General features: G+C 43.9%; 2 protein-coding genes across 2 annotated transcripts; both read right to left on the bottom strand.

Annotated features, from left to right (window-relative positions):
* Window positions 1-31,064: 31,064 nt before the first annotated feature.
* BNIP1 (BCL2 interacting protein 1) lies at window positions 31,065-49,560 on the bottom strand. The gene is made up of 6 exons (XM_063445232.1): window positions 49,457-49,560; window positions 47,336-47,428; window positions 46,590-46,681; window positions 44,199-44,300; window positions 32,280-32,398; window positions 31,065-31,866 (listed from the first exon to the last, which is right to left on the bottom strand). Exons 1-6 carry the CDS (start codon window positions 49,541-49,543, stop codon window positions 31,673-31,675), a joined length of 687 nt encoding a protein of 228 aa, XP_063301302.1. The 5' UTR covers window positions 49,544-49,560; the 3' UTR covers window positions 31,065-31,672.
* A 16,761-nt stretch (window positions 49,561-66,321) lies between these two features.
* CREBRF (CREB3 regulatory factor) lies at window positions 66,322-109,876 on the bottom strand. Its single transcript, XM_063445231.1, has 9 exons — window positions 109,744-109,876; window positions 86,164-86,353; window positions 83,643-83,762; window positions 80,588-81,683; window positions 79,716-79,910; window positions 72,933-73,122; window positions 70,343-70,416; window positions 68,967-69,089; window positions 66,322-68,309 (listed from the first exon to the last, which is right to left on the bottom strand). The coding sequence occupies exons 2-9, from the start codon at window positions 86,272-86,274 to the stop codon at window positions 68,194-68,196; spliced, it is 2,025 nt and encodes a 674-aa protein (XP_063301301.1). The 5' UTR covers window positions 86,275-86,353; window positions 109,744-109,876; the 3' UTR covers window positions 66,322-68,193.
* Between the last annotated feature and the right edge of the window lie 34,303 nt (window positions 109,877-144,179).

Below are 144,179 nucleotides of genomic sequence, written 5' to 3'. Positions count from 1 at the left end.
TGAATGCTGTGGCAAGGATATATGCGTGGGAGCTGCATCAGACATCAGCCCTTACCACCAACGGAGCTCCAGAGACATGCCACACCATAAAAGGAGCAGGCATATTAAGGTTTGCTCTACCGCAGGTAGGTCTTGCTTTCTGATTTATACTTATGGGAAAAGGAATGGGGATCAGGGAGCAGAGGTAATACTACTGTGATGTCTCAGCATGCTCTCACACCACCTGCTGTACTGTGGGAGCTGTAGTCTCCCAGCATGCACTATAGAGCCATTAGATTCACAGAGTACTGTAGATAGCACATAGAGGGATGAGAATCAGAAGTTTGTTGTTCTCCTCAGAAGTCACCTCTAAAATATCAAAGTTGTTCTATTTGATGTTTAAAATATTAATTTCTTAATTTTGGGCTCAAGAAATAGGGGTCGTCTTATACACGGAAAAATATGGCATTTAATCCCAGTTAATGTAAACGAAAAGCTGTCACTAGCCTAGTTAGCCCAGGTAAAAGACAGGTTAAAGTCAAGACCTTTCTGCCCCACCTAACATTGACTAAAAATATTCTAGGCGTCTTAACAAGAACAATATACATGCTTACAACCTCACTATGTATGCACAACCTCTCCTAATAACAGTAAATAAACCCTGTAGTGAAACATCTGGGAGCAAGGACGCCTTAACAGCATTATAGGCTCCCAAGAAAAGCAGTGCACTGGGGTCCTTCCTACACAACCATTCACAGGAATTAAAAGGTAATTATCATTAATATTAAGATTGTATTTATTGGTACCTTTAACAAAATCATGACTGCTGCCCAATACCCACCTCCCGTTGCCCTCCGCAAATAAACACCACACACCATAATTATGGGTAAGGACAACGTCCACAGCTTTATTGATTATAACAGACCAGCTTTCCACCAACTGTCAGCTGTTGAGGGGCTTCCCCAACAGACAGCTTCCACTTCCATATCCATGAGTTCATATCAGCCTGCCTACGGCCATCAGCCCTCGGCAGGCTGTGGCTCCCCAAGTCGATTCATCATTTCCTTCCATTTTTAATGCGCTGGCCAGGAACACCGCTGTAGCTGTGACAACGAGAAAGAACAGAAAAAAAAATCCAAAACCACAGAACAATACCAACAAACCAACACCGCACATTGCACCAATGTAGGGAGGGTGGGTGGGAAAAAGCCAGAGACCTTTACTCTCCTTCTGGCCTCTGGTAAGACCCCTCCCTGCTCATCACCTTTTATCCCCCTTTTTGTAACATTGTATCCCCTCTGACCACCCCCCTTACTGCTGGCCAGCAGTCATGCCCTCCCTTCTTTTTAGTCCAGGGAGTTCATTTATACAGCAGTGATTAATCTACCCAAACATTTAGTAGGTAGCAGGGGGGGCATGTGACGCGGACTGTTAAAAATAGTCCAAATACTTTATTATAGCTTTATGGCTTCAAAGAACTATGTGTATTGATTTTGTCTTGTTTGGTATTATTAATACATGTACGTTGTTTTTGTCAAGGTCAAGATATGTATTTGCAACAAGAAGATTGCATTTACAGATAACAGCTGAAACTGAGGTGAATAGTCACCTAAATGTTTTAATAAAGAGGGTTTGAAGGTTCTTAATACATTTACTGGAATAATCTACTGAAAAGATGGAAAGCCTATGGGGCCCCTAAGCTCGTGCCCGGCCCATCGTGCCCTGCGTTAAGACAGCCCTGTGTGGGAGCAGTCAACATAGCTCTCATTTGCTGCACTGAGAGGAAACTCGTGGTCACTTGGCAGGTTCATTAATAGTGGGACTGCCTGAAGATGTGATCTGGTAGGTTGGGTTTCAAACAGTGGTGTATTTTGCATTTGTGCTGCCCTAGGCATGACTAAATCGACTAAATCCAGGCACCCCCCAAACCTAAATTTGTCCCCCCCCCCAATTCATGTCAAGGCCATTTTTTTGACTGACAGACACATGCCCTCATTGATACATGCCCTGATATACACTAACTGACAGATACACAGTCATTGGCACACACATACAGTCATTGGAACACACTGTTTAACCAACACACACTTTCACTGACAGGCGCACACTCTCAGATACACATAAAATGAAATTGATACACTCACAAGCACACCCATTCTCACTCACAGACACACACTGACAGCTGCACTCACTCACTCACTCACACACTCACAGTAAGGTGGACAGCCCCAGAACATGAGGCAAACAAAGCATTTGTCTGGGAGCTTGGGGTGGCATTTTTTGGCGCCCCCCCTGAAAGTGCTGCCCTAGGCAAATGCCTTGTTTGCCTTGTGGTAAATACAGCCCTGGTTTCAAAGCCAACCAATCAGGGTGAGGATTAAGGCTGCACAGTTGGCATGAGCTTCAATGATTGGCAGTGAGAGCTGGATTAACTGGCACCAATGGTTACTGCCGTTTATTGCTGTTAAAAGATGCAGAATTACACTTCCATGTTATGTGGCCACAGCAGCTAAAATGTTATTTAGGTTACGGGAGAGCCTCGGTTTGACATAACTATTTGGCACTGTAACAACTACAATGAACGGTAGCAGTTAGGCCCTTTTAAAAATGTGACTTCACTTGAAAGTATAAAATAGAAGTAATAAAACAAAAATATGGTTGGTGCTAATAAGCTTTTAAAGGGATACTCTAAACACCAAAACAACTTTAGCTTAATAAAGTGGTTTTGGTGTACAGATCATTCCCCTGCAGCAGGCCAAGCTCTACCGTTAGAAGCATAGTGAGACCCCGTATAGATGCCTTTATGGGCCCGTGGGGAGATCACAGTGTGAAAAAAACTCCAAAGCAATAATTGTTATTTTTTGGTACGTGGTATCATCTGGAGTTTCTGTTGTTCTGTTAAATACCTGCTAAAGCCAAATGTAGCCTGTGTGTGTGTACATATAAATATAAATAGTTTTTAAACCCTGCACTGCATAGTGAGTGATCTTACACTGTTTTATTAAAAAACATAATGCATGGCAGTGCAACAGTCACATGGCCCCAAATCTGGGCGCAGCACCTAAGCTAACATATCATCACGGCTTGCTCGAGATTAGTGGGAGTCACACTCCCCGGAAGAAGTTACTGTTTGCAGGTGTAACCAGTAATTGAGCTACTTCCCCGATATATAGCGTTAATCGATATATATATTTAAACGTGAATGTGGGGCTCAGGCCCCCTGTATCAGCTGTATCAGGCCCCCTGTATCAGTCCCTCGCAGTATGACAGCCACTAAGCAGGTTAAATGCAATGAAATCAATGAAAGGGTAAAAATCCAAACCACCTTATTGCAATGATGTGGTGTGGGTGCCTATAGGGTTCCTTTAAAAGAAGGGACCAGTTGGGTATTTCAGCATGTAAGCATGTAGTAGAAATGAGTGCAATCAGCTTTCAGATGAAGCAAACATTCTCTGATAAGATCAGCAGAAATAAAATAGGTCGCTCTACATGACGGTGCAATATCACACCGCTAAAAAAAGGATAGAGTTCAAACATTTTCCGCCGTGCCACATACATACGAGATACTCTATCTCCTCTGCCTAGTGTGTGCTGATCCCAACAAAGGCGTCCATTTCAGCCTCCCTGCCCTCAGCGTTTTTATCTAGGGAACAAGGAGACGCACAGAGAATTATCACAGGCTGTTAATCACACGAGGCCAAGTATCACTCAGATCCATGCTGACCTGCCGCCAAGTGAGACCTCGAACAGACAAATATTGCAGTCACAAGCACCTGCATGTCATCTACACAGCGGCATACCACTGAGAGGATACGTACACTATATATTCCGTATTTCGGCGATGACGGAAAAGGAGTGTGTTATGATGTTAACCAATGCTAATCGTATGGTTTTCTAATCTACAAAACACAAATTAACCACTTAATACAATTATTATGCAAAATGGTTAAAGAGAAAGACAACTATAACTAGAAATGATTTGATAGTCTATAGCAGGGATAGGCAACCTTCGGCACTGCAGATGTTTTAGACTACACCCCCTATGATACTTTGCCAGCATTATGGCTGTGAGAGCGTTGTGGGAGATGTATTCCACAACATCTGGAGTGCTGAAGGTTGCCTACCCCTGGTCTATAGTATCGAAATAAGGGGCAAAGAATGTGTCCACACATCCCTGAAATGAGTGGAGACTGCAATATAGCTTAAGATATCAATCCAGATCACAAACATAGCATTCTAAAACATTAAATAAAAAATATATGTAATTAATAGACTTGTGCACACATTCATTTCAGCTGGGATGGGACGACTCAAATGCCTTCAAATCTACACCCTAACAAATTGATTAGTTCATTGAATAAGACTCCACAAGCAAATCCTAGATGGATTGATTTGTTCGGGCGTAGATTAACAGGTATGAGATTCATTCATATCAGCTGACAAGAACTTGTACAAGCACATATGTTCAGTAAGAGGAAGGGGAATATTTGGCCCAGTGGCGTACACACGACCCATGGGGCCCCAGTGCGAAGATTGATCCCCCTCCATGCTTACTCTGCGCGGGCCGGGGCAGCAACACATAGCAGCGGGCACCTGGTCGCAGGGCTGCGACTGCGGTATGTACGCCAGTGTATGCAGATACACATACACTTAAAGGACCACTACAGACACCCAGATCACATCAGCTCAATGAAGTGGTCTGGGTGCCAGGTACTTCTAGTTTTAACCCTGCAGCTGAAAACATAGCAGTTTCAGAGAAACTGCTATGTTTCACTGAGGGTTAATCCAGCCTCTAGTGGCTGTCTCATTGACAGCCGCTAGAGTGAGCTTCCGCCATTCTCACTGTGAAAATCACAGTGAGAAGACTCTGGACATCCATAGGAAAGCATTGAGTAATGCGAGACGGATCGGGGCGGGTTACCTTTCTCCAGCACTGGACTCCCTTGGCGTACCTTTCTCCAGCGCCAAGGGAGTCCGGCGCTGGAGAAAGGTACGTGCTGAAGGGGTTTTAAACACACACACTCTCACAAACAGACACATACACACTAGCTTACAGACACACCCATTTACTGACAGAGACACACTCAGTGACAGACATACATACACACTCACTGACAGACAGACACACATACACACTCACTTACAAAACATACACTCTCACTGACATACACCAAACAGACTCACTAACAGACACACACAAACTAACACACTCAGTAACAGACACACACAGTAACACACTCACTGACACACACACACAAACTAACACACACACTGACACTAACACTAACACACATACACACACACTCTAATACTAACACACATACACACACACTCTAATACTAACACACATACACACACACTCTAAAACTAACACAAGTACTCTAATACTAACACACATACACACACACTCTAATACTAACACACATACACACACACTCTAAAACTAACACACATACTCTAATACTAACACACATACACACACACACACTCTAATACTAACACACATACACAAATACATGATTTAAAAAAAAAATGTAATCCCCCAGCCTCCCTACCTTTGGCAGTGCTCATGGGATTCCCTGGGGTCCAGTGGTGCTGCTGGGCAACCGGTCCTGCGGGCGCGTGAGGGAGCACTCTCCCCTGAGTGCTCTCTGCCCAGCTCCCTCACGCGCCGCTTACTGAGGCTGGAGCCGGAATGTGACTTCATATTCCGGCTTCGGCATCAGTGTGGTGCGCGAGGGAGCTGGGCAGAGAGAGCTCACGGGAGAGTGCTCCCTCACGCGCGCGCCCGGTGACACCAGGGCCAGCCTCGGAGCGGCCCTGAGGTGGCCGGCTCCTGGGCCCCCCAGGAGAAGATGCTTGCCACACTGGCGTACATACCCGGTCACAGGGCGGCTGACTGGTGGGCCGGGCCAGGTCGCAGCCGCGACCCCTGCGACCGCGGTATGTATGCCACTGATTTGGCCCACTGAACCACCAGTGATAATGCATAAATTATATTTTGTCACTAGACTAAGTCAACCTGAATCTGACGCATTTCCAAGTGGAGTGAGGTCAATAGGGGCAAGTGGGGTAGTGCCTTCGCAACACACAATTTTTGTTGCAAAAAAAAAGAAAGAAAATGAGTTGATATGGTAAGAACTGATAATAATTATGTGTTAGAAAAGAAACTAAAGAAAAAAACATGTATCTGTCATATAAATAACCCCTAATGACTCTGCATCGAACCTCGACACTTACAATGGCTTTTGGATTTTCCCTTCAAGCCTTCAAATTGTTTTACATGTGTTTCAACTAGATTGTTATATTGACACCTCTTTATAGATCCTTCTTGCAACATGTACCAGTACAGATTGTTGCAATGATGCATCTCCAATTAAAAATAATACTCTTGCCTTTAATCACCACGTTCCTGACTGGACCCCACCACATATGGCTTTCCTTGAAGTGACCTTAAAACCTTCACTGATCCTTTATTATATCTTGATATGGACAGCTAATCTCTACATTTAACAGGATGTAAGTTCACCTTAACTACCAAAAAACTAAATACTTTATATGTATGTTTTGTTTATATAAACTCTGTATTATCTGAGCCCATGATGGCCCCAAAACCCACAAAGCTAGCTGCATCGGTAAACAGGTGGAGGTCAGTATTAGAGACCTCTGGGGCCCGCCAGTAGGTCCTACCAATATAAGAAGCCAAGAAGGAATCCCAGACAGCCAAGTCATCTCAAAGCCGAATAAAGTGTTGAGGGCGAGTGACCCCAGACGTGGCGAGTGACCTGCCAAAGCATGTTAAAGATATGTACCATGGGCAAAATCCGATAAGACAATAAGCAAATTATATTAATTCAAACATTATCTCTGGCTAAAAAAAGGATAAAAAGGATTGAAGTGAAATAGATCTGAAAGGTTGGCCACTTCAAACAATTTAATCAATATCACTGGAAACTGCATTGCCCTGTTTAATAATTTAATAATAGCTATGTTTAAGGATGGGCAAATGGTAGATCCACAGATGTTCTAGAAGTTCTACTTTAATTATGTTTTCTAAAGGCTGGGAAAAGCATCATAGCAGTGTTTAGACATGTGAAATTTGTTTTGTTCCGAATGCAAATTCAGACGAAATTTCAGAAATTCGGACGCTCCGAATTTCCGAAGTGCCGAATTTCGGAATGCTGAACTGAACTGAATTGCCGAAGTGCAGAATTTCCAAAGTTCGGAAATGCCGAAACGAATTTCAGAAGTTCCGAAGTGCTTCGGATTTCTGGAAAGTGGCAAAACAGGAGAGGGTTGGGGTTAGGGGTTGGGGTAGGGTTAGTGGTTGGGTTAGGGGTTGGGATAGGGTTAGGGTTAGTGGTTGGAGTAGGGTTAGGGGTAGGGTTAGTAGTTGTGGTAGGGTTAGGGGTTGGGGTAGGGTTAGTGGTTGGAGTAGTGTTAGGGGTAGGGGTAGGGTTAGGGTAAGGTAACCCTATTCCTAACCCTACCCTAACTCTCACCTTACCCCTAACCCTACCATAACCCTACTCCTAACCCTACCATTAGCCCTACCCTAACCCTACCTCTACCCCTAACCTAACCCTACCCCTAACTTAACCCTAGCCCTACACTTGCCCGAAGTGCCGAATTTCGGAATGCCGAACCGAACCAAAGTGCTGAAGTCCCAAAGTGCTTAAGTTTCGAAATGCCGAAGTCCCGAATTTTGGAATGCCGAACCGAATATTTTTCCCATGCACATCCTTAGCAGTGTTATTTCTACTATTTACTCAGCTCTAATGTATTGTTCCAAGCGACAGGATATAACTACCTACCTAACGTACATGAGCCTGTTGGTGAGTCAGGGTATTTGGGGATTGTCACTTGGTCAATCAGAGTGGGGTCCGTGGGAAGGGTATGCCTATGTACCAGTAGTACTTAATGTTCAAGCCAGACCTTTCTTGAAGTGAGCCTTATTGTATGCCGCTAAAACATTTGTTATCGTTACGGGTTGTTATACGTGTTTTTGAATGTACATGAAGCACATAACCTAAATCTGGTTAAGTGAGGAAATTGGAATAATTATAAACAACGGACAGGCAAAAATGTGCAATGCCCGTCACCAACTATGAATATCAGTAATATAATTTGACATCTCCTCTGTGTAAACCAATGACAGAACTCTACCTTGAATAGATACATAGCAAAGTGTATTGCAAAATTAATAAAGATAATGAAAGATCTGTGTTGTAAAGAAAGACTTGAAAAGCTGCAAGAGAGCAAGTACAACATGTCTTCGGTAACGGTAATGAGATTTTGTATGCTGCAAAGCATACAGTAATAACAATAGAGATATTCCAAAAATGTTCCAGAACTGCTGAACACTGCTGGAGAAAGTCTCACTTTGCATCTGACTTTGTCCACTATAAATTTATGCTGCGCTCCTACAGCATGGCTCTTTCCTCTGCAAAAGTAAACTACTTCAAAACCCTCATAACCACACTGTCCCATCAACCCAAACACCTGTTTCACACTTTTGATGCTCTTCTTCGCCCTGTGACTCCCCCTCCTTCCACCACCTTGTCCGCCACAAACTTTGCATCTCATTTCACTGAGAAGATCTCTACAATCAGGAAAGAGATCTCTAATCTCTCTCCTACCCCTCTCATTACATCACCCAACCCCACTCCCCCTGCCATCCTATGCACATTTGCACCTGCTACAGCACAAGAGGTTTCTGCTCTGCTCCTGTCCTCCCGCCCCACCCCCTGCTCCCTCGATCCTATTCTCTCGCATCTCATCCGCACTTTGTCTCCCTCTCTTGCTCTTCCTCTCGCTAGCATTTTCAATCTCTCCCTTTCCTCTGGCACATTTCCCTCACCCTTCAAACATGGAACCGTAACTCCAATTCTGAAAAAGCCCAACCTTGATCCCAACTCCCCATCCAACTACCGCCATATCTCGCTACTGCCATTTGCCTCCAAGATCCTCGAGAGAGTTGTGTACGCCAGATTGACAGACTTTCTCGAATCCAACTCTCTGCTTGACCCCCTTCAGTCTGGATTCCGCGCTGGTCACTCTGTCGAAACTGCTGTGACCAAAGTATCTAACAATTTAATTGCTGCTAAATCTCACGGCCAATACTCTATCCTAATCCTCCTTGATCTTTCTGCCACATTTGACACTGTTGATCATCAACAGCTTCTTCACATTCTTCATAACTTTGGTCTACGGAATACTGCTCTCTCCTGGTGCTCCTCCTACCTCTCCCAGCGCTCTTTCAGTGTTTCTTTCTCTGGTTCTGCCTCTTCTCCCCAACCCCTCTCTGTCAGCGTCCCTCAAGGTTCTGTTCTCGGCCCCCTATTGTTCTCTATCTATACTGCCTCCCTTGGTAAACTCATCAGCTCCTTTGGTTTCCAATATCATTTATATGCAGATGACACGCAAATCTACCTGTCCTCCCCTGATCTCTCTCCGCCCACCTTGACTCGTGTTTCTGACTGCCTCTCTGCTATTTCCATCTGGATGGCTGCTCACTTCCTTAAACTCAACCTGTCCAAAACAGAACTTCTAGTTCTTCCTCCTCAAGTGCTGCTACTCCTGTTGTCTCATCACCTCTACCTCGCAGGCTCGCTGCCTAGGGGTTCTTTTCGATTCTGACCTCTCTTTTACTCCCCATGTCCAATCGATAGTCAAATCCTGTCGCTTCCAACTGAAGAACATAGCGCACATCCGCCCATATCTAACGCCAGACGCGGCTAAGATACTGGTTCATGCTGTTGTTCTCTCTCGCCTCGACTACTGCAATCCCCTTCTCACCAGTCTTACATGTTCCCAGCTTGCACCGCTGCAATCTATAATGAATGCGGCTGCGAGGCTTATTTTCCTGTCCGGTCGCACCTCCCACGCCTCCACGCTCTGTCAGTCCCTGCATTGGCTTCCAGTTAGATATAGGGCCCAATTCAAAATTCTGGCGCTTGCTTACAAATCCCTGCATAATGCTGCTCCAACATACCTATCCTCCCTCATACACAAGTATGTCCCATCGAGACCCCTGCGCTCATCCCAAGACCTACGCCTATCCTCTGCCCGGATCCCCACCTCTGACGCTCGCCTTCAAGACTTCTCTAGGGCTGCACCTATTCTGTGGAACTCCCTTCCCTCCTCAATCAGACTTTCACCCAGCCTCCACTCCTTCAAAAAATCTTTAAAAGATTTCCTATATTTCCTATATTTATTTCCAGTACTTAAGAGGTTAAACCACAGAGTTGATTAATGTTATTATGTGAGTTTCACAAAACGCGTAAATATTGTTGAGTGGTCTCATCTTGTTGCTCCCTTTATTTTTGACATGGTATAAGGGTTGAATTAATGTTCTGTAGACTGCAGTATCACAGACCTTATTTCTCTGGTAAACCTAAAAAATATTAACTTCTCATTTTTCAGTATGGCAGTTGTGATGATTTTACTTTTTATACTTCCTGCAGTCACCATGGAAACCATGGTGGTCCTACTGGTTTCCATAGTGATCGACAGGTCTATATGGGTTACTCATGCCTTTAACTTTTTCACCCTACTCACTTCCAAATACATTTGCAAATTGAACATACATAGGAATTGATTCACATTTTCCAATTCATTGCCCTAACACCTCTGTAGGATTACTATAAATTGTTCTCTCTGCGAATGCACCCTTCATCTGCTATTAACTGAGCAAGTTGTCATTAGTGTCTCCATAAACCTGATTTTATAGATGTCACAAGCGTTATTGAAAATGACCTACCCCATTCTTTCTTATAGGCATTTGGACATCAATGTACTTACTTGAAGAGTGGATGTATTTTACAGATACATGATGAGTTTAAAGCCATTAACTTCTATTCTCCTCTTTCCACCTAGATGGAGCAGGTACAAATTGTAGTCAGATAGCAACAATTTGACATTTTAACCGTTTAGCATGGAATCCAGGAGCTACTTAGCATTTAGTGTCTACTATCATTCTTTATTAGAGACCAGTCATTAAATGTTAAACCATGCAAACTGGCAGTAATCACTAATGACCATGACTGCTATTTTATTTTATTGATTGCCAACTTGTCAATTAATGATTGCAGCAAGCATCGCAATAATTATTTGACTGCAACAAATTGACCCCTCTCCGAATATTCTTAAAATTGTAATTAATCCTTGCAACCCTCTAATTCATAACCCTCGTAAATGTCTTATTATTACAACAGAAGATAGAAATTTCAATACAAATATATATTTCTTTATATAAGAACTTGAATTAGAAACAAAAAAAATATTGTTTTAAAAAATATATATATATATATATTCCTGTCTTGGCCTGACGCAGTGATGACAGCTCCTTATACCATGTGACAGCCAAATGGATAACAGAACAATATTGCTTTGCTGCTGTGTTCGAGAGACTGACTGGCTGCACGTCAGATAATGCTGATTGAAAGCTTTACATGGGAGCTTCCACAAAGTGACCATTAGTCTATTTTCATCTTACAAGATGCTAACCAGAATCCTTTAACACCACAATCTCTGAACCTCTCCCCCGCCTCCCCACCCCCCACCCTTTTTTTTTTTTTTAAATAGCAGTGAGACAACCAGCTCTTGTAGCACAAGGCAGAGTTCCCATGTCCTGGAATTTAGATTTATTCCGGAACATAGACTATATTTGCTTTTATTTCCTGGGAGTTTCGCGTATGCTTATTTCCATATATCTTCATTGTCCCTGAAGCCTCATCCATCATTGAATGACTTCCTCTGAAGATGGCTGGGCACAGCTGTCTTGTTTCCTGTCCAGACCCAATATACTGATTTGTACTGTTTAGTTTTTGCCGATGTCGGAGCAGCCATCTTAATGACTGGTAGAGCTCTGTGAAGTGGCCTAGTACGGGAAGCAGCTGAGGTACATCTGTCACTGAACACAGGGCACAATTCAGAACTGATGAGGCCCGATTCATCCACTTTAAAAAGGCCTGTCTATTACTTACTAAAATAGATAGCTCATTAAAGTTTTTAGCTTCTTTGGAAAGGTTCAGTCACTCTTTATTATTTGACTAGTGACAGTAAATCTTTGTGAAACGGAAAAATAAAAAATTAGCTTGTTAACTTCAATAGAGAAGAATGAGGCTTTAATAGGATGGTTTGAGGCCTTGTAAGAAATTAAATACTATGTATTGTCTTACTTTGTGGCGTCCGCAGTTGGTTGAGATGCAAAATGGCTTCTGAACTTATAATTTTTAATTTAACATGGAGGGACTTGTAAGCCCTGCTCCCTGAGGGCGAATGCTTGCAAAGCCAAGGAGTATTCCTGTCTCTGTGATCATTGGCACTAAGTGCGCACTCTTTGGACTTGCAAGCAGGCACTCCCAGGAAGCTGCTCATGTCAGCACAATAAATGTATCAGGAAGAGTTTTGTGGCTCTCTGGTTAACAAGGTTTATACACATAACCTGGCACCGTAACCACTTCAACAAGCTATGTTGGTTATGGTGCTTAGAGTGTACATTTATAGAGTAGTGCTCAATTCTTTGACATTTAGGAGTTAAATCACTTGTACATGCAGCTCTAGTCACGCCTCCCCCCCCCCCCCCCCCCCTCCTCACGCCCCTGGGGTGTGACTCACACAACCTCTATGAAAGAAAGGTTTAATTTTCAAACCAACCTTACAGCACTGGTAATACCTGAACTTTAATCACACACATGATGAGGGCCGGTGCTAGGATTTTTAGTTACACAGGAGAAGATGCATTTTGGCACCCCTCACCCTCCTTTAAAAAAAAAAAAAAATGCATCTTCACCTGTGTGTATTTCCACAGGCATCATTTTTCAGTCACACAGTCAAAGTCATATAGGTACACTGTCATACAAACACAGAAATAATCATACAGGGACATACAGACACAGAAACATACAGTAAGAGACATACATGCATACAGAGACATGAAGGCATATAAAGATATGCATACATACAGAGGCATACCGTCATACAGACACATACATACATACAGGCATACAGAAACATACATACAAAGACATACAGGCACATACATACATACAGAAACATACAGGCATGCAGACACATACATACATACAGGCATACAAAGACATACACGCATACAGAGACATGCATGCATACAGAGACATACCGCCATACAGACACATACATTATATAGGCATACAGAGACATACAGGCATACAGAAAAATACATACAAAGACATACAGGCATAGATACACATTCATATGCACATACAGAGACATACAGGCATACATACATACATAAACATACATACAAGACATACAGGCATACATACATACATACATACATACATACAGAGACATAATAACATACTTACATCTGTTAAATCTTGTCCGTTAAATCTTGTCCCCTGAAGCATGCTGTCTGGCTCTGTGGGCCGCGCTGTGTGGTACACAGGGAGCAGGGATATGATATCATATCCCCGCCCCCTCCACACAGCCTTGCGACACAAATGTAGAAGGTGGGCGGGCCAAAGCTGGGCTCCGCGGCCGGAGAGCTCTGGGCTGTGCTCGGCCACGCTACAAATAGTAACCGGCTGGAGGGGAGCGCAGTGTGCTTCCCTCCTTCCAGTCAGCCTGATGTTGTGCCCCCAGGGCTGGCCGCCTTATGGTAGCGCCGGCCTTGCACATGATGCTGATACAGGTGTCAGCAGTAAAATCAAAGAACTGGAGGTAACACATTCTAAATAAAACACATTTTGAAATAAAAACTTAGACCTCCTGAGCAGTAAGACGGCAGAGGCATGATCTATACAGTGAAATCTCTTTCATTAAGCTAAAGTAGTTTTGGTGCTTACAGTGTCCCTTAAAGTAAACCTTAACAAAAGTAATTATGAGCCTATAAGATCAAAGGAAAACCACATGTGGCCACTGACAGCCTGTACTTTGAGCAGTTGGATGTCTCTACGGCAGCTTCTGCTTAGGCCGTCCTAGTTTTTTATTTCACAGTCCTCTGGGGTGTAGTATTTACATAGCTTTACATGGAGGATATTTACTTGCACATAGCTCATTCTCAGTCGTGTATTTAGGATTTGTGCTGCCCCCCCGCCCCCCCCCCAAGTTAAATTTTCCCCACCCCTTTCTGTCAAGGTCGCACTTTGACTGTCAGACGCACACTCACTGACAGAGACACACACTCACTGATAGATGCATACATTCATTGACAGACACACACTCTCATATAAACTGACAAACAATAACATACACACACACTCACTGATTTGACAAACGGATAGACAGACACACACACACACACACACACATTCACTGACCGACACACACACACACACACATTTCCACCAACACTCACAAATTGTAATTTTTTTAAATTTTATTTTAAATCCACCCAAACTAAGTTCTGTTATTTTCCTATGGCAAGCTAAGTTCTGTTATTTTCATTTGGCTAGCTAAGTTCTCTTTTTTTTCCTTTGGCAAGCTAAGTTCTGTTATTTTCGTTTGGCAAAGTAAGTTCAGTTATTTTCCTTTGGCAAGCTAAGTTCTGTCATTTTCCTATGGCAAGCGAAGTTCTGTTATTTTCCTATGGCAAACTAAGTTCTGTTTTTTTCCTATGGCAAACTAAGTTCTGTTTTTTTTTTCCTTTGGCAAGCTAAGTTCTGTTATTTTCTTTTGGCAAGCTAAGTTCTGTTATTTTCTGATTATTTGGTTTGCTTAACATAGAATAAAAGAAAGAAGGAAAAGAAGTAAAGGAAGGACAAGGAGAAAATAAAGCGAAAGGAAAAAGAGACCCCCTAAAATATAGATATTCCTTTTTTTGTTATATCTTTTGTTGTTGGCTAATAATAAAGTAAGCTACCAAGTTAAGCCTTCCTGCTGGTGATTGCAATAAGGAAGGAGAAAAGACAAGAAGGAAGAAAAAGGAGAAAAAAAAGAAATGAAAAAAAATCGGGAAAAAAAATAAATAAATAAAAAAATCAATTTTATTGTTTTTATTTATTGTTTTCACATTTAACTTTATTTTTCTTCAATTTAAGCAGTACTGCCCTAGTAGGCACATTATGCTGAAATTCATTCAATTTAAATTATATATGTATAAAAATGTATAAAGTAGAAATAAGATAAATTTAAGAACTTTTTTTTTTTTTTTTTTTTTTTAAAACCTCCTTTCTAAAACCAAATTTGCACTTGCGCTAAAAAATTCTCATTAATGCGGCACTGGTTGGCGGTAAGGAAATCTTGCCATCAAAAAAGATATATAAGTGGGTGGTAGGTATTAAAAGATTGACTACCCGTGCTCTAGACTAGTTGGTCTTACTTTGTAAACCATTTTCTATATTTCCGACTTCTGAAAGTAAATTATTTTCTAAAGTCACCTTGGCGGCCAAGAGGACTATGTGGAGGTCTGGTTGCAGACTACCCTCTTACTTTTTAGAGTCCTCCCTAGGACCTATGATAACACTCTGATAGATAATACAGAATTAATTACTCTAGTTTCCGTAAGACATTTGGTTTATGGGTCTCATTTGATAACTAGTGATTATATTGATCGTGTGGTGTTTTTCTATTCTTTCTTCCATTTTCTTGCTTTCTTTTCTTCCGTCTCTACTTGTATTTTTTATTTTTTTTGCACTATTCTATTATATGAAGAAATATATTTACTCACCACATGGCATCATAATAAACTAAACTTACAGATACCTGATGCTGATCATTGGTGCCATCAAGTGTGAGAAGGTTAGAGCATCAGTGTGGAGGAAGGAAGACCCAGAAGAATCCCTTCTGTAGCATAGGAGTGCTAGAGTCATAGATGGGTTTATGGACTTTTCATATTCCAAATTCAGGAAAGGTCTTTATGTATAATTAGAAGTTATCACAAACATTATTATGGCAGACTAGATCTAAGTGGCTGAAGATGGACTCGGTGGGTAATTTAGCTGTGTAGCTAAAATAGCATTCAGACCCCAGTTAATTCATGTCATTGGATTTGCTGAAGACACACAATGTGAAGTGGCTTAACCAGCAGAATGCCTCCAAAGAAGACAACCCACAGAAGCCAAGTCTAGTCCCCACAACCACCGGTTAATTAAGCACTCTTAGCAATGTCTGAACTGAGAGCAAAGAAAATGAATACCTGTCTTCTCTTGCAGGTCAAATAAAAATGCATTACATAGTAAAACTCTTGTTGAGTATAATTTATATTTAAAGTTAACCTCCTACCTCCCTTTACTTCCTGTCTATCCAATTTTGTTTTCAGAAAATATGCAGGGTTGATTATTTACATATAAAATCATAAGATAAATTAAACATTTGCATCTAATTATTATAACAAATATAAAAAAGAGAGCGCAAAAAATAATAAAGTTGGCTGCATCTTTACAAATAGGCTATTAAATGAAATAGCTCACTAACTGTATATACCTATCCAAATAGTGACAAAGTGCAGAAAAGCTGTACCTAAGGTACACAATAATCACCAGAAGCTAAAACAGATAAACAATTTCACAAATTCTAAAGATACATTTTGTACAGATAATTTCAGCGCTTAGTGGATAACCCCCTTGAAAATCATATAAGGGTAAAAGAAATATGTGACCAAAACTGTAATATTACAAATAGTATTAAAGGAAAACTAAAGAAATGATGATAAAAAGTCTGTAAAATAGAGTAACTTGTGGGAAAGGTGGTCTAGATCCTGTGTCCAGCAATGATAAACCACGTAATGTGCAGAATATACCTTGAAGCAAAAAAATCAATTATAGTGTAATACTGTATAAAACCATACATTTATTGCCCCAGAACATAAACCCCCTCCCCACCCAAATAAGGAACTCTTACAGGATAAAAATGTGGTACTTATCTCTAAGGATCACAGTAATAGCTCGATACACAATAGCTTCTCCTTGGATAGCAGCACCCGGTTCTCCAAAAGAGACAGCGTCTGCCTCGTGCACTAAGGCAGGCTGTTCACGATCTGCGGTGGAAGAACGCCAAGGGTGAGTCCTGTTACACACTGGAGCCCCAACTCTGCAACCAGCTACCCCTGGAGGAGCTCCAGTGTGTAACAGGACTCCCGCTTGGTAGTGTTGTCGCGAACCCGGAATTTTCGTTCGCGAACGGCGAACGCGAACTTCCGCAAATGTTCGCGAACCGGCGAACCGCGCGAACCGCCATTGACTTCAATGGGCAGGCGAATTTTAAAAACAACAGGGACTCTTTCTGGCCACAATAGTGATGGAAAAGTTGTTTCAAGGGGACTAACACCTGGACTGTGGCATGCCAGAGGGGGATCCATGGCAAAACTCCCATGGAAAATTGCACAGTTGATGCAGAGTCTGCTTTTAATCCATAAAGGGCAGACATCACCTAACATTGACACCTGTCCTCAAAGCCCAGCCCTGATACACACTGACACAGAGCAGAATAGAGACTGTTTCCCCTACATAGGGTCACTTGGCAGATATGGATTGACACCTGTCCTCAAAACCCCTGATACACACTGACACAGAGCAGAATAGAGACTGTTCCCCCTACATAGGGTCACTTGGCAGATATGGATTGACACCTATCCTAATGATCCCTGATACACACTGACACAGTGCAGAATAGGGACTGTTCCTCCTACATAGGGTCACTTGGCAGATATGGATTGACACCTATCCTAATGATCCCTGATACACACTGACACAGAGCAGAATAGAGACTGTTCCCCCTACATAGGGTCACTTGGCAGATATGGATTGACACCTATCCTAATGATCCCTGATACACACTGACACAGAGCAGAATAGGGACTGTTCCTCCTACATAGGGTCACTTGGCAGATATGGATTGACACCTGTCCTAATGATCCCTGATACACACTGACACAGAGCAGAATAGGGACTGTTCCTCCTACATAGGGTCACTTGGCAGATATGGATTGACACCTGTCCTAATGATCCCTGATACACACTGACACAGAGCAGAATAGAGACTGTTCCTCCTACATAGGGTCACTTGGCAGATATGGATTGACACCTGTCCTAATGATCCCTGATACACACTGACACAGAGCAGAATAGAGACTGTTCCTCCTACATAGGGTCACTTGGCAGATATGGATTGACACCTGTCCTAATGATCCCTGATACACACTGACACAGAGCAGAATAGAGACTGTTCCTCCTACATAGGGTCACTTGGCAGATATGGATTGACACCTGTCCTAATGATCCCTGATACACACTGACACAGAGCAGAATAGAGACTGTTCCTCCTACATAGGGTCACTTGGCAGATATGGATTGACACCTGTCCTAATGATCCCTGATACACACTGACACAGAGCAGAATAGAGACTGTTCCCCCTACATAGGGTCACTTGGCAGATATGGATTGACACCTGTCCTCAAAACCCCTGATACACACTGACACAGAGCAGAATAGAGACTGTTCCTTGTCCACAGAGACCATGATACACACTGACACAGAGCAGAAAAGGGACTGTTCCCCCTACATAGGGTCACTTGGCAGATATGGATTGACAAATCCCTGACAAACAGCTACCACATGCAAGGAAGGCAGCAGGGGCGCAAATGACCCACTCCCGACGCGGGAAGGTAGTGACGACAAATAACAATACAGGACTCTTTAGAGGCCCTGTGATTGTAATCAGTCCACTTGAAATCCTTTAACTTTGATCAATTGGAGGGAAGTCTGGTGCAGAGCCACTGACCCATGCGCAGGGCCAGCCTTAGGCCTTTGGGCGCCCTGTGCAAGAAATCTTCCCGACGCGGGAAGGTAGTGACGACAAATAACAATACAGGACTCTTTAGATTTTCCAGACCCTGGGGTTGACATTAGTCCAGATTTACATCTTGTGACCCATGAGGATGTTCCAGGCACTACTTGTGAAATAAAGACAGATAATAAAGTGAATGATCCTTCTCCTTGGGACTTGCACCCTGTCGTTGAAGGTGGAGTAGGCAATGGCAAGAGCATGCTGTGGGTAGTCAGTGCAAACACTCTCTTCCCGGTGAATAATGAGGAGACTAACTATGATGACGTTATTTGCGTTGAAAGTAATGATGCCAGAGATCTTTTGAAACCATATGGAAGGAACGAATTGGTTAAAAGAAAGGCAAGAGACACGCTATAGAGACACAAGATATGAGTGGCAACTGTCAAAGCACACTGGCACAGGTCTGCAGAGCACACGCTGAAGTAGGCCTGAGACACCCGCTTGAAGACAAGTAACTGCTATTCAATCTATAACAGTGAAAAACAAATTTTGTTTTTAAAAGCACGCTATAGAGACACCAGATATGATTGGCAATGTGCACTGGAACAGTGCTGCAGAGCACACGCTGAAGTAGGCCTGAGACACCCGCTTGAAGACAAGTAACTGCTATTCAATCTATAACAGTGAAAAACTAATTTTGGTTGTAAAAGCACGCTATAGAGACACAAGATATGAGTGGCAACTGTCAAAGCACACTGGCACAGGTCTGCAGAGCACACGCTGAAGTAGGCCTGACACCCAGACGCTTGCAGACAACTAACTGCTCTTCTATTACAGTGAAAAAAAATATTTATTTTAAATCTAAAGCTTAAGCTATTGTAAAAACAGATATGAGTGGTGGCACTGGGCAAGAGGGCACAGTATCCACTGTGAAACTCACACAGAAGCTGGCAGGCAGGCAACTGCTCTTCTATTACAGTGGAAACAAAGTTTTGGTTTTAAAAGCACGCTATAGAGACACCAGATATGAGTGGCAACTGTCAAAGCACGCTGGCAGGGTTGTGCAGGGCAAAACACGCTGAAGGAAGGCCTGACAGAGCCGCTTGAAGGACACTGACTGGCTGCTATTAGCTTACACTGGAAACCTTTTTTCTTTGTAAAAGCAAGCTAAAGAGACACCAGATATGATTGGCAACTGTCAAAGCACGCTGGCAGGGTTGTGCAGGGCACACGCTGAAGGAAGGCCTGACAGAGCCGCTTGAAGGACACTGACTGGCTGCTATTAGCTTACACTGGAAACCTTTTTTCTTTGTAAAAGCACGCTAAAGAGACACCAGATATGATTGGCAACTGTCAAAGCACGCTGGCAGTGTTGTGCAGGGCACACGCTGAAGGAAGGCCTGACAGAGCCGCTTGAAGGACACTGACTGGCTGCTATTAGCTTACACTGGAAACCTTTTTTCTTTGTAAAAGCACGCTATAGAGACACCAGATATGATTGGCAACTGTCAAAGTACGCTGGCAGGGTTGTGCAGGGCACACGCTGAAGGAAGGCCTGACAGAGCCGCTTGAAGGACACTGACTGGCTGCTATTAGCTTACACTGGAAACCTTTTTTCTTTGTAAAAGCACGCTAAAGAGACAGCAGATATGATTGGCAACTGTCAAAGCACGCTGGCAGGGTTGTGCAGGGCACACGCTGAAGTAGGCCTGACACCCAGATGCTTGCAGACAACTAACTGCTCTTCTATTACAGTGAAAAAAAATTATTTATTTTAAATGTAAAGCTTAACCGATTGTTAAAACAGATATGAGTGGTGGCACTGGGCAAGTGGGCACAGTATATGCTGTGAGCCTGACACACAGGCTGGCAGGCAGGCACCTGCAATTACATTACACAGGAAAAAAACTTCAGGATTGTAGTGGACACTGAATACCCTAGCCTAGCTATCAATTTCCCTATGTAATCAGCAGGAGCTAAACTTTCCCTCCTCTCACTAAGCATGCAGCTTCAGAATGAATCGAAAATGGATGCTGGGAGGGAGGTTGGAGGGTGTGGAAGGGAGGGAGTGCTGCTGATTGGCTGTAATGTGTCTGCTGACCGAGAGGCACAGGGTCAAAGTTTGCCCAATGATGACGAATAGGGGGCGGATCGAACTGCGCATGTGTCCGCCCGCCGCGGCGAACGCGAACAAGCTAATTTCGCCGGGAACTGTCCGCCGGCGGACAGTTCGGTACATCACTAACCCTTGGTGTTCTTCCACCGCAGATCATGAACAGCCTGCCTTAGTGCACGAGGCAGACGCTGTCTCTTCTGGAGAACCGGGTGCTGCTATCCAAGGAGAAGCTATTGCGTATCGAGCTATTACTGTGGTCCTTAGAGATAAGTACCACATTTTTATCCTGTAAGAGTTCCTTATTTGTTTTGTTTTTTTATCTTCTGGGGCAATAAATGTATGGTTTTATACAGTATTACACTATATTTGATTTTTTTGTTTCAAGGTATATCCTGCACATTACGTGGTTCATCATTGCTGGACACAGGATCTAGACCAACTTTCCCACAATTGACTCTATTTTACAGATTTTTTTTATCATCATTACTTAAGTTTTCTTATAAGACTATTTGTAATATTACAGTTTTGGTCACTTATTTATTTTATTCTTATATCATTTTAAAGGGGGTTATCCACTTAACGCTGAAACTATCTGTACAAAATGCATCTAATTATTATTATCATTTTTAATGAGCCAACGTATTCAATAGCACTGTACAAAAGTAGCATGAGACACACAAGTAAAGTTTTACCTTAATCTAAAAACAGTAATACTTCCATATTATGATTTACTGCAACCTATATCGATTTTAAAACTCAAGAAAAAGCTGTGAAAAAGAAGCACTATGCGTTCTTTTTAAATTAATGAAGTTGTCTTTCTGGATCACTTTGTCTACATTCTAGAGCTTTTCCTTATCAATCAGTTACCAGCCTTTTGGTATCCTCTTTAAATATACTGCTGCCTTATGGCAGGCATGTGAATTTGTAGAATACGAGAACATTCCATGTTGCCTCTGAAGATCAGGGGAGGTTGACTGTCCTGCCATAACAAACAACGTAACATTTCATTGGCCATGACAGATCAGTCCCTCGGGTTCTCTTGTCTTCAGCATTCCAGACAGTTTTTTCCAGTGTTTTGCCCCATCCATCCCACGGCTCCTGTGATTTAGTACGACTTACTGTGATTTTTATTTTTGTGGTTACGAGAGCCTCTAATTGAAAAGTTAATTGCAATTAATCCTCTGATACAAATGCCTTGTTGAACTGTAGATGTGAACTTTGCAGCTGTTTCATAGCCATCAACGTTAAACGTTCTAACGCCGCATTCACATACACGTCTATGCATCTGATGCACGCAGGAAATATTTAAATGTAACACGAGTGAGCTGATGAAAGAAATAGACAAAATACACAGACTGAAAATTCATAAAGAAAAAAAAAAGAAAACAGCTGGAAATAATGGCCAAAGCCATTGAAAATCTGTCACATTTTCTACTCCGTACAATATGAGATACCAGTGGATGCCCCTACAGACAGCTGCCTTCACAGATTAGTTAATTCGATCAAACACAGATAAGTTTATGCACTGTTCTTCCGTCTATAATAGCCTTCAATAAGAGAAAGAGTAGGCCAGTAAGAAAAACCCAATGACCCAGCATTTTTTGGCATCTTAAAGTCATCACAATTACATCAAAGACAGTAACTAAATCATTAAGTAAAACATATACTTATCACTTTACAGAAGTTGATACAATGTTACATTTTGGGCTGTAATGCCAGAGACAGGACTTTGCGTCTGCTAGACCATGGGAATTGTGGCTTCCTTTAATGCTCCGTTTCTTAAAAACGTATACGCCGACTTGGTGATCATGCTCCCATGGGTTGTTACAAAACATCAGGATGAGATAGTCATTCTGCCCATGTAGACTTGAGTTGGCTTATGTTTAAAGATATACTGCAGAATTTCTATGCTATCCACAGGCCGGACTTCTCTACAGCCTAGCATTCGAAGGTTCTGCTGTCTCTGCGGAGGGAATTTTACAAGTATCTATATATATCTAAGTCATTTACTCTTCCCCTGACACAAGGTGCAGTGATTTTTGCAGTCACTGCTAAAAATAACACTTCTGACATGATTCAAGAAATACAAATCAAGATATTTGCATGACAAATTATAAAGATGAACTCTAATGAATTGACTAACAGTAGCAGGGGGGTCTAACACAAAAACAAATCTACTTTTATGTAATGGAGGCAGGGAGTGGCACTTGCTGGATCCCAACTGTTCTAAAACAGTTCGACTTCATACACTGAGGGGGTTCCAGGGCTCTCCTGATAAGATAATGACTACAGTATGCTGTAATGGTTATGGTGCTTGGAGTGTTCCTTTAAAAAAAATAAAAATACCCTACCCATCATGCATCCATGCCACCTACCTCTTTTAATGACTGTTGGCTATTCCAGCTAGTAATCTAGAAAGTTTATAGAGAAGAGTTGACATTAATATCAACTATTAAACAACAATAATAAAAATGATCCCAAAAACCAAAACTATACATAGAGCACGCAAAAGTATCAGCATCAGAATGATACAAAACAAATAAATGCCTAATTTTCTGGAAAGGTGTCTCCTTCAACTCCAAGAACCAAAGCGTTTCAGTGAAAACCAAGCAAGATAATATCCCAGGGGAGTTATGTTCTTAGGAAACAGTTCTAGACATATTGCAATGGATGAAAGACACAGCTGTGGGGGAATGTGCATGAAGATCAATGGTAAAGGAGTCCAAATGCAGACAGATTAATATCAAGTCAAGGGAAGTTATTTTGGCTATTTGGGTAATGAGAAATGGTTGGGACACAAACAGTCCATGTCATTACTCAACATTTAGTATATCGATATCAATATTATTATTAACAATGAAGAATATACTTGTGAACCACCAATTACAACTCTCCTGTAACAAAAAAATATATATAAATAAATATATATACACACAGCAGGAATTGGCATGAGTCTAAGCAAAGTGCACTGGCCACAGACATTATATAGTTTTGACACGGTGGGTCCTTTCATGGTACATGATATTCTTTGCTAAACAGATATAATTCAACAGCTTTTTATATACATAGTTACATAGGCTGAAATGAAATATGCGTGAATCAAGTTCAGCCTTTCTCACATCTGTTTTTGCTGTTAAACCAAAAGAAGGCCAAAAAAAAAGCGCTTTCCAATTTTGCAACAACTAGTGAAAAATTCCTTCTTGACCCCAAAATGGCATTCAGATTTCTCCTTGGATCAAGAAGCTGTTACCCCACAAATTAAAAAAGATATCCCTGAATATTATGTTTTTGTAAGTATTAATCCAGTTGCTGTTTAAACATTTGTATAGACCAGGGATAGGCAACCTTCGGCACTCCAGACAGGGGCGGGCTGGGAAGGGGGCAGGGAGGCAATTGCCCCCCAGGCCGCCCTAAACCCAGGGGCCAGGGCTGCCCACATCCAGCAAAAAAAGTAAAATCTGAATCCCCTGCCTCTGGCTGAGGACTCAGATTTTTCAACTTACCTCACTCTTCCTGCAGTCTGCAGTCAGTGGAGTCGGCCGGCCTCTCCTGATGATGTCAGGAGGAGGGGGCGTGACTTTCACTGCTCTTCTCCCAGGACCGCTGGGGAGTCTGGGAGAAGAGCAGAGGAAGCCACGCCCCCTCCTCCTGACATCATCAGGAGAGGCCGTCCGACTCCACTGACTGCAGGCTCCAGACTTCACTGACTGTTGCTGTATGCTGGCTGCTGCCCACCCCTCCCTGGCGTCAGGTAAGACTCAGGGAGGGGGAAATACACTTTCGTTTTTTTTTATTCCCCTCCTCAGCCCTGCCCCCTCTCTTCCCCCCTCCTCAGCCCTATCCCCTCTCTTCCCCCCTCCTCAGCCCCTGTCCCCCCTCCTCAGCCCCTGTCCCCCCTCCTCAGCCCCTGTCCCCCCTCCTCAGCCCCTGTACCCTCCTCAGCCCCTGTCCCCTCCTCAGCCCTGTCCCCTCCTCAGCCTTGCCCCCCCTCCTCAGCCTTGCCCCCCCCCTCCTCAGCTTTGCCCCCCCTCCTCAGCCCCTTTCCCCTCCTCAGCCCTGTCACCTCCTCAGCCCTGCCCCCCCCTCCTCGCCCCTGTCCCCTCCTCAGCCCTGCCCCCCCTCCTCAATCCCTGTCCCCCTCCTCAGCCATCCCCTGTCCCTTAGTCAGGCTCTGGTCCCTTAGTAAGGCTCTGTCCCACCCTTTCCCTGCTCGTTTTTTTTCCCCCTCTCAGCTCCTGCCCCCTTTCTCAGCCCCATGCCTCCCACTACAGCCCCATAACATCCCCACTACAGCTCCTCTTCCCCCAATTGCAACCCATATCACCCACACCACAACCCCTTTCCCAAATTGTAGCCATCAACCTACTTAAGCTCCTATCCCCCCTACATTTCCTAAACCCCCCAATTACAGTTTATACCCTCTACTACAGCCCCTGTCCCCCCACTACAGCCCGGTCCCTTTACTCAGCCACTGTCTACTGATTTTAAAAGTGTAAAGTTTGGGTGTATGTGTGTGTCAATATGTCTGTATGTGTGTGTGTGTGTGTGCGCCAGTATGTCTGTGTGTGCGTGCAAGTATGTCTCTGTGTGTGCCAGTTTGTGTGTATGTCAGCCAGTATGCGTGTGTGTCAGTATGTCTGTCTGAGTCAGTATGCCTGTAACAGTGTGTCTTTCTGTGTGTGTCTGTGCCTGTCAGTGAGTGTGTGCGTGTGCCTGTCAGTGAGTGTGTTTTTTAGTGTGCGCCAAATCAGCAAGTGTGTGTGTGTGCTTTTCATTGAGTGTCTGTTTAGGTGACTGCTCCCCCCGCCCCCCCCTTTCAATCACATGGGAAAGGTGTTTTTACTCTCCTCTTGGTGCAATGGGCCACTTGACTGGATTTGCCCTCCAGGCCAAAGGCTGACAGCCCTCCCCTGACTCCAGATGTCGTGGACTACATCTCCCATAATGCTCTCACATCCATAATTCTGGCAAAGCATCATGGGAGGTGTAGTCCAAAACATCTGGAGTGCCGAACGTTGCCTATGCCTGGTATAGACTGTGATAAAATCACCTCTGCAGGCAGAGAAATCCACATCCTTATTTGGTAAAAAAAAAAAAAAACCTTATAGTACTTTTTATGAATAGATTCTAGACAATGGTTTGTTATGGCCACAAATATATTTGTATAATGCTATCAAATATCCTTAGGCGCCGTTTTTCTAAACGGAAGAGATTTACAGTTATTAACCTTTCTTCGTATCTAAAATGCTCCATTACTTTTGTTAATTTTGTAGCCTGCCCCAGCACTTTTTTTTAGTCCCATAATATCCTTCTTTAGAACAGGTGCCCAACATTGGACGACATATTTAAGGTGCGGTCTACCAGTGATTTATAGAGGCAAATGTATATTTTTATTCCAAGAATGAATGCACTGTTTTATAAATGACAATACCTTACCAACTGCTGTTGCCTAGTTTGTTGTTTAAAACAATTCCCAAATCCTTCTCGTGTGTTGTTAACCCTAACTCACTACCATTTAGGCTGTAAATCGCTTGTGCATTCCTAACCCTGAAGTGCATAACTTTGCATTTCTCTACATTAAATTCCATCTGCCATTTGATTTAAGTACCCAGTCCCCAAATCTATCTAAATCCCCCTGCAATATCCTGTTCATATTTTATTACTTTAAAGAGTTTTGGGTCATCTGCAAACAGTGAAACATGACTCACATTGCCTCTTTTAAGATCATTTTTAAATATGTTAAATAGAAACGGTCCCAAAACAGAACACTTTCGCTCAGCTTGGAAATGTACCATTAATGACAATTCTTTGCGCTCAGATAATAGATGGCTTATTACAAAGTAAACTCAAAGAACATTCTGTTCCTTTTCCAGCTTCCATTAAATAGGTCAAATGCTATATACATTAAACACTGAAAATATGAACTCTAGCGTGCTCCATAAGTAGACAGGAAGCATGCCCTTAGAGGCCATCCTGACAGTGAAGGGAGGGCTCATATTTAATAACGAAGAATATTCCCACTGCCGTCTACTCGTAAAAGCTCTGACTGATCTGCAGAAATTGCCTTCCATAGCTTTATTATCAGCATTGTCATGGCACCCACATAAGATATCACAAGTGGTTCATCTTATTCATTCTATTGATGTTGCTGCAGATTTCACTTCCTCTACTTTGTCACATGGCTATCCAATAAATCAGTGGTTAAAGGAATGATAACAATAGTAAATAAGATTATAGCTTCTGGAAAAGTATAGCCATATAGCCTTTACAATGTGAGTGTTTCTGTCAGATTGCCTACTGGAGTTCTCCTGGTCTCACTGTTAAACTGATAAGCTTATTGCACACTTTTCACAAGGTCTCTAATGATGCTCTATGAAAAGGCATTAAACCCAAATTTAATCTCCAGGTGAACTTGCCACGTATTCTGCATAAGAGATACACTAAAGTCACCCAGACGACTTCATCTCTGTGAAGTGGTCTGGGTGCAGGGGTCCTGTCGGGGAAAAAAGCTTGGAAATGCTTTAATGTGCTTTATCAGATCCCCAATGCTCTTCTATGAGGAACATTGAGATGGACCATCGCCAGAGGACATGATGCTTTCTTGATGTCACAGGATGTGGAGAGGTGAGCAGTGCCAAGACAACCTCTGCACTGGAAAAAGATGAGAAAATGTCTTATATCTGTATTAATTTTTATTGCACACTGGGAGGAGAACCTTATATAACTAGGGACAGGGGCTCTTTAGTGTTAGCTATACAGGTTTGTATTCCTAATGCTCCTTTAAGAACCATTAAATATGGGGGGGCGGAGCCTAGCAGCCAACAGGAACAGACGCACGATCAACGAGCTCCTCATCCACAGTTATTAAAAACGCGAATTTCGCAAAAATAACAAGCTGAAAATCGATCCCAAAGGCCCACAAGAACCATGGGAAGAAAAACAAAGAAACAGAAGCCGGACACTGGGACCCGATATCGGGGACCTATTCCGCCACGCACAAGACGCACGAGGGGCCAAGATGGCTGCCGACATGACAGTGTACTCAGACTCATCGGACGAACTGAGCCTAGATGAGTACACCAGCGGAATGTTCGCCCCACTGACTCAACCACCCGCACCCAAAAAGCAGCCTGAACTGATCACTACAGACACGCTGAGAACAATCCTGGGTGACCTACAGCGGGTGCTCCAGGCAGATGTTGCACAGCTCCGGGCAGAGGTGACAGGCCTGGTGGGGCGCATTGGGGCCATAGAAGCCCACACAGACAAACAGGCCCAAGAAATTACGGACCTGCGTAAAGAGCTACAGGCGCTCAAAAAGCACCAAGCAACTACAGACCACCGATTTGCAGCCCTTGAGTATCAAAGACGCCGCAATAACCTCAAGATCCGAGGTGTCCCAGACAATATCTTGACAGAAGAACTCCCACACCTGATGAGGAGGCTCGCGGGAACACTACTGAAGCCGCAACAAGCGAAAGCCTTGAGCTTTGAAGCGATCTTCAGACTCCCTAAACCGAGGACGGCCCCAGCCACCTGGTGGTGAGATTTCGATCTGGAACAGACAAAGCGGCTATGCTTAAGGCCCTGCAGGGGAAGACCCCGCTCAATTTTGAAAACGCCAACCTTACCTTCTTTTCAGACTTGTCTGGAGACACCATGCAATGGCGCAGATCCCTTCAACCATTCACGACACTCCTGAGACAAAACGACATCACCTACAGATGGCGCACGCCAAGGGCCCTACAGGTCCTAAAAGACAACCTGATTCACACAGTTAAAGACCTACCGGAGGCTAAGCAACTGCTGCCCACACTTGGCCTGCCAGAGAACTCTCTTACGCCAACAGGCCCAGCGGAAGCCAATAGCACAAAGCACAACTGGGACCCCGCAAGGATCAAGCCATTCGTGCCACTAACAAGGCAGCCAAACAACCCTGCAGAGAAGCTCGGGGCACCATGCGGCACTACACCGCCCCAAGAGGCGCAGTGACAGCGACTCACGGCCGCTCCTGCCCATCATCAGACCTTATTTTTCTTTGTACCCAGTTTTCTCTCTTTCTTTTCATGGACTGTTATTTTATACCTGGCGGCATTACACTGCTGGACGCTTGGGAGACCGTGCCAAACTGGGACTTTTGCCTACTTAGCGAGAGGAACTCATGAGGGACTTCACAGAGCCTCACGGTAACTCCCTCGGATGCCCCAGGGCACTCGACTGTACTGAGACAGTCAACACCCCACACCCAGAGACTCTCAGTCCACCATGCAGGCCAGCCCGTGAGGACCCCTGAGGGGGACCACTGTTTATAACCGTTTATAATAGCGTTATGGCCACAAAATGATTTTTTCCATGTAAATGTGAATTTGATTAGAATGTAACAGCACCGGGACAATACTTACCGCACAACATGACACACAAGCTCAACCAGGCACAAAACATACCACAGAGCCCTGGCCTTTACATCTGATATACAAATGTGGCGCCTTCTTACACTCACTAGCCCATATATCTATGGCAAGACTTACCTGAAAGCCGCATACAGCCTAGCCACCGCTGCGAGGCATAACGAGCTCACACACAACTCACATCGACAAAGCTGGGCTGACACGGCTCATCACTCCTTACTTAACCTTACCTTGACAGTATAACAGCCTAGCCGAACATGGGTCATCTCGTAAGGAATGGTCACACAAGTCACTTAAGCATTACTCCCAAGCTGACCACAACTACATGGTTGCCCTTAATATTGCACTACACACACGGCGGCGTAAGCCACACTAACGCAGTTGTCGATACTCACTCCTATTCTGACAACAGAATAATTTAGTTATCCTTGTTCTCTGAAAAATGTAAAAATATACACACTTCTATGCCGCAGTCTAACCTCTGCTATTCATGGAACACGCCACTGTGCCGTATATTACTTATAGAAACATAGAATGTGACGGCAGATAAGAACCATTCGGCCCATCTAGTCTGCCCAGTTTTCTAAATACTTTCATTAGTCCCTGGCATTATCTTATAGTTAGGATAGCCTTATGCCTATCCCACGCATGCTTAAACTCCTTTACTGTGTTAACCTCTACCACTTCAGCTGGAAGGCTATTCCATGCATCCACTACCCTCTCAGTAAAGTAATACTTCCTGATATTATTTTTAAACCTTTGTCCCTCTAATTTAAGACTATGTCCTCTGGTTGTGGTAGTTTTTCTTCTTTTAAATATAGTCTCCTCCTTTACTGTGTTGATTCCCTTTATGTATTTAAATGTTTCTATCATATCCCCCCTGTCTCGTCTTTCCTCCAAGCTATACATGTTAAGATCCTTTAACCTTTCCTGGTAAGTTTTATCCTGCAATCCATGAACCAGTTTAGTAGCCCTTCTTTGAACTCTCTCTAAGGTATCAATATCCTTCTGAAGATATGGTCTCCAGTACTGCATACAATACTCCAAGTGAGGTCTCACCAGTGTTCTGTACAATGGCATGAGCACTTCCCTCTTTCTACTGCTAATACCTCTCCCTATACAACCAAGCATTCTGCTAGCATTTCCTGCTGCTCTATTACATTGTCTGCCTACCTTATTTGTACTAATCGGCACAACAAAATTAATGTTACGTTACCAGTTCAAACTATGTTTTTTTGTTGCTATATTATTTAAGACCTGATTACCTCACCATGATGTGACCTGTTAAGCGCTAACTCTAAGGCACTAATCGTACGCTCCCACATAACCCAAGCCATTACGATAGGCTAACTTAGTCCTTCCTCATTAAAGTGTGCGAATAACCTACAGCTCAATCACACTAGTATAGCACTATCCCTCATAGCACATATTTGTTAAAGCACTACTCGACTCTAAGCATATGTCCACCTATTTTTATTGTTAATATTTTGTTCAACTTGTTGGTAACACTATGTAAAGTCAACTTACAAAAAAAAAAAAATGTGCATGTTCTCTACATACCACATATCTGTTTATTCCTCGTTGAAATGTGCGCTTGTGAGAGCTACTGCGGCTGTACAAGCACTGTTGTAACCCTCTATGCACAACAAAAATAAAGAAACCATTAAATATATGTATCTAGAACACACATTCTTTGTTTAAAAATTATGTAATAATCCACCTTTGCAGAACTGGATTTCAATGGCATGTGGGCAAAACTTACGTTATAAATTACTTTCATATGCTGAACCATGCTACCCTTTTAGCATTTTGTGGTATTTAAAGCATTTCCTACTGAATTATTTAATACAGAAGTAACATTTCAGAGCTGGGCTGTCATTAAGCAAAAATAGTCATTTGAACCTGGTTTCATTTTGTAGAAGTGATAAGGAATATTGTGGTAAATGTTTTGTATCTCAGAACAGGAATATAGTAGAGTTGTCAAATGAATTACCAATATATATTGATATGGCCATTAACATTAGTAGCAACTGTTAACTCCGGTAAATGCCAAGACAAGAAGTTAATGGAGCTGCTCTCATTCTTATACATTTAAGGGGCATTACAAACATCTAATCACACAAATATGTTGTATTAGTCAATAAAAATTAGGAACTATAAGATTTCAGAAAGTAACACATATACTTTTATCAGCTGACAATAGCCTTCCTTACACGTTCTCTTTATGTTTTAATTCCTCTCATACAACTGAAAAGAACTGATCTAAAACCAATTTTAGTTAATGTGTTCTTGTTTGTCAAGAGTCCTTGCACTATTAGTTCCATACATGTGGTCATAGTAGTTAACGATGTAGTGCCGGGAGACGTACAGTGTCTAATGTTCAACGGTGCAGACAGGCAATCGTGAAGTTTGTATTGTCTGTACAGACGATCTTATTGACAAACCCCGCGGCAGCCATTAAAATGGAAATAGTCTTTTTTTTAGGATGTAGAGTACAGTTGCCAAAAACAACGCCAGAGCCAAGAAGATGAGAAGTTTGTCTGTCAGTTCACGACGATTGTATTTGGTGATGAGTTTACGCCCAAGCTGTATGGTTCCAGACATGGATTTAAATTCTTCATTGGTTTCCAGTATTGTCCTGGAAGAGGTTGCTGTTTAAAGAAAGCAAAGACAAAACGAATTATTATTGTAGGTAAAGGAGATCAACAAAGGTCTCTTGGAAGAATCTTGGACGTTCTCCTTTTGGTTTCAGCAGTGATTGACCAATTAACAAGAACATTGCTGCAGAGTCACGCTGATACTGTGCACCAAAATAAAAACAAATAAAAGAAACTACTGATGAGGCACAGATGGCTGCTGGGTGTGTGGTTGTGTGTGTGTATTCCACATTCGCCAGGGCTGAAGTCCCACTTGAAAATAGAAAGTGGGCAAGTAGACATTTTGAGCTCTGTAGTAAATTTTGTTAAACAGGTACACTCCATACTTTTATTGATCAACGGCAGTGCTCACTGTCCCTTGCCTTATAATCAGAGACAACCTGTGCAGACCCGTAACTCGTACCTACCCAGTGTATGCATGGCTACTTCACTTTGCTGAACCTGCTGTGACATCATTCGGCTGATACCCATCAGGCTTTCCGTTATATTGCTTGCGGACTGGGCCAGGTTTTCTTTTGCTACTTTCCTGTTGAGAACAGAAATTCAATGAAAAGAAATACTTGCCACTTTCTCTCAGTCCAAGTTGTGCATGCAATATGGTGTGCGCAGCTTAAATCGAAATTGATGTTCCTCACCAGGAAGATGTGTGAGTAACATGTGAGGATGAAGTTACAGGATTCAAACAAAAGCTCGCTATCTAAGAAGAGGATGAGCACTGAGAGAGAAGACTTCACAGATGAGGTAGTTGCACCAAGCAGGATAAGATGGTTTTGGCACTATATGATAATAAAGCTCTGAGTATATATTGGCAGTATCTTATAAATGATAATAAAGCCCTTGGTAGTCAGTGAGGGGGTGGTGGTGGTGGATGGCACTATATGATAATAATCCTCTGGGTATATATTGGCACTATATTATAAATTATAATACAGCCCCTGGTAGTCAATGAGGGGGTGGTGGTGGTGATTATGGTGTGGTGGAATCTCGGTAAAAATAAATTTAGTAGGCCGAGATTACCACGTGGCATGTGTACGTGCATATGCTGACGTATCGATCAGTTGGTTGCACGAGGCAAGATACGATCAGTAGTGTACGGAGCATGTGCAAGAATACAGGATATAGTATTCCCCCTCCTCCATTGTGCTGGACAAGCCATGCGGTCAAACAGGAAGTTAATTCTTATTGTGTTGATTGGTTAAGAGAATGTGCGGGTGGAGCTTAATATGGGAGGAGTTATATGCCTATATAAGGAGCCTGCACTATTGTCCGGGGCTCAGAACTTGTGGTATTTTGGTGACGCTAGTCCCTCTGAGTCCCGATCGGTGATCCAATAAAGAATCTCTTCCTTCCTGAAGAAACCTGTGTCCATCTCTCTGTACTTGGCTTCCGTCAGTTTCTCCGGTATCATTTGGTGCATTGGCCGGGAAGCTCATCGTTCAACGGTAGCTGAGAGGCAGAGGCGTGAGACGGTCTATCTTTGCCCACGTTCTCTACGGCTGCACCCCTGAACTTCTGCGTGGACCTCCCTTCGTCTCGGCGCCACTGGGCCGTTGTCCAGGAGATCATCGGCCTCTACGTGAGAAGTGCTGGGGTGTCCCCGTCGATGAGTGTGAACTCAGGTTCAGGAACGAGGAGGTAAGACAACTGCTGTTTTAGACGGCAGGACCCACTAGGGGTATACCGATTGTGCGGTAGGCCCAAAGGGGTTTTGAATCTGTGTATCTGCCCCCTCTGTCGGAGGGAAGGAGCGAAGGCGCACCGCTCGATCGAACGCTCTTTAGTCAGACCGTTTGATTCTGTTAGTCAGGCGGGGCGCTCTGGTGTAAAATAGCCCTAGCCGGACACCGGTGTCTTGTCTAGACTAGCGTTCTAGGGTGTATATTTTGTTCGCTAGGTCGGAGGGACCGGGAGACTAAGCGGCGTCTGTGTAAATCCGGTTCGCTAGTTCTCATCCTATCTGGGCTAAGTGGGAAGGCGTGTAAATTTGGAACCCACTAGACTTTTGATAGTACGACTAAGAGGCGTCTGTGTAAATTCGGTCCTCTAGTTCGTTGTATAGTGCGACTAAGAGGCGTCTGTGTAAATTCGGTTCTCTAGCTCGCTATATATGTGGTGATTGGGCAGTGTGGCTAACCAAAACTTATGTAGATTGTTTTTAGGTAGTCCATTCAAGGTACTGGCCAATAGTTTAGTTGGGAATTGTAAATGTGTTAGCGATTGTTTAGTAAAGTGTATATCTTGTTAGATAGCGCGAGCTCAGCCGTCTAGCGAGAGTGTTAATAGTGTGTTGCTGTATTATAATGCACGGTACCATAACCCTGTATATTTACTGATATTGTATAATAAGTACTAATCATTGTCGTCCATTGCATGTTTAACACCATAACCACTAATAATTGTATTGTGACCTTAACTTGTACTTTGACCTATGCTAACCGTACTGTAACCGCTATTTGTAAAAGACGATGTTACTGGGGTGTGTTATAGACGGGTAATTCGTATATAGAGAATTATAGCGTGGGTGACTGTATAGTTACGCCAAAGGGCATAATATTGATTATCTAGTGACTGGTGTAACAGCTGTGTGTGTACGGGAATTCCCTGAGTGTTTATTGTTATTGTGTACGTTTCACTTGGTAACCGTACCACGTGGTGCTGTTGCCAGAGGAAACGGGTGTGACTGTTGAATAGTACGCGTGTATAGTATTTGTTGTCGACGACGTTCCATTGTTAAGTATGGGTGCGTCGCAGTCAACGATTCCGGATCCCTTAGGTTGCATGGTAAAGAATTTTAAAAAGGGATTTAAAACTTGTGATTTTGGGGTTAAGATGTCTCCTGTACGTTTGGTTACTTTGTGCACTAGGGAGTGGCCTACTTTGGTTGCGGCATGGCCGCCACGTGGCAGTTTGGATCTAACTCTGGTACAGCGCTTACACGTGGCTGTATCAGGTAGGCCTGAACTTTACGGCCAGTTTCCTTATATTGACTGTTGGAGACAGGCCGTAAATGACTCGCCAAAATGGCTCCAGACATGCCACGAGGAGCAGTGTCGCCTCATGGTAGCTAGGACTTGTTCGTCCACTAGGACTGGTGTTAGGCCCATTTTGGACACGCCCCCTGAGTCCGAGATCCCTTTGCCGCCCCCTTATTTTCCGTTAAGAAGAAGTGACGCAAACGCAGGAAGCCCTGCACCCCTCCCCTCATTACCCCCATCCACTTCCGCTTCCTCCTCCAGTACAGGATCCACCCCCCCTCGTACTAAATCTCCCCTTCCGGAACCAGAACCCACCCCCATTAGAAACGAATATCCTGATTTGGCGCCACTTCAGACTTCCGGTCAAGCTTCATCTAGCTCGGCTCGAAGTGTTTTATTTACGACCTTTTCCCAAAACCAACCTCCCACATCCCCATACCCTACCTCTCCCCGACCGGAACCCATGACTGACGCCTCTCTACGTAGCCCCATTCAAACCCGACAGTTAACTGGTGCCCAACAATTAAAGCACTATCAGATGCCTCTTCGCCTAAATCCCGGGTCAGCTTATATCGATGCCGCAGGTCAAATGGCACACGCTGACCCAGTCTTCGTATATGTCCCATTTACCACAACCGACCTTTTAAACTGGAAGACCCATAATTCCTCGTATACTGAGAAACCACAAGCCATGACTGATCTGTTCACCTCAATAGTACAGACGCATAATCCGACATGGGCTGATTGCCAGCAGTTATTAATGACTTTATTTAATAATGAGGAAAGAACGAGAATAAATCAAGCAGCCATTAAAGCATTAGAGGATAGAGCCCGTGCTTTGAACCAAGCTAATCCAGCAGCATGGGCCGCAACACACTATCCCAATACCGATCCCGATTGGAACGTAAATGGTGCTGACATGGTTCAACTCAGAGCCTATAGAGACGCTATAATTGCTGGCATGAAAGCAGGAGGAAAGAAAGCCATTAACATGTCAAAGACAGTTGAGGTGATCCAGAAAAGCGATGAAGCGCCCAGTGTCTTTTATGACCGATTATTGGAGGCATACCGCTTGTATACCCCCTTTAATCCGGAAGACGCAGACAATTCCCGAATGGTTAACTCCGCCTTTGTCAGCCAAGCATACGGAGATATTAAGCGCAAGCTACAAAAGTTAGAAGGGTTTGCAGGTATGTCAATCACCCAACTAATGGAGGTAGCAAATAAGGTCTATATGAACAGGGATACAGAAAATAAGAAAGAGGAAGAGCGCAAGATGCGTAAAAAGGCTGATATGCTAGCGGTAGCGATCGCAGGCGTAGATAGACGGGGCCCAGATAGAGGCGATAGTAAGTGGAATGAGGAACCTCTAAGTAGGAATCAGTGCGCTTACTGTAGGGAAGAAGGGCATTGGAGAAATGAGTGTCCGCGAAGAGAACAGTCTGAGAGAGACAGACCTAGGTCAGGTTACGGAAACTTTAGAGGCAGAGCGAGAGGTAGAGGAGGCCCCGGAGGGAGTAATGGTTATAGAGGAAGTAATGGGAACAGAGGAAGTGTTAGGGAAGATAGATATATTCCAGCAGCGCAGAGGTCCCGCGATAGAGAAGGTAGGGACTTTGTAGGATTGGCTGACACGGTCATGGAGGACTATTGATACCGACCGGGCTCCATCCCCCTTGGTCGAGCGGAGCCTATGGTCGATGTATCAATAGGGGGGAAAAGGAGTGCGTTCATGATCGACACTGGTGCTGAACATTCAGTGGTGACTAATCTAGTTGCTCCTCCATCTGGAAGGACTATTACTGTGATAGTAGCAACTGGAAGAAGTGCTGAAAAACCGGTTCTTAAAAGTCGACTCTGTACATTGGGAGGCCACGTAGTGAAACACCAATTCCTTTATATGCCTGAATGTCCAGTCCAATTGCTGGGACGTGATATGCTATCAAAATTACAAGCGCAGATTACGTTCCTACCAAATGGAACAACATCCTTAAAGTTTAATGGACCTTCAGGTATTATGACTTTATCCGTACCAAAGGAAGAAGAGTGGCGACTTTATACAGTGTTGACTAGCCAAAACCCTAGGAGTGATGAGACATTATTCAACATACCAGGAGTTTGGGCAGAGAACAACCCACCAGGACTGGCCCGCAATATTCCACCCATAAAAATTGAACTAAAACTTGGGGTTTATCCAGTAAGCCTACGACAATACCACATCCCACAGAAGGCTAAGAAGAACATTCAATCCTATCTGGATAAATTCATACGGTATGGTATCCTAAAATTCTGTACTTCCCCCTGGAACACCCCATTGCTGCCTGTTCAGAAGCCCGGTACAGATGAGTATCGACCTGTGCAGGACTTAAGAGCAGTCAATGATGCGGTTGTTAGCATACATCCAGTTGTACCCAATCCATATAACCTGCTTGCTTTAATTCCGGGCGGGGCTACTTACTTCACAGTCTTAGATCTCAAAGATGCCTTCTTTTGCCTTCGAATTGCCGCAGAAAGTCAATGTATTTTCGCTTTCCAATGGGAGAATGCTGTAACGGGCTCAAAACGCCAAATGACTTGGACAAGACTGCCCCAAGGGTTTAAAAATTCACCTACCCTATTTGGTTCAGCCCTAAGTCAAGATCTATTGGATTTCGAGTCCATCCCAGGAGAGTGTGTATTGTTACAGTATGTAGATGACTTGTTGATAGCAGCAGTTACCAAAGAAAAATGTCAGCAAGCAACGCACGATCTACTACACATTCTCTGGAAGGCAGGATACAAGGTGTCTAGAAAGAAGGCTCAGTTGTGTTTGCCAACTGTCAAGTATCTGGGATTCCATATCTCTGAAGGTCAAAGGATTATGGGGCCAGAGAGAAAAGAAGCTGTCTGCCAAATACCAATACCCAAGAATAGAAGACAAGTGCGAGAATTCTTGGGGGCAGCAGGCTTCTGTAGGATATGGATTCCCAGCTATGCGATACTAGCAAAACCTCTGTACGCAGCCATCAAAGGTACAGAGCACGACCCCTTCTTATGGACCCAAGAACAGCAAACGGCATTTGAAGATGTGAAGAAGGCTTTGATGAGTGCCCCAGCATTAGGTCTACCTGATCACACACGACCATTCTACTTATACGTACATGAGCAAAGAAGAATGGCTGTGGGAGTATTGACACAGTACTTGGGATCATGGCAAAGACCTGTTGCCTACATGTCTAAGCAATTGGATGCAGTGGCCAGCGGACTTCCACCTTGTCTAAGAGCCGTAGCTGCAGCCGCCCTGCTAGTAGCTGAAGCCGATAAACTCACTCTGGGTCAAGAACTTTATGTACGAGTTCCACATGCAGTACAGACGTTGTTGGATTACAAAGGAAATCATTGGTTTAGTAATAGCCGTATGACCAAGTATCAAGCAATGTTGTGCGAAAACCCAAGAGTGCATTTAGAGACTGTAAACACTTTAAATCCGGCTACCCTTTTGCCACAACCTACTGAAAGTCAACATGATTGTTTGGAAGTAATGGATGAAGTATTCTCAAGTAGACCAGATCTTCGTGATTTTCCCATCCAGAACCCCGATGTTCAATATTACACCGACGGCAGTAGTTATGTGAAAGAAGGGATCCGCTATGCAGGATATGCAGTAACAACAATAGACAAGGTGATAGAAGCTCGGCCACTGGCAAAAGGAACATCAGCACAAAAGGCAGAATTAATAGCACTAACACGAGCGTTACAATTGGCTGAAGGTTTAAGAGTAAATATCTATACGGATTCTAAGTATGCGTTTTTAACCACTCATGCCCACGGAGCTTTGTATAAAGAAAGAGGACTACTGAATTCAGAAGGCAAAGAAATCAAGTACGCAGCTGAAATCCTACAACTATTGGAAGCAGTGTGGGAGCCGAAAGAAGTCGGTATTATTCACTGTCGAGCGCATCTGAGAGGAGATGGTGATGTAACCAAGGGAAATCGGATGGCAGATAGTGCAGCTAAGCGTGCTGCCGAATCAGGAAGACAGGAGTATGTGGGGCATATAGCTGCTCTAATACCAACCCCACTGTCTCAATGGACTCCAGTTTATACAGCTCAAGAAGAGGAGTGGTTAAAGACTGAACCGGGAAAATATTTGGAGAACAAGTGGTATCAGCTAGAAGATGGAAGAATAGTTATACCAGCATCACTAGCAGTAGAAATTGTCCAGAACTATCATAACGGGACACATTCTGGGAGAGACAGTACAGAAGAATCTCTCAGGAAACATTTCTACATACCAAGACTGTCCAACTTGACTCAGGCCATTGTACGCAGATGTGTAACGTGTGCTAAAAATAATGCAAGACAAGGACCAGTAAAGCCACCAGGAGTCCAGTTTATGGGGGGACTCCCCATGTCCGATCTACAAATAGACTTTACAGTGATGCCTAAATCGGGTGGACATCGTTACCTGCTGGTAATTGTGTGCACCTATTCAGGCTGGGTAGAAGCATGTCCCACTCGTACAGAGAAAGCAGGAGAAGTTGTGAGATTCCTGCTACGAGAAATAATACCCCGATATGGACTACCCTGTTCTATAGGATCGGACAATGGTCCAGCTTTTGTTCACCAGTGCCTACAACAACTGACTCATATGCTTGGTATAAAGTGGAGGCTTCATACTGCATATCGACCCCAGAGTTCTGGTAAGGTAGAGAGAATGAATAGAACTATTAAGAACCAGTTGGCTAAAATGTGTCAGGAAACCCAACTTAAGTGGAACGTTCTCTTACCTATAGCTCTATTGCGAATCCGCAGTACCCCTACCAGAAGGATGGGCCTCTCTCCTTTTGAAATTATGTATGGGCGACCACCTCCCGTACTTGGTAACTTAAGGGGGGATTTGAGTCAGTTGGGAGAAGGAATTACCCGGCAGCAGGTTGTAGAGTTGGGTAAGACTATGGAGGAGGTACAGAAATGGGTACAAGATAGATTACCTGTGAATATTTATCCCCCTGTTCATAGTTATCATCCAGGAGACCAAGTGTGGATTAAAGAGTGGAATAATGTACCGTTAGGGCCCAAGTGGAGAGGTCCTTATGTTGTTCTTTTGTCTACCCCTACAGCGATAAAAGTAGCAGAAGTGACTCCGTGGATACATCACTCCAGGGTTAAACCAGCAGCAGTCGATTCTTGGCAAGTTACAGCAGATCCAGAGAATCCCTGCAAGATCCGGTTGAAACGCACTACTCAGTCGGAGTAACGAGGAATTATTGTGGATTACAAATTTTATTGTTACAGGTGTGAGTGAGAAGGCCATAATAAAGCCTGTCCGCTTACCATCACATAGTGTATAAGCCAGGAAAGTCTCGAAGAGACACCTGTGAAGACGAGCAGAACTCCATTCCCTGCAGCCCTCACATCCTGGAAGCTGAGGTTCCATCGCACGGACGAAGACTGAGGATGACGGCGAAAGATGTGCTTTTGATTGTGTTTATTTACATGTGTTTTTATATTCAGGAAGGTAGAGGTACCGACACTCCTAGCTGTGAGGTATGCATTAAGACTACGAGAACAGGTAACCATATTTCCCAAACCCTAATTTGGCATTCACAATACGAGTGTAAAGGAGAGGTATCAAGATGTAGATACCTAAATATAGACTATAGTGTGTGCCATTTAGGAGTAGGAGAACCTAAGTGCTTCAGTCCGGAGTATCAACCTCGTACAATTTGGTTGACTCTCAGGAATGGAGATCCTCAGGGGACCCTAATTAATAAGACGGTGTTAGAATCCGTATATTCTTCGGGTGTTCTGCTATTTGATGCATGTAAGGCGATATCAAGTGGTAGAAAGCCGTGGAATGTATGTGGGGATCTTAGATGGGAGAGGACGTATGGATCTAACGATAAATATATTTGTCCCAGTAGTAAAAATAAATATGTGAGTCCTAGATGCCCAAATAAAGACTATAACTTTTGCCCATATTGGTCTTGTGTGGGGTGGGCGACTTGGGGACAGACAGTAGATAAAGACATGATAGTGACTAAGTTGCCGACTAGCCCATATTGTAAGTCTATGGAATGCAACCCAGTCCATATACTTATAAATAACCCCGACAAGTTCCTAGATAAGTATGGAAATTTATTTGGGTTTCAGATATACGGGACGGGTTTAGATCCTGGGACATTATTGTTTATAGGAATAGAGACTGATACGGTATCCTCCCAGACTCATCAAGTATACCATTCCTTTTATGAAGAGATGAGTATAGATAATAAGATCCCCCATAGCGCTAAGAACCTGTTCATAGATTTAGCCGAAAGTATTGCCGGTAGTCTTAATGTTACCAACTGCTATGTGTGTGGAGGTACTAACATGGGAGACCAATGGCCTTGGGAAGCAAAGGAGGTAATGTCCGGTTCTGAGGCAGTTGACCAACTAATATCTGCACAAGCCGATTATCATTTGAGTGTTAGAGGTAAATCTGAGTGGAGATTAAAGACCTCCATCATAGGTTATGTTTGCATAGCAAGGAAAGGAATAATGTATAATACTTCTGTAGGAGAATTAACTTGTCTAGGGCAAAAAGCTTATGATGATGATACTAAAAATACAACTTGGTGGTCGGCTTCAAATGTCTCAGAACCATCTAACCCGTTTGCTAGATATGCCAATTTAAAGGATGTGTGGTTTGATTTATCCATCACATCTACCTGGAGAGCCCCAGCAAATTTGTACTGGATCTGTGGTAAGAAAGCCTATTCGGAGTTGCCACAGGACTGGGAAGGGGCATGTGTGTTGGGTATGCTCAAACCATCCTTCTTCTTGTTACCGATTGAAACAGGTGAGACTTTAGGTGTTAAAGTGTATGATGTGAATCATAGGAAGAAAAGGGGACCCCTAGAGATAGGTACCTGGGAAGATAATGAATGGCCTCCCCAGCGTATCATAGATTATTATGGGCCAGCCACGTGGGCAGAAGATGGTACCTTTGGTTATAGAACCCCTATTTATATGCTCAACCGCATTATAAGGTTACAGGCGGTGGTTGAGATTATCACCAATGAAACATCACAAGCACTCAATCTCCTAGTGAAACATAATACCAGGATGAGGACAGCAGTATACCAGAATAGATTAGCCTTGGATTACCTTTTGGCAGTAGAGGGAGGTGTATGTGGGAAGTTTAACCTAAGCAATTGCTGTCTTCAAATAGACGACGAAGGGCAAGCAATAGCTGAGCTTACTAGCCATATGGTTAAACTAGCGCATGTGCCTACTCAGGTATGGAAAGGGTATAATCCAAGTAGTTGGTTTGGTAGCTGGTATGAGTGGTTTGGAGGGCTTAAGGCAGTGGTAGGTGGAGTCCTATTGATCTTATTGTTGTGTCTACTCCTACCGTGTCTTATCCCCTTAGTAGTTAGGTCTGTGCAAAGCCTGATAGGAAGTATAGCAGAGAGGAAGGCTGCTGCACAGATAATGGCGATATATAAATATAGGGCTCTAGATCAGGGAGAACCAATGCAGGAAGATGAATGTTGAAGATTCACATCATAAGATAAGTCTGGTCTGGTTCAAGGTAACTTGCGGTGTAAGCAAAACTAAGGTTATGTGATGCCTCAAGTAATTGTAAAATATCAAGAGGCATCAAAGGGGGGAATGTGGTGGAATCTCGGTAAAAATAAATTTAGTAGGCCGAGATTACCACGTGGCATGTGTACGTGCATATGCTGACGTATCGATCAGTTGGTTGCACGAGGCAAGATACGATCAGTAGTGTACGGAGCATGTGCAAGAATACAGGATATAGTATTCCCCCTCCTCCATTGTGCTGGACAAGCCATGCGGTCAAACAGGAAGTTAATTCTTATTGTGTTGATTGGTTAAGAGAATGTGCGGGTGGAGCTTAATATGGGAGGAGTTATATGCCTATATAAGGAGCCTGCACTATTGTCCGGGGCTCAGAACTTGTGGTATTTTGGTGACGCTAGTCCCTCTGAGTCCCGATCGGTGATCCAATAAAGAATCTCTTCCTTCCTGAAGAAACCTGTGTCCATCTCTCTGTACTTGGCTTCCGTCAGTTTCTCCGGTATCAATGGCACTATATGATAATAAAGCTCTGGGTATATATTGGCACTATATTATAAATGATAATACAGCCCCCGGTAGTCAGTGAGGGGGGTGGGGGTGGTGAATATGGCACTATATGATAATAATGCTCTGGGTATATATTGGAACTATATTATAAATGATAATACAGCCCCTGGTAGTCAGTGAGGGGGGTGGTGGTGAATATGGTACTATATGATAATAAAGCTCTGGGTATATATTGGCACTATATTATAAATGATAATACAGTCCCTGGTAGTCAGTGAGGGGGGTGGAGGTGGTGAATATGGTACTATATGATAATAAAGCTCTGGGTGTATATTGTCACTATATTATAAGTGATAATAAAGCCCTTGGTAGTATATTGGCACTATAAAATGATAATAAAGCACTGGGAGCGGGTAGTATACTAGCACTATACAAATGATAATAAAGTCCTGGGTATTGTATTGGGCAGTATATTGACACTATACAATACATAGTAACAAGCCCCCCCATGGTACTGGATATATGCTACTGCTGGGAGAAATGTAAATTAAAATGAGCTGAGGAGTGTTTAATCATACAGAGAAGAAGAGAGGGGGGACACATGTTTTCTGCATTTTGGCCAATGGGTTAACTAGGCACTGGCAGCACACAGTCCAAATTAAAGGGAAGCTATAATGCCAGGCCAGGAAAGCAAACTCGTTTTCCTGGCACTATAGCTTCCCTCTCTGTCAAGCCCCCGTACTCCCCATGAAGCAGAAGGGGTTAATAACCCCACCTGTCACTTACCTGTTCTGGGTCCAGCGCAGAAGACCCTCGGTGCTGGCTCAGCTCCGCCCCCGCTTCTCCCCCAAGGGGGAGACCTAATGTGCGTGTGTGGAAAAAGCCATGCTCGCATTAGGATTTCCCCATATTATTCAATGCTTTCCTATCGGAATATTGGTAAGTTATCGGCTATTGGCCTAAAAGTTCACAGATTATCGGTATCGGCTCTCCAAAAAATCAATGTCGGTCGATCCCTACTGTGCACCTGGCCGGAATGTAGATTCAAACAAAAAAGAGGCAGTTGCTAGAGCAATCCACCCTGAAGTTTGATAAAGAAAAAAGTCTCAATACTTTGTCATCAGCAACACAAAAAACATACAACTAGGTGGGACTTTCTTATTCTGTATACATTACTATATTATAATAATGCACTATCAAGGAATCATTCGATACAACAAAGCCTATAGCAGCAGGAAGCGGGATGTTCTGTACACCTATAGAAACACTCCGCACCTCTGTCTCGTAGGATCCCCTCCTTCAAGTAGTTCATCTTTCTCAGAGTTGTCAATTGTCTGCTTACAGGAAAGGTTTGACTTCCTCCACACGGTCTGATTACTGCAATAAATAAAGGAGTAGAAATTACTTGAGCTTGCCTAAAAGAAATGCTTGATCACAACACTCACTTTTTAATTTGTCGGTTTCCAGATGTTTTTCACTTGTGTGAATGAATTCTGAGAGGGCAAAAGGGCAAGAACTCATAAAGAAACTGTACAAGAATGAAAGGGAATATATTTTTCCCCCTAGGCTTTGACCTTCATTGTGCAACAAACGTAAAGCAACTATTCTCCGCTACTTACAAATATTCCTGTTCCCAAATCAATAGAGGAGCTCTACTTTTTGATGTAAGCTGAGGATGAGAGAAGTGAATATACAGCAACAGCAGGTAGAAGGCAGGTGAGTGATTGAGTGATGAGTCTTTAGGTGGAGTGGGCCCATGTAGGATGACCACAGATGTCCCTGTTCATCAATATGAAGCCAACTGCTGTCAGTGGAAGTTAACATGAAAGGGCCTGGCAGGATTACATGGGGGGTGGCTAGCTTTGGGGGATATGACATAATTGCTTCTCCTATTGGCTACTTCACTGTTCATTACTGATCCTCCCAGGAATTTGCACACCTATCTTCACAGACACCCAGCATCGCTAAGCACCGTATGGAATTGTCCAATGAAGTCTCGGTTGTACAGTACTGTGTGATGGTAGCTGTACATTATATATTTAGTGAAAGCCAAGTCTTAACATTCAAAGGAAATACAGATGCAATATTTAAGTGTATTTCCTTGTAACCACCACAGAATATTAAATGAAAAAAAACACGGTGGGCATTTAATATTTCTTTAAAATGGAAAAAAATGCTTTTGTTATCCTCACTTGTACTTAACACCAAAAACAGAAAATGTCTCAACTTGGTATTTCACCTACATAAGGTGTAAAGTTGTATTTTTTTTTTTTTTAATTCTTTATTTATTCCAGTACAAGACATCACAAGCAATACACGTATAATAAGACAGGGTATGCATTCAACAAATGGATATGTTAAACAGATTACATGCAATGACAGCGCAAGGATTGATCTGGTGCGTACTCCCATAGCTTGCGATCAGACACTATCATTGACATTTTAATCCTCAGTTTTCCCCGTACATCATCTCTCTGAGCGCCTTGATGTCTCGCCTGGTGTTTAACAATGTATAAAAACAATCCTGTAGCATGTAAGAAAGGAGTACCGCACGCTCGTTGCAGACATAGGGAAAGTTGTATTTTTTAGCTCGATAAATATACAACATTTTTAAAAGTATCATTAATTTCCTTGTATATTAGGCACTCCAGACCCCTAAAGCTAAGGTGCTTTATGTGTGAATGGTAAGAGTATGTATACGGCTGTCAAAGTGATAACAGCAGTGTCATGGCTATTATCATCTTATTCAGTTGTTCTATTGATCAGAAATGATGAATAGAAGTACTGGCAGTGACCAGAATTCTATATACCATTACGTTTTGTTGGCTTTAAGTGATAACATCAGATCCCACAGAACAGGGAGAGAAAAAACTTGTATCTGGTGGAGACTCTTCCTGGTTTGGTCAGAGCTCACTTCTGCTGCTTGCCTGCGCAACTAAAGCAGTGCAGAAACTATAAAAGCAACTATTCATTTGGGGTTTTTGGCATCTTGAAAGGCACACTCGCGACCCTAAAAGCAGTTTAGCTTGCGCAACTGTTTTATGTGTGAAGAGTGTGTCTTCTTTTTTCATTTGATAAAAAGTGCAGATTTCTATTGAAATTGACATTTTTACACATTAACCTTGTTAGACCCCCTTGGGTGCCAATCAGACCAACAAACAGACTAAACTCAAAAGGCAGCAAATTGCACAGAGCACCTGCCTTGCAAAAGCTTATCATTGAGCTGTATGGGGAAATCTGTGATTGGACAGCCACAGAAAGTCTGGGCTGGGGAAGAAGGGGATGGCTTACAAAGGCTGGAGACAGCAGATCTATAGCTTTCGCAAGCCGTTTGTGGATATATTCACAATAAAAAATGTATAATAAAATGCATGCATGTTTTTATGGGGGTATATTTCCTAATCACTGATTTGTAGTTATTTCTCCATTTAGACAGTGGAGTATCCCTTTAAGCAACTTCAGGTGGAAAATTCAGTTTGGTCAAAGCCAATTTTGTTTTGTAAGTTTATGGAAAAACTGAATCAAGTAAACAACCTTTCAAATTCTTCTTCCGTACTTAAAATGCCCTTATATTCTCAGAATTATCTACTGCAAATTCTGTGTTTAGTGAATAATACCCATAATAAAACATGGTCTTTGAGAAGCACTATTGTGACTTACACCTACCTGAGCATCTGCCTTTTGTGACACTCCATCTCCTTCAGCAAGGCTTGCTTGTCAGATTCCTTATCCTGCTCTCTGGCCATCTGCTCAAGATCCTAGAACATATATACCCCTCTGAGTTATAACAGTTATAGAAATAAGCAAAAAGAACAAATCAGACAATGACCTAAATGCACATTTCAATATTGCACTCTGCGATTGTGTGTGCCACTGCCAAATTTGTGCATGTGTGATAACACAACAATTTGAAAGTCACGCAAGACATACATTATCAGCATCGTCCTGGGCATGTTGGTTTAAGATTTTAGGCACCTGTGCATTATGCAAGTAGATGCAGCTGATGTTGACTATCACTCTTAAAAGATTCTGCATCAGAATATAGTTATATTCTTCGGGGAGTCGTTTTACCAGAAATATTTGGGGCAAAGTTGTATCTACTTGGATTTTTTTTTATATAACGATGCATAAGCAGACAATGTCAAGAAAATAACAGAACACACAGGTAGAGTGTTTTATTAAGAATGGCATCAAAACAGTATGCCAATTTACTTTAGTATAAATAATTGAACCTGTATAACTTAGCAGTGAACAGTCAGTGGCTTGCACGTGTTAGAGTATAGCTGTGAGCATTCATTGCCAGGTGTTTGATAGATAGCAGTGTGAATTCACAGTCATTACCGCCATATGGTACAAAGCATTACAGTCTAGTCTTCCCCTTTAATTCAGGTATTACACATGTGTTGACTCACCTGTATTCTCAATCTCAGGAGATGGAATTTCTCTTTAACTTGTGCATTCAGATCAGTGAGCACGCTTATGGGACCAGAGCATTCTCGAATATCCTATAATCATTAGGAGTATTCTTTAGTACGCCAAATATGATAACAGATCATCTATAACTTTTAATAATAATAATAATAATAATAAACACAAACACAGAACACACTGTTAAAATAAAACTAAAGTGCTTGCAATACAATACAGTATTCCTAACACTATAGTGCCCTCTACCATGGCAAAACGAGGGTTGAAAAAACATTTTACACTTACCAGATTTAGGCACAGATGTCCCTTGGTGCTGTGTCGTGCTCATCCTACCCCGTCAGCGATGGGGGGATATAATGCGCATGTGCTTTAGGCCTTCCCCATTGGAAAGTATTACCTCAATACTTTCATATGGGGTTTTATAGATGCTGGACGTCTTTATGCAAAGTATGAGGATGTCCAGCACTATTTCACAGAGTCAAACACCAGTGCAGGAAGTGCCGGAAGTGACTGTCTGGTAGACAGACACTAAAGACAGTCTTAAAACTGCAATGTAAACATTGCAGTTTCTGAAAACCTACAATGTTCTACATTGCAGAGTTTAGGGAACATGGACACTACAGCCAGACCACACCAATGAGAAGAAGTGGTCTGGGTGCCTATAGTGTCCGTTTAACTTTAGATTGTTCAATAAGATAAGGGTACATGCAAAACTGAGATCTGAACTTCTGGTGTTGGCTTTCTACAGAAGAATCGTGACACATGAATTAAAGCTCACAGAAAGCTGTGTTGGCCCCATAAAGCACTGGGTATGGTATAAGTTCAGCAGTGTTATAGAAAATTAAATGAACATTCCAAGCACCATAACCACTACAGCACGCTGACGGCCTCCCAGTGTGATTTGTCAAACGATTTTAGAATGGCTTGGCAACTAACCAGGTCTTGCTAGGCACCTGTGGCCTTAATCCAGTTAGCTATGCTAAGCTAAACAGGACCACACTCATTGGCTGAAATTATCAGTTGGGTGGTCTTAGCCAATGAGCACTGTCCTGTATCAGTTATTCCTAGGCTGAGCAGAGACATCCAGCTTCCTGTGCAGGTATGTTGTTGATGTTTAAAACATTTGACATACTGTATTATAGTAACATGGTGCCAGGGTGTTCCTTTAAATAACAGAAACATTTCTTCATATCGAACCAACTTTTAAAGATCCTATTTTGAAATAACTCACTACTAAAGCAAAATAAACAGCATTTTCCATATTAGCATAAGGGTTTTTATGGACCACATTGTGAACCTTAAAAAATGTTTGGGTTAAACTTAAAATAATAAATATCTAGGACATGCCACACCAGCATAAAGAAGATTTTATCACTTAAAGTCTATGTGGGTGACCCTTCAAAAACGTTGCATGATGCAATAAAAATAAAAACAAATGGCAACAATAAATCTATAGCTGATCTGCAGTACACAATCTCATCCCCGTTGTAAATTAATATCATTCCATAATACACCGCACCCTTACAGCAATCATGGCTAATCCCAGTGTTGCAGATATTTGAAAACTGCATTTACCATGATACTCAGCAAGTCTAAACTGTATTCTGTAAGCAGGATCCCAAGACATTATTGCAGGTTCTATTCAACTTGTCACAATTCTATACGTTCTAGGGATCCCACTAATTAATCAGAAACAATTAGGAATAACCTTTCACACCCCAGCTACTGTGTACTACGTCTCCCATTATGCTTTGCCAGTCCTAAGGAGGAGGTTCAGTGGCTCTCACTGCCTCGATTCATTGACTCTCACTGTCCCGATTCAGTGGCTCTCCCTGCCCCGATTCAGTGGCTCTCCCTGCCCCGATTCAGTGGCTCTCCCTGCCCTGATTCAATGACTCTCCCTGCCCCGATTCAGTGGCTCTCCCTGCCCTGATTCAATGACTCTCCCTGCCCCGATTCAGTGGCTCTCACTGCCCTGCTGTCAGGGGTTAAGCAAGGTGCCATGTTAGCAGCACCATATCGAATCACTGTAACTGGAAGCTATAAGCAGCCCGGCCAGAGAAATGAATGGAGAAAGCAGCACAGCTATCAGAGATCCCATGTACCTGGATCAGAGCTTTGATCTCGAGATCATATTTGACAATTTCTTTGTGACACATCTGGACGTGGAAGTCCTGGGAAGTCGCCATCATTAACCCCCCCGGGCTACGGCAAGCGGTGAGGGACAAACAAAGAAACAGGTTTCCAAATGTGCAGCACTGGCGCCACCTACTGTCTGCATTCCGGTAGCGACAGGAACTACAGCTTCAATCAAAGAACAAATCATTATTTTGCTTATTGTTTCGTTTTCTTATGAAAGACATTTACTATTCTTGAAGAAAAAAATAAATCAATAAAACACAGATTTTTTTTATTTTTTTTTTTGTAACTCTGTGTATGTCAAAGGATCCAGTATCAATTGTGTTTCTGCTTTGACCCCTTTAGGGTGTATTTATTAAACTGTGATTTGTGGTCAGTTAAAATACAAATGGAACAATTGAGGCTAAACAAACCCCATGTAACGATATCTGAGTTAGATCATTTTTCCCTAATAGCTATTTTAGACTAAAGTTGAATGTTAACTGGCTACAATTCACATTTCACATTTTAGCACACCTCCCAACAGTTTTGGTTTTAGCAGTAGGGAGCGAAATGCAGGGTCCTGCTCACTCACTAGTGTACCATATTTGGGCACATCTGGGACCAAGTCCCCATAATGCACCGCACAAGGGCACTATAAACCACCTCTAGCATGAGTAAAGTGTAGTGTAGGGAATACAGCCAGTGGGCAGGCATATTAAAGAACAGCTTAGAGAGAGCAGGCCATTGTGATAGGCAGTCAACCTCAATTTAATATTGGAGAATGGCTTTGAATTCCCATCACAACAGTGCAAGGTGTAACTTCCACAGAAATCTTGGTAATATTGAGTGTTAAAGCCATTGAGCCCTGGGGTTATTCCAGACGTCAAGGTGGCAATGGAGTTTTCACTTCTACCTCCATTATAAAGGCATTCAGGACCAGTTTACTGGTCAAGCTAGAAATTGAGAGTCTCTAACAGGACTGGTTCATTGTCAGGATGTAAAACCAAACCAGCAGGCAAAGCGTGAATCTCTACCTATCCTATTGTAGGAGAATAACAGGATAGATGTGTATTAACAGGCTTTAGGGTGGTTTGCAGATAAGTTAAATGATAAAATAATGGTCAGAAAACAAGTCAGGGTCTGGGGATAAAGAAATGACAACATTGATAAGCCAGTCTGGGTCAAGGGGAGCCAGATTAAATAGAAAAGCCAGGAAAAATCCCGAAGGACACTGAGAATTGGGTAAGCACTATTGGGAAGACCTTGAAACCACAACTCGGCCATGCAGTTACATACGTGAGTAGTTTATATAGTTAGTACTGCCAGTTTATTGGTTAGCATCATTCCTGTGCGCCAAGAATGAATGTGTGCATTAATGCAGTGTAAAATGACGCAGTAAGTTAGCACCCAACATCAAAATTGACACCATAATAACTTTGAGTAGGCATCATTATAGTGATCAGGAGAAATTGAATAGAGTGATTTAAAAGTGTTTAAAAACTTCTGGTATTTCAGATCATCTCGTTCTACGGGCCCACTCATCATACTAATGAGAATTTTGCTCATCCTGTTCCTACATTTGTATTTATTTTTAGTATATTCTGTTTGGGCTTGAGGATGCCCCATCATCTGGAACGTCCATCAGATTTTTAACATACTAGTAGGCTTACATAGCAGAATCAGAGAGGGAAGTGGTGCATTCAGAATGTGGGAAACACACAGATTAAGAAAATACAATTTATCAAATCGTTCTATTTAGACTTAGGGGGGTGGGAGGTAGGGAGGGAGAGAGAAATAAGAAATAAAGCTATACAGTATGTGAATCTATGTGTGTGTGTTGTTTTTTTAGCCGTGGTAAAGGATCACTGGAATCAATTGGGTCCAATGATTGTACTGTCAAATGTATGTTCTTGTGGTTCAAGCGGCCAGAGTGAGCAAATGGAAGACATGCATTATAGAAATAATATAAAACTTCTTAACATACAACAATTTGCAAAATGAATCAATATAGGATTCAGCACAGAAGAAGTAGCAGTGCAAAGCATATGAGCGGCTAATTGGTCTGTTTTATTACTCATGTGAGGGGGGCACTGCTGTAATTAGGGACATGGACACTGTTCTGTTAGGAATACAGGTTTGCATTCCTAATGATGTAATGTTCCTGTAAGATACAGGCAGCATAAAGAAAGCAAGAAGGAGAAAAAACCATCCATGACAGAGTCACGTTAAATAAAAATCTGTGCCAAAAAGCAATATGGCCACCAAGGCATGTGAAAAAGATATGTTTACAGACAGAGAGGCATGAGAGGTGGGATGTTCAGACATAACATTAAAACCATCTGCCTACTATTGTGTAGGTCCCCCCTCGTGCTGACAAAACAGCTCTGATGCATTGAAGCATGGACTCCACAAGACTTCTGAATGTCCAAGACATTAGCAGCAGATCATTTAAGTCCTGCAAGTTGCGAGGTGGGGCTTCCAGGGATCGGATTTATTGTTCAAGCACATCCCACGGATCCTCAGGGATCCTCAAACCATTTCTGTACAAATTTTGCTGTGTTGTAGGGTGCATTATCTTCCTGAATGAGTTCACTGCCATCAGGGAACACCAATGCCATTAAGAGGTGTACATGTGTACATGGTCTGCAACAATCTCTAGGTAGAAGATATGTGTCAAAATAACATCCACATGAATACCAGGACCCAAGCAGTGGCGTACACACAGTACATGGGGCCCCGGTGCGAAACTGATCTGTGCCCCCCCACAACCGATCCATGCCCCCCCACCGACACATACACACAGACAGACACACACACACACATACAGATAGATACATACATACAGACACTCACACACACACACACACACAACCTCCCAACAGACACATACATACACACAGACACACATACATACAGAGACACACACATATGTCTGTATGTATGTATGTATGTATGTATGTATCTATATGTGTGAGTGCATCTCTATGCATGTCTGTCTGTGTGTATGTCTGAATGTATGTGTATGTATGTATGTGTGTCTCTGTATGTATGTGTCTGTATGATACAGACACATACATACAGAGACACACACATACATACAGAGACACACACAGACATATACATACAGAAACATACCTACAGACAGACACATACAAAATGTTTAAGTCACCCTCCTGTTTCCTACCTTTTGCAGGAGGGTGACTTCCCTGGGACCCAGTGTGGGCTCAGCTTGATGCTTGAGTTCCCACTCTGACTCCCTCCTCCTTCCTCCCGCACGGCTCTCTAATAGCTGGGAGGAGTGACATGCAGTCCCTTCCTCCCATCTATGTCTGACATCGCAGAGGTCCGCAGGGCGGCCGGGCCCCCTGTAGTGACGGGCCCGGTCGCAGCTGCGACCCCTGCGACCGCAGTATGTACGCCAGTGGACCCAAGGTTTCCCAGTAAAACATTTCCCAGAGCATAACACTGCCTCCGCCAGCCTGTCTTTTTCCCATAATGCCTGCTGCTGCCACCTGATCTAAAAGAAAACATGATTCAGTAGGATAAATCGCACTGCCACACTGCAAAAAATGTTAAGGAAAGGTTTGAGGAGCATGACAAAGAGTTCACGGTGTTTCCTCAGTGGAGGGCAAACGGCAAAGTAGATTAAAAACCAGATAGACACTACAATCTCTCTGTGACACACAATAAGTACTAAAGTCTTTTCTCACCACATGTACTAGCCTCCGAGGCAAACTAAAAACTCCTGAGGTTCTATTAAACTTCTATTACAAGATCAGGCTCATCCAAAAGATCATATTATGGTTAGGCAAGATAAACAGTGAATAGTCTAGCGTACATTTCTCTATAGCTAACTCTATGTTCCTGAGGTTGTCTCCAAATTGCTTTTCTATTTCTCACAATGTCATTATTTTAAGAAGATCTCTGATTTAATTTCAGGATATGTGGACTGGAGCAATCCCACACCCCAACCTGGAAAGTGCAGTTCACTTTTCTATATATGATCATTGATCATCCAAAACACACACACACACCAAAATATCTAAAAAAGGAGGTATACTTGGACATGACACTTTTGGATGATGAGTGGCATAGGGACATGGAGCTGGCTTGTGGGTGTTACCCATCAGCTTAATTTCAAGAGTCGTCATACACACTCCTACCAAAAAAAAAAATTGAGCATTCAGAGAAAAGGCAGTGTTTACATTGCTTCCTAGTGACACCTCTAGTGACAGTCACTCAGACGGTCACTAGAGGTGCTTCCTGTGTCAGTGCTGCACAGTGTGCAGCACCTACATTCAACGGTTCCCAGCTCTGCATGGAAGCACTGAACGTTCCCCATAGAGATACATTGATTCAATGCATCTCTATGAGGAGATGCTGCTTGGTGTAGCGTTTTGCAGCCAATTCTATGGCAAAACATTGGATTGGCTAAGATCATCAAGCTTGATGATCTCAGCCATAGATGCAGGGCCAGTCGAGGGGAGACCAGCACGGCGTGGGGGGAAAAAAGGTGAGTAAAAACACTATTCCCTTGCCAATGGAAGTGGTCTGGTAACCTAAACACACACACCATGACAGACCCATACACTCACACGGACTCATACATTATTGCTACCTGTGGGGTCCAGTGGGCGACCGGCCAGAGGATTGCGGCATGCTGGGTGGTAGTGCAGGGCAGGCGGCTGGCTGTGAGAATATGGAGATGTGCTGTCTCTGCTCCCCAGTTATGTATAAGATGACCCCTGTTTTTTAGTCCAAAATTAAGAAATTATTTTAAACATCAAATAGAACTTTGATAATTTAGAGGTGACTTCTGAGGAGAACACACTTCTGATTCTCATGTCTCCCCTGTGCTATGGTACTCTGTGAAGTTATTGGCTCTATAGTGCATGCTGGGAGACTATAGCTCCCACAATACAGCAGGTGGGGTGAGGGCATGCTGGGACATCACAGTAGTAGCAGTATCTGTTCCCTTATCCCCTTTTCCTCCCCCATAAATAAAAATCAGAAAGCAAGACCTACCTGAGGTGGAGCAAACCTTAATATGGCTGCTCCGTTTATGGTGTGGCATGTCTCTGGAGCTCCGTTGGTGGTAAGTGCTGTCAGCTGCAGCTCCCACACATATAGGGACCTCTTCCTCCTTGCCACAGAATTCAGAAGGGGAAGGCGGGAGGGAGGCCAGGTATGTGTGTGTTCCATGGCACACGGAAATGCAACAGGCGCCATCTTAATGTAGGCCCAGGCACAAGTGTTTGTATGTTGTTGTTTTTTTAACCCCTACAGTGACATTCTGTGCAGAAGACGACCCCCAATTTTAGACTAACACATTTTTGGGGGGAAAAAACTGTCTCATACGTGGAAAAATATGGTACTTAATCTTACACACCTTCTTCTGAATTCTGCAGATTAATATGTATATATGACACGAATCCCTGGCTATGGGTGCTGACAACAGATGCCAAATATGCACAGATTTATTTTTAACATCAGCCAGCTCAAAATACTTGTTCCAGGATAAGCTGATCATGTGCACCCTATTACGGCCCAAGTCTACCCATCTTCTCATGTTCCACTTCAACTTCAATGTTAAGCTTAAAGGGAATGACAAACAATGTGCATTTAGTACTTTTTCAAAACTCTGCTTTCTTACTAGCATCCTACAATTTATCAAATACCTGCTTTTGCAAATTAACTGATCCACTCCCTTTTGCAAAATGAACTTCCTTGTTTGTGTTGGGCAGTGACCAATCAATTGTTTGATATTAAGAATACTTACTGAAATAGAAGTTTATTGTAAAGACCTAAGACAAACTTGAAATTTATTATCAAAATAAAACATCTACAATTTTATAAGGTGGTCAGTTGGCCAGTAGGGGGCCTTTCTATAATCTTGTTAACATGCATCTCTTCCTTTAAATCCAGCTTGCTCCCACCACCTCTCCCTCTTCTCTGGAACTTTCGTGTTTCTCTCTTCTGTTCGCAAACTATCTCTTCGTTTAATCATCATAATTTAATCGACTACTAACTCAGAATGGTGCGAATACAATTAAAATTGTAGGAATGTCTTTCGACTGTGGTTATATTCATGCTGCACATGTATTTGTATTAATGTAACTCTTTTAGGATTCTTGACGTGACTGTCACAATTCTGTGACAATTCTGTAAATAAAGATGGTAAAAAAATATTTTACAAATTGTAAGAAGGGAAAAAAAACAAACAATTTTTTTTAAAAATGTTCCAAATCTGCAGGCTTTTCTTCAGTCTTCAAGTCTTCCTTATCTTATCTCATACAAGAGGCTGCTGGCAAAAGGCAGCTTCATAGCTCTGAGCATGGAGATAATAAATTCCCTCTCCATGAGTTCTTTAAAAAAAAAACAAAAAAAACAAACGCTGGTACTGCTACTGATTAAGTTTGTAGGGAGTCTATGTGATTGACTATAACGGGGTGTTTCTACAGCTCCCTAAAGTAATTTAACACCTAAACAGCAGAGAATTAAGTGAGGAGACATCCACCAAAACCACTAAACTAAAGCAAGTGTGTTGCTTAGGCTTTAACATTTCAATTTAAATTCTGTCTTACACCCAGGGCTGTATTTACCGCAAAGCTGACAAGGCATTTGCCTTGGGTGGCAAAAAAAAATAAATGCCGCCCCACCCAAAGCTCCCTGGCAGATACCTGGTCAGCCTTTTTCATGGGGGACCCAAAAGCTGTCCAGCTGGCCACCTCAGGGTCCCAGAGAGGCTAGCGGCTGCCAATATTGGGGGCGGGCAGCGAGGGAGAGCCATCCTCTGGGCTTTTCCTGCTCAGCTCCCTCGCACGCCCAGCGGTGATGCCGGAGCCGGAATATGATGTCATTCTGGCTCCCAGCATCACTAAGCAGCACGAGAGGGAGCCGAACAGGAAGATTACAGCTCCCTCGCAGCCTGCAGTGACCGGCCACCCATCCACTCTGCTGCACAGGAGCCCAGCAGCTACCAGACAGCCAGCCTAGCAGCCCCACTGGACCCCAGGAAAGGAATCTACTCCAGCTCTCCCAAAGGTAGGGAAGCTGGGTGGATTTAAATTAAAGCATTTATAATACAAAAAAATAAATAACAGTTTGTGAGGCAATATTTGTGAGTGTGAGTCTGTCAATATTAAGGTGTGTGTGTGTGTCTCTGCCAGTGTATGTCTGTTAGTGAGTATGTGTGTCTGCCAGTGTATGTCTGTTAGTGTGTGTCTGTCAGTGAATGTGTGTGTGTCAGTGTAAAAGGAGTTTAAGCATGCGTGGGATAGGCATATGGCTATCCTAGCTATAAGATAATGCCAGGGACTAATGAAAGTATTTAGAAAACTGGGCAGACGAGAGGCTGGATGGCTTTTATCTGCCGTCACAGTCTATGTTTCTAGGTCTGTTAACGAGTGTGTGTCTGTCAGTATGTCAGTGAGTGAGTGTGCGTCTGTCTGTTACGGTGTGTCTGTCAGTGATTGCGTGTGTCTGTATGTGTGTTTCAGAGTGATTGTGTCTGTTAGTGTGTCCAATCAGTGACTGTGTGCCTGTCACTGAGTGGCAGTGGCTGTCAGTCAAAGTGCGGGTTGATCAAGAAGAGGTGTGGCCTTGACAGAAAGGGTTGGGGCAAATTTAGATTGGGGGTGCCACACACATTGTATTATCTGAAAAACATGTGATGAGCGCAAAAACAATATGCTTGATTTGAATGTTAAAATATTTAATAGACATTCAGTAATTATTAAAATAAACACATATATACACAGAAAGCTCCCGTTTTTAGTGTGAAACATACGCTCAACTAGTCTCTGGTTACATTTTTTTTTTTTTTTTTTTTTAATTAAAAAAAAAAAAAAAAAAAAAAAAAGGACAACAAAAAATACATTGGTCCACAGTTGTACACTTGATTGGCATCTACAGAAACCAAAATCATCTTGTGTTTTATTGTGTTGGAACATTATACGAAGACATCTTATCTTAAAAGCCAAACCGTATACAATACAGTCTCCTGGCCCATACACCCAACTGCAAATATACATTTCCTACAATCACAACCAGAATGAAAAGACACATGGTAACACATATCAAATGAAAAGTCACACGGTTTGTGAAGAGACAGCTTTATTAAATTAAAGGCAAAACAGAAGAAATGCAAAAGACTAGAAGAAAATAAAAGATTGGAAACATCAATATAACTTACAGCATTTTTTATCTTTTGCATTACAGACTCTGTATTCTGTTCCAGCCACAAACAGAACAGCATCGCCATACCTCCCTATGCGTTCATTTTACAATGGTCAAAATAAAAATTATACATGTGTTAACATGTTTTTATTTCAATATACATGTGCAGCCAGCGTACAGTAAATTTGAACATACAGCTTAAACATAAACATCACAAAACCATGAACAGGATGTGGCAAGCATGGCTATAAACCCTTCATTGACAGAGGGCCATGCACTTCATGGTAGAGTTATGTCTTGCAGGCATCTCTCACAGTGAATGGGTTTAAAGACTATGGATGGTGTAGATTTTCTAAAACCAGGTAAAAGTCCTCACCGTCCAATCAGATTTTCAAGATCTCAGCACAGTTCGCTCTCGGATCTACACAGGCAGTGAAGCATACATTAGCATGAGATGATATCCTTAACACTTTTACATATATAGAGTCCAATGGACGGGCTGGAAACTTATGAAGATCACGACAAAATGCCTAGCTCAAATAAATACACTGACAGAGACCTGCTCTATTAGGCAGTTCAAAGGCTCTTCCTTTCTGTAGAAGCCTTTTCCATATATTTATAAAATAGAATTAGGAGGTATAGAGGCCATAAAACCAAACGAATGTAGAACCAAATCGTGAAAAGGGAAAGCCCATTTAAATACTTGGTCACTCTGGCTTTTAGAATCTTTTTATTTTGTTTGTTTTTGTTTTACTTTTTTTTGGGCAAGCAATTAATTTAGCAGATTATTACAATTAACTTCTAATCTGCAAAATGATTAAGTGCAAAAAAAAAAAAAAAAAAAAGTACACAACTACTATTACATGGCTGCATGCTTAAAGTGAGCTCCAATATTAGCCGTAGCAGCAATAAAACAAAATTTACTTAAGAATAACAAGCTTTCTAAATTCTTAGTTTATTGTAATGAATTTGAATTCGGACACATTGTTTAATGCAGTCAAGGTTTTCAATTCCAATTCCCAAAGCATTCGGGGTCATTGAAATTCAAACTACAGTACAAAAAAAAATGAAGGACACTTGGAAAACCAGGTGTACGTACACTACAATCTTACAACGTCATGTTTTAGAGTTTGTGAAGAAGTCGAAGGTTTGTACATGCTGCTATTAGATGTAAGGTGACAAATATAAAGTGGCATTATCTAGCGTTACTGGATAAAACATCTGCTAGTGGCCAGTATGTTTATCCAAAAATGAAACAACCGGAGAATTAATGCAGAATCCACACAGCAGGTCGTGTGTACGTACGCTTTAGAAAGATATTTTGTGATAATTACTGACAAATAATACTGTATTAAATATCTTAAATTGGTTTTAATATCAGAGAAGCTGAAAATGATCCACTTCTTAAGAATATGAAATGGTGGTTGCCCACACAGTGAAAACATAATTCTTAAAAAGTCTTTATCGTTGTTCTATTGAGATGCTACCAACAGATGCATAATAGCACGCTCTACTAGAAATTCTCAGCAAAATAGAGCCATTGCCCAAGACAGGAGAAATGGCTTCAATTAACTCCCTGTGAAAATCCAACATTTGTTATACATAGTTTAGGTCACACACTGTATGAAATTTCATCCTGAATGGTCCAAACAACTGGGGCCTGGGAGAACCCAGCTAATATTCTGAATGTACAAGTAAGGCACAATTATAAAAGCCACATCACGCACAAAACAGGCAAGGAAACCACGTAAGATTTGACACGGGACTTTGGAGTAAACATTGCCCAAGAGGAAATTCTGTCATTTAAGGAAACACTTGGAAGGATTTGTGCACTTTCAAAAATTGTTCAACAGGTTATACATTAGGGAAATAATACTGCAATAGTGCTTGGTGACCTCCGTTTGGTTAAATATGCTTCACAGCAGGGGGCCACACTTGTAGAATAGGCCATTATGGTAAATGCATGGACAATGACTAAGTACCATTAAAAATGTGGCATTTCACAGTGGATGATAGGCAAAAGATTACTAGTAAAACAAAGTGCATTTCTGATATTGGGTATTGCTTCACCTAATGATTATTCCTGCAGCCACTAATCCCTAATTAATCTTTGCAGTTATAGTAACGGTGGTCAAGAACCAACAAGCCATCTCCTCCATTTGCCTACTGTATCAATTTGGCCTTGCGTGACATGTGCATGATGGGCGAGAGATTTTATTAGTTATTTTTACAAGCAAATAAAAGACCACACAAAGGGGAAAAAAAATAAAAAATTAAAACGTGAACTACAGAGGACTTACAACCCTAAGCCAAGAGAGCTGGAGCGTTCCTGCAGCTATGCTACTGTAAGTAGCTGGAATCCGGCTGTCCAAGCACAAAGAAAACTTGAAAAACAATATGTACGGATGGTTTTACTTATACACTTGAAACATTTTTTTTTCTCATAACGAGCCATAAGTATACACTAAACAGATTTACATTAGAATATATAAATGTGTATATACGGTATATTATAATGACAATAAAGGAAGCAGATTACTGGCATTGAAGTACAACCATATCTATACTGTAATTTTTTTTGTTGCTTTTTGCTTTTTTTTGTTGCTTTTTTTGTTTTTTAAATACCACAGAGTCTCTGGGCTAAAGTGTAAAGCCGCACAACTTTCCTATGTTCATTGTGAAGAGGGTGCAAGGTGGCTCCTGGTGGTCAGGACAAGGATCAGACAGTCTCTTAACAAGACCGAGCTTTCCCAAAATGCATAACATAGTCTATACTCATACTGGTCCTGGATAAAATTCATATATATCTCATTGAAATTCAAGAATGGCATTCAATTTGGATTGATTTACATGAGCTTTCTAGAATGTATAGAAAGGAGAAGACAATCTGTACTAGAGTTCTTGATATATTATACTCAACATTTGGAATTAGAAATTGAAGAAAGCCGGACACAACAACTCGGCCACTAACTCCAGTTGAGAACAAACTCTAAATGCAATGTATTAAAAATGGTATAGGCTGTGTTACCTGACATTTATACAAACTATCAATACCAGGGGTGACCAAAAGGTAGATCCCCAGATGTTGTACAACTACAGCTCCCATGATGCTTTGCATGCCTGTAGAATGACAAAGCATCATGGAAGCTGTGTTTTAAAACATCTGGGGATATACGTACCTTTTGGGTAACCTTGACTTATACACATTCTTACTGTATTCTCCTGCATTTTCAGCAGCTAAACAGAACTTCCGTAGCATCGGCCTTTACAAAAAAAAAAACCTATTTTTGAAGTGAGAAAAACTCATGTAAAACAAACCTGCCCTCATTTACCGAAACATTAACATTTATATGTTGACATCACACAGTTAGGACCTAAAAAGTTGGAATATGTAAATTCAGGACTGCCTGACCATGTCCCTGATGACATGAGGTCAAACGGACAAGTATGTGAATGAAACCTAACCTGAGGCTTAGCTTCCCTCTCTGTATCTCTCTGCCAGCGGTTAATTTAGATCAAGTATTTCCGCATCATACAGAAGATTGCAGGAGTTATATTAGCAGCAAACGGCAGGAAAATATATAAGTAAAACAAATCTGTTTCCTTATTAAAACAAAGTGCTTTTTTTATTTTATTTTTTTTAAATTCTTTTATAAATATGTAAAAAAATAAAGTGTCAGTTTGAAAACGATAACCCTATTTTATTGTATGCCTGGATTATATGGAGAAATCCGCAATAATCTTGCAGTTGTCCCCAAAAGGCAGAAATGCCAGTAATGGGGAAAGAGGTGTCGATAATTGGTTTAGTAAGGTAGGGTAGGGTAGGGATAGGAGAATCTGGGAAAACAGGAATAAGGGATTATGGCATTATGATTATTTATAACACTTTATGCTACTGTGAAACCGCAATACAGCAGCAGAGAGCACGAATGTCAACATGTCATCATATTCAAATGCTCTGCTGTCCACAAAATAGCTAAGCAGAGGTCTGATGCCTGGCATCCTTACATAAAAGCTTGTAGATATGGCGTGGGAATGTCTGTACTGAGTTTTGTACTAGTAAACACGACACAAAAGCATCAGGTCATACAATCCACTACACAACACAAATGGTTTTATAGCAGTCATCGGTGCTATTGTAAAGTTGCTGGGTGAATACCAAAGTAGTACAGAATTAAAAATAATAATAATATAAACAAGCACCTGTAAGGGATTTAGAAGAGAAATGAGCTACCTTACCAATTTAAAGAGGCACTGCCATCACAAATGTTTTTATCCACCGTCCTATAGGATGTTAAAAATGGTCTATACCCTCGGTTGATCAATTTTCTATCAGTTTAGCATAAATTTATTTTCTTTAGTACAATAGTACTAAGAGAGATAGTATAACTCTGCATGAAATAATATTTTAAACCGATTTATAGTGGAAATGTTACAGTTTTGTTTTAAACCCCTTTCACAAAGCCAATAAAAGAACTCAATGAGTCTAGATGCAAATGGTCTTTTTAAGTGGAGTAATATGTTCCGAATTATCATTATGAGGCAACTGTGCAGCAAAACAGTTTATTTAGATTTTTAGGGATTTGAAAATGGAAATATAGCCGCAACACATTATGACTAGTCTTACTGCAACACTTTTGCGTTGATTCAAACAAATATGGGAAGCAAGAATATTTTTTCAAACTATTTTTTAATAACTACTGTTAAAATGATAATTTCTCCTAATGTATGTTTATTTTGGAAATGCAATCAGTATTTTGCATCTCTCACCTTTTAGAGAAAATTGATGCCCTGTAAAATCCTATTGGCTGCCTGGTGACTAACATTAAAAGAACCCACTTACAATCAGCCAATGTTCAACACAATAAGTAAAAAGGTATAAGCTTATTACTTTTAAATTTGTATATATACTTGACATTTCCTCTTCTAAAACTGCGTAAGAGGAAATTCTCATGAACAATAAATACCGTAGTTAGAAAAACAGTTTATAAAACATTAACTACTGAAGCCTCATTATTGACGTTCTAATAAAAATATGACTTGCATGGGATGATGTATAAGTCCTAGCTGGTATATACCTGTCAGAACTTAAAGGGTTTCTCCAACACTTTTTTATATGATATAGAACAATGCCCTATTGGCATTATTCTAAATCTCCCCCCCCCCCCCCCCCCCCCAACACTTAAAGAGTGTCTTAATGCAGCGCCAAGCAAAGCTCCCCAGTGCACCCCTGTCTGACGTCATGGGTGCCATGCCAAGAAGCCTTTAATTGGAGGCTTTAAAAAGCTCAGAGCGCAAGTGAGCTCTGAGCCAACAAAGGGAGGGGGAAAGGGATGGAATAAAGCAGGAGGGAGGGAGGGGATTTAAAAAAAAATAATAGATGGTATTGGGAAGATGGAGGGCTGCAATCAAGTATTAGGGAGGGAAAACAAGAGCATCTCCCCTGCAGGCTCTGCCAGTCAGTGAGAAACTTAAATCTGTTGGCAGCGTGCCATGTGCGCCAACAACAGATTAAAATAACACACAAAATTCTGGGCTGCCTAAGTCGCATGTCTGGAGGTGCAAAATGCCCCAGCACATAATTAAAACTATCTTTGGATGTGCAGTCTTCAAGCTACCACCATGACCACTTCAAAAAGCATGTGACCATGGTGGTTAGAGTAACCCTTTAAACATCAGTAGAGGGCATGGCTAAAATATTCTGATGTGATGTAATAATTTTAAGAACACACCAATTTCTCTCTCTTTCCGGATTATATTTTAGATAATAAAAATGTTCAATTAAGGAATACTAACTTTTGCTATCTTTAAACCAAAGGACAATTAATTATGCAAATCGCATGCCTTGCCTTTAATAGCAACCCTGTAGATAAATAAGATATCAGGTCTTTGTTTGCAATGTATAAAACCAGATTTACTTCAACTCTGTATCATATTAGAGCAACCACTGAACTGTACTGACTGGCTTGCATTGACATGTTTCCTGAGCTTCACAAGCCTACTTATTGTGCTTTTAAGGAGAGCAGAGCATGTTAACTTGTGTGAATATACGCATAGGTAGCAAAATTTATCCCACTCAGGTTTACAAATAACTGGCACAGTTGGAGTGTTAAGAAGCCCGGTTTATTTAAAGCAAATGCAATTACAGAGTTGAGATTTTGCTGGAAGTTGGGATGTATATAAGTTACAGTCTATTGTTGAAAGTTTTATTATTACAGTAGTAAAGGGTTGAAACATACAGTACATGGAAGGACCCTCTTGCAGAGTAGTAAAGTGGTAATTATTTGGCATAATTGTGCACGGACAAACCTTATCAGTTGATGCCAATAACTTAAAACTATTTCTCTTCGGAAGGACCTTAAAATGCCGAGTGAACACCATTGCGGCAGAAGATATTGAGACATATATTAGAGAGAGTAAAATATTTATACAGTACTCCCAAAACTTTCATTTCTCAAAAAACAAACAAACAAAAAAAAGCTTTGAGGAAGAGACTGGGAAACAACACCAGTTGTCAATAAGGCACTCCGAAACTCCTGCCATCTCACACTAATCATCTCCACCATAATACAAAAGAAATGTCATTAACAAAGGATCTGGCCTTTTATTAAGAGTGCAAAAAGTGAAGAAGCACCTCGCAAAAAAATGACGCATTTGAGCAGTTAATGTAGCAGCAACTGAAGACTAGTCTGACGAATAAATCTTCAGATTTTGGGCCAAAGGCTTAGATAATATAGAATACATGTTCTTGTATCGTAAGAACCTGGGGCTTTGGCTGGGATTCTCAGTGGCTCATGCAAGTGATTACATGGACACTGCACTGTACCTGCCATTAATGCGAAACAAAGATATTGAGAATTATCAGTTAGATTCACTACACGTCTAAGAAATCCAACGATCTGTATACAGAAAAATCTATAAGATAAGTGGCGAGCCCATATTCCTGCACCAGACTACAGAAAAGTTTAAAATCATTTACTTTCAATCACAACATAACACTGACTAAAGGTGCAGTCCTTGAGTGTTCCCCCAATATGAAAGGGACTGATGGCAAGGACATTAACATACAAATAACCTCTTTCTGTACCCTATTCAGCACCACTACAACATAGAAAACATTTATCCTGCATTTAGAAAAAAAAGATATAAGGTTAAACCTGTGATGTTTAATATGGCAAAATATATATAAAAAAAATGTATACCTCATAATAGAGATAAAATATTAAGGAGGCACTCTAAACACCATATGCACTACAGGAGGTTGCACCGTCCCACAGTAAGTAGTCAAATCATTTCTGAATTTCAGTAGGTTTGCAAACTCACTTGGACACCTTGGGTGTCCGCAGTCAGGTCTCTCTTCAGATATGACTAAATCTGAAGTACCTACTTCTGCATTAGTAACATACATTTTGCCCATCTTTGGATGGAATTTATTCAAATCCTTTGCAAATGGATTCTGCCCAAACAGAGACAAAATAGATATACTTCAAAGTCGAATGGGAACGTCCACTCTAGATATAGCTGAAGAAATGAACAGGCCACAGGCATCCCGGAGGACCCAAGTAAGTGTAAAACCACTCACAAATGCTTAAGACTTCTCTCTGGGGGAAGACACCAGAGGACTCAACCTACAGTGTACAGTAGTGTTTATGGTGATTAAAGCATCCTTTTAAGGACAACAAAATGCATTGGAAAGAAAGTGGTGAGGGTAATAAGAACTATACAGAACAGGTAAAGTCTCATGGCATAGGATTGTATGCTTTAAAAAACAATGTTCTGCAAGTCAAATTTAACTTGCCAATTTGAACATCTCACTCTTTGTTATAGTACAACACTAGTGCATAGTACACTACACATTTGCCTTTATTTCCATTCTTAGGTGATATTTTCGGATGATCCAACATGAAGAAATATGTCACAAATCAGAAAAACAAGTAAATTTAAAGAAAGCCATTATGGAAACCATATGCATTAGGTATACCTGAACGATGGATCAATGTAGACTTTACAAAGCACTCACTAAATAAATTATTTTTTATTAAAGAGTAAGGCACTACAAAAGGTCAACAATCTGTCTTTTTGGCATTACTTACGTACCTTCTTAAGCAAAAAAAAAAAAAAAAGATACATATTTATACTGCTCTGGAACACTCACAAGCTACTTTTGGTCAAAATGGGGAAACAACATAACTTAAATAAATAAAAAAATAATATATATTTTTTGGGGGTATACAAATATACAGGATTGCCTACACACACAAATAAATTATTATATATTCATAGATATGTAGGCAAGTGCAATCCTGTATATTTGTATACCCAACTTCAAAAGAAACAGACCATATATTACCCATGAGGATCTACATTCCAAAACCATGAAATATGCCATTTATTAAAGCCTATAAATGACAACACAATGTTTTGCATGGTTTTAAAGAAATAACCACTTAAGCAGCTTTGCTTGAATGTCTTCCTCTCAAACAGAATAGAAGTCAAACCTAGAATTACTAAATGCAGGATAAAACAAAATTCACCTCTATTAACAAAACACAAAAATAAAAATCAAGTTGCTAACATTTGAAGAAGCAATTCTTGCAGAACTGGTACAAAAATATAAAATCTATCTTTTTTGTTTTTTCAGTTTTTTTTTTCTTTTTTTCCCCCCCTATTTTTCCTTTTTTTTTTCTTTTGCTTTAACATTCTAAATTATTTTAACTTTTAAATTGAACCATGCTTTTTGTGATCAAGAAAAAAAAAAAAAAATATTGGCAAATTAAGTATTGGAATTTCTATAGCACTCTCACTTGCTCAATATCTCCAGGTGCATGTTACAGTAGCAAAAATATAGATATTTTATATATATTTGTATCTTCCTTTTTTTTTCATAACCAAAACATCACGTTTATACACCTCCTGGTCTAAATGGGAATAAATCAGATTCTGGAAGTTAATTCAATTATATTATTGAAATCTAGCAGCTCAACCTATTTTCCAAATATCTGAAAATCAATATTATACATAGAATACAAAAAAATGTTTTATCTATAGGAATGCATGAAGAGATTATATCTCCTCACACATAATGATGACACAAATATACATCTACAGATAAATTACCTACAGAGGGAAATTACATCTCTTACACACAATATTGTGAATGCACCATCCACATATAAGTATACATGCTTCTAAAATTGGACCACTACTAAATAAAAAAAAAAAAAAAATATTCACAGTTCAGTATTCCTCTCTAGAATTCTGCTGACCTTGAGGTTAATATATATATATATATATATTTATATGTATATAATTGTTTACATTCATTACAGTATGTTATAAGCTGTGCAAATCTTTTCTTTGACTGGCAGTCTGCCACCTCAATGTGTTTGTCTTTGGTACAAAACAAAAAAAAATACAAATAAAAAATAATGTGCAAATTTGTCATCTTTTTTTTCCCCAGTTTCATTCTCGGCTAAAAAGTACCGAAGGGGAAAAAAAGTTCAAAATAAAGTAAAATAAATAAATGAAAAATATAGAAGAAGACCTTGCGGCTTTAAAAGTTCAAGAGCCACCATGTGTGTGTTTAAAAAAAATAATAATTTTTTTTAAACTTTTTTTTTTTTATCTATACAATTCACAGACTCTGTGGCACGTATCTACATTTTCAAACATATTCCTATATACAACTGGAGAAGAGAAAAAAAAAAATGTCACAAGGTGTTTGAACATTTTCATTAACCTCATATTTACTTACTATACTACATATTTGAGCTCACTACACTACGATTGTATTTTAAAATTATTTTTTTGTATTTTTGTTCTACGTTTTAAAAGCATACAAAACCAATTTTTAACGGCTTAAGCTTTAGAAGGGTTTCCAACTCTGCAAATTACAAGGCACAAAGATAAGTCATCATATTTGTACTTGCGACAAACATTTCTAGAAATCGCAAGATTTTACACCACGAGTGGTACCCTCAGTGCTTGCTGTGGCAACAGATTTTTTTTTTTTAAATAGATTAAATGACATTCAGTCCACTAGCACAAAACTAAACCAAAAAGGGTGCCTTTTGTGGAGAGACGAGAAAATGTAATCTGTTGTGTGGCTTTATCACACTAATTTGTGCTCTAAGCATCCACTGGCTAATTTGGGCATTAGCTCAAAAACTAAACAAATCTAAAAGAAATCAGTGTCTGATTCTTAAACAAAACACAGACATTACAAGACACTTTTTTGTTTTGCCTATTTCTTTTGCACATTTAGCTTCAATATACAGAAACTCTATGGCAAGCATAGAATTACTGATAGTCTTACTAAATAAACTCAAATTCACCAATAACCAGGAATTGTTATGAAACATTTTCATGCATTGAGTCCTCTATTTACAGGTTTCTTTTTGCTTAATTTCTGAAAACTACAAAGCCTGTTTACAAGAAAGAAAAAAAAGGAACCCTAGCAACTGGATATACATGCAAAAACTAAGTGAAATTTACACTGTAGATACAGAAGATGTTAGAGGATGCCACTTGTTATGAAGGGTCATCACACCTTGGAAGTGGGTATGCGCAGCCCAACTAGTCCACCAGTTGGATTTCCTTCAGACGTTTTCTCCAAAACTTGGTTTACAAATTCTGACGTCTTGCAAGCAACTGGCGACACTATATGAAAAGAAAATAAATAATTACAAATTCTACTAAAGAAACAAGTTTGTCTACTCCACCTAAATTATAATCTCAAAAAAACAAAAAAACACACGAACCATTGCTAAAATATTAGTCAATTTGGCATTAGCAATCAGAAGTTGTACCACCTTCTATTATGTAGTGGGTGGATCTGGATGCACCGATATCCACGCAGTGGTTCCATTGGGACCACTTTCTGGAATCCCCAGAATTTTGTATCTCAGATAGAGGATATGCATATGTTCACATGTTACATTGTACCAAAAAATTGCTCTCACACACCCTCTCAACTGTCTCCATTGAGTCCAAATCACTATTACATACCTGTAGTAATTAACTTGATCAACCCATGATAACCCACCAGAGCTGCCAATACAGCAGTCTAGAACACTTTTGGGTTGCTTATATAATTTTTCACTCCTCCAGAGAGAGAGAGACAAAAAGTGGGCTAAACATACATGATCCGCAGCTCTAAAGCACAGCCCAGTTTACTATATAAATATATCTACATAAAAACACACACACACACACACACACAAACAATATACCTCCCCACCCCCCATTCTTTCAATTATTTATTGCACAAAACTTTGTCAGATACATTACAAGAGAGGAGAATACATGGAAACATACCAAGTGTATCTTTAATCAACATATCTAATTTCTGCTCCATGCTGGCTGACCACTCTTCCCAAGGAATCTGTATTCGTGTCATGATCTCTTGCTTAATTGAATTGATCACAAATAGCAAGTTGTCTGCATAAAAAAAACAAAGGATCTTTTATATATCGGCACTGCAAATAAAAAATGTCATTTAAAAAAAAAAAAAAAAAAAACTCTGAATCTGACAATTATCTAATTAGCTGCTTTAACATATGACAATGGTAGGTAACAGTTGCATTGGAGAAGAAAGAAAATGATATAACAAATTGTAATGACATACTCTCTACTTGTTTTGTCTGGTTTATAACCATGTATTTGGAAACCTCTGACACTACTACAGCATTACACTCATTCCTGCTGCTTCCACCCTATATGTCCTCCATTCTACTTGCTGTTATATAATTTCCATTTCCCACCGCAATAAAAAAAAAAACGTATTTTTCCTATAGAGTATATAGTTCCTTATAAACTGACAGATTAAATTTGTACCGGTCTGAAGTTCTTGGAGATGTCTGCATCCATCTACCTTCCATCAAATGGCTTCTGCACTGTTACTTTATACTTGAATAGTATAGGACTACTGTATGTATAACAAAGAAGGTATACTTGTACTGTGTCCGTCACCTATTAAAGGGACACTATAGTCACCAGAACGACTACAGCTTATTGCATTTGTTCTGGTGAGTAGAATCAGTCCATTTTTGCAATGAACACTGTTTTTTAAGAGAAAAGTCAGTGTTAACACTATAGCTGACATAATCAGAAGTGGTGATTTGAGCCAATCACAATGTGAGCCAATCACAAACTTCAGATTATATCAGCCAAGCAGACAGATCAGAGGCAGACTGGAATAAAGGTAAGATTAAACTATAGTTAGGGGGCTAAATAGTGATTTTAACACTACAAGGCCAGGAATACATGTTTGTGTTCCTGACCCTATAGTGTTCTGTTAAGTCTATTATATTTTAACAGTTAAAGTCAGCAAGTAGATAAGGTAACACATATAAATACAAAATGTGTGTTTTGCAATTTCCAGAAATAGGTTGAGTGTAAATATGTTCACTGCAGGGTGTTTGTATTTTTCATTTGCAAAATCAAGAAAACATTTGGTCATGGTGCCAAAATAGTTTTATTAAAAATTCAACTTTCATGACCAAAATTACTTATCTGATTTTGAAAAAGCATGTATGAAATTTAATCCATGTATTGTGCTAACAGATTTGCCAATTTGTCAATAAATATAAATATTTGAGAATGCTAGATATCTCTTTTCATACAAATAAATGCATTTAAAAAAAAAAAAAGAAAGAAAGAAAAAGTATGGATACCACAAATACATCACTCACCGTATTCAGTATTTAGCCCCCATAGCTTTACTTTGTTTGCTTCGTATTGAGCCTTCTTCTTCAGACGACAAGCCCTACATAAGAAAAAATATGGGGGGAAAATGTGAGACATGCAATTCATAGTAGAATACTTCACTTGAAAAAAAAAAACAAAAATCGTACAGAGTAGTATGTAAACTGTAAATTGTAGTGAATGGAAATTCAAATATCACCATTTTTTAAAAATGCTAATTAAAGGGGAAAGAAAATAAGCAATTTGGCTATATTAAAGGAACACAATCATGTATTCCTGACCCTATAGTGTTAAAACCATCGTCTAGCCCCTCTTGACCCTTCTTGCCTCCCTAAATGTAGTAAAATTTTACTCACATCTGCAGCGGCTGGCTCTGGTCTGCCTCCTGTCTGCCGACATCACCAGATGTGGTGTCCTGAGCCAATCACAATGCTTCCCCAAAGGATTGGCTGAGAATGAAGGAGGCAGATGAAGGACAGAGCCAGCACAAGTCAAACACAGCCCTGGCCAATCGAGATCTCCTCATAGAGATGAATTGAATCAATGCATCTCTATGGAGAAAGTTTGGAGGGTGGAGACACTGAATTGCAGTGTTGCTCATCGTGCAGCACTGTTCTCAGGAAGCACCTCTTGCAGCCATCTGAGGCATGGCCAGTGGAGTTATTAGGCTGTAATGTAAACACTGCATTTTCTCTGACAAGACAGTGTTTACAGCAGAAAGCCTGAAGTAAATGATGATACTCACCAGGACAAATGCAATAAGCTGTAGTTGTTCTGGTGACTACAGTGGCCCTCTAACCTAAATTTTGCCATTCAGATTTCAACTCACTATAATTCAAAGCATAAAAACCCCTATTCGTAATGAAAAGTTGTGGAAGTATCTATATGGGGAGAACAAACATCCCCCCATTTCACATTGAGAAGGAGGCTCTATGTGTGCGGAAGCCACGGCATATACCGCACACATAGGAGTACCACTCAAACCTGACATTCCAAAGTGCTTGTTCATATCATATACTCCATGACAGTGCACATATGGGCCTCCACACGCATCCACCTGACCAAACCTGACACACACGCAATTACGCTCACAAGTCACACATAACTACAAAAATGGAACCAACTAGCAATCACACAATCACACACTTGGAGTATCCCAGGGGTAGTCGCAACAACCATCTAACTTGTTACCAACACACCCACCCCGGGTATGTCGCCACACCTGCTGTTTTCATTTAAAAAATATGCTACGAAATTAACTGTTATTACCACATTGGCTGTTAAAATTTCTGTGGAACAAAATGTTGCACTCCTGTACTAATATTTTATGCGGATTAAAAAAAAAAAAAAAGAATTAAAAAAAAAAAAATACATTTTAAAAAAATAATAAAAAGGCACGTCCGCTAAGAAGTAAACCTGTCATAATTGACCTTATAAAGACAACAGTTCCTAAATAAATTAATATGCCATTCACGATAAACATACATTATCAAGTTATTCATGAAAGTGAGAATTGTTAGGAATTTAATGTGAATTCCAAATTAAATGGCAAAATAACTAAACTGAAAGAATGACTGACTCTGAGAATTTCTCCCGCTTGGCTTTTTGGCCTAAATTTTAAATTCATTTTGAATTCCCAACAATTCTCATATTAGTATAAATGACCTTGTATATATCTAATTGCCTTAAGAGCTCTTCGGTTAAAACGGTCTCTACGCTGCTGCCACCACCACAATACAGAGCTCCCAGTGCCCCTGATGAAAACACTTCTCCAAGCAAACACCTCACTCCCAATGATGACATGCTAATTTTAATGGCAGCCAATAGATGTCACGCTAGGCATTCCTTTCCTATATTCTTTTAGCAATGTACGTGCTTGTCAGATGAATACCACAGTCAGCAACAGCAGGGACCTTACTTTTAAAGTAGATTGATTTAAAAATCTATCCATTTTCTAGTAATTCTACAAACACATTTAAATTACAAGGTCTTCCTTTAAGGTGTGATCAGGTTAAACTGACTGAAAACTAGCAAACTATAATTCTGTACTTTGTAGTTTTAATGAGAAAGGATGTTTATTAATTAGGAGCAGGTGGAAATCAGCTCCTTTTAAATCTAAGTTGTAATACAACAGAGCATATGGTTTAACCAGAAATCAAGGCAAAATGCCCATACTTCGCAAATTTGAATTTGATCATGTTTTTTTTCCCCCTTCTACTAATATATATATATATATGTTTTTTTTGTTTGTTTGGTTTTTTAAATTATGTTCTCCGTACAGGCAGCAGTACAAATTAACAAAATAAAAGCATACTACTAGACAAATGGAGCAGAGATTAGGTACCACTGTTCTGCGTTTTTTTACAATATGAGGAAGGTAATCAAAAAAGAGAGAAAGATAAGAGAGAAAATCATAAGATTACAAAAAAGCTGCTGTGGTTTTTATTATTTTAAACCCTAATGTTCCCTTGAAATTTCATCAGATTGGAAACTAGATCCATAGCATTACTGTAGTAGCAGAAATGCTAAGGTGGTGGTGTAAAAGCATTCCACCACAGCAAAGAGTGTGCTAGTTACCTGGAAGCCAGCTTGTTTTTCTCTTTACGAGAGCGGGGCCTGGCTGTAAGTGGAAGTTCAGATACCGGTGTCAGGTCACTTATCACCTTGTTAAGTTTGCGCAGTTCTCCTCCTATCTGTAATAGCTTTCTAGGGTTAGGGGTTAGATCCTCAACGTCAGTCCTGCGAGATTTCTTAGCTGTGTATTTTCCTGTTAAAAACCAAAAAGACAACAACTAAGTAATGTTAACATCTAAGCATGTTGCATCACTTTCTTTTATTCTGATCATAAAAAAAAAAAAAAAAGGGTTTATATTGAACACATGCTTCATGCTCCTGTGTGCAGAGATATAGGGTGACAAAATCCACTACTTTTGAGAAAGTTTTTTTTTTTTGTGTGCATGCTGTTCCCTTAATTTGTATTTCATAATAAATGTTGGTCTTTACATTAGAATAACTAATAGCATAGGCAATCTTCAGCACTCTAGATGTTGTGGACTACATCTACTATAATGCTCTTACAGCCACAACGCTGGCAACGCATCTTGGGAAATGTAGTCCACAATATCTGAAGTTCCAAAGGCATAGGCTATTACCTTTAAGTTATTAATTGCAAATAGCAATTAAGCAGCTTCACCCGACTGTTCTTCCCACTTCACTTCTTTTCTTCTCAACCTGGAGAGACATTATACTGCTTTGTGCTCGCTTTAAAGCATAACTTTATACCTCTTCCACTAGACATCCCATCCTCTTTCCTATTGTATAAAAAAATAATTTCTTGACCCAGCTTCTCCCATATACCCACCCTCTTTATCTCAAAGCTTTCTGAATGACTTATTTTTCACAACTTTTTCTCCTTGATTCTCATTAATATGGTTTCCGCTTCCTGTATTCTACTGAAAACTACTCTATAACTAATAACATAAATGATTGAATCAAAGCAAAATCTAAAAGGCCACTATGCTGACCTAATTCTTGAAGACCTCTTTTTTGATGATCATACTTTCCTTCTCCAAACCCTTCACAGCCTTGATTTTCATAAACTGCCCTCTCTTAATTCTCATTTGCTTTCTCCCAAAATCTGTCAGCATCTGAAAACACCCTCCTCCTTTTGACATGTCCCAGACAGTGACTTAAGGCTTTGATCTTGCCCCCTTTCATTTTCCCTTTCATTTTCCCTCTATATTGACTATTTTGGTAAACTAACTAGTTAACTTTGATTACAGTGTATGCCAATGACATCATATATAGTCCTTCTCCCCATTCTTGCGCACACCCTTCTTGAACATGTAATAAACTACCTCTCTTCTGACTTCAACTGGATTTCTTCCCACTTTCCAAACTAAAGATTTTCAAAACCTAACCTTTAAACGACCCTACTTTTTAAGGTACTTTTCTCTACCTGGAAGTCAATGGTACACCGTAGTTATTTTTTATTTTTTTTTTTAAATGTTTTATTTGTGTCAGCAGGTCCCAAGAGACATATCACGATCTACAATAGCATGGGCACCATTCAGTAGCGTAGGTAGCATGACGTGTGGGTATGCTCTCGGGCTAGCAGGCCCACAATATTGCCGGACACGCAGGTCCCTTATCATTTCTTGAGTTACAGCTATGGTTTTTGAATTCACCAATTCTTCCTGTTTACCAAGGCGTTAACCTGATCATGGGCGTTGGGGCGGGAGGCTTTCCAGTCTCTATTCAGTCCCTCTGTTGCTGTTTGTGTGTCAGAGTAATTCAGTCAGATGTTGGTGTTTGTCTGTTTATGGTAGTGTTAGTATGTGTGGGCTTGATTTCTCATTTCGTTGCGTGCCCGCAGTCCTATCAGAAGATGTCATGTCTGTTCCATCGGCATATCTTAACGTTTGTTTCATGTCTCCTTACTACTTAGCCTTTTCCCTTGTCCTGTGACGTTATGTAGTGAAAGCTTTTTATTTTCTTTCTTTATTTTCTTCTTTGTCATGTGCCTAGATTCATACATGTACATATAGAGTTATGTTGTCTCGTTTTTGATTTTTAGTTTGTTTGCTATTATGTCTGTGGTCGCTCAGCATGTGTTTCTTGTGCGTGTTGCTTCTTTGTGTGCTCCATGGTTGCTATGTTTGTTATGTGTCCTCCATTTTGGAGTTCGTGTCTCTCTGTTCTGTTCGTGATTCATATCAGCTTCTAGTGTAAGTGTCTCCCTGTTCTCCTCATTCCTTCATGTTATGTGTGTGTGGAGGCCTTCTCTCCTTGGGGATAGGGAGGAGGGGTGGGGGGGAGGGTGTCTATCCCTCCCCGTGGCGCGTCCTAGCCCCCTCCTGTGCTCATTCCGGCTCTCCCGGTTGGGTGCACTCTTACTGTGTCATGTCTTAAGCGATGTATAATATCCAGGGTGTCCATAATTCTGTGTTTTTCCTCCTTGCCCATTGTTTCTGCTATTTTGGCTTCTGCCCTTCTTAGGTCTTCTACTTTATTCTTCCATTGTTCTATTGTGGGTATAATGTTCTTCCCTCCAGTGCAGTGGGATTAGGGATTTAGCCGCATTTAGCAGGTGTCTCAGGATTGACTTTTTGTAAGAAGGCATGGGTCGTTCCGTGTGGTGTATGAGGGCCGCTCCCATTGTCAGGTCTGTAGGTTCTCCTAGGATGCGTCCTATTTCCTGTTCAATGTTCTCCCAGTATGGTTTAATTTTATCGCAATCCCACCAGATGTGTTTCAGGGTTCCGGGGCCGTCTCCGCATCTCCAGCAGATGTTCGGAATAGTTGGTGCGTAGCGGTTTATCAGGGAGGGAGTGCGATACCAGTGCGTGAGAAGCTTATAGTTTACCTCCTGGTAGTGGGAGCTAGCGGAGCTTTTGTGTTGCAGTGTTAGGATCTTTTCCCACTGGGTGTCCGCAAAGGATTCCCCCGTCCATTCCTCCCACTGCCTTTTGTATAGGGTGTTTTCTGTTCTATGTCCTGTCAGTATGCTTTGATATATCATGGAGACCCTCCCTTCAGTCTCTGTTGGCTGAGTGCATAGGTTCTCGAACCACGTGAGGTCCCTGTGTATTTTGGCTCTATGTGGTAGATTGTGGTAGTAGTGAGTCAGTTGGGCGTAATGGAATTGGTGCATTAGTGTGTGTGGTCTCTCTTCCAGTATGTCTCGCAGTGGTTTCACTCCCGTGTTGCTTAGAGTCGCATATATAGGTATGTATCCGTCTCGGTGCTCCATCGGCGGGAGGCTGTCTCCTAGGTTGGGGTTGTACGTGATCGGTATCAGCGGGCTGGGTTTGGGTGAGATCTGTTGTCCTTTCCTCAACACGTTCCAGTGTCTCAGGGTGTGTGTGAGTGGGGAGTCCTCTCCCAATATTATGTGTGCGTCTGCCTCTCTGTGCTAAATCAGTGTGTGCAGTCTTTTCTCGGTGGATTCCCTCCAGAGCGTTACCCATCTTCTGTCGGGTGTGTCCGTGTGAAGTTCCTTGAGTCTCTGCAGTACCGTGGCCTGGTGATATTTTCTAATGTCGGGTAGGGCTAATCCTCCCCAGCTTCTTGGTAGGCAGAGCTTATCAAAGCCTATGTGGGCCTTCTCCCCTCTCCAAATATATTGTGTGATTGCTGTTTTGAGTGTCCTGAAAAATGACTGTGGCATCAGCTGTGGGGCTGTGTGAAATATGTAGAGTAGCCTAGGTAAAACATTCATTTTTATCACTGCAATCCTCCCCAGCCAAGATATGTGGGGGTAATGCCATCGTTTGAGGTCCCCGAGTATGGTCTTCAGTAGGGGTATGTGGTTTTGGGCGTAGATGTCCTTTGCCTCTCGTGTGACCCACAGCCCGAGATATTTCATTCGGTCTGGGCACCAGTGGAAAGGATATTGCCTTTTGATCTGAGCGCATTCTTCCTCAGGGACGGTGACGTTTAAGATTTCACATTTCGTTAAGTTCAATTTGAGTCCAGACAAACGTCCATATGTTTCGAATTCCGACATTAACTGTGTGGTGGAGGCTAGTGGAGGCACTTTGTGTTTGTGTGTTCTGTGTCTAAAGCCCATTATCCTTCCATTTTTCCTGATGCGGTCTAGGAGCGGCTCCAGAGTGAGGGCGAACACTAGGGGTGACAGCGGGCAACCCTGTCTCGTGCTGTTCTTGATGTTGAAGCCGTCTGTGAGTGCCCCCATTTACTCGAACCCTGGCAGTCGGTTGGCTGTAGAGTGCTGTGATCCATGTAAGCATGCCATTTCCAATGGCTGTCGCGCGTAGTGTCTCCGTCATGAAGTGCCAGTCTACTCTGTCAAAGGCTTTTTCAGCGTCTGTCGACAGCAGTAGTAGCTGCGTTCCCATTTTCTTTGATAGGTGTTGTATGGCAAATAACCGTAGGGTGTTGTCCCTGGCCTCTCGGCCAGGTATGAAGCCCGTCTGGTCTGGGTGTACTAGTCTAGCCATGTGTCTTTGTAGTCTTGTAGCCAGGACCTTCGAGAACAGCTTGACGTCTGCATTGAGGAGTGAGATTGGGCGTAGTTTCCGACCTGTTCGGTGTTCTTGCTCGGTTTCGGGATCACCGCTATTGTTGCGGCCAGAGTCTCCCTGTGGAAGGCTGTGCCTTCCCTCAGGCTGTTCAGGGCTCTGGTGAGGTGTGGTACGAGGGCGTGTTCGAATTTCTTAAGGTATTCCACCGGGAAGCCGTCTGGACCCGGTGCTTTCCCTGTTTTCGCTTCTTTCAGTGCTAGTCGGATTTCCCCTTCGGTGATTGGAGCTTCGAGTTCCTCTGCTTCTTCCGGTGTGAGGACTTTCGGTTGGAAATTCCTCAGGTATTCTGCCACGTCTCTCTGTTTTGCGGCCCTTGGTAAATCTCCTTCGTCCTCAATTGTATTGTACAATTTAGTGTAAAAGCTTTTAAATTTAAATTTGCGATTTCTTCCGGAAATTGTGTGGTCCGGTTGTGCGTGGTTCGTATTGCGTGTACCTGTGCCCTGCCCTGTGTGCCTCTCAGCATCTGTGCTAAGAGTTTGCCTCCCTTGTTGGCGTGTATATAGAAGAAAGCGCGTGAACGCTGTATTGTTCTTGCATGTCTGCGCTCGAGAATCCCTGCCAGCTGCTTTCTGGTCGCGATCAGGGTCCTGTAGGTTTGTTCTTGTTGATCCAGTTTGTGTGCCGTTTCCAAATCTGAGATTTGTTGTGCTAGCTCCCTGATTTGCTGACCGGCCTCCTTCTTGCGTTGGGTGGCCATGCGGATAAGGTGGCCCCTGATCACGTTTTTATGTGCTTCCCATATCGACATGGGCGTGTTGTTCTCCTCAAAGTACTGGTTTACGTGTTCTGCGATCTTCTCCTTCGTCTTCGCGTCCGCCAGCAAGGAGTCGTTTAGCCGCCAAGCCGTTTTAGTCAGTCTGAACAGGGGTGAAGCCATGGTTGCCTGTGCCGCGCTGTGGTCCGACCATGTCGTGGTGAGGATAGCTGTTTTCTGTACGTACATGAGTCCCTCTTGTTGCACCAAGATATAATCAATTCTGGAGTATCTGTCATGGACAGTGGAGTAGAACGTGTAGTCCCTTCCCTCTGGATTGAATGCTCTCCACGTATCCACCAGCCTCAGGTCTCTGAGGGTTTTGTGCACTGTCTTTAGTGCCCCTGTTGGTACACTGCTATGGCCCCTGGAGGTGTCCACCCTAGGATCCAGTGGGATATTAAGATCGCCTCCCAGTACAAGGGTGCCCTCCGTGAATCAGGATAACTTCGTCAGTGATCTCCTGAGGAAGCTGGCTTGGCCACTGTTGGGTGTGTATACCGTAGCGAAGGTATACCTTCCGCGCTCTCTCACCCTTGACGAAGAGGAACCTACCTCCCGCATCCGATAGCGTGTCCGTTAGCTTGAATTGTAGGTGTGATGCCAGAAGGATTGCCGTTCCTGCTTTACGTGCTGTTGGGTGGTTACTATAGTAATTCATTGGATATGTTTTATCTTTGAGTAGTTTGTTTGTATCTGGTCTGAGGTGCGTTTCTTGGAGCGTTGCCACCGACACATGTTGTTGTTTGAGACTGCGCAGGAGGTGCAACCTTTTTTCCGGAATGTTAAGTCCTCTACAATTTTGGGAGTGCACCACTAAGGGTGACGGTGAATACGCCATTCGTGTTCCCTACGTTACCGAATGGGTCAGCCCCACACCGTAGTTATTGCATTGCCCATTAAAATTGGTCTCACCTTTACATAACATGTTTAGATTTTAGTTGTTTAGATTTTAGTTTTTAGTTTTTTTTTTACACAAGGTGTCATTTCTTCACTACACACCTTCTCAGTTTGATCTGCCAGTGACTCTCTCTTTTCCTCGCTTACCTGTATTGCTAATTGCCTAGAGGGTATCCTAATGGCACCTCCATTCCTACCTCATCCAATCAAACTTTCCCCTAGTCTGCGGAACGTTTGATCACCCTCAGTATTCTTAACTCCTTGAATTTACCTATCCCTCTCATTTAATATAAATGAGAGGGATAGGTAATTGTTTTTTTTTTGTGTGTGTGGTCAGGGCAAAAAAAAGCCATACTTGCCCCTAAGTTCCTAAAGCTAAGCTGGTTGAAGTGTGCCGCATTAACAAAGATTCCTTTAAACTTTGGATAACATTTCAGATTTATACTGCACTTGAGTTTCGCAAGTACTTAAAAAACAAACAAAACAAAAAAACATTATAGGTATTGACTTATATAAAGATAACACATAACAGTATTTACAGACAACAGTTTACAGCTAAAAGGAAAGATAGTTATGAATAACGACTGTATGTGATACAAATTTAGCACATGCAAACAACTTGTGTATCCCAACAATAGGTTTAGCTACAGTAACTACCGTGATGCAAGCCATTCTTCTGGTACATGTTGCTCGGCAAAGTATCTCTGTTCCACTCAGAGGGTCTTAGTAGTCCTTCCTGAAGAGAAGGCATGAGCTGTTCACTGTATTCCCAGAAGTACCGTCTTTTTCCTCTTTTCCTTGTGGACACAGCAGTAACACCTTTCAGATCCTCCACAGAATCATTCTCATAGCCTTAAAATTAAATAAACAAAGGCCAGCATTTTTAACAGTGATGTACAATGGTAAAATTGCACAAACACAAACTGATTGACTGCCACTAGAGGTGTTTTTAGGCATTAATGAACACATTTTCATAGAAAATAACATCTACAGTAGTTGTTCTGGTGACTATAATGTCCTTTTAATTCTCAACAATATATGGAAACATTATTTCTAATGGCATGTTTCTCCTTTATGTAAAGGAGTAATGATGCACAATGTACGTCCAAAATGCAACTTCACTCATGTCTGCACTGACCAAAGATAAGATATGGTAAATTTTCAATGTGAATGCACAGCTTAAAATCAAAGATATAAATAACAGTTAGATTAGTACACAAAAATAACTACATAAAAATGCTACGGGCTTCAGCAGATCACTCACGTACTTTAAATTTAAAGGCTACATAGACTACAAATTGAAACCCACTAAATAATGTCTCTTAGATGCATAAACTGTTATAAAGCTATAACAAAATTGCTGGTAAATTGAAAGAGAAAATAAAATAAAGAAACCAAATAATTTTGATGGAAATTACCTATTTAAATATTATTTTATTTAAGGTAAACATTATTCCTTCTAGTATGTTAATGGCAATTTAATAATAATAAAAAAAAATGTAAAAAAAGAATTTTGATTAATAAAATACCTGGTTCAGAAAAGGTATCACTAATATCATCCTTATCATCCTCATAGTCTTCTTCTTCCTCCTCCTCCTCCTCCTCCTCTTCCTCCTCATCATCGTCATTGTCAGATAATTCATGCTCACTACCAAATCCTTCATCATGATCTTCTTCGTCCAATTCCACATCTTCCTCATCATCATCATGCTGTGGGCTCTCGGTCTTGACTGCTGATTCAGTAACTTCCTCACAGACAAAAAGGGAGTAGTTGTGCTCCTCTTTCTTTTGTGAAGGATCAGAAACAGAGGCACCTAAAGCAACACTCTCCTCACTAACACCAATTGTGGTCACACTTGGTTGCGGGCAAAAAAGTTTTTGAGTCTCTTTGAAAGGCAGGATGGCACAACTCCTACGACCCAAAGAGGGCTCACCGCTTGCCCTCTCCTGCTTCTTGGCCATAGCTCCACAAAAACATGTATTTTCCTTGGCTGCATCAGTTGTAATAACTGTAGCGGACGGCCGATTAGGAAGTACAGAACTGATCTTTACCTTGGCTTTTTTCACATAGTCTTTGCACTCTCCATGAATGTTGACCTTCTCTTCACATGAAACATTAGTCTTTGCTACCATCTGGGTGCTCGCTGCAGGCTTGGCAGTCTTTTGTAAGCACTCAACTAATGGCACATCTACATGGGTGGTCTTGGATGAACACACTGGAGCAGTGGCCCTCCCAGACGTAATTTTCTTTCCTGGTAAAATGGTAACCTTGGGACACAAGAAGCCATCTGTATAGTAAAGAGAATCTGCAACAGACTGTGAGTCCTCACTATTAAGTTGAGCAAGAGTAGGCGTTTTGCTGATCACCTCCTCATCCTGATAGGGACTGGAGAAGTCATCAAGTCCAAGGTAATCCACTTCTTTGGTTCCCCATATGTCACAACTTGCCAGCTTTGTATACTTAGTCAAGTCCTCGCAATACGTATCCCATTGCTCCCAGTTAGAACATAATGGTGGATTGCTCTCCAGGATATCTGTGAAGGAATCCAAGGTTGCCAAGTCTTTGCAGTCCTCCAGTGTCAAGAAATTTTCAGTTGGACTCTGCTGGTAGCCCAATTCTCTTTCCTGAAAGAAGAAGAAAATAAATAAAATACTGTTGATAACGATCCATTCAAACTTAATTAGCATGAGTAACATTTTAAAGTAACATTATGCACAATACCTACTACAGATCATTATAGTGTTTAAGTTATAATGAATCTTTCAGTCAAACAAGAGTGTGACAAAAACTAGAGCTCTCTCCAGCACTCAAAGCCTACAATTCTGCAGCCGCTCAAATATTCATGTAGTTGAACTCCTTTGTTATATGTCCAAAGCCATCCAGCCCTGGATAGCTACTACAGACTCAGAGTGCAAGGGGAAATTTAGCTCACAAACTGGCAGTCTATCACTGTCACCAAAAGTTGGATAAATGTGGACATAGAACGCAGAAGGGTTATGTTTTTGGTGGCCTTGAGAGCACAAGTTTTTGTCAAACTGCTTGAAAACTGGTAAACAGAAAAAAAAGGGATGACTCTCAAAATCTCCCTGCATTATAACTATTACAATTTATCATGGTTATGGTCCTCAGTATGCTCCCCTTAATAGGATATAAATATTAATATATCAAAGGATAAAGGAAAAAAAAAAGAATGCAGTCCAGGAGCCCGGATGCAAGTCATGGGCTCGTGGGCTGCACCCCTGTGACCACCTGTAATGGAGCTCCTAAAGTGAGGGCATAACCCTCCAAAAACGTAAATGTAAATTTAAAGATATAGTGTCCCACTGAGGGAGACTAAAAATAGGGGCTCCACTAGCGTAAGAAAGAGAGGGAGAGAGGAAAGGAAACCATGCCTTTAATGAATCTAAGGATATGAATGAAATGCAAGCAAGTATATTAATATACTGCCCAAAACATGAATAATATGCAAGTTTACAAAGTGATCCACAATGTCCTTACAGATCAGAAACCATACATAATATATATATATTTTATTATTATTATTATTTTTTGGTATAGATTCTCTTTTCTCTATCTATTTGCAGTTGAGTCTATTCTGCATTTCTATACTATGTTCTCATGATTTAAAGAGATATGACACCTATTAGACATTTAATGGTAAAGCATCTCCTGGTTTGTTTTGCTCTAGCCATCAGCCACTTAGCTAGCTCCTGGAGTCTACACTTGTTCAGAGTGGTGTTTTATATAATATATATATATATACACACATATACACACACACACACACACACACACACACACACACACACACACACACACACATATATATATATAGACACACACACACCTGCCAAGGATGGGGTACATTGATGGCAGGCTCATGCAATGTATGATCATATACTGTAACTAAATCCCTATTACATTCTGTGATACTTGAAGTTGCGGTATGGTGAATGAGCGTGTTCACTGGAACGAAAATACACACACCCCATTGTGAGACTCTTATGCTTTAATCTGTATGATTAGGGGCCTACATATACATTTATCACTTCACTGTGTGTAGAGGCCCTTGTATTCAATGTCTGAACTGTATGCAATATGATGGAGGCATGACTGTTTCTTAACAGTTTTCTTTCAGTATCAACGTTTAACATCTTATCAGCTTTCATGGCCTTTCAAATTAGCGCATGTATTCCACCCCATCATGTATGGAAAGCATTCTGAAATAGTAAAGGAGTATGCATAAAATGTATGTCAATTACACTAATTCACTAAACAGGGATTAATCACTAAACGTAACAGAAAATTGCAAATTAAAGGCCAAAATTCTGAACCTTGAAAACAACGGAGCTAGACAATTTGGGCTAACAACATACATCCAAGAGTAGGCTTCGTATTAAACATTATTATTTAGAAAACATAAAAGCATCAGACATTTGTGAACTAAATTGTATTGCTAAAATATTGCCAATGCAATGCTGCCCTTTTAGATTGTATTTATTTCGGCTGTTGTGCAACTACGTATGCTAGTCATGTAAAAAACAAAAACAAATGGGATACATAAAATAAAAAAGTAGGCTTACCAGTTCATACATGAAATCTGAGCTATTTGCCAGTAAGTCAGTGCTCATTAACGTCTGCTCTGCAAATGCAGGGCTCCGAAAGGCATCTCCGAAAGGAGGATCCATTCCGCTGACACTGGGCTACAAGAAAAGGACAGCGTTAAATCTTCACATGCTGGTGCATTATAAATAGAAATAATAATAAGAATAATAACTGAATTACTATATTATATGAGTGGGGTTTCCATACGTGTCACAGAACAATCCCGCTTCCAGGTCATTATAATAAAAGGTCGATTACATGCACAGATTTATAAGCGGATTTGAGTAGGGCCTTCCTTACCTCTTGTTTCTGTTACATTATGTATGAAAACTACTTGCTGTCAAATATTACCATTCTATATTTATAAAGTGCTACGGCATATGTTAGCACAATAAAAATGCTAATAATAATAATAATAATAATAATAATCATAATATTCTTTAAAAAATAAATAAATGCAGAGCCTAACCATGTTAACTTTCATCAATGTATCTTCCAGAGATGTAGAAGATCTTATAAGCACAACTTGCTGAAGTGGTCTTTTAAGCTTATTGGTACTTTCAAACATGAACTTTATTATACAATAAGGAATGTCTTTAAGGAGGTGAAAAAAATGCAATAATTTACGTTCAAGTGAAAAAAGTTTTACTTAAAGGGAAACTCCAGTGCCAGGAAAACGATCAGTTTTCCTGGCACTGGAGGGTCGCTCTCCCTCCCACCCCCCAATCCCCAGTTGCTGAAGGAGTGAAAACCCCTTCAGTGACTTACCAGAGGCAGCGACAGGTCCCACGTCGCTGCTTCCTCCTCCCCCGCCGCTCCTCCTTCTGCTTACGTCGGCCGGTGGGCGAGACTGATCTCGCCGGCCGGCCGAGGAGACCTAATGCGCGGCAATGCCGCGCATGCGCATTAGCGCACCCCATAGGAAAGCATTGAAAATGAATTTCAATGCTTCCCTATGGGGAATAGAGCGATGCTGCAGGTCCTCACACAGCGTGAGGACGTCCAGCGACGCTCTAGCACAGAAAACCTCTAGTGGCTGTCTAATAGACAGCCACTAGGGGAGGAGTTAACCCTGCAAGGTAATTATTGCAGTTTAAAAAAACTGCAATAATTACAGTTGCAGGGTTAAGGGTAGTGGGAGTTGGCACCCAGACCACTCCAATGAGCAGAAGTGGTCTGGGTGCCTGGAGTGTCCCTTTAAAGTTTATGTATAGGCCTATTTTTCTTAAATTGCCCCAGGAAGCCTGCATTTCAGAACAAGCAGTGCTACTGCCAATAGTCTATTGTAACTGTGCACTTAGTGGTGTGTGACCATGATATAAAGTAAAGCCGTGTTCTGATTGGATTAAAAACATTACATATTGTATTCTGTGAGAACCACTCACCATGGAACAATCACAATGGAAACATATTATGATCCTGTGTTCCATCAAAATTCCCTACCCGTGAAAATCCCCTACCCTCGTCACTTCCGGGGAGGGGAATCAGCTGGATCCTGTGCTGCACATGCATGTTAGCACTCCTGCTACTCCTCCACAGCAAGGTCCTGGAAGGTAAGTAAAAATAGTTTTACACTTTCATTATAGTTAGTGCATTCACTAAGCTTAGGACATGGGACATTTAGGGTTAATGTTAGGGTTCAAATTAGGGTTAGGATTAGGGACTTGTTCACATTTAGTGATATTTGACAATAGGGGAATATCACTAAATAGTGATTTCTCACACTTTATTTTACCCCTTACCCCAAGGGTTAGGGTAAGAATAGAGAGTGAGAGAGGTTAGAATCACTTACCTAACCCTAATTTGAACCCTCACTTAACCCTAAATGTCCCGTGTGCCTAAGCTTAGTGAATGCACCAACTATAATGAAAGTGTAAAACTAGTTTTACTTACCTTCCAGGACCTGGCTGTGGAGGAGTAGCAGGAGTGCTAGCACGCATGTGCAGCACAGGATCCCTCACCGGAAGTAACGAGGGTAGGGGAATTTGATAGAACACCTGCTCTCGCTTCACATCTCAAGCTTGGGCTTTAATTTATAAAGAGCAATTTTTGTGCAAGTTTTCACATTGGAAAAATAGTTCTGATACCAAACGTGTCAGCTATGTTTTTGTTTTTTTATTTCGGTGTTCTTCTGTTGTTATCAATATCTACTTATTCTATAACCTTTATATTCATAATTCAATATCTCCCAGTTTGCTACTTAATATAATTAATATTAAAGGGGGAATATCAATAATTGCACCCAGAGAGCTTTTCCACTACCAAGAAACTCACGACACTCCAGAAATTGAGCCCACAGCCTGCAGAGCTCAAACTCTTGGTTTTGGCAATAAAAGCTTGAAATCCAGATTAGAAATAAAGAAGTCGTTTTCTCACAAGTGATTACTGCACAACATATTATTATAATAAACAGATTTTAGATAGACATGAGGTTGAAAAGGGGTTGTGCAATTTTTTACAAAATATTATAAGAAAAAATAAAAACCATAAAGTATTTACCTGAGGCATTTCAAAGCCCAAGTCTTCCAGAACCAACTCTAAATTACTTGTTTGCTTTTCGCTGGACCTCCTTTCCAGCCTGTGTTTATTAGTGGCAAGAAAATTATACATGCAATCAGGTGTTGCTGTCGCCCAGTTGTAGAAAACAGGAGTTAAAGATGTCCCATCCAAGGCTTATCTCAGATAGGGCCTAGAAAAACATAATATAATATAATATAATATATAGTATATAAGAACTATACAAACGAAATCATAGCAAAATACTACACAAGTACAAAAATTGCTGCAGCTGCCCCATTGACATAACCATCTATGTAACAACAGAAAATTGGCTTAAAGGGACACTATAGTCACCAGAACAACTACAGCTTATTGAATTTGTTCTGGTGAGTAGAATCATTACCTTCAGGCTTTTTGCTGTAAACACTGTCTTTTCAGAGAAAATGCAGTGTTTACATTACAGCCTAGTGATAACTTCACTGGCCACTCCTTAGATGGCTGCCTAAAATGCATCCAAACATTCAGTATCTCCTCCCTCTGCATGCAGACACTGAACTTTCCTCATACAGATTCATTAATTAAATTCATCTCTATGAGGAGATGTTGATTGGCCAGGGCTGTGTTTGAATCATGCTGGCTCTGCCCCTGATCTGCCTCAGCCAATCCTATGGGGAAGCAATGTGATTGGATCAGGACACCACTTCTAATGATGTCAGCAGACTGCTTGTTTTTCTGAGTTTAATAGCATGCAGAGTTACAGCTTCAGGCTTGAATACAGTAAGATTTTGCTATATTTATGGAGGCATGAGGGGCTAGATGGTGGTGTTAACACTATAGGGTCAGGAATACAGGTTTATGTTCCTGACCCTTTAAGAACAATTCAAAGATCTAACTGAAAAGCAAAAAAAAAAAACCAAAAGAAAAAATAATAAAGCGAATAACTCATCTGATTTAGAGCACATTACCCTTTAAAAGTAAATGAATCCGAATGAAAATGTGATTATTTTTACATCCTATGATTAACTTTTTATTTTAAAACTATTCTCATGAATAACCAGTACAGAATGATTTGGGGATAGTTATTTCCATGGGTGTCTTAAAAAGGGATATACCAAGTACCATAAACACCTATGCTTCTCACAGTAGTTATGGTGCAATGAACACCACTTCCCCTGTCTCTCTGCTTTGGATACACCTAAAGGACATATACAAAAAAAAATGTGGTTTTATGTCCACCAACCAGCCCCACTATCACGTTGCTGAATGATTTCAATAAAGTATTACTATATTGCCTCTAAACTTGTACAAGTATGTATGACATGCAACACACAACTTCATATATTTTATAAGCTCACAAGCTAATGAATGAAGCTTCTTAGTTAGCCAATATCTATGCAGCACTGGTGTACAGAATCAAAAAAGAGGATTGCACTATAGCTTAAAAAATGAGTAAATGTCTCTTTAAGGCTAATTAGCATGCGAGTACAAGAGTAACTTTAGCACTGATAAAGCAAGGGCGCCGAGGGATGGGAAAAGGTCCAACTGAAGCAATTTTTTTAAGTAGCATTTTCATCACAGTCACATATTACATATTCCTGTGCAATGGTCAGCTTAATTATAATGAGGGATTTTTTGGTTGCTAAATGTTGGAAACTAGGCCAAAGTCTGAATGGGATGAGGTAGGGCATTCCATAATTATGGGTCAGCAAGAGTTGAATGTGGGATTGCAATCAGATGATATGCAAAATTCATTGAGGAGAGAGAGAAGGAACCAGCATGACTTTTACTTGCTCTTTAGACATATACAATTTGTAAACAACTTTTTAGATGTGAACTAGTATTTTGAAAATGCAATCCCAAAGTATACAGGAAACCAGTGTGTGAAGATTATCAAAGAGTGAAATTTTGAGAACAGCAAAAAGTAAGGATGACACACCTGCACTCATAACTACGAGGCACTTATAGTATTGCTCAACAGTGGATTATAGTAATCAAGGTGGAATATAAAGAGTACATGAGCAAGTAATTTGATGGTATCTTGTTTTAGAAAGAGACAGACATTTTTAATATGAAAGCTGTAAGCTTGATGCCAAACCTAAAGGAGGCCAAAAAACTGAAAATCAAGAAAGGAGAGCAATTGCCCCCGACCACTAGCATGGGTAGGCTGGCAAGGGAATTGTGGGCTGATGCAGTGGGAGATGTGTTGGGATGTTTGCACAATTTGCAAGGTTAAGGCAGCAAGCAGGAATTGTGTTTGGCCGTTGCTAGTTAAGCACTATGTGGGTTCATGTAATGGCTGGTGACCTGTCCTCAATCTTCTCCAGGTCTTGGCTGGCCCATTGAGATATTCCCCAGTAGACTGAAATATGAGGCAGACAAAATTCAATGAGTATGTTCAATACAGTGATAATGACATTCATGTCACACTCTGCTTGTCACTGGAGGCAATTGAGTCTGTGGGAAACACAATCTTTACCTCTTAGGCACAGACAGATCTGTAAAGAATAAATACTGATTACCAGTAGGTGTATAGGCGCTTTCAAAGATTTTTTTTTAGTGGTGGGCATGTGTGTGTAAATAAGGTGTGTGAGGAGTGTCATACTGATGTAGGTTACCTGGGTATGATGGTACATCTTGCAACTCCAGAAGCTTTCAACTAATAGAGATCTATACATTCTATGCTCCACGTGAGTAGGACAATCCACAGAGAGATCTGTAAATTTTGGGTGCAAGAAAGGGCATTTTGCGCTTACACCCAAGCCAAAAGTTGCCAGTCCTCCCCTGCTTCTGACCAAGATAACATTTACTAAAGCTGTGCCAATCAAGCTTTTGAAAGAGTTTATTCACTAAACAAGGGTGGGGGCAGAGGGTTCCTATAGTGTTAGGAATACAACTTTGTATTCGTAACTACTGTATATATAGTGTTCCTTTAACACAAATGATACATATTAACCTGGGAGCACACAGTAGGTATGAAAGTTAAAAATAAAAATGCTCAAATACCCTGTTCATTAATATTTGTAAGAATGTACTGCCTCTTTCCCAAAGTTACAGCACAATGTGTAAATCTGATCTGTATGTGGCTTTAAAACCACATGAAATACATAAAAGTTTCCTGTGTAAAACCAGGCAAATGGATATAAAATTATGCACAAGCTATGAGCAGATCATCTTTGCCTTATTATTGGGTGTCATGTTTGCAAAAGCTATCAAAGTCTATTATGTAATCCAAAAAGACAAAAATCTACTGACTAGCCAGCTATGTCATCACCACAACAACTTATTGGGATAAGTGCCAAGATGCCAAAAAGGGAGACTCAGATATGCAGTGTCCATATACAAAATTAAATATCCTCATCTTAATGTGCTTTGACTCAGGAGGGACAAGTCTACCAGCACAATCCACCAGGTATTTCTCTTGTCAGTGGAATAGGCCAAGTAAGAAGACTTTCCATGGACCATCCTGGTGCACTTCTATAGTTCAACTTCATTCGAATACTCCGGCTATCTTCTGAAAGACTACCTTACAGTAAATTCTAATTTTGCTACTTTTGTTGATCACAATGTCATCTATTCTTAGGATTACCTAATGGGCTCATAAGAGACACAAGATACGGAACAATAACATGATATACCCTAGTAAAGTCAGAGTCTTTATTGTTACCTACAATCAGAACTCATCGAAGCGATTTTGTTTGATCAATAACAAACATAATCTGAAGGGGAAAAAAAATGATATGGTGTGACGGACCTCCTGGCACCCCGACCAGGTGCCTCCACTAATCGATGCTCCTAGTGCTCACCAAGTACTCCAAACACTCCAGACACCATCAGCACTGTAGTCCCCACTTCCAGCGTTACAACTTGGTTAGGGTCTCACTGTCCTCTACCCACCCTGGACCCAAGACCAGGATCCAGCTATATAACATTCCCCAGGGTAGATACAGCCTTTTCCCCCACACGTGAGATGAGACTATGTTAAGAGTAAGCAGGAACTCTTATTTGTAGCCACAACTGACCTTACATGCAAGTCCCCAAGCAAGGGCCCCCCCTGGACCTAAGAGTAAACCTCAGTAGAAACAAATACCCACTTACATTGGCTCTCAGATCCAGGACACTCCCATACATAATGAGACAATCCCTCCACTGTGCCTGGGAGATATCGTATTTATCGGCGTATAACACGCACTTTTTCTCCCTGAAAATGGGGAGGAAATCGTGGGTGCGTGTTATACGCCGATATCCAATAATTACTTACCTGTCTTGAAGCGTGGGCCGGTGTTTAGCGCGCACCGCGGTACTGGAACTTCAATTTCAGGTTCCGGTTTCCGGCGGGACTGAAAGGAAGTGTGCACACTTGTGCACACTTCCTTTCAGTCCCGCCGGAAACCGGAACCTGAAATTGAAGTTCCAGTACCGCGGTGCGCGCTGTGAAGCCGGCCCACGCTTCAAGACAGGTAAGTAATTATGGGACAAGGGAAAGTGCACTAGGGGACACTATGGGAGGAGGAGGGAACACTAGGGGGGATGAGGGGGCGGAACACTAGGGGGGATGAGGGGGCGGAACACTAGGGGGGATGAGGGGGCGCAACACTAGGGGGGATGAGGGGGCGCAACACTAGGGGGGATGAGGGGGCGCAACACTAGGGGGGATGAGGGGGCGCAACACTAGGGGGGATGAGGGGGCGCAACACTAGGGGGGATGAGGGGGCGCAACACTAGGGGGGATGAGGGGGCGCAACACTAGGGGGGATGAGGGGGCGCAACACTAGGGGGGATGAGGGGGCGCAACACTAGGGGGGATGAGGGGGCGCAACACTAGGGGGGATGAGGGGGCGCAACACTAGGGGGGATGAGGGGGCGCAACACTAGGGGGGATGAGGGGGCGCAACACTAGGGGGGATGAGGGGGCGCAACACTAGGGGGGATGAGGGGGCGCAACACTAGGGGGGATGAGGGGGCGCAACACTAGGGGGGATGAGGGGGCGCAACACTAGGGGGGATGAGGGGGCGCAACACTAGGGGGATGAGGGGGCGCAACACTAGGGGGGATGAGGGGGCGCAACACTAGGGGGGATGAGGGGGCGCAACACTAGGGGGATGAGGGGGCGCAACACTAGGGGGGATGAGGGGGCGCAACACTAGGGGGATGAGGGGGCGCAACACTAGGGGGATGAGGGGGCGCAACACTAGGGGGGATGAGGGGGCGCAACACTAGGGGGATGAGGGGGCGCAACACTAGGGGGATGAGGGGGCGCAACACTAGGGGGATGAGGGGGCGCAACACTAGGGGGGATGAGGGGGCGCAACACTAGGGGGGATGAGGGGGCGCAACACTAGGGGGGATGAGGGGGCGCAACACTAGGGGGGATGAGGGGGCGCAACACTAGGGGGGATGAGGGGGCGCAACACTAGGGGGATGAGGGGGCGCAACACTAGGGGGATGAGGGGGCGCAACACTAGGGGGGATGAGGGGGCGCAACACTAGGGGGGATGAGGGGGCGCAACACTAGGGGGGATGAGGGGGCGCAACACTAGGGGGATGAGGGGGCGCAACACTAGGGGGGATGAGGGGGCGCAACACTAGGGGGATGAGGGGGCGCAACACTAGGGGGATGAGGGGGCGCAACACTAGGGGGGATGAGGGGGCGCAACACTAGGGGGGATGAGGGGGCGCAACACTAGGGGGGATGAGGGGGCGCAACACTAGGGGGATGAGGGGGCGCAACACTAGGGGGATGAGGGGGCGCAACACTAGGGGGATGAGGGGGCGCAACACTAGGGGGATGAGGGGGCGCAACACTAGGGGGGATGAGGGGGCGCAACACTAGGGGGGATGAGGGGGCGCAACACTAGGGGGGATGAGGGGGCGCAACACTAGGGGGGATGAGGGGGCGCAACACTAGGGGGGATGAGGGGGCGCAACACTAGGGGGGATGAGGGGGCGCAACACTAGGGGGATGAGGGGGCGCAACACTAGGGGGGATGAGGGGGCGCAACACTAGGGGGGATGAGGGGGCGCAACACTAGGGGGATGAGGGGGCGCAACACTAGGGGGATGAGGGGGCGCAACACTAGGGGGATGAGGGGGCGCAACACTAGGGGGATGAGGGGGCGCAACACTAGGGGGGATGAGGGGGCGCAACACTAGGGGGATGAGGGGGCGCAACACTAGGGGGGATGAGGGGGCGCAACACTAGGGGGGATGAGGGGGCGCAACACTAGGGGGGATGAGGGGGCGCAACACTAGGGGGGATGAGGGGGCGCAACACTAGGGGGGATGAGGGGGCGCAACACTAGGGGGGATGAGGGGGCGCAACACTAGGGGGGATGAGGGGGCGCAACACTAGGGGGATGAGGGGGCGCAACACTAGGGGGGATGAGGGGGCGCAACACTAGGGGGGATGAGGGGGCGCAACACTAGGGGGGATGAGGGGGCGCAACACTAGGGGGATGAGGGGGCGCAACACTAGGGGGATGAGGGGGCGCAACACTAGGGGGATGAGGGGGCGCAACACTAGGGGGGATGAGGGGGCGCAACACTAGGGGGGATGAGGGGGCGCAACACTAGGGGGGATGAGGGGGCGCAACACTAGGGGGGATGAGGGGGCGCAACACTAGGGGGATGAGGGGGCGCAACACTAGGGGGATGAGGGGGCGCAACACTAGGGGGATGAGGGGGCGCAACACTAGGGGGATGAGGGGGCGCAACACTAGGGGGATGAGGGGGCGCAACACTAGGGGGGATGAGGGGGCGCAACACTAGGGGGGATGAGGGGGCGCAACACTAGGGGGGATGAGGGGGCGCAACACTAGGGGGGATGAGGGGGCGCAACACTAGGGGGGATGAGGGGGCGCAACACTAGGGGGGATGAGGGGGCGCAACACTAGGGGGGATGAGGGGGCGCAACACTAGGGGGGATGAGGGGGCGCAACACTAGGGGGATGAGGGGGCGCAACACTAGGGGGATGAGGGGGCGCAACACTAGGGGGATGAGGGGGCGCAACACTAGGGGGGATGAGGGGGCGCAACACTAGGGGGGATGAGGGGGCGCAACACTAGGGGGGATGAGGGGGCGCAACACTAGGGGGATGAGGGGGCGCAACACTAGGGGGGATGAGGGGGCGCAACACTAGGGGGGATGAGGGGGCGCAACACTAGGGGGGATGAGGGGGCGCAACACTAGGGGGGATGAGGGGGCGCAACACTAGGGGGGATGAGGGGGCGCAACACTAGGGGGATGAGGGGGCGCAACACTAGGGGGATGAGGGGGCGCAACACTAGGGGGGATGAGGGGGCGCAACACTAGGGGGGATGAGGGGGCGCAACACTAGGGGGGATGAGGGGGCGCAACACTAGGGGGGATGAGGGGGCGCAACACTAGGGGGATGAGGGGGCGCAACACTAGGGGGATGAGGGGGCGCAACACTAGGGGGGATGAGGGGGCGCAACACTAGGGGGGATGAGGGGGCGCAACACTAGGGGGATGAGGGGGCGCAACACTAGGGGGATGAGGGGGCGCAACACTAGGGGGATGAGGGGGCGCAACACTAGGGGGATGAGGGGGCGCAACACTAGGGGGGATGAGGGGGCGCAACACTAGGGGGGATGAGGGGGCGCAACACTAGGGGGATGAGGGGGCGCAACACTAGGGGGATGAGGGGGCGCAACACTAGGGGGGATGAGGGGGCGCAACACTAGGGGGATGAGGGGGCGCAACACTAGGGGGATGAGGGGGCGCAACACTAGGGGGATGAGGGGGCGCAACACTAGGGGGGATGAGGGGGCGCAACACTAGGGGGATGAGGGGGCGCAACACTAGGGGGATGAGGGGGCGCAACACTAGGGGGATGAGGGGGCGCAACACTAGGGGGATGAGGGGGCGCAACACTAGGGGGATGAGGGGGCGCAACACTAGGGGGATGAGGGGGCGCAACACTAGGGGGATGAGGGGGCGCAACACTAGGGGGATGAGGGGGCGCAACACTAGGGGGATGAGGGGGCGCAACACTAGGGGGATGAGGGGGCGCAACACTAGGGGGATGAGGGGGCGCAACACTAGGGGGATGAGGGGGCGCAACACTAGGGGGATGAGGGGGCGCAACACTAGGGGGATGAGGGGGCGCAACACTAGGGGGATGAGGGGGCGCAACACTAGGGGGATGAGGGGGCGCAACACTAGGGGGATGAGGGGGCGCAACACTAGGGGGATGAGGGGGCGCAACACTAGGGGGATGAGGGGGCGCAACACTAGGGGGATGAGGGGGCGCAACACTAGGGGGATGAGGGGGCGCAACACTAGGGGGATGAGGGGGCGCAACACTAGGGGGATGAGGGGGCGCAACACTAGGGGGATGAGGGGGCGCAACACTAGGGGGATGAGGGGGCGCAACACTAGGGGGATGAGGGGGCGCAACACTAGGGGGATGAGGGGGCGCAACACTAGGGGGATGAGGGGGCGCAACACTAGGGGGATGAGGGGGCGCAACACTAGGGGGATGAGGGGGCGCAACACTAGGGGGATGAGGGGGCGCAACACTAGGGGGATGAGGGGGCGCAACACTAGGGGGATGAGGGGGCGCAACACTAGGGGGATGAGGGGGCGCAACACTAGGGGGATGAGGGGGCGCAACACTAGGGGGATGAGGGGGCGCAACACTAGGGGGATGAGGGGGCGCAACACTAGGGGGATGAGGGGGCGCAACACTAGGGGGATGAGGGGGCGCAACACTAGGGGGATGAGGGGGCGCAACACTAGGGGGATGAGGGGGCGCAACACTAGGGGGATGAGGGGGCGCAACACTAGGGGGATGAGGGGGCGCAACACTAGGGGGATGAGGGGGCGCAACACTAGGGGGATGAGGGGGCGCAACACTAGGGGGATGAGGGGGCGCAACACTAGGGGGATGAGGGGGCGCAACACTAGGGGGATGAGGGGGCGCAACACTAGGGGGATGAGGGGGCGCAACACTAGGGGGATGAGGGGGCGCAACACTAGGGGGATGAGGGGGCGCAACACTAGGGGGATGAGGGGGCGCAACACTAGGGGGATGAGGGGGCGCAACACTAGGGGGATGAGGGGGCGCAACACTAGGGGGATGAGGGGGCGCAACACTAGGGGGATGAGGGGGCGCAACACTAGGGGGATGAGGGGGCGCAACACTAGGGGGATGAGGGGGCGCAACACTAGGGGGATGAGGGGGCGCAACACTAGGGGGATGAGGGGGCGCAACACTAGGGGGATGAGGGGGCGCAACACTAGGGGGATGAGGGGGCGCAACACTAGGGGGATGAGGGGGCGCAACACTAGGGGGATGAGGGGGCGCAACACTAGGGGGATGAGGGGGCGCAACACTAGGGGGATGAGGGGGCGCAACACTAGGGGGATGAGGGGGCGCAACACTAGGGGGATGAGGGGGCGCAACACTAGGGGGATGAGGGGGCGCAACACTAGGGGGATGAGGGGGCGCAACACTAGGGGGATGAGGGGGCGCAACACTAGGGGGATGAGGGGGCGCAACACTAGGGGGATGAGGGGGCGCAACACTAGGGGGATGAGGGGGCGCAACACTAGGGGGATGAGGGGGCGCAACACTAGGGGGATGAGGGGGCGCAACACTAGGGGGATGAGGGGGCGCAACACTAGGGGGATGAGGGGGCGCAACACTAGGGGGATGAGGGGGCGCAACACTAGGGGGATGAGGGGGCGCAACACTAGGGGGATGAGGGGGCGCAACACTAGGGGGATGAGGGGGCGCAACACTAGGGGGATGAGGGGGCGCAACACTAGGGGGATGAGGGGGCGCAACACTAGGGGGATGAGGGGGCGCAACACTAGGGGGATGAGGGGGCGCAACACTAGGGGGATGAGGGGGCGCAACACTAGGGGGATGAGGGGGCGCAACACTAGGGGGATGAGGGGGCGCAACACTAGGGGGATGAGGGGGCGCAACACTAGGGGGATGAGGGGGCGCAACACTAGGGGGATGAGGGGGCGCAACACTAGGGGGATGAGGGGGCGCAACACTAGGGGGATGAGGGGGCGCAACACTAGGGGGATGAGGGGGCGCAACACTAGGGGGATGAGGGGGCGCAACACTAGGGGGATGAGGGGGCGCAACACTAGGGGGATGAGGGGGCGCAACACTAGGGGGATGAGGGGGCGCAACACTAGGGGGATGAGGGGGCGCAACACTAGGGGGATGAGGGGGCGCAACACTAGGGGGATGAGGGGGCGCAACACTAGGGGGATGAGGGGGCGCAACACTAGGGGGATGAGGGGGCGCAACACTAGGGGGATGAGGGGGCGCAACACTAGGGGGATGAGGGGGCGCAACACTAGGGGGATGAGGGGGCGCAACACTAGGGGGATGAGGGGGCGCAACACTAGGGGGATGAGGGGGCGCAACACTAGGGGGATGAGGGGGCGCAACACTAGGGGGATGAGGGGGCGCAACACTAGGGGGATGAGGGGGCGCAACACTAGGGGGATGAGGGGGCGCAACACTAGGGGGATGAGGGGGCGCAACACTAGGGGGATGAGGGGGCGCAACACTAGGGGGATGAGGGGGCGCAACACTAGGGGGATGAGGGGGCGCAACACTAGGGGGATGAGGGGGCGCAACACTAGGGGGATGAGGGGGCGCAACACTAGGGGGATGAGGGGGCGCAACACTAGGGGGATGAGGGGGCGCAACACTAGGGGGATGAGGGGGCGCAACACTAGGGGGATGAGGGGGCGCAACACTAGGGGGATGAGGGGGCGCAACACTAGGGGGATGAGGGGGCGCAACACTAGGGGGATGAGGGGGCGCAACACTAGGGGGATGAGGGGGCGCAACACTAGGGGGATGAGGGGGCGCAACACTAGGGGGATGAGGGGGCGCAACACTAGGGGGATGAGGGGGCGCAACACTAGGGGGATGAGGGGGCGCAACACTAGGGGGATGAGGGGGCGCAACACTAGGGGGATGAGGGGGCGCAACACTAGGGGGATGAGGGGGCGCAACACTAGGGGGATGAGGGGGCGCAACACTAGGGGGATGAGGGGGCGCAACACTAGGGGGATGAGGGGGCGCAACACTAGGGGGATGAGGGGGCGCAACACTAGGGGGATGAGGGGGCGCAACACTAGGGGGATGAGGGGGCGCAACACTAGGGGGATGAGGGGGCGCAACACTAGGGGGATGAGGGGGCGCAACACTAGGGGGATGAGGGGGCGCAACACTAGGGGGATGAGGGGGCGCAACACTAGGGGGATGAGGGGGCGCAACACTAGGGGGATGAGGGGGCGCAACACTAGGGGGATGAGGGGGCGCAACACTAGGGGGATGAGGGGGCGCAACACTAGGGGGATGAGGGGGCGCAACACTAGGGGGATGAGGGGGCGCAACACTAGGGGGATGAGGGGGCGCAACACTAGGGGGATGAGGGGGCGCAACACTAGGGGGATGAGGGGGCGCAACACTAGGGGGATGAGGGGGCGCAACACTAGGGGGATGAGGGGGCGCAACACTAGGGGGATGAGGGGGCGCAACACTAGGGGGATGAGGGGGCGCAACACTAGGGGGATGAGGGGGCGCAACACTAGGGGGATGAGGGGGCGCAACACTAGGGGGATGAGGGGGCGCAACACTAGGGGGATGAGGGGGCGCAACACTAGGGGGATGAGGGGGCGCAACACTAGGGGATGAGGGGGCGCAACACTAGGGGATGAGGGGGCGGAACACTAGGGGATGAGGGGGCGGAACACTAGGGGATGAGGGGGCGGAACACTAGGGGATGAGGGGGCGGAACACTAGGGGATGAGGGGGCGGAACACTAGGGGATGAGGGGGCGGAACACTAGGGGATGAGGGGGCGGAACACTAGGGGATGAGGGGGCGGAACACTAGGGGATGAGGGGGCGGAACACTAGGGGATGAGGGGGCGGAACACTACGGGATGAGGGGGCGGAACACTACGGGATGAGGGGGCGGAACACTACGGGATGAGGGGGCGGAACACTACGGGATGAGGGGGCGGAACACTACGGGATGAGGGGGCGGAACACTACGGGATGAGGGGGCGGAACACTACGGGATGAGGGGGCGGAACACTACGGGATGAGGGGGCGGAACACTACGGGATGAGGGGGCGGAACACTACGGGATGAGGGGGCGGAACACTACGGGATGAGGGGGCGGAACACTACGGGATGAGGGGGCGGAACACTACGGGATGAGGGGGCGGAACACTACGGGATGAGGGGGCGGAACACTACGGGATGAGGGGGCGGAACACTACGGGATGAGGGGGCGGAACACTACGGGATGAGGGGGCGGAACACTACGGGATGAGGGGGCGGAACACTACGGGATGAGGGGGCGGAACACTACGGGATGAGGGGGCGGAACACTACGGGATGAGGGGGCGGAACACTACGGGATGAGGGGGCGGAACACTACGGGATGAGGGGGCGGAACACTACGGGATGAGGGGGCGGAACACTACGGGATGAGGGGGCGGAACACTACGGGATGAGGGGGCGGAACACTACGGGATGAGGGGGCGGAACACTACGGGATGAGGGGGGGGAACACTATGGGATGAGGGGGGGAACACTGTGGGATGAGGGGGGGGACACTGTGGGATGAGGGGGGAACACTATGGGATGAGGGGGGAACACTATGGGATGAGGGGGGAACACTATGGGATGAGGGGGGAACACTATGGGATGAGGGGGGAACACTATGGGATGAGGGGGGAACACTATGGGATGAGGGGGGGAACACTATGGGATGAGGGGGGGAACACTATGGGATGAGGGGGGGAACACTATGGGATGAGGGGGGGAACACTATGGGATGAGGGGGGGAACACTATGGGATGAGGGGGGGAACACTATGGGATGAGGGGGGGAACACTATGGGATGAGGGGGGGAACACTATGGGATGAGGGGGGGAACACTATGGGATGAGGGGGGGAATATAGGTGCGTGTTATACGCCGATAAATACGGTAATTGAGTCACGGACTGTACTAACTCAATTACCAATCCCAATCACACGAACAGAGTCTTTTAAAAGTATTTTAGCCAGGTCTATTGCAGGGGCCATAGAGGCATAAACAAAACAGTACTCAATGAGTATTCCAAATAGATAAGGGAAAGAGTATAGTAAGAGAAAGGACAGAGTGTAAACGAGGAGTAGTAAATCTCTACCTTTATTATTACTAATTAAAAACAAAAGGAATAGAGTTTACAATAATGTTTGTATACTAGGGGAGGATAAATACCAGAAAGAACTGGTGCAGAGCAGAGCAAACCTAAAATAGAGGTCCCTGAAAAAAAACATCCTCTTGGGTGAGAGAGAAGGACAGTTATATAGAGGAAATGTGGGCTCAGCAGGAATAATAGTAGTCAAAACAGTAGACCACAGTAGTAAAGTAAACATGTGAGCCAACACACTATAGCCAGTAACTAAAGTACCGTGTAACCCCACCCTCGGCTAAGGCTATCAGTAAACCCTAGCAAGGGTTAATAACCAAAAAAACGCTTTAAAAAAATTACATCAATACAAGCAGGATCAACGAGACCTAAGAAACTCAAAAAAGCTCTATCCCTGGGTTACCTCGGCACCGCACGTATCTAGTGCCTACCTGAACCAAGTGACCCTAGTGTAGCCAAACTGGTAAACAAAAATAAAGAAAACTTAAATGTGCTCATCGTGCTACCAAGAGCAAAAATGAAGGTACTAGGAGCTAAGGAGACAGATTTTGCAGGGACCATAGACCTGGGGCAGGAGGCTGGCAAGCAGGTTCCTCCAAAAGCCAATGGCAGGGTTCTGTTCGCCACAAAGGGCATTACATAATAAGTGTGAAGCAGAATATTTATCGGATATCGCTCAATCCACTGCTTGATTGCATTATGTAGCCATAAACACATGTATCCCCATGTAAATAATTAAAATAAACATGAGTACTTGTAGTACTTTAAACAAATTCTACGGTTCGTTTTATTGATGTGCATCCTGCCATACCACACCTGGGTTTTTACAATGAAAATCCTGAGTGCTGTTAACATATTATAGATCTATAACAAACAGTGAGAAGACTGAAAAATGAAGAAAATAAGGATTTTGTAGACAGCAGAAGGATAATCCAAAGCAGGCTATCCAGAGGCAGAATTACCTTAGCAAGTCCCTAGTAAGTAGTAAAACTAAAAGAATGATCGTAAGCCAAAAACACAGTAAATAATCGGAGCACAGTGAACACAGATTAACCCCTTAAGGACCAAACTTCTGGAATAAAAGGGAATCATGACGTGTCACACACGTCATGTGTCCTTAAGGGGTTAAATAAGTCAACTGTAGGTGCAGGCAGCAAACACTAGAAGACAAGCCAAGGTATGAATTAGGTGCAGGGACCAAGAGGCCTATACACAGAGAATTAAACAGAAAATCTCAATACTCTGCAGCCTTATGATATAAAGTATAGATTTATAGTCCACCAAAGAGGAGGTGGGATCCAGTTGAGTTCCAATAACTCAAGCCTTTCATAAAAGGTTCAAAACTACCTGCTGCAGGACAGGGAGTGAGTGCGGTATTAGATATCCATGCAAAAAGCTGGGGTGAGATTTTTTCCTCTCAAGATTGCCATGCCTTGGATGTCACATGCAACGCTGCATGGTATATCTCTGTCATATGAAAAAGCTTGAGGCCTGGTTCAGAATCCAGAAAGTTGCCACTTTTGTATTTATCACTTATCTCAAAGTAACACATGAATATGATGCTGAAGGCATTTTGAAAATATAGGTAACCCTTATTATTTACATAAACAAATATCATACTTTGTTTGTGTGGCCAAGATGTGTAATGTTCCCATACATTAAACAATATTTCAAACCATTAACTCTGTTCAATAAAAAAGGCTTTTAAAATGTTTTGCATATTTTTAATCTGAAAATGCCACGCAATTTTTCTAAAATCATCAATTAATGAGTCACACCTTAAGTCTCCCTGGAACTTCACCAGGATTACCCCATAGCACTAAATCCCTTCAAGCAAATATATATTACATTAATTACAACGATTCTGTTAAATATCAGATGAATTGTAAATCTTTCCTACGCAGGAGCATCCGGTCACAAGGTGCACGGTTACACGTAACCTATACTTCTTCTGCCACACTGCAAGGCCACAGCATTAGAGGAGAGTGATAGCTACCCTTTGGCACCATGTCTGCTGTGGACTGTTTCCAATTATGCTCAGTCAGTGCAAAAAGGGTAGAGTCAGAATGCCAAGTTTGATAGGATAGTAATGCCTAATTAAATAACTGAAAAAGAGGGTACAGCTATATACATTTCAGATACAGGGCATTTATTTACAAAGATTTCATGGATACGCATCCCTTCTACATACTGATAGGCACTAAATAAAGAAATAAAACATCAAGTGCAACCCTGTAATGCGACAGCCGTAAATAAAATTAACAAATTGTAGCAGTTATATATTATATTAATAAAGGGTATATTTAGTAGTGTGGGGAACATTAATATAGTTTATATTAAGTGTTGTTATTATTATTATTATTATTATTATTATTATTATTATTATTATTATTATTATTATTATTATTATTATTATTATTGCCATTTATATAGCGCCAACAGATTCCGTAGCGCTTTACAATATTTTGAGAGGGGGGGATGTAACAATAAATAAGACAATTACAAGAAAACTTACAGGAATAATAGGTTGAAGAGGACCCTGCTCAAATGAGCTTACAGTCTATAGGAGGTGGGGTATTAGAAACATTAGGATAGGAAATATCAAGTAGGAGTGAAGCAGAGCTGGAGGAGAGAGCAAAGCACTATCCCATAGGAGAGCAAGAGACAGGTATGTAAGGGAGAGATTACTCTGGGAGGCCATACGCTTTCCTGAAGAGATGGGATTTAAGGCCCTTCTTAAATAATTGAAGACTAGGGGAGAGTCTGATGGCAGTAGGCAAGTTATTCCATAGGAGAGGAGCCGCCCGTGAGAGGTCCTGCAAGCGTGAGTTGGCCGTACGGGTGCGAGCAGCGATCAGGAGGTGGTCGCGGGCAGAGCGGAGGGTACGAGGAGGGGCATACCTCTGGATCAGTGAAGAGATATAAGAGGGGCTGGAATTGTTCAGTGCTTTAAATGTATGGGTTAGCACTTTGAATTGACTCCTATAGGATACAGGGAGCCAATGTAAGGACTGGCAGAGGGGCGAGGTGTGAGAGGACCGACTGGATAGGAAAATCAGTCTAGCTGCAGCATTCATTACGGACTGTAGCGGGGCAGTACGGCTTTTGGGGAGACCAATCAGGAGAGGGTTACAGTAATCCATGCGGGAAATTACTAGAGCATGGACAAGCTCCTTGGTAGCATCTTGCGTAAGAAAGGGGCGGATGCGGGCTATGTTTTTGAGTTGGAACCTACAGGACTTGGCAACAAACTGGATGTGAGACTCAAAGGTGAGACCAGAGTCAAGTATGACGCCAAGACAGCGCGCTTGTAGGGATGGACTCATGTGGATATCACTGACTTGAAGGGAGAGTGAGAGAGGAGGATCAGTATTAGGAGGAGGAAAGACAAGGAGTTCAGTTTTAGAGAGGTTAAGTTTGAGAAAGCGTGACGACATCCAGTCAGAGATGGAAGAGAGGCAAGCAGTGACACGTTGCAGGACGGCCGGGGAGAGGTCCGGTGAGGAGAGGTATATCTGAGTGTCATCAGCGTACAGGTGGTAGTTGAATCCAAAAGAGGCAATAAGTTTTCCAAGAGAGGCAGTATAAAGAGAAAATGGAAGGGGACCAAGGACAGAGCCTTGGGGAACTCCAACCGAGACAGGGCGAGGGGAGGAGGTATCCTTGGAAAAGGAGACACTAAATGAGCGTTGGGAGAGATAGGAGGAAAACCAAGAGAGGACAGAGTCACAGAGACCGAGTGATTGAAAAGTTTGAAGGAGGAGAGCATGATCAACTGTGTCAAAGGCAGCAGAGAGGTCAAGGAGAATTAATATGGAGTAGTGACCTTTGGATTTAGCGGAGATTAGGTCATTAGTCACTTTGATAAGAGCGGCCTCAGTAGAGTGGAGAGGGCGGAAGCCAGACTGAAGAGGGTCAAGGAGAGAGTTGGAATTAAGGAAGTGAGACACACGGGTAAAGACAAGTCTTTCCAAAAGCTTTGATGAGTAAGGGAGCAGGGATATGGGACGATAGTTAGAGGGGGAGGACGGGTCAAGAGATGTTTTTTTCAGGATAGGTATTACAGTGGCATGTTTAAGGTCAGCAGGAACAGTGCCAGAAGAGAGAGAGCAGTTAAAGATGTGTGTTAGGATAGGCACAAGACAAGGGGAGAGAGATCTGATGAGGTGAGATGGGACAGGATCAAGTGGGCAAGTGGTGGGGCGAGAGGAATGGAGAAGTGCAGCCACCTCTTGTTCAGTAGCTGGGGAGAAAATCTGAAGGGTAGGGAAAGCATGATTTATGTGTGGTTGAGAAAGAGAACGGCAAGGAGGGGAGAATTGTTTCCTTAGCTGTTCAATCTTGTCAGTAAAGTAATATGCAAAGCTATCAGCTGTAAGGTTAGTTTGGGGGGTGGCCACAGCAGGGCGGAGAAGGGAATTCAAAGTGTCAAAGAGACGTCTGGGATTGCGGGAGCATGAACTAATGAGAGAGGAAAAGTAGGACTGTTTGGCGAGGGCAAGGGCTGCGCTGTACGAAAGCAACATGAATCTATAATGAAGATAGTCTGCCTGGGTGCGGGACTTCCTCCAGGAGCGTTCAGCACAGCGGGAGCAACTCTGCAGATAGCGTGTTGATTTATTATGCCAAGGTTGGGGTCGTGTTCTCCTCGTGGTGCATGTTTGGAGTGGGGCTGCAGTGTTCAAGGCAGATGTGAGGGTAGTGTTATATGTGGAGATGGCCAGTGAGGGACAGGAGAGGGAAGGGATGGATAGCAGTTGTGAATCCATGTCAGCCGACAGCTGCTGGAGGTCAATAGAGTTAAGGTTCCTCCTGAGCTGAGGGGGGTTAGGCTGAGGTTGTTGGGTGAGGGGGTAATTGAGAGCAAACGATAAGAGGTGGTGATCAGAGAGAGGAAATGGAGTATTGCAGATATTAGATAATGTACATGAATAGGAGAAAATAAGGTCGAGGGTATTTCCAGCTACATGAGTGGGAGAATTAGCCCACTGCAATAGTCCAAGGGAGGAAGTAATTGAAAGTAGTTTAGAGGCTGCTGGGGTTAAAGGTGGGTTAATGGGAATATTGAAGTCTCCAAGAATTAGGGATAGAATGTTGGAAGAGAGGAAGTAGGGTAGCCAGGCAGCAAAGTGGTCAAGGAAGAGGAGAGGGGAACCAGGGGGACGATAGATGACGGCAATGTTAGCAGAGAAGGGTTTGAAAAGGCGAATTGAATGAATTTCGAATGATGGGAAAGAGAGGGAAGGGGGGGTGGGCAGGGTTTTAAAGGAGCAGTGGGGTGAGAGAAGAAAACCTACACCGCCACCTTTAATCTCCGCTTGTCTTGGATTGTGGGTAAAGTGAAGACCACCAAAGGACAGTGAGGCAGGGGTAGCAGTATCCGAGGGAGAGAGCCATGTTTCTGTTAGTGCAAGTAGGTTTAGGGAGTGTGAGATAAATAGGTCATGGATGGAAGTAGATTTAAAGGTGCTGCACACAGAGCGTGCATTCCAGAGGGCAGCTTTAAAAGAGGAATTATAGTGAGAATTACATGGAATGGGTATTAGGTTGTAGTGGTTTCTGGTGTTTGAACCAGGTGGCTGAGTAGTGGAGGGACCAGGGTTTGGAGAGACATCACCTGCTGCTAGGAGTAGTAGGATGGAAAGGAAGAGAAGGTGCGAGTAAGATTTAAATGTTGGGGATGAGAGCTTGTATTTAAGGGATTTAGGAGGGGTGTGTGGAGAAAGGCTGGATAAATATGAGTAAAGTGCATGTCATGAATACAGAGATGAGGGGAGCAGGGAGGGAGCAATGAAGATGGTGTTAGCAGGAACAGGTAAGTGAAATGATAGAGAGATTTTAATGATGAGGGAAGTGAGAGAGAAAGTGAAAAATAGAAGTGAGAACATTAGTAGGAGAGTAGGTATATTAATTGTATACTAAGTAGGTATATTAATTATATTAAGTGTTGAGGTATATTAATATAGAGTACATCAAGTGTGGGGGTATATTGAAGTGTGGAGGTATATTAATATATGATACATTAAGTGGGGGGTATATTAATATAGGATACATTAAGTGGGGGGTATATCAATATAGAATACATTATTAAGTGTGAAGGTATATTAATATAGGTTATATAAAGTGTGGGGGTATATTAATATAGGATACATTACGTGGGGGGGTATATTAATATAGGATACATTACGTGGGGGGTATATCAATATAGGATACATTAAGTGTGAAGGTATATTAATATAGGTTATATAAAGTGTGGGGGTACATTTATATAGGGTACATTAAGTGTGGGGGTATATTAATATAGGGTACATTAAGTGTGGAGGTATATTAATATAGGGTATATCAAGAGTGGGGGTTTATTAATATAGGGTATATCAAGAGTGGGGGTTTATTAATATAGGGTATATCAAGAGTGGGGGTTTATTAATATAGTGTATATTAAGTGTGGGGTTATATTAATATAGGGTATATTAAGTGTGGGGCTATATTAAGTGTGGGGGTATATTAATATAGGGTACATTACGTGTGGGGGTATATTACTATAGGGTACATTAATTGTGGAGGTATATTAATATAGGGTATTTTAAGTGTGGAGTTATATTAATATAGGGTATATCAAGCATGGGGGTATATTAAGTGTGAGGGTATATTAAGTATTGGGTTATATTAATATAGGGTACATTAAGTGTGGGGGTATATTACTATAGGGTACATTAATTGTGGAGGTATATTAATATAGGGTATATTAAGTGTGGGGGTATATTAATATAGGGTACATTAAGTGTGGGGTTATATTAATACAGGGTATATTAATATAGGTTATATTAAGTGTGGGGTTATATTAATATAGGGTATATCAAGCATTGGGGTATATTAAGTGTGAGGGTATATTAATATAGGGTATATTAAGTGTGGGGTTATATTAATATAGGGTATATCAAGCATTGGGGTATATTAAGTGTGAGGGTATATTAATATAGGGTATATTAAGTGTGGGGGTATATTACTATAGGGTACATTAATTGTGGAGGTATATTAAGTGTGGAGTTATATTAATATAGGGTATATCAAGCGTCGGGGTGTATTAATATAGGGTACATTACGTGTGGGGGTATATTACTATAGGGTACATTAATTGTGGAGGTATATTAACATAGGGTATATTAAGTGTGGAGTTATATTAATATAGGGTATATCAAGCATGGGGGGTATATTAAGTGTGAGGTTATATTAATACAGGGTATATTAAGTGTGGGGGTATATTACTATAGGGTATATCAAGAGTGGGGGTTTATTAATATAGGGTATATCAAGAGTGGGGGTATATTAACATAGTGTATATTAAGTGTGGGGTATATTAAATTAATATAGGGTACATTATTAATATAGGGAATATTAAGTGTGAGGTTATATTAATATAGGATACATTACGTGTGGGGGTATATTAATATAGGATACATTAAGTGGGGGGTATATCAATATAGGATACATTAATTGTGGAGATATATTAATATAGGGTATATTAAGTGTGGAGTTATATTAATATAGGGTATATCAAGCGTGGGGGTATAATAATATAGGGTATATTAATATAGAGTATATCAAGCGTGGGGGTATATTAAGCGCGGGGGTATATTAAGCGCGGGGGTATATTAAGCGCGGGGGTATATTAGGGGGGTTTATTAAGTGTGGGGTATATTAATATAGGGTACATTAAGTGTGGGGTATATTAATATAGGGTACATTAAGTGTGGGGTATATTAATATAGGGTACATTAAGTGTGGGGGTACATTAATATAGGGTATATATTAAGTGTGTAGTTATATTAATATAGGGTATTTCAAGCGTGGGGGTATATTAATATAGGGTACATTAAGTGTGGGGGTATATTACTATAGGGTATATTAAGTGTGGAGGTATATTAATGTGGGGTATATTAAGTGTAGGGGTATATCAAGCGTTGGGGTATATTAGGGGGGTATATTAATACAGGGTACATTAAGTGTGGGGGAACATTAAGTGTGGGGGAACATTAAGTGTGGGGGTACATTAAGTGTGGGGGTACATTAAGTGTGGGGGTACATTAAGTGTGGGGGTACATTAAGTGTGGGGGAACATTAAGTGTGGGGGAACATTAAGTGTGGGGGTACATTAAGTGTGGGGGTACATTAAGTGTGGGGGTACATTAAGTGTGGGGGTACATTTACAGCAGTGTCTGAGTTAGCACAGTGTGTTGTATGAATGTATGTGACATATAAAGCCAGCTATAGTAGATAAATAAAATAATAAAATAATAATAATAATATCAGATAATCACACTGTGCCCGCTGTGATCCAGTCTCTCTGATTACTACACACAGAGGGTATAATACAGCCATCACACTGCTCCCACACACCCCTCTCTGCTGTGCAGAGCAAACATTGCCTCACCTCCTGCACCGAGGCAGCATAACCCGCTGCTGGCTCCGGGGGCGCTTCCTATTGGACACTGAGGCAGGATAGTCTGCCAGGATTGGCCAGTGACGCCGTCAGTCACTGAGAACGTCCCTCCCCTTTCCTCCTTGCAAAGCTGCTGTGAGCCGACATGTAAACAATCCCCAGCTCCCATTCAGAGAGCAGGGGGGCGCGTGTTAGGGAGGCTGGCTCCCCCTCCCTCTACCTATGACGGGGGCAGGGGAGGCCTATGACAGGTTTTGATGGCTGGAAGATATGGTTATGTAAAATACCAGGCTGTCTCCACCTCCCTGTGCTCACACCCCCTAAGACATTAAGAGCACAGGAGAGTCCTCTACCCAGCAACACACCCCCTGCACAGAGCCCTGCTCATAGACATCCTGTAAACAACAAGCAATCAGCAAAATAAATAAATTAAAAAAACACAGGCCACAAACTATAGTGAGCCTTTACAAAACATACACAATGTAAAACTGCGAGCACGGATCCATCAAGTTACTAGTCCTGAGAATAACAATTGTAAACAAAGTATCCATCATTATTCACATCTCTTGCAATGGTTATGCAATCACCAGTGAGAGGTCCAACCTCTAAATGGAATAAAGGGGCTGCTAACACCCCCAAATACAATGTCACCAGCAAAAATGTCACCTCCCACCCCATATGTGACAGCACCCAGATGTCTTCACTTGCTGATGGGATCTCTATAAGCAATGATAATCCTCCCCTCCTATGTCTGCATGCCATCACTAGTTCCACCCTCTTCAATTGTTATGTTCTGTAAAAAGAACTGATTAGGGTCTCCTTTTCCTGAAAGAGTTTATTTGACAAAATGCATTTTAATATTAAAGCCATCCTGTAGCTTTGCCTTTTTTAGTTCATATAGCAAAATTAGAATATAGTTGACCTATTTACAGAGAATATAATACAATGACATGAAAGGTGTTAAGGAGATCAATGAATGGCCATAGAATAGAGGAGACATGTTTGCTGTTTATCCATTGTCACTAACACACCCACTCCTGCAGCTTCCACTCTATCTAGTGCACCACGCCCCCTACAGAGCTGCTTCTCATGCAAGGGACCCTCCCTGCATTGGATGCAGAAAACATTCAATATAAAATAAAAACAAAAAATAAAGAAAGGTCTATCTGCAATGCCCCATTTGAAATAGAGTTCAGCCTTTCCCCTCTTGTAATAATATTTACAATAACAACATGGAGGGAGGATATGCATTTGTACACATAGCATGGATTCTGATCAATAAAAAGGTGATGTGACATTTGTACCCTCTGCACCACATGCTGCCAGTGTTACTGGTACTTAGCACACACACAAATCATTGAATACCAAGCACAAACAAACAACACTTGCTGAAGAGTCTATACCAGACTCCAAAAAGGTAAATGCAATCACCAGTGAGTGATCCATCAACTAAATGGCATAAAAGGGCTCTCAACACCCCCCCATACAATGTCTCCAGCAGAAATGTCCCCTTCCACCCCATGTGTGACAGCACCCAGATGTAGACTCCCCCTCAAATGTTGTTTTAAAAGATGATGGGAGTTGGAGTATTGCATCTATTGGATGTTTTGCAGATGGTCCACCCTCTCACTGCACAATGTGGTTGTGGTGTTGCACAGAGGATGACTGGTGTCCTCCATCAGTAGTGAGTGCTCCCAGGGGTGAGCTGCCCCAGATGCCCATGTGCCCCCTCCCAGGGCAGTATCCCTGCCATGACACCCTGTATTACCCACTCATGTTCAGTGTGGCATGCCCTTGGCATAGTACCTGCTCACCCCTGTGCACCCATTGCTGTACTGGTGCAGGGATCCCCCCCACACCATCACTACTGCCAGCTACACCCACCACCTGTGCCCCCCTTCTCCCCCCTGTCACCCAGTGCCCCTCCCTTCACCTGGCAGCAGTGAATGGGCTGTTGTGGCTGGCACTCAGTCCTGTCAGTCACCCTCCCTGCTGCTGTTGCTGCCGCCGTTCATCCCCCCGCACGGACTCCATGCTTTCTTGCTTTTGTTTTGTTTATTTCCTTCCTGACGGGTTCCCGGAAAGCGCGTGACTCCCTCCCCCCATGTGACACACCATCCCACCAATCAGAGCCGCCTGGTACCCGATCGCAGCCAATCAGCGCCCGGCTGGCAGGGGTGGAAATAGAGCAGGGGAGAGGAGGGGGGCACGCTTATTCTAAGCAGGACAGGGCTGGGGGGGACAGTCACACGTTATAGGGGGGATCACTGGATGGAGGAGGGGGGGTCTTATAGGGCCAAATTATGGGATCATTAGATCCCCAGAAACCCCATGTCAGAGCAGGATCCTCACTCCCACAAACCTCAGCCACAAGCAAGCTCTTACAATGACCATAAATACTGTGTTTACATTGCCCCCCCAGCCCAATGAATGGAGCCAGGCTGCAGAAAAATAAAATATTATTATTTTAATTTTTTTAAAAATTTTTTTTAAATGTCTGATTTGTGTTAAAATGCCCCTTATAATACATGGTGTTATTATGGGGAATCCCTGGATGGGAGGGACCTGGTGCTGTGGATTTACATAATAAGGGGGTTTTACTGTCTTCAAAGAAGAGCTGTCTGTGCTGATGCTTTCCTTTCCTCTGCCTCAGTACAAAAACAATCATTTTAAACTTGTATCTCGTGAAAAAAAAAAAAAAAAAGATTATTTCTAGGAAGAATTATATATTTTCTGCCATGGGGTATAAACATTTTTTTTATTGTGCTTTATTTTCTGTAATGTTGTTATCTTGTGAGTATGAGAGGCATGTTGGAAATTCTATAAGTGCTGTATTTTAATTCATTCATTATAGTGATAAACACATAGCTGTAGACTCTTTATGTGGCTAATTATACTAGTTTAAATCCCCACAATGGAAACATACAGAAATGCTGTGAGTAGGTGATGGGGAAATAGGATGAGAGAAGTTGCTCAACTTTGCCTTGTGACAAGGTAATAGCAGCAAGATTGGCCTGTATAGATAGTCATTCATTAAAGTGTGAGTTGGAATTCAAACTTACATTTATATTTTAGGTTAAAATAGATGAACTGGAAGCATTGTTGATTTAGAGAATTTTTCAATTTGACTAATTTAAATTCACTTGGAATTCCTGTTAGTTTACACTTTAGCTAGTAATTGTAATATCGCTTTCAACTGCAGAAATTAAATGCCACTGTTAGTTACCTTTCCTCTGAACTGTTTTGTATTGATAGTATCATATATATATATATATATATACTTTACAAAAAGAAGGGTCGTTTATTGATAGTGTAGCTTTCTAGTAGCAGATCTAATAACTAAAGCAATAAAAATAATACATAAGAATCCTGTTTAATATGGTAATAATGAAAAACAAAAATGTTAAATAAGTTTTAGATTGGAGCTTGGCACAGACAAAACCTCCATCATGGCCAAACACAGCATAGTTTAAATAAGTGAGGGGGGCAGATGGTGTCTCCAGGTAATTATTCCAGGTCTTTTCTTAGTATTTAATCAGGGTAATTCTGACAATCTAACCGGTAAAATTTTTGATTCTTCTATTTCCATCCATCTGGGTTTATCAACCTGATTATTAAAGCTCACAGCCACTGCAGCGTTAGTGGCGAAATAATATTTGCGGATATCGGGAACACCGATACCGCCATTCGATTTGTGGTGCTGCAAGGAAGTGAGCTTTACTCGAGCAGGCTTGTTCCCCCAGATGAACTTCATCATTGTCGAGTGAACTTTATTAAAAAATGATAATGGGATGGACAAAGGGATGGTCCTAAAGAAATATAGAATTTTTGGTAGTATCGTCATTTTAACAGATGCGACCCTCCCCAGCCAGGAAAGTTCCATTCCGCCCCATCTCTCCATCTCCTTTTGTAGGTACGACCATGCTTTCCTCAAGTTGTGATTATGCATATTTACCAAATTTTTGCATAAATTAATGCCAAGATATTCCATGTAGTCAGCTCTCCAATCAAATAAATATAATTTCTTAAGGGCAATGGTTTCCGAATTTTTTAAATGAAATGGAAGGGCCTGAGACTTAGACTCGTTTAATTTGTAGTACGATATCTCGCCAAATTGAGTTAAAATGTCTTTGAGGTGGCTCAAAGATTCTTTTGGGTTTTTGATAGCTAGAATTATATCGTCTGCAAACAGGCCAATTTTGTGTGCGGATTCTTTAATAACAATTCCTGCAATTTGTGGGGTTGTTCTAATTAGTTCAGCCAGGGGTTCTATTGCTAAAACAAATAGAATTGGAGATAAAGGGCACCCCTGTCTCGTCCCATTGGTTAAAGAAAACGTTTTGGGTGTGAAACCGGAAGCTGAGACATGGGCGGAAGGTGCCCAATATAGCGCCTTAATTGCTGTGATAAAGGATGATGGTATGTTGAATCTTTCTAACGTTCTCCATAAATATCCCCAATGTATCCTGTCAAACGCCTTCTCTGCGTCTAGAGATAGAAGCAATGAAGGCGTTTTGGTCATATTGATGTGCTGAATCAAGTTTATGAATCTTCTAGTCCCGCCTGTCTATCCTTTACAAAACCCACTTGATCCTTATTTATTAGCAATGGGATTAATTTGGTTAATCTATTTGCGAGAACTTTAGAATAAATCTTTGAGTTATTATTGATTAGAGAAATGGGTCTAAAATTGTGGCATCTATCAGGAGTTTTTCCCGGTTTTGGCAAGGTGACTATTCGTGCGCACAAGGACTCCTCTGGCATCGTTCCCCCGGACTTATAGGAGTTGAATAATTTGGTCATGTGGGGAATTAAAATTTCTTGAAAAGTTTTATAATATAAAATAGTGAATCCATCGGGACCAGGGGCTTTTCCGGATGGCATAAGTTTGACCGCCTCAGCTATCTCTTTTGCTGATATTTCACATTCTAAGCTTTCTAAGTGTCCTGGAGACAGACGAGGCAATGTCACTCTGTCTAAGAATTTATCAATGGTTGTTGCAGAAGGCTGGGTAAGGTTCGAATCACATTCTAAATTATAAAGTTTACTATAATACTCTGCAAACATGTCACTGATTTTAGTAGGATGAAACACTTTTCGCCACTGATCATCAAGTAAATACGCTATTTTTGATTGTGCATTTACATGCCGGAGTTTGGATGCCAAAAGAGTAGAGGCCCTGTTGCCTTTTAAGTAAAATGTTTTCCTGAGACGTCTCACCATAAGAGATGTACGATCTAAATTAATTTTGTTAATTTTAGCCTTAATTTCTCCTATCATTGCTGATAGGGAAGACGAGGTACCAAATTTATTAGCCTGGTTCAAATTGTACAGTTCTTTTTCCAATGTTCTTAAATTATTGCTATTAAGTTTCTTCAGGTGAGACGCTCTAGAAATAAAATGACCTCTTAACATAGCCTTATGCGCATTCCAAGACACCTCACCAGGAACCTTGGGTGAGGCATTTTCCAAAAAATAATCGCTCAAGGCTTTCTCCGTCAATGATCTGTTCACAACATCGTTTAATAAATAATCGCCTAATTTCCAGGTTCTATTCGGGGCTGAAGAAACAATTTTGTCAATATGCCTTATGATTGGAGCATGGTCAGACCAGTTAATGTCTAAGATATCAGATTTCAAGATGTGCGGGATTAAAGCGCTCTGGACCATAAACCTATCCAGCCTGGAATACATATTTTTAGATACAGAATAATACGTAAAATCTCTTTCATTCTCATGCATCAGTCTCCAGGAATCATATAAACCACATTCAATCATGTATCTGGAACATTTGTTTGCTAATCTGTCGCTGTCCCCTCTATGTTGTTGATCATTGTCTTCCCTAGCGTTATCCAATTCACCGTCCATAACAAAATTCGTATCGCCACACATTACCAAGCTGCCTCTCACATTCTCATTCACTAAGTCCATCAATTTCCTAAAGAACTGCAACTGACCGGTGTTGGGAAAATACATGTTCACTATAGTATATTCAATAGTGTTAAGTGAACCTATCCATATTAAATACCTCCCGTCATCATCCGTCATTACTTTGTTCGTCGAACATGCTACATTCCTGTGGAAGAAAATCGATGCACCTCTAGACTTGGATTTATAAGTGCTATGATATTGGACTGGGAAAAGCTTTGACATAATCTTATGTTTTTTATCATTTTTAAAATGCGTTTCCTGTACACAGATGACATCTGATTTGTTGGATTTTGCTTCTTTAAATAGTAAGCGTCTTTTGTGGGCGGTGTTCAGGCCTCTCACATTAAATGACATATATTTTAAAACCATAATTTATGGAACAGCAATGCTTGATAAAGAGTAAAAGAACATTCAACTTTGTGAGAGTCCGAACAACCGCCTTCCAATAAAGAAACATCCAACAATACTGTCACAACAAACTCAAGTTGTGTACATGTGTGTACAGGAATAAATAAACAAATTTGTGCAAGTCGCTGATGCCACATAATATGCATTTTTGTATGAGGCATTTCTGTGATTCGTGATCTGGAAACATTTCTACCAAATTTTAAAGGATGGATGGTCAAATAAAAAAATAAAAAAATTAAAATATCAACGGGGTACAAAAAACTTGGGTATATACCCCTATCAGGGGAAATAAACAAACAGTGAAAAAGGGCCATGAGGGAGAGCAAAAAAAGTTTCTCCATCTCAGGGTATTAGGCCCAGGTTGGGGGGGGGGGAGAAGGCTGCTGGATACAAGGGGAGCAATATAAATAAAAAAAACAACACCAAAAAAAAAAATAATAAAAAAAAACCACAAAATAATATTGATTGTGAAAATTGGGAAATATTTAAGTGGTCAAATCGATTTCTGAAATAAATTGTTAAGTTGCATATCAAATAATCATTGGTGTGCAAACTCTAAGGACAGTCATAACGAGGAGAAACAAGTCAAGATTCAAAGTAATCCCGTTAAATCTCCAGACTGGAGCAGGACTCAATAGTCTGTTACAGAGATAAAGTTTTCTCGGAACCAAGCCATAAAAATCAATAGAGAGAAAAAAAAAGAAAAAAAAAATCATGAAAATAAACGTATATAAAAAAAATAAGTAAATAAAATTCCTTAGTGAAGATAGGAAGAACATCTAAACTTGAAGTGTCGAACGATTTACGACCGTGGAAAATGAAGACTGTAGCTCTATGAACTGGAAACTCAGGAAGTGTCAGATTTGCTTCTCTTGCTGGCCTGCAGAGGAGTAGATGGCGAGAGTCTATGAGGCGATACCTGACTTCTAGTCATGGATTGGATGAGTTCCATTCCTTCCTCAGGCGACGTGATTATGAAATTCCTGCCATCCATACGGAAAAGGACTTTAACCGGGAATCCCCATCTATATCTTATCCCTCTTCGTCTTAGATCCGCGGTAAAAAGTTTAAATTCTCTGCGTCGCCTCATTGTTTGGGCAGAGAAGTCTTGGAAGACCTTCATACCGCTGTAGTCCCCCGTGAGACCTGACGTGCGTACTGCACCCAGAAATTCCTCTTTAATGTGGTAATAGTGAAATCTCACTATCACATCTTTGGGTGCAGCCGCAGGTGCATTACCGGGTTTAGGCAATCTATGGATGCGGTCCAGTAGTAGATCCGTATTTTTAGCAGTTGGTAGGGCTGACTTCACCATTGCCTGGAAATATCTTTGTAATTCCATAGCGTCTATATTTTCAGGGATCCCCCTGATCCTTAGGTTATTACGCCTACTTCTATCCTCGGCGTCCGCCAACTTTTCCGCTTGTTGGTGTACTTGCTTCTGAAGCTCTTTTACAGTTTCAACCAGATCCAGGTGAGATTGCTCTTGAGAGTGCAATCTATTCTCTATTATTTCCGTTCGCTGATTAATGCCCTCCATGGCTCCATATAAAGTGTCAAAGTCATTCTTAACCCCTTAAGGACACATGACATGTGTGACATGTGTGAGTGTCTGCATGGTCTACTGACCATTCGTCTCAATGTTCTCCAGGCCTGGACTGGTCCACTAGGATATTCCCGTGTGTACTGCAGTACCTGGGGCTGTTCGGGCTGCCAGATTATATTGAGTATGCATGCATTCTGTTCCCGGTAGTATCTGATGTGTGAAGTCACCCATAAGGTGAATAAGACAGTGCTAATGCCATAGATATATGATGTCACTTCTCATGTATCCACCTGTCAAAACCATATACCCATAGCTCCCAAGCACCCCTATTTTGAGCCCAAAACCCTATGTCACATTGTTCTTGTTCTAAATTGTATTTTAGTTACATTATTTAATATTAATTAGGAACCTGTAATTTCTCATAACACTCTGCCACTTGCCAAACACCTAATTTACACCCAGCAAATTAAAGTGTCCCTCTTTGTCCATTTGAAATGTTGGGAGGCATGAAATATCACATGCACTGTGTAAATATGACCATTACACTGAGATCTCTCAGGGTTATTCGCTAAACTCCAGTTTGTAATGGATTAAAGTCTAAATTGCAAAAGTAACGCTAAAATAGCCTTGGTATGACTACAGGCGAATTAGATCATTTTTTCAAAACAAAGATTTTAGTCTCTATTTTATTTTGCTACAGTTAGAAGATCAATTAGCCTGTGTGAGGTTTGTACAGAAGAAATGGTCATTTGTTTGCACGTGCCCTCTAGGCCAGTAGTTGCCAGCCCTCTCCTGGGTATACCTCTTACAGCTGGGTATGTACAATGTAGCTCGCATTAAATACACATAACCTGCGTTAATCAGACTTACAGGCGGCTCAGCTTGATTTTCTTTTTTTATAACCTGACTCTTAGAAAATGTTTATGTATTTGGCTAAACTCCATATCACTAAGATCTGAATCACACTGTGTGTATATACAGTATGTGCAGTTCAGTTTATATAATTGGTTTGAAACCTGACACTTGTATGTGTTTGTGATATAGCTCTATACTATTTCCCTGTTTTGGGGCCTAAATCCAGTCATAAATATGAAATCTAGCTCAGCTTCATTTATCTCACCAGATATCAGAAATGCATGCAAGGTTCCAACGTGTTAGCTACATAACTGTACTTGGCAACTCTTAAAGAGATACTATAGTCACCCAGACCACTTAATCTCATTGAAGTGGTCTTGGTGCAGTGTTATTGCCCCCTTAACCCTGCAGCTAAAAACATTGCAGTTTTAGAATAACTGTAATGTTTACATTGTAGTGTTAAGACTGCCTCTAGTGGTTGTCTACCAGACAGCTTCTAGAGGCACTTCCTGGTGTTTCATGGAGTTTAACCCTGTGAAACAATGCTGGATTCAATGTTTTCCTATCGGGAATTTCTAAAGCGAGCGGCACTCGTCACGCATACTCATTGGGTTACCCCTCGCAATGACATTGGAGGAGGCAGAGATGGAGCCAGCACTGATGGAATGAAACAAGTTTTTTTTTAACCCTTTAATCCTTGTGGGGGTGACGGGGCCAAGGGACAGTATAATGTTAAGAATACAGCTTTATAATCCTAATACTGTGGTGTTCCTTTAATTGAAATTTCCTCCAGAGACTCCTGATATGGTAAAACTAATGCTGGCCTTCCAAAGTAAGGAGTGAAATTAACAAAATGTCAATGAACCTTTTACTGGAAAAATGGAAGGTCAATTTGACGTCTAAATAGGAACAAAAATCTCAGAGCCACCATTTTCTCAGATCTTCTCTCTGCTTTCTTCAAGGTTCTATTTTAACATAAAGATGGGAGACCTTACAAAAAAAAGCAGATACGTGAAAACAAAAATCTGAAAAACCCATCCCTACATTTAGTATAGGATGGGAACCAGGGGAGACCTGGCACTACAGTACAATACAGTAAGAAGAAATGGTTGTAGTGCCAATAGTTTCTTTAAAGGGACACTATAGTCACCTGAACAACTTCAGCTTAATGAGGTTGTTCAGGTGAGAACTATAGCTCCCTGCAGCCTTTCTCATGTAAACACTGTATTTTCAGAGAAAATGCAGTGTTCACATTGAAAGCTAGGAACACCTCCAGTCGCAGTCACTCAGAGTGAACCAGAGGGACTTCTTAGTTGATGGAAGCATAATATGCCTCCATCCACTCAGATCTGCTGTGCACAAGCATCCTGTGGTTCAGTATCTTCTCCCACTGCATGCAGCCACTGAACTTTCCTCATAGAGATTCATTGAGTCAATTAATCTCTATGAGGAGATGCTGATTGGCCAGGGCTGTGTTTGAATCATGCTGGCTCTGCCCCTGATCTGCCTCCTTGTCAGTCTCAGCCAATCCTATGGGGAAGCACTGTGATTGGATCAGGCTATCACATTGTGACGAAATGCCTTTTGTCACTGGGTTTATTGGTGACACGCTGCCCTTTACCCCTGGCTGTTGGAGGAGCCTGATTGCCAGCTGACTGTTGACCTGTTGACTATGGTCCCTGGGAGATTTGGCCCTTCAGGTGCAACATTTGGGCATATTGGATTTGTATGGTGCTGCTGCTGGCCCTTTAAAAAACATCCGTGGACATATTATGACTTTTAGGAACAATGTCCCTTTAAGACCCTTTAAGACTGTGTAGCAGATTGCATTCAGGGTGTCTTCAATATTATGTATGCTATTATGTGTTCGATAAATTGTAAACGTGTAGGTTCTATGTGATAAATGTAACAGTATGTATTTTTATGTCTTTTATTGTCCTTTGTCTGCCATGTGGCTAATGGAGTTTTGCCTCTGTCCTTGGAAATAATTGGATTACTTCCCAATTATCTCCAGGATAGAGACTCTGTGGGCAGAAAAGCCATGCTTCATTTGGTCACAAAAGACTTTCCCTTAACTTTTGAACCACTTTTGAACCACTGAACCATTTTTTTAATATGTTGTTCCCCTGAATGGATTGATTGTGAATATGTAATTTTTATGGAGATTGGATGTATGGTTTTAGAGTTATGAAAGTTGGGTAAAAAGTATGTTTTAACTGTATGTGTTATTGGGTTACCTCCCAGGATAAGGGGAGGGAATCTGTGGGTTGTAACTGAGATGTTATTGGTTGTTTTATACCTCCCTGTGGGCGGTCCTATATTGGCAAAGATTGTAATAAAAACCAGACTGGGTGTGCCAGCACCTCAGATCATCTTGTACCTTCATGAAGTTTCGGCTCATGTCTGGGGATTGCTATAATCACTATACTCCCCAGGGTATAATCGCCGAGCTCTGCTAAGAGCTTGTTCCTGTTCCTGCTCTCTGGAATTCGGAGAGGTCCACCTACTGGAAGCTGGACCCTGGTCTTGGGTGCAGAGTGGGTGGAGTCGGCGAGACCCCAACCAAGCTGCGGCGGTTTGTGGGGTCTGCAGTGGTTATGGTGTCAGGCAGAGTGCTTGGAGACCTCAGAAAGCACTAGGAGCATCCGTCAGTGGAGGGTACCCGGTCAGGGTGCCAGCGGTTCCGTTACACACATGTCAGCAGACTGCTTGTTTTTATGAGTCTAACAGCATGCAGAGTTACAGCTTAAGGCTTGAATACAGTAAGATTTATACTATATTTATGGAGGCATGAGGGGCCCAAGGGGGCTAGATGGTCGTGTTAACACTATAGGGTCAGGAATACATGTAGTTGCACTGGTGAATATACTTTAATTAATCACTATAAATGGACCTGTATAGGCCTATCGACAACTTGCCTTTGCGCGTCCAAAAAACTGATCAATACAATTATGCTGGGAGCCAGAAGAGCACTGGCAGTTGGGTGCCTACGTCCAACAGTTCTTAATTTGGCCAAAATCCAGCATAAAATTGCTGATAACTACTTAATGGACAAGCTCATGGCCAGGACCGGCCTTAGGCATTTAGACGCCCTGTGCGAAAAATCTTCACAAAAAATCCCCCCCCGTCATCCATGTATGCTGTTATGTTTGTGTTGTCTGTGTATGTAATAGTACGTGTGATGACTGTGTGTGATATGTATGCTATGTGTGATATTTGTAATGGGTATATTAACAGTGTGTGATATGCGTGTATTGGTTGTATGTGACACACACACACACACACACACAGAGTCAGACGGCCATACACACACAGGAAGACATCCACACACACACACACAGGCAGACAGTCACACACACACACGCACACACACACCCACAGACACACACAGGCAGACAGTCAGTCATACACACAGACACACACAGACACAGACAGTAATACACACAGACACACACACAGTCATACACACAGAGGCAGACAGTCATACACACACACACACACACACACGCAGACAGTCATACACACAGGCAGACAGTCAGTCATACACACAGACACACACAGACAGTAATACACACAGACACACACAGAGGCAGACAGTAATACACACAGACACACACAGAGGCAGACAGTAATACACACAGACACACACACAGAGGCAGACAGTCATATACACACAGACACACACACAGACACACACAGGCAGATAGTCATACACACAGAGGCAGACAGTCATACACACAGACACACACAGAGGCAGACAGTCATACACACAGACACACACAGAGGCAGACAGTAATACACACAGACACACAGGCAGACAGTCACACACACACACACACACACAGGCAGAGAGTCATACATACACACACACACACACACACACAGAGACAGACAGTCATACACAGGCAGACAGTCATACACACAGACATACAGAGGCAGACAGTCATACACACACACACACACACACACACACACAGAGGCAGACAGTCATACACACAGAGGCAGACAGTCATACACACAGGCAGAGAGTCACACTCACCTGACAATCACACAGTTACCTGTGGAGTTCATTGTTGAGGCAGTGCAGCTCCTGGTGACTGTTTGGTGGGGAAGCAGGGACTCCTTCCTGCTTCCCCTGCAGCCGTTTTCCGGCGCTTTTAGCTCCGCCCCCGCCGCACGGTAAGCTCCGCCCCCGCTGCAAATTAAAATTTTTTTTTTTTTTTTTTTTTAAATCGGCTGTGCGGCCGCACGGCGCCCCCTACTCCATGGCGCCCTGTGCGGCCGCACAGCTCGCACACCCCTAAGGCCGGCCCTGCTCATGGCTATTGTGCATAATTCTACAAATACCTTTTTGTTTCTGTTATTTTTTGTTGGGCTTTTTTCAGGGTTTCTTTTAGGTTTCTCAGGTTTGTGATTTATATTTTTGTTTGTAACAGGACATGGATACTGTGATGAAATATAAGCTGCAGATTGTAAAGGCCTAATTATCTTGTCACTGCTCTGTAAACATGTGTTTGTTTCTGTCAAAATGTTTGGGTATTTTCAAAGTATTGTCTTCTGTCAAAAAAAACCTTAAATAAAACATGTAAATTACAAACAATACCAAGTCAAACAATAGCTAGCTTGTCTATTATGTCCAGCATCACTTCCCTGGAATATTTCTTTACTGCAATGGCATATCTATTTATCTGTTCAATTTATACTGCTATTTTTCTTCTGCTGGTATTATTTTTGAGGTAAGTAGGATTCTGTTTAAAAGAAGATAAAATGGGGGGGTGGGGCCTGACCGCCGATCGGATCAGATGCACCTCGTCTGAGCTCCTGCACCAGAAACAGAATATCGGTGCTAACAGCGATCCGAACACAGCTACAGCCCTAATTCTAGACTTACAACACTCATTAGCTGACGGTGAACACGGGGATACCCCTCAAGTCCCTATCCGGAATCAAAATAACCCGATTGAGGTCTGTGGCCTAGGAAGGCTTGAGCTGGGGTGATACGGCCGCTCCCCCAGTCCCCGACTGCCTCGTGCACGGAGTGGTGCGGATCAGGGGCAACACAGCAGGGCTGGGGCAGACAGCAGCTGCTAGAACAGGCTCCTGACACACCCGGCGACATTACCAACACCACTTGCCAAACAACAGTGGTCAAACAGGGGGCGGAGAATGAACGGGACCCCCCGGGCGCTCTTTTCACAACACCTCCACAATCCTACACACCAGGCCCACCCGGGCTGGAGGCCACTGGGGACGCAATCACGGAGCACCGGCCACTACCGCTGCAGACCCGACACCGCTGGCGGCGACTAAACACCGGGAACCACGACCTCCTGCGCGAGGACCCAGGCACAAGGCCAAGAGGTGCAAGCCTTCCAGACAGCCCAGGGCTATGGGGGGGAAAACTGCTTGGACACTGCCCACGACCCTCACATCACCCCCTGAGCTGGATACCGACACAGGGCATAGGATGAACCAGGACTTTGCAGCACACTGGCGCAGACAGCCTCGGAGACAGGCAGTGAACGGGACTAAATACCCACAAGTGCCAGGCCTGCCTTTGCTCCAGCCCTGCGCATGGCTACACTCCTAGTGAACTCTGACACCAGTAATCTGAAATTGTGTACTTGCTATGAACACACATTAAGGCAATTGATAATATATGTTTGCTGTGAATGAGAATTACCTAGCGACTCACCAATAAGTGACCTGTTTGGTACCAGAGCACACATGACATGCAACAGATACACACATACGAAATGAACAGAGCAAAGCCACCTACCTACCCAGCTGGCCACATACATCTACACACACTCATCGCGCCCACTGCAAGCCTGTATAGGGGACACCAGGCCAGACCTACATCTCACACTAGTGTAAACCGTGGGGCGGAGGCCATGGCTTCCTGGGCCTGCCTCTGTGCAATACGACCTGAGCACATCTACTAAGCACCCAAATATGAGCATAACATAATATATTAGAATGTATATCTAGCCTAGCATATTCATCTCTAAAGATTAATTACTGAAGTTTCATAGCCTGTTAACTACATGTAATGGCATGCCTACTACTTATTATAATTTACTGAAGTCTCATAGCTCATTCGACTTATTTTCCTGCATGTCTATTACTCACTGCGGATGTCTTATAGCTTGTTATTCCCAAACCTCATATATAAAAATGTGCTGTCTACTATGCCACAATTTGGAATGCTAATACTATGCCTGCAACGGCTATTGTGGCCTTGCACGTCTGTTGTTATTCTGAGCACAAATAAAATAAAGAATAAAAAAAAAAGAAAGAAGATAAAATGAATGTTTGTGGGAGAAATATTGGGTAATCCCGTTGAGGGAGGAGAGGTAGATGTACAGTCTAGACTAGAGGAAGTGGTGATCCCCATTTCTGAATATTCTAGATATTCTAAAAAATATTCAACCTGTTGGCAGTAGATCTATCCAAATTTTATCAGTTCCACGCATATAAGGTTCAAGATGCTGACCAATAAGCAATATATTTAGCTACAAGTCACTTGGGGTTTGTGGCTAGTCAGTTACCGGGAGGATGAGTACTATGTAGCCCATGGAACAGCGCAGTCAGGGGAGTGGGCCTTGACAGAGCCAGGAGTAGGCAGGGGAGTAACCAGTTAAAGGGGTGTGGTTATTGGTAAATGGGGGTTGGACTATAGGAGTATATTAAGCGGCCATTTTATGACCAAGGGACATTTTAACTAAACTGACACTTACCTGGTAATTGTTTTTGGCAGGTCTGTGTTGGTTTTTTCTTTTGTCTTGCAGATCATGGCATCAATGGAAGAAATCCTGGAGGGAGTGAGAGCTGCTGTGCGGGATAGAGGACTGGCCTGGCTTCACGAGCAACTGGGGGCTCAGGGTCCCCCCCCTACAACCCCTGCGGCGGCTGCACGGCGTTCCATGAGGAGGGCGAGACCGCCCCAGCGGCTGAGCCCGGGCATGGAGCCTGAAGTCGGCAGACGGAGGAGCCCGTCAGCGGAGTCTGTTGGGGCCCTGGATGAGGTAGCGGGCCCCAGCGGAGTGGATGTACCGCGGCCGGCACCGTCGGTCCGACGCGGTGCTGGCCGGGCGCGGGCAGCAGCTAGGCCGAGGCCTACCACGCGGTGTGCGCCCCGCCGGGAGGCGGCAGGCGGGACGGTTGCGGCTGGAGCCAGGACCCAGAGCAGATCGGATGGTGGAAGCAGTGAGCGGTTGCGGCCCGGTGAGTCAGGGAATGGCGCTGGGGCTGGGCAGCGGGCGGGGGGCAGAGCGGAGGCCTCTAGTGATCAGGCGGTCCCCCTGATGGCAGGGGGAGCCCCTGGGCAAGGGGACACATCGGGGGCGGCCTCTAGTGGGGCCAGGTTCAGCACAAGGGACGCAGACGGCGGGTCCGCTCAGCCAGGTACATTGGGGCCGGCAGGGCCCGCGGCTTTAGCAGACAGAAAACGCCAGGATAGACAGGCGGAATCCCCAGTTCGCAAGGCGGCCCAAAAGGGGCCAGGTGCAGCAGGTCGGGATAGCTCCCAGGACTCAGCTCAGGGCATGGAGACAGGACGGGCTGGGAGAGAGCGGGAGGGCCGCAGGGGCGGCTCCCGGGGACCGAGGGGTCTCTCGCGGAGCCCTAGGCCGCATCGCAGCAGGGAGCAGCACGGCGTCAGTGCCAGGCATGACAGGAGGCAGGCTGACGGGTGGAGGGGTAGAGAGAGGAGCAGGTCTGCAAGCAGGTTTAGCAGAAGGAGATCGGCCTCAAGGGACCGGAGGTGGAGGCAGCGGCGCAGTGCGTCTGGGTCCTCAGGCAGGAGCTCGCCAGGTCAGCGGCGCAGTGCTTACGGCCGGGAGGGCCAGGCAGGGAGTCGGGATATGGTGCGGAACTACAGGCATGAACATAAGGAGGTTGGGCGGGTATGTGATCATGTGGACACACTACCCAGGTGTCGTTCTCCTTGCAGGTCTCGCAGCACTACACCCGCGGTCCTGAGGCAGGGCCAGGCTGACGGGAGTCGGCGCCAATTGGATGCTCCGGAGCCAAGCATGGCGGACGGACGGGAAACGAACCCACAGCCTTCTGCGGCTTCGGGCTCAGGCGGTGAGTCAACTGTTACACCACACGCAGGAACACTATTGAATTGCTTAAAATCTTTCTTAGATTCATGGGCGGGTGGGGAAATGGCTTCTCCTCAGTTTGGGAGAGTGTGGACGTGTGAGAAAGGCCAGGGGTTACAAGGTAGGGCCGTGGGCCCAACGCTGGATAGCGAAGTGGGGTTATCTGTGTCTGAAACTAGTAAGGAGTCGGGGGACAAGGTAGGTCTTGGGGGCGAAATTACCGACGCTGCGCGGCAAAACGTGCACGTGTCTTTTTCGGGCCCATTAGGTTGTCATCTGAAAATGGACATCAAGGAGAAAATTTGGAAGGGTGAGTTTGTGGAGGTTTTTTCCTTGCTCCCGCTGGAGGAGTTCTTAGACATGAAGGAGGAGGACAAGAAGGACGCAAAGAAGGAGGAGGAGGAGAAAAAGCGTAGGTATCGGAAGATTCCTAAAACGTTTGGGAACTGGCTGCGGGCCTTCTGTATCCTGGCCAGCGTGATAGGGGAAAAGTCGCCGGATAAATGCTCCCAATTGTTTTGCTACCTAGATGGGATTGGGGAAGCGTACCGGACCTATGGCGGGGTCGCCTGGTGGCGGTACGACGAGCAGTTTCGCCAGAGGTTAGCGGCGAATCCCAGCATGCGGTGGGATCAAATGGACCTTCCCCTCTGGATGCGGCTCATGATGGCGCAAAAGGCTGCGCCCTTTCAAGGGACGGCCGGTGCGGCCCCTGGGGGACCTGCATCGGCCGGGCAAAAGAAAGGCTTCTGTTGGCTCTTTAACGAGGGCCAATGTAAGTGGGGTGCGTCGTGCCGGTTTAAGCACGAGTGCTCAGGTTGTGGGGGTGCACACGGAGCCAGCCGGTGTTTTAAGCGAGGTAAGTCTGCACCAGGAGCGGGAGCCGTTGGAGCGTCGGCCCCCTCCGCTGCCGCGGGGGGCAACCCCGGTGAAAGTAGGCGAGATGCTGCCGTGGCTAAAACAGTACGGTAACCGTCAGGACGCTGAATTCTTATGGCACGGCTTTACGGAGGGTTTTTCAATACCGTTTCAGAGTAGGGATGTGGGGAGGTTATGCAGTAATCTCAAGTCGGTGGGTGAACACCCGGGAGTTGTGAGGGACAAGTTGCTGAAGGAGGTGCAACTGGGTAGGATGGCTGGGCCGTTCGAGGCTCCGCCGCTGCCTGACTTGAGGGTATCCCCGCTGGGGGTAGTCCCCAAGAAGGAGGCGGGTAAGTTTAGGTTGATTCATCATTTATCATTCCCGAAAGGGGCGTCAGTAAATGATGATATCGATGAGGCCCTGTGCTCCGTATCGTATGCATCATTCGACCATGCTGTCGAGTTGGTTCGGAGAGCAGGGCGAGGGGCTTTGATGGCGAAGGTGGATGTGGAGGCAGCATTCCGGCTCCTTCCTATCCACCCAGACTGTCACCATTTGTTAGGGTGCCTTTTTGAGGGTAAGTTTTTCGTGGACCTGTGCCTACCCATGGGTTGCTCCATTTCATGTGCGTATTTTGAAAAGTTTAGCACGTTCCTGGAGTGGGTAGTGCGCAGGGAATCGGGCGGGGGTACGGTGGTCCATTACTTGGACGACTTTCTGTGTGTGGGCCCGGCTGGGTCCGACAGATGTGCCCAAATACTGCGGGTGTAGCCCAACAGTTTGGGATTCCTCTGGCCGAGGACAAGACAGTGGGCCCGACCGAGTGTCTGAGTTTTTTAGGGCTGGAAATCGACTCGGTCGTGGGGGAATGTAGGCTGCCGGAGGAGAAGTTGAGGGTGCTCCGCCAGCAGGTGCACGCGATAAAGGGCGCTAGGAAAGTTACGCTGCGGGGACTGCAGTCCTTGCTCGGCAGCCTTAATTTCGCTTGTAAGGTGATCCCTATGGGAAGAGTTTTTTGTAGATTGCTGGCTAGGGCTACCTGTGGGGTCCGTCTGCCGAGTCATTACATCAGGGTGTCGGTTGGTATGAGAGAGGACTTGGACATATGGGACCGCTTCCTCACTGAGTTTAACGGACGGGTGTTTTTCAGGGATGTGATGAAGGCATCTGGCGAAGCCGGGCTGTTTACGGACGCCTCGGGGAGCGTTGGCTTTGGGGCTTACCTTGGGGGCAAGTGGTGTGCCGAGGTTTGGCCTGAGGCTTGGTCCGAGAGCCCCTTGATTCGGAACCTCGCCTTTTTGGAGCTTTTTCCAGTTGTGGTAGCGGTGTCACTATGGGGCGAGGAGCTCAGGGACAAGAAAGTTATCTTCCACTCTGATAATATGGCAGTGGTACAGGTAATTAACAGTCTATCGGCTTCGTCCCTGCCAGTGGTTAGGTTGTTGCGGCAGCTAGTGCTCTTGTGTATGTCTTGGAACATTGTCTTCCGGGCACGGCACGTGCCGGGCCTGCTGAATGTGGTCGCTGACGCTCTGTCTCGTTCACAGTGGGTGCGGTTCCGGGAAGCAGCGCCGGACGCACAAGCGACAGGGCAAGCATGCCCGGAGGAGATGTGGCGGCTCGGGACGTTGTGCTTGGGCGATACATAAGGAGCTCACTGGCGCCGGGGACTTGGACCGCTTATACTAAGGTTTGGTGTGAATGGGAGGAAATGTTGTCCCAGGCGGGAGCAGGCGATTCTGCAGCTGGTAGGTTGGACACGCTGTTGTGGCTTCTTTGCAGGTTGGTGGCAGGTGGGTCATCCCCTTCTAGGGTGGAACGCTACATGTCTGCGTTAGCCTTCCTGTTCAAGTTTAACGGGTGGGAAGACCTGACCAAACATTTCTTGGTAAAGCAAACTTTGAAGGGTTTCAAGAAGGGCAGGAGGTCTGTGGATACGAGGAGGCCTGTGTCCTTTGCCACCCTTCAAGGGTTGGTGGGGTTGTTGAACGAAGTGTGTAGTTCGGCATTTGAAGTAACTTTGTTCTCTGTGGCTTTCGTGTGGGCTTTCTTTGGGGCTTTTCGTATTGGCGAATTGGTGAGCGCCAATAGGTCGGGGGCATCGGGCCTCCGGTATGAGGATGTGGCTATAGAACAGGACAAGGTCGTGATTTGGCTCCGGCGCTCGAAGACGGACGTCTTCGGAAAAGGTAAGAATGTTGTCCTGTCCTCACTACCAGGGTCCCCGGTGTGCCCGGTTGCGTGTGGGGACGTGTTTTTACGGGTTCGCCCGCAGGTTGGTGGTTGCTTCCTGATTCATGAGGATGGGAAGGCGCTGTCGCGCTTTCAGTTCTTGCGAGTCTTCCGCATGGGGTTGACGAGATTGGGCTTGCAGCCCGGACAATTTGGTACGCACTCCTTCCGTATCGGGGCTGCGACTGAGGCGGCGCGGCTCGGGCTGGGGGAGGAGCGGATAAAGCAGATTGGGAGATGGGAATCCATCAGGTTCCGTGCATATGTAAGGCCGGAAAGGTTGGTGTGAATGGAATGTTGTGGATGTGGAAAAAGGGTGCTCTGCCGGTTAACTGAATTTGTTTCCTTTCAGGCTTGGTCGCTTGGCTGGTGGGTCACTCGTTTGTCTACTGGGCGGAGAAGAGGGCCGCAGTTCGGAGACAAGGCACACAACTGGGTTTTCTTCTGGACACAGTGGACCTTCGGTGGTTTGGTTTTAGGGGTTTCAGCTGGCAGAGTATAAGTGGTGAAATTTTTGGGATGTTGTCCAAGGGGTTTGCCCCGGATATACTGTTGATTCACGGTGGGGGCAATGACTTAGGTTTGGTCCCCCAGAAGGTGTTGGTCAGGAGAATGAAGAGGGACCTGGACAGGGTGAGGGCTCTGGTCCCAGGAGTTACAATAGTTTGGTCTGAAATGGTGCCGCGGTTGAACTGGAGGCATGCCAGGGACCCGGCGGCTGTGGCACGTTGCCGTGGTAAAGTAAATAAGGCCATGTCTGTCTTTATTAGGAGACTAGGGGGGGTCCCAGTGAGGCACTTTGAATTGGAGGGCGGGTTGCCCGGTTATTTTAGGCGGGATGGTGTGCACCTGTCTGATGTGGGGTGTGATCTACTAAACTTAGGATTCCAGGAGGGTATTTCCAAAGCCCTATTTATGTGTGGTGGGGGTCGCTCGAGACATTAAGGGGTCAAGTCTCTTGCTATGGCGGGATAGGGCTTGGGTAATTGGAAGGTAGGAGGAGTATAAATTGGTTAGGCTGGATTAAACTGGAGTGTGAAATGGTTTGTGGGTTCGAGCTCATCGGTGGCTCCGAACCAGGTGGTGTAGGGGGGTCTCGGTACACCCCTACAGTTTAAAAAGTTATGGATATGGGGCCTCTTTGGTAGGCCATATGTTATGTGTTAATTGGTTATTTATAATGTTATTTATTGTTATTGGCGGGGTCATTGCCGGGGGTAATTTATGTACGGTGGGGGGTGGAGGTATATTTACTTTTGTGGCAATGACCCCAATTTGTTACCTTGTTTATAATAATAAATAAAGCTGTGGACTTTTTTATTCCAACAGAAATACGGTGTCTGTAAGTTATTGGGGGGTTTGGGGTAAACAGCGCACCTGCCGAATAATCGACTGTGCGCATGTCATGTAGCCCATGGAACAGCGCAGTCAGGGGAGTGGGCCTTGACAGAGCCAGGAGTAGGCAGGGGAGTAACCAGTTAAAGGGGTGTGGTTATTGGTAAATGGGGGTTGGACTATAGGAGTATATTAAGCGGCCATTTTATGACCAAGGGACATTTTAACTAAACTGACACTTACCTGGTAATTGTCCCTCCCACCCTCCCTATTGTTGGAGTTCCCGTTTGGTCACAGCGGCGGGATAGGGCTTGGGTAATTGGAAGGTAGGAGGAGTATAAATTGGTTAGGCTGGATTAAACTGGAGTGTGAAATGGTTTGTGGGTTCGAGCTCATCGGTGGCTCCGAACCAGGTGGTGTAGGGGGGTCTCGGTACACCCCTACAGTTTAAAAAGTTATGGATATGGGGCCTCTTTGGTAGGCCATATGTTATGTGTTAATTGGTTATTTATAATGTTATTTATTGTTATTGGCGGGGTCATTGCCGGGGGTAATTTATGTACGGTGGGGGGTGGAGGTATATTTACTTTTGTGGCAATGACCCCAATTTGTTACCTTGTTTATAATAATAAATAAAGCTGTGGACTTTTTTATTCCAACAGAAATACGGTGTCTGTAAGTTATTGGGGGGTTTGGGGTAAACAGCGCACCTGCCGAATAATCGACTGTGCGCATGTCATGGATCTTTGTGTTTGGATAAAATTTTTGTAACCAAAGAGAACTATTTGTGAGCAGGCAGTTTGAAGGCATGAATGGCCATGTTGATTAATCCCCCAAATATTTTAATTTTTCCAGTTTTGGCTAGCCAATTCCTAATATGGCGCTGGTATAGGGTATATCCAGTGCATAGATTATTTGCAGGCACACTGCTCAATTCTCTGCCATTTATTTTATTTATTTATTTATTACTGGTATTTATAAAGCGCCAACAGATTCCGCAGGGCTGTACAATTAGTAGAGAACGTACAATATACACAGACAAGTAAGAGAGGTAGAGAGAGCCCTGCCTGTAATTTGATAACTATCCATTGGAGCTCTTTTATACAAAGTGCTTAGCTAGATAGCCGTGAATTTACAATCTAAAGGATAAACTGGAGATATGAGACAAGAGGTAGCAGGGGGAATTTGGAGGTGATGGGTAAAATAGTTAATAGAGAGAAGCAGCTATTGGTAAAATATGGGAATGGAGAGGTAATTGAGGGAAAATCTCAAACAGCTGGAGGAGCAGCATGCTATATATTTAGAGGGAACCTGGGTGGGCGGAAGGTGGTATGGGTTGTTGGATTTGCTACAGGATGTTAAATGCAGAGCTCCACTGAGTATGAGTGTGAGATGAGGCCTGAGGGTTGTTGGATTTGCTGAGTATGAGTGTGAGATGAGGCCTGAGGGTTGTTGGATTTGCTGCAGGATGTTAAATGCAGAGCTTCACTGAGTATGAGTTTGAGATGAGGCCTGAGGGTGTTGGATTTGCTGCAGGATGTTAAATGCAGAGCTCCACTGAGTATGAGTGTGAGATGAGGCCTGAGGGTTGTTGGATTTGCTGCAGGATGTTAAATGCAGAGCTTCACTGAGTATGAGTTTGAGATGAGGCCTGAGGGTGTTGGATTTGCTGCAGGATGTTAAATGCAGAGCTCCACTGAGTATGAGTGTGAGTTGTGGTGTTAAATCATTTTTGCATCTGTTTATAAAGCCCTAGCTACACTTTTCCTCCTGAATAAAAATGGTTTCCTTTCTATACTCACCTGAAATTTATTTAATTACTATGTTTCTTTCTCTCAATTGAAATAAACATTAGATCTTACAACAAAGTGTGTTTACTTCTGAAGTTCTTATGTCCTGGTCTGTTAATTAAACTTTAATGATAAACATGAGGCTCCTGCAGGATCTAGCAGGCTTCTAACAGAACAGGAGATAAGCAATAGGGAAAGGTTAAACATTAGATCACTCTTTACAGCAAATGTGTAGGGAGGTGTGACTAGGGCTGCAGAAACAGCCATAGTCAATCCATAACCACTTCTGGTTTTGAAGTCTGGATGTGCACTGTTTTTAGCTTTGCACACTGACGATGGACTTTCACTGCAACTCCCTAACAGGCAGAGTCTGCAAGGGGAAGTTTGTGTTTCCCCACCCTCCCTCGCTACAACACTGATTGCAGCCCTCCACCTTATCTTTCCTGTATTCAGGGCCGGCGCGTCCATAAGGCGGCACAGGCGGCCGCCTTCGGGCGCACCGGCTCTGGGGGCGCAAAATTCCAGTGACCGGCAGGAGGGAAGTGCTCCCTCCTGCCTGGTCACCTCCTGGATCCCCGGAGCTGCTGGGAGGCGTGCGGCTGCAGTTGATAAGGAGGAGGCGGCGAGGGAGCTCTCTGATCTCTCTGACCGGCTCCCTCGCGCGCCTTTTGCTGATGCCGCGGGAGCCGGAATATGACGTCATATTCCGGCTCCCGCGGCATCAGAAAACAGCCTGCGAGGGAGCCGGTCAGAGAGATCAGAGAGCTCCCTCGCCGCCTCCTAATCCAGTCAGCCGCACGCCTCCCAGCAGCCCCACTGAAAGACCCACGCCAGCACTCCAGGTAGGGAGGCTGGGTGGGAAATTTAAATTTAATTTAGATAATTAATTACTGTGTGTGTATGTGTGTGTGCATGTGAGTGTGAGTGTGTGTGTGTTCGAGTATGTGTCTGTGAGTTTGTGTGTGTCTGTCAGTGTGTGTGTGTCTGTCAGTGAGTGTGTGTGTGTCTGTCAGTGTGTGTGTGCATGTGTCTGTCAGTGTGTGTGTGCATGTGAGTATGTGTGTCTGTCAGTGTGTGTGTGTTCGAGTATGTGTCTGTGAGTTTGTGTGTGAGTATGTATTTTTCTGTAAGCCTGTCTGTATGTATGTATCTGTATGCCGGTATGCCTCTATATGTATGTGTCTGTATGTCTTGTACGTATGTTTCTGTATGTCTCTGTATGCATGTATGTAACTGGATGTATGTTTGTCTCTGAATGTCTGTATATATGTCTCTGTATGCATGTATGTAACTGTATGCCTTTATGTCTCTGTATGTACGTATGTGTGTGTCTCTGTATGCCTGTATGTCTTTGTATGCATGTTTCTGTATGTATGTGTCTGTATGATGGTATGCCTCTGTATGTGTCTGTATGACGGTATGCCTCTGTATGTATGTATGTGTCTGCATGCCTGTATGTCTCTGTATGTATGTTTCTTTATGCCTGTATGTCTGTATGTATGTGCCTGAATGTCTTTGTATGTATGTTTCTGTATGCCTGTCTGTATGTATGTGTCTGTATGACGGTATGCCTCTGTAGGCATGTATGTCTTTATATGCCTGCATGTCTCTGTATGCATGTATATCTCTGCTTGTATGTCTCTGACTGTATGTGTCTGTATGTCTCTGTATGATTATTTCTGTCTTTGTATGACAGTGTACCTGTATGACTTTGACTGTGTGACTGAAAAATGATGCCTGTGTGCCTGTGGCTTGGGAGGAAAGACACACAGGTGAAGATGCATTTTTTTTTTTTTAATGAGGGTTGGGGGCGCCAAAATGCATCTTCGCCTGTGTAACTAAAAATCCTAGCACCGGCCCTGCCTGTATTATTATTTGCTCCCACCTACCTTGCTCCTACTTTCCCTCCCTCCCTTTTCCCAAAGCATGCGCTCTGAGTTGGTTCTCATAGAGAAGCTTTTAATCCTAGGATCTCTATGTAGCTCCCGTGACATCAGATGGGGGAGTGCCTAGCAGCACCAATAGCTACACCTGCTGTTGGATTAAGGCAATTAGACTGCAGGGGCATGATCTTTACACAAACACAAAATGTAGTGTTTACATTAAAGCCTAATGATAACTCCACTGGCCACTCCTCAGATGCCTGCAAAAACTGCTTCCTGGTGCAATGCTGCACAGTGAGCAGCACTGCCATTCAGTGTCTCCTCCCTCTGCATGCAGACACTGAACTTTCCTCATAGAGATGCATTGATTCAATCCATCTCTATGAAAAGATGCTGATTGTCCAGGGCGGCGTTTGCCCTGATCTGCCTCCTTGACAGTGTCAGCCAATCCTGTGGGGAAGCATTGTGATTGGCTCATAGAATTACTTCTGATTATATAAGCAGACAGCAGGAAGGTCAGATGGCAGACAGGGGCAGAGGCAGCAGCTGCAGACTTGAATACAAGTAAGATTTTACTATATTTAGGAAGGCAAGAGAGGGCCAGGAGGGTGTAGATGGTGGTTTTAACACTATGGGGTCAGGAATACATGTTTGTGTTCCCCTTTTAAAGTGGTTAGGAGGTCACTTTAAGCACCAAAACATTGTGCATTATTACAAAAGTTATTGTATAGAGAATACTCTGCACACATTCTCAGTGTTGAGAGTGGCTTATAATTGTAACAATGTGTAAAAATTGCTACAGTTACAAACCAAGCCAGTCCCTTGACTGAAGAAGTTTTACCTCTGTTGCAGTGTGATTTTCATTAAACTTCTTTTTCAGCAAAACCTGCAGAGAAGTGAACCAAATTTTATCACATGACAGGAAGCTTCCTATTTTGCCTAATATATCTGGCCGACATTCTGATATTCTGCGAGACTGCATCCAGACTTCGATCTCAAACGAAATTCATAGTGCACTTACTGGAATCATTAGGCTTCATCGTAAACAGAGAGAAATCATCGCTCCAGCCAGCCAGGGTGGTACAATTTCTAGGTTCGAAATAGACTCGAGAACGTGCACACTGCGACTGCCCATGACAAAAATTGCGGCAATACGTAAAGAAATACGCCGGATACTCTGAAAAGACTCAATACCACTCTGCCTTCTGGCCAGGATGGTAGGCCTATTATCATCTTCCATACAAGCGATCTTCCCGGGACCACTCCAGTATCGGGCCATGCAACGAGCGAAGGCCCACCACTTGAGACAGGGGCGTACATACGACCACTGGATTCCAGTGTCAGCAGAAGTACGGACAGAACTCCGGTGGTGGCACCTCCACATGGAGGCCTGGAACGGCAGAGCCATTTTCGGACCAAACACGGACTTTGTTCTGGAATCGGACGCCAGCCTATGGGGCTGGGGAGCTCACGGTACGCAGGCATCCACCGGAGGCCCGTGGTCAGAGGAAGAAAAACTCTTACACATCAATTGCCTGGAGTTGATAGCGGGCTCCTTTGCGATACGCAGTTTGGCCAGGCACATGTCCAACTGCTGCATACTCTTACGCATGGACAACATATCAGCAGTCCAGTACATAAACCATCTGGGCGGAGCCAGGTCACGAGCCCTAACAGAAGCGACATCGCTGATACTGATCACACCATTATGGAAGAGCTAAGCATGGTTCCCAGATCTACTAGCACTGTCGCAGGACCATCCACTAGTCCTACCAGTGTTCCCACTCCTCCTATGAACCCGGAGGGGGAACCTCACCCATTAATAACACAGGAACGGCTGGAGCTAGTGGCCTGGAGTCTTTCCGGGGATCCTGGAATGTCTCAGGCCTATCGCAGACAACTAGAGACCTACTATAGGACTCATGGGCACCTGGCACTAGACTCAGCTACTTATCAGCATGGAATACATGGAATCGCTGGTGCATGGAAAGGGACCTCGATCCCTTTACAGCACCTATTTCCTGCATTCTAAATTTTCTGTCCAGTTTATTCTCCGAAGGGAGAGCATACCGTTCTATTAATATCACTTGATCCGCCATCTCGGCAGCTCACACTCCGATAAACGGAACACCAGTGGGTCAGAACGCCTTCATATGCCGTCTACTTCGGGGCATCAAACTGTCCAGACCTCCGGCCCCTAAGTATAAACATCTATGGGATGTAGATTTGGTTATCCGATTTCTTCAAAATTGGCCTGACAACGCGGCCTTATCTCTAAGACAACTAACAGCCAAACTGACACTCCTACTATGTTTAGTTTAGTTTGGAGAGTCTCGGACGTTAGAGCTTTCGACGTGGACAGTTTTATCATAACACCAGAAGTAGTTACCTTCACGGTGTCTCGCAGGACCAAGACGGACTCTACGTCCGTGTCTTATCCTTTTTTTCCGACGGTTCCTCGGCTATGCGTCGTGAACACGCTGCTACGGTACATAGAAGTAACAGAGTCCCTCCGTTTTTCTCGATCGGGTCAACTACTGGTATCGTATACCAAGCCATACAAACCCGTAACTACAACCACGCAACCACGCTAGATGGGTACATTGGCTCTTATCCCTGGCAGGGGTAGAGCCGGTTTTCGGGGCCCACTCGGTACGCGGGGCGGCGGCTTCATGGGCATATTCGGCGGGAGCATCATTGGCGGATATTTTGCGCTCGGCGGACTGTACTAGAGAAAATACCTTCAGGGTTTTTTATTTCCGACAGACATCACACGCATCATTTTCGTTGTTAACGCAGCGTTAAAAATGCAAAATAGGAAGCCTCCTGTCATGTGATAAAATTGTAGATTATGCTAACGTAGTGTACCTATAATCTTAATTTTAATAATGACAGTAGGCGAGTATTTTCCCTCATATAGGCTTTGGGTTGGCCCTCCCTAGATACTCGCAGATTTCCAGTACATTTACGATAACATTATATTATTGGTATGGTGGGATGTCCAGGGGCAGACTGACCACTCGGGCACATCGGTCATGGACCGAGGGCCCGAGACAGCCAGGGGCCAGGCCGCACAGCCATGCTCCAGCTGGAGAGATCAGAGACAGTCACCACCTCCCTCACTCTGTCACTAGTTACCATCTCCCTCACTCTGTCACTGTGTCACCCCCTCCCTCTGTCACTAGTCACTCACTGCCGCACTCTGTCACTAGTCACCCCCTCCCTCTGTCACTGTGTCACCCATTCCCTCCCTCACTCTGTCACTAATCACCCCCTCACTCTGTCACTAGTCACCCTCTCCCTCACTCTCTTCCTCACTCTGTCACTAGTCACCCACTCCCTCTCTCACTCTGTCACTAGTCACCCCCTTTCTCACTCTGTCACCAGTCATCCCTTCCCTCACTCTGTCACCAGTCATCCCCTCACTCTGTCACCAGTCACCCCTTCCTTCCCTCACATTGACAGAGTTAGGGAGGGAGTGACTAGTGACAGAGGGAGGGAGGGGGTGACACAGTGACAGAGGGAGGGGGTGACTAGTGAGAGCGAGGGATGGGGTGACTAGTGAGGGAGGGGGTGACTAGTGACAGAGCGGGTGACACAGTGACAGAGTTAGGGAGGGAGTGACTAGTGACAGAGAGAGGGATGGGGTGACTAGTGATAGTCACCCCCTCCCTCACCCTGTCACTAGTCACTACCTCACTCTGTCACTAGTCATCCCCTCACTCTGTCACCAGTCATCCCTTCCCTCCCTCACTTTGCCACTAGTCATCTCTTCCCTCCTTCACTCTGCCACTAGTCACCCATTCTCTCACTCTGTCACTAGTCACCCCCTCTCCCTCCCTCTGTCACTAGTCACCCACTCCCTCACTCTGTCACCAGTCACCCCCCTCACTGTGTCTCCCACTCACTCTGCCACCACTCAACCCCTCCCTCACTCTGCCACCAAGTACCCCCTCAATCTGCCACCTGTCACAACCTCCCACACTCTTCCACCTGTCACCTTCTCCCTCACACACTCTGTCACATATGCATTCACACTGACACTATATTCAAAAAAAGCACATGTAGTCATCCAGACATGCACAAGTGCATTCACACAGACTCAAATACAAACATGCATTAATACACAGGTCTTCACAATATACACATCCAAAGGAATGCCGTATTATGAGTTATATTTAACATTTATTTAATGCACATATATTTGGCCTTCAAAGGGCCTGGGATCTAATTTTGCCCGGGGGCCCCAAAAGGCTCTTAGTCCGCCCCTGGGGATGTCTATTGATGACAGTTCATAATTGGTATATGTTTTTAGTTTTGGCATTGTAGACAATAGCATGCATATTGATTAAAGACAGTAGCGTAGACAGAAGGGAATTAAATAGCAATTAGGAGACATAGTATGCATCTCTATGGAATAGTCAATTTCAGCAATATATTGAATAATTAAAGACATGTTTATAAGTTATATGTGGACAATAGTTCATTTCCACCACCTTTCACCTATTTCTGTTCTTTTCAGCATAAAATGATTCGGGAGTCGGATCAAAAGGACCCTTCAAGTTTCGATCCACGTTACGGTCGTTCAAGTTAACAGTGTTAGATCATACCCTGACGTTACAGGATTTAACACATCAAAGAAAGAGGAATAGACACGCCCATCAAGGACTTATATACAGGCTATATTGGCCTATGATTGGTTAAAAGTTTTTGATTGATTGTCTTGTGCTGCTGGAGGCATAAGTAAAGAAAGTCTCTGTCAGCTTTACGATTCGAGAAACAAATTACAAGTTGCTGTGATACCAAATGCTAGAATTGATCCATTGTTATGCCAAACACCAACCCCATACACACTGAAGGTGCCAGCGTCCAGTCGGCACAATGCCGCACATTTGATGGTAATGCCTATTATAATTCCTTATTGGGAACAATATTATAACATTATTATAGACATATAATACAGTTCCAATCAGTTGCTATATTACTTTGCCACACTAAGAGCCCAGTTTCTAAATATAAAAAAATCATTCACCGAGTATTTAAGAAATTCAGCTAAATCAAAATTGATGAACCAAATGAATTGTAATTTATCAAATAAGTCAAGTGGTGCCTATGCCCAAGAATAATGGATAGGGCCAATGACATTAATAAGATGTATGTTCTGAATCTGACTTTGTGCTTGCATAATAGGTTGGAAACTTATCTTACCTGATCTCCATGGTTTGACTTTCTTGCCTCTTAGACCGTTGGTGTTTACTGTGTATAGTAACATGCACCCTGGCTATCATTGGCATGTAGTGGAGTAATTATCTTTTGGTCTCTTGTAGTGGAGTAATCATTTTTTGGCCCTTTTTTTCAGCTGCTTTTCTTCTTCACTCCTTCATAGTTTTTCTCGGTTTTAATTTATCTAAAGATCTCTCCCTGTCTTCTAAATGATACTCGGTTAGACAGCTATACCGCAGACTCCACCGTATAGTTGAGAATAACTGAAGTGATCAATGGCAAAATTAAGATTAGACTAACTTCAATACATGCAAGAATTTCAAGTTACAAATTTTGTACACACATATTGCTTTTGGAACTAAATTCTGTAAATCCATAACACATGTATCACTTCAGTATAATCTGCATAACAGGAATTCTAGCCTATTTTCAGTTATAGTCATTACATGCTATTGTGCCCTGGAAGCCACCAGTCCTGCAGTTATAAAACTGCTATTTGTTTGATATAGTTTCAAATATTGTTGGTGTTCCTGTCCCAACCAAACTGTATACCTCTTAATTTTCGTTCTCGAGAGTTATATTGAAATTGTTAGTCTTTGTTGAGATTGTTGGGCTATGTTCAGGACTTTTCGTTCTATTGGAAAAGGAAAGACATATTTTTTGTTTGCAGGTGATTTTTTTTGTAGGGAGTGTGCATATATTTTTAGGACAAGTTGCAGAAAATGTTCTGGGGGCACAAGTTCATGCCAAGACCTGGATTGTGACCATTGATCGTGGATCTGTAACCCCTACAGCTACAGATCACCTGGTGAATTTGAGATAACTAGTAACTAGTTTACACAGCACGTTTACAAAATAATCACCACATATCAAATTTATTATAAAATATTTATTATAAAATATTGCTGTGGACATGAGTGGATATTCATGTATCTCCCATCCCGTCACCATTATTGCCAAAATTGTTACTATAAACTGACGATTGTTTATCAATTTTAGCAAGGATATTTGTAGTTTTTGTGTTCTGCAGTAACAACATGCAGGTCAAGGTTAAATGTAATTTTTGTATATGACAGTCACATTTTAAAAAGTTGCTCAAAGAAACATGGCCATTTTAGTGTTTTGAAGTGGTCATGGTGCAAGTAGCCTGTATGTGTAGTTTGAATTGATGCACATACAAGAGACATTTAGACTAGCTACCAGACGTGTAAGTAAACCTTCAGCAGTGTCATTAGCCAGCCCGGAATAAGTTATGGACTGGCTAATATCCACTTTGTGCATGTTTCTGTGCAGAGATGCCCGGTGGGCGCACTCAGCCAACAAATGTGCCCAGGATCGATATCTGACTTCTGCAGCTATGCCGAAGCCGGGTGTCATAAAGCCAGCATGAAAGGAGACCCAGCACCCAGCGGGACCTAAGTAAGAGGCAAACCAGTGCCAAACAGTTTAGAACTTTACCAGGGGATGTTGAAAATGTACTCCTTGATCATATCCACAACTGCGAGCTGTAGTGGTTATAATATTTGGAGTAACACCTTTAAAGATATTTTTGGTGCACATGGAGTGTATACTAGGGATTCATGTCTTTTGTGGAGAGTACAAACTCTGTTTAAAGGGATTCTCTAGTGCCAGAAAAACAAACCCCTTTTCCTGGCACAGTAGATTCCTGAAGTGCCCCCCTCCTTCCCGCCCCCCCAAGCGACGTCGTTAAAACCCCTTCAGACACTTACCTGAATCCAGCGCCGATGTCACTCGGGGCTGGGTCAGGCTCCTTCACGCTCCTCCCCCACCGGCATCAGCCCTAATGCGCATGCATGGCAATGGCCGTGCTCGCATTAGGATCTCCCCATAGGAAAGCATTGTTCAATGCTTTCCTACGGGGATTCCGGCGACGTGTGAGGATGTCCAGCGTCGTTTAGACCAAAAGTCTTCTAAAATCCCGAAAGTCCCTCCAGTGGCTGTCTGGTAGACAGCCACTAGAGGAGGACTAAACCCTAGCAGGTCATTATTGCAGTTTATAAAAACTGCAATAATTACTCTTGCTGGGTTATTATTATTATTATTATTATTATTATTATTGGTATTTATATAGCGCTAGCTTATTCCACAGCGCTTTACAATAAAAGGGGAATTTACAAAATGAGACAATAACAGAGTGTAACAGGAACAATAGGTAGTTGAGAACCCTGCTCATACGAGCTGACAGTCTAGAGGAGGTGGGTTATAAAACACACAATAGGAATGGTACTGAGAGAGACGGCAAATAGACATGGTGGGAAAGTAGCAGATCTGGAGGTGAGAGTGGAGTGTGGCCCTATAGGAGAAAGCAAGAGGAAGGTTTGAAAGATAGAGGTTACTCTTGGAGGCCATAAGCATTCCTTAAAAGATGGGTTTTGAGGGACTTCTTAAAGGATTGAAGACTAGGGGAGAGTCTGACAGGGGTAGGCAGGCTGTTCTAAAGGTAAGGAGCTACCCGTGAGAAGTCTTGCAGGCATGAATTTGCAGTAAGGGTACGAGCAGCAGACAGGAGAAGATCACTAGTGGAGTGGATAGACCGAGAGGGGGCATACCTATGAATCAGTGAAGAAATGTAAGAGGGGCTAGAGATGGTTAGAGCTTTATAGGTAAGGGTTAGTATTTTAAATTGACACCTGTAGGGGACAGGAAGCCAGTGTAAGGATCGACAGAGGGGTGAGGTGTGAGGGGAGCGACAGGAGAGAAAGATCAGCCTGGCAGCAGCATTCACCACATTAAGGGTGATGGGAGATGGCACCCAGTCCACTTCAATGGGCTGAAGTGGTCTGGGTGCCTTCAGACCCCCTTTCGGTCCAGGTTTTGGGCACTTCGTACTCCAACAGTCCAGGATTTAGCCATTTCCCAATTCTGTTTCCATGAGGTTGCTGTCAAAACATGGGCAAACATTGCTGGCTAGAAAAGAGGGTTTATGTTGTAACACTAATTAGCACTATTTAGCGGGTTTATTTTGTTTTGATTTTTACACGAAAAAAGACTGAGAAATAAGAAACACTCAGCATAAATAACTGTAATCTAATCTACAAAATGCAAGAAAAATGCACGGAGTGTCCCATCACCACCAAGATTTCATTAGTTAATTAAAATTTATGTTTTAATTGCTCTGTCAGCCAAAAAGAATTGTTGAGAATTTCATAAACATTAAATCTGAACTGCTCATAAATTTTCTATTGGAATGTCACTGAAATTCCAATATAGTAAAAAAGATAACATAAGAAAAACCGTGACAAAAGACAGAGCTACCGTTGTCACATTGTGTCGCTTTCCCCAGCTGGCGTTAGTGACATCTATGGTAATAAGGCATCATTATACCCATTGTGAGAAAATACCTATGGAGGTTCGCCATGGTCTTGAGGAAACTTCCACAGATATCAGCATTGTACATTTGTGCAAGAATGTAGCAATCATGTGGGCTCCGCCTCCTGGCAGATGATGTGCCAGAAGCTGAAGAGCGAAGATGGCAGCACCCGTGGGGGACAGCATCAGGCAAGTATAACTCACCTATACTGCATCTATGGTCACCAGCGGGGGTCTTTGCAAAACATTCAAAGATACAAGAAGGTGACAGGGCTATTTTAAAGAAAATAGTTAGTTGCACTCTTATCGGGGAGCCATTATGCAATAGTATGAAACCCAGCCAGGGCCGGACTGGGAAACAAATTCAGCCCAGGAATTTAAAGGCAGAGTAGCACAGTTGGAGGGGGCAAAGACAAAAAGTGGGCGTTTCATGTCATCAATAAAGACATGCACGCCACCTCAGAGTGAGTATCTTAGTACCTCCAGGGCATTTCATGTGTAGAGCCCTGCTGAAGGACACTCACATTGTGTTTATTTTACACAGCACTGCTCTGCAATTGCTGGTGAATTGTCTCTGGTTTCCATACCAGAGGGATAACAGAGGACAAAGGTGGAGTGTGACCAGTAAAGGGTGTTGTGCATGTGTGGGGAGGCTCTCTGTGGCACTGTATGTGGTCGGAGATTGAGATTGTGTTACAGGGGAAATAACAGGAACAAACCACAGAAGCCACACATAGAGATATGGACACAGGTCTTCAGGAAGTAAAAGGCCTTTATTCACATACCAATCGGGTCTCAGATGAACTCCTGTTCCAAAAATATCTGAGAGGCAAAAAGCATGGTGCATAGGACTTTTGTTAACAGCATATCCCTTCCCATACAGTATAACCCCTCCTATATTCCTCAGACCAATCAGCACACAGGATATTCAGGATCACCTTATATGGCAGACCACATGGCTTGTTGAAGACAAAGGATTTTACTATCCACTTCCACACATGCTCAGTATACTGATGACTCATCCAACTGTTTGTAACCAGATACTAATTAGCATATGCCATGTGGAGATTTCGGCCTACTAAATTTTGACCATGCTGGATTCCCATCACATTCCCCCCTTTGATGCTTCTGATATAACATTATTCCAGATGTATCACTAATCATAATTTGCCAACACCACTCAAGTAACCATAAACCAGAACAGATCTAGTAAGCATCTTTGCATCATCACAAACTCCTTCAGCATTCCTCATCCCGATTATTCTCTCTCTGGGCTAGGGATTCATACTTCCAGACAGCCATTACATGGGCAGCTGTCTTTCTTTCTATAGTACTGTTTATGATACTACGTATAGACCTGACCACTAATGGAATTAGGCAGGGCAGAAAGAGACATAAGAATATAATGAATATTACTCCTCCTACTAACGCCCTAATCCCTCCAAACTACTCATACCAACTTCCAAACCAACTACTTGGGTTATACCCATTCCAGATCTGAGTTGGTACATGCGCAAGTTTAACCATGTGGCTTGCAAGTTCAGCCACTGCCTGCCCTTCATCATCTATGTGCAGACAACAGTTACTTAGATTAAACTTCCCACATACACCTCCTTCTACTGCTAATAAGTAGTCCAAAGCTAATCTATTTTGATAGATGGCTGATCTCATTCGAGTATTATGTTTAGCTAGGAGATTGAGCGCTTGTGCCGTCTCATTAGTGATAATCTCAACCACCGCCTGTAGTCTAATAATACGGTTGAGCATATATATTGGGGTTCTATAACCATAAGTACCATCTTCCGCCCAAGTGGCCGGTCCATAATAATTAATGATACGTTGGGGAGGCCATTCATCATCTTCCCAACTACCTATATTCAAGGATGCTCGCTTCTTTTTATGATTCACATCATAAACCTTAACTCCCAAGATCTCTCCTGTTTCGATTGTCAACAAGAAGAAGGATGGTTTGAGCATACCTAATACACATGCCCCCTCCCAATCTTGTGGTAACTCCGAATATGCCTTCTTACCACAAATCCAGTACAAATTCGATGGGGCTCTCCAATTAGATGTAGCAGATAAGTCAAACCACAACTCTTTCAAATTGGTGTAATTGGCAAACGGATTAGTAGGTTCCGAGACATTTGAAGCTGACCACCAAGTAGTATCTTTAGTATCGGCATTGTAGGCCTTCTGTCCCAAACATGTTAACTCGCCAACAGGTGTATTATACATTGGCCCTCTTCTAGCTAAACATACATGACCTATAATAGATGTCTTTTAAAGCCATTCTGATTTACCTCTAGTACGTACTTGATGATCAGACTGAGAAGGCATCTGTTGTTCATCTGTCTCAGAACCAGGGTACCAAATCTCTTTTGTCTCCCATAGCCATTGGTCTCCCATATTAGTACCTCCACATACAAAGCAGTTAGTTATATTAAGACTACCTGCAATACTCTCAGCCAAATCAATAAATAGGTTCTTAACATTATGGGGAATTTTATCCTCAATACTTATCTCCTCATAGAAGGAATGAAAAACCTGATGAGTCTGGGTTGCTACTGTCTCCATTTCAACACCTACATATATTACGGTCCCTGGATCTACTCCTGTACCATGTATTTTGAAACCCAAAGAGATTTCCAAACTTATCAATGAAGTGCTGTGGGTTGGAAATGGTCATATGCACAGGGTTACACTCCATAGTTTTACAATATGGTGTGGTAGGCAACCTTTGGATAATCATATCTTGGTCTACTGTTTTACCCCAGGTTGCCCATCCCACACAAGACCAATATGGGCAACAGTTAAAGTCTCTATTTAGGCAGTCAGGATCAGTAGATCTTTTACTGGGACATAA

Source organism: Pelobates fuscus, chromosome 3 (genome assembly GCF_036172605.1).
Source record: "Pelobates fuscus isolate aPelFus1 chromosome 3, aPelFus1.pri, whole genome shotgun sequence".
NCBI classification, from domain to species: Eukaryota; Metazoa; Chordata; class Amphibia; order Anura; family Pelobatidae; genus Pelobates; species Pelobates fuscus.
This window is presented reverse-complemented; position numbering and strand designations above follow the sequence as displayed.

What these genes read in the sequence shown, in the direction of transcription:
- BNIP1 (XM_063445232.1), bottom strand. Translation starts at nt 49,543, where the DNA reads ATGATGGCGACTTCCCAGGACTTCCACGTCCAGATGTGTCACAAAGAA. An exon ending in AGATCAAAGCTCTGATCCAG is followed by an intron (nt 47,429 to 49,456) that starts GTACATGGGATC and finishes TAATGATTATAG; the next exon opens with GATATTCGAGAATGCTCTGG. An exon ending in AGTAGCCATGCATACACTGG is followed by an intron (nt 31,867 to 32,279) that starts GTAGGTACGAGT and finishes TTCTTTAAACAG; the next exon opens with CAACCTCTTCCAGGACAATA.
- CREBRF (XM_063445231.1), bottom strand. Translation starts at nt 86,274, where the DNA reads ATGTATAATTTTCTTGCCACTAATAAACACAGGCTGGAAAGGAGGTCC. An exon ending in TGGGCTTTGAAATGCCTCAG is followed by an intron (nt 83,763 to 86,163) that starts GTAAATACTTTA and finishes CTTTTCTTGTAG; the next exon opens with CCCAGTGTCAGCGGAATGGA. An exon ending in CAGATTTCATGTATGAACTG is followed by an intron (nt 81,684 to 83,642) that starts GTAAGCCTACTT and finishes TTCTTCTTTCAG; the next exon opens with GAAAGAGAATTGGGCTACCA.